Consider the following 144,179-nt stretch of genomic DNA (forward strand, 5'->3'; position numbering starts at 1 on the left):
CGTGGATTTATGGTATTTCTTGATAATTAAACTTATTAATTTTAAAAATTAACTACCCACACGTATACCAAATGAAGAAAAATTATGGAGAGGAAAATAAAATCTGAGAAAGACGTAATTATCCCCGAATTGATATCTAGAAAGCGACATTTGCATACGCCCTGCCCTACGTACGTGTGATGGGACCATATTGTTCATCAAAGGGAAGGCCATGTGGTCCTTTTCTGGTTATTGACTATGTTTTTGGATGTTAGCGTCGACAAGCCGTGAAACATATATAGAGGCACGTGCGTCAATTATCTTCATTTCTTATTTCAGTGTATTTTGAATATCTTATGAATTATCCCAATTCAATTTAATACGTGGCGGCATAATATTGAGTTCGGGGATTTGGTGATCATGTTGTGGGACCTTTGCTGGTGTTGTCGACATCAATTGACAAGATTAGAAGTTAGAGGTGAAATACGAATTAGATTGAATGCTTGATTTTACCCATGCCAGCAAGATATGGGTAGCTGAAGGACTACGGCTCTAATTCCATACTTCAAAATGGACTAGGCTCGTTCATTAAAAAAATGGATTAGACTTGATTTACCTTATTATAAAACTCGACGGCATGAGTAAATTTAATTAATAACAAAAAATAATATACTTAATTAGGAGGGACATAATGAGTCGTATCTCTCAAAATGTATCTAATACATAAGATAGAAACTAGTAAACAAAGATGACAATAAATAAATATGCAATATAGACACAAAATAAAACTATTTAAGTTGCACCCTTCGAGACTTCAAAAGATTTAAAATCAATAATTATTTATTCATTATTGATATTATTAGTAAAATCTTTTTCAATGTGAAGTGTTATACAGTCACGACTTATCCTTTATCTTGTTCTCTTAGGATTTCGATGATGATCTGGTATTATAAAGTATAATCTATGAATGATGTATAAAACATGTAGGGCTCGTTTGGTACTCAGGATTGGCTTGGACTGGCTTGGACTAAATTTAGTACTATGTTTGTTTTATCTAATCCTAGTCTTAGATGGAATTGCTAATACCGGGCCCACCAAAAACACCTCCTTAGGAGGGGACTACTAATCCCATGTGGAAAGGGAAGATTAGCTAGTCCCAATGCTCACCAATGTATAAAATGCATATATTATATTGTAAAATTAATAACATATATTATTATTATTAAACTTACTTACACATATACTATAATGTACATATATACATGTATATACACATAAATATATCATATATGTATATATGTATATATATACATATATAATATAATATATATATATATATATATATATATATATACATATATACATGTATATTATTATTATAATATACCCATATACACATATACATATTAATATTATAGTAATAGCATACGTGTATATATGTAATATATATTATATATTATATATTATATATTATAATACATATATATATATATATATATACGTATATATACATATATGTGTATATATATTATACCCATGTATGTATTATAGTATACATATACACACATATATACACATATACATTATATATGTATGATATATATTGTAATAAACATATATACATGTATATACATGTATATATATATATTATAAAATACATACATATATATGTATGTATTATACCCATGTATATATTATAATATACATATATACACCTATATACACATATATTATATATGTATAATGTATATATATATATATATATATATATATATACACATACATATGTTTATATTATTTATAATATACATATATACATGTATATACACATACATGTCACATATATTATAAAATACGTATGTACACATACATAATACATGTATTTATACATATATGCATATACATAGATAGTTTTGAAAATAAAAATAAAAATCTAGTCCTAGTCGAAGTGTACACCAAACACAGGATAAGTGTTATCCAACTTAGATCAAGCCAAGCCAAGCCAAGACAGTCCCTAAGCATAGTCCATGCCAAGATAGTCCTGTGTACTAAACGAGCCCGTAAGCAACTATAATGTGAAACAATATCTAGTACTAGTATAAGGGTTTCATATTTTTTAAAATTTATTTATACACAATGGAAGATAGCCCATACATTCAAACAAGTTTCCAATTTAAAAAAATGCTAAAAATGTAGCAAAATCCCTAATACATAAGGTTAAAAATCCCCAAATTCAAAAATCCCTCTTACTCCTAAATTCTAATCACTAAATTAATTTGGTTCTCCAGGCCAGGGGAAGCTGGAGCAAAGTTTGCTCTGCTTCTCTCTCGAGTGACGAGACTCTGACTTGAAAAAGACTAGGCATCATGCTCTATGTGTGGAACACAGCCAACATGGGTGGGCCCATGACTGCTTTCAAATTTGGGTTGGGCTACCTACATGCTTTTTCATGAAGACTACATGGTATTAAAACAAGAATTCTATAGTGAGGGTCTTATTTAAGGCCCTTAAATGAGGTCCAATCTTTTAATTATTGGATTAAATTGGTTATTTTAATTCAACGCTTAAGAAAATTAAAATTAAAATAATAATAATAAATCATATTAAATAATAATAATAATAATAATAAATCCCTCACTGTAGAATGACTCAGTATTAAAAAATAATAATAATAAATTGTATGGGGTGTAGCCCAGACAACCCATTATGTAGATACGTGCCTATTTTCTACAATGGGGGCTTTATATCCGGGACTCTATAGGTATTTTATATTATGTAATTTGTTTTACGTGTGAATTTTTGTTGACTTATTTTGTTTTAATATATGTTTATGTTATGTTAGTGTTTTTTTATGAACATTTCTATAAATAAAATAAAAAATCCAAATTTGGAAAATAGTATAAAAACAAACTTTGAAAGTAACAACAATTAAATATAAAGTCCTAGTGATAAAAGAAGTTCCAGATTTATATTCAAAATAATTAAAAGAAACATAGAAAAATTGAAGTTGTAGTTTTAAAGGAAAATTATAATAATTGAAAGCAAACATAAATAATAATAAAAATTGAGAGAGAGAAGGAAACATCAAACCATAAAAAAAGAAGAAAGAAGAAGAAGAACGAAATAGCAAATAAAAAAAGTAAAAACAAAAAGTTTCGTAAAACATTAAACAAGGCATTTATTTGGTTGTTGTTAAACAAAACATCTTTTTAATTTAATTCAAACCTGGACTGTTGACCAACAGTCAGGTCAGGATGGAATATGGGCACGAGTACAAGGCCCAGCTTGTGGGCTGGTTGGTCCTCCATGGTGATGCAGGCTGCGGCCTCTCAAAATGTGGGGCCCATTGGGGCTGTATGGGCTCTATCTGAGTCCACGGATTTAGGTCAAGCTCTAGCCAGACTTTATTATATAGAGCCTCAAGGCTCCATTTGGTTCATGGGAAAGGAGGCTTGGGAATGTGAAAACAATTGCTTTCCCATATTTGGTAAGTCTAAGCATGGGAAATGGTTGCCTGACACATGAGAAAGTAGGGGGAAAGTGAAGCCCTCCTCCCCCCTTGGGTTTTGTTTTCCTCCTCATAGAAAAGTTTGGAAAAATGAGCCAACATTAAATACACATTTTCATGACCATTTTGTCCCCCATTAACAATTTAGAAGTACAATATAGCATTAAATGCATTCTATTTTTATTTGATTTCATATGGGTATAATTGGAAAATTAAACAAACTTTGTTTTACATTCCTACACAAACCAAACATGTGAAAGAAAATAAAATGGTATTTCCTCGTTACTTTCCCAGGATTAACAAATATGTGAAAGGAATCTTTCATTTCTCATCCCTTGGGAAAGACATGGGAAATTATTCCCCATCAAATATTTTTTTGTGAACCAAACAGGCCCAAATGTCTTCTACTCCAAATACCTTTTTGCACTTGGACTCTATATACTAGAGCTCAAGGAGGTTGAGCCTCATTTAAGGCTAAAACAACACACAAAAGTCAACTATTAACGTGGCAAATACAAGGCCTTACAACCCAAAAAGGTAATAAACAACTTATATTAATAAAAACAACATAGCATTAATATTTTAACACTCCCTCTTAATGCTTAGTTGTTGAACTCCCAAGATCTCTCTAAAATAGTGAAATTTATCATTTCGTTAAGCTTTGGTGAAGATGTCAGTCACTTGATCTTTATTTTTGCAATACTAGACCTCAATCACATTTTCCTCCACCGCCTCTTAGAAGAAGTGATGCTTGAGTGCAATATGCTTTGATCTATTTGGGAAAACATGATTCTTTGCCATAGCAATGGAAGAATTGCTATCACACATAATTTGAGTTGCTTCTCCTTGCTTTTTACCAACATCTTCCAAACTTCTTCTAAGCCAAATTGCTTGAGAAGTTGCCAAGGAAGCAGACACATGTTCCGCCTCCGCAGTGGATTGTGGAACACTTGCTTTCTTCTTCGAAGCCCATGAAAACATACCTGAGCCAAGAGTAAAATCAAATCCCGAGGTGCTCTTCATATCATCAACACAACCACCCCAATCATTATCACAAAAACCAAGTAACTTTGGCTCAACATTTCTCTCATTCATAATGCCATGGCCAATTGTTCCTTGAACATATCTTAGGACTCTCTTAGCCATCCCATAATGAATTTGACTTGGCTTATACATATATCTTGACAACAAGCTAGTAGCATACATGATGTCTGGTCTTGTAGCCATCAAGTATAGCAAGCTTCCAACTAAACTACTATACAATGAAGCATCAACTTCTTTGCTTCCATATTCTCTTTCTAGTTTCTCATTCATAACCAATGGTGTAGCCACCGGATTGCAACCATTCATTTTGATTTTTTTCAAGAAGGCTCTTTGCATATTTCTCTTGAGAAATAGAGATGCCATCACTGTTTTGACATACTCCAATTCCAAGAAAATAATGCAATAGGCCCAAAATCACTCATTTCATATTTCTTCATCATATCTCTTTTGAACTCCATGGTAAAATTCACATTGGTTAACACCAAATTATCGAAACAATAAGGATTTTAGTGTTACGTTGAGTCTTGATGTCCAAAGTGGGTTGACTCTTGCCTCTTTGAAAGCCATTTTTGATGAAGTAGGCATCAATCTCTTCATATCATGCTCTAGATGCTTGCTTTAAGCCATACAAAGCTTTCTTTCATTTACACACCTTCATTTCTCCATCTTTTGAAACAAAGCCTTGAGGTTGTTCAACGAAGACTTATTCATTTAGGACTCCATTCAAGGATGCGAATTTCACATTTGTCCGGTATAAAAACCAACCATTTTGAGCTGCCAATGAGATTAGTGCCCTTATAGTATCAAGTCGAGCAACGAGAGCAAAAAAATTAAAAAAAACAAAACAAAAAAAAAAAAATAATAATAAATAAATTATTAACAATAAGATGAAAGTTGGAAAGAGTGTACCATATGTGAAGAATTTCACATAACCATCAAACCTCTGACCAAGGGGATCTCTGTACTCTTTGACCAGCCGCTCCCCGGCAACGGCGCCAATTTGTTCGCACCACTTCGCAAAACCCAAGGGAGGTGTCGTATAGTAGTGTAGCTCGGAAGTCCGAGTGTCGTATCCATAGAGAGCAGTGTAAAGAAAATAACAGAGATGAAAAAGAACAAGTGTGATTGAGAGGTTGATTTATGCAAGATTTGATTTAGAGAAAATTTAATTGATTAAAACACTAAGGCATTGGGGTTCCACTTTTAACATAAGCATGCAACTCTTAATAATTTGATCCACAAAATATTTTCCAATGTAGTTATTCAAAATAATTAAAGCTCTTTTTAATTTCCTTTAGAAGTATTCTAAGCATAACTTGTACCATTGGCAACAAACTATCAAAAAATAATCTTCATCAAAATTCTATTAATCTTTAGTAATTTTCTTCTCTTTTAAAAGCATGAAAGTTTTTACTACACAATGGGAAAAACATGATTGAACCCATGAAATAGATTATCAAACATTCATCAATTAATTAAAAAGAAAACTACAAATTCCATTTGAACAAAAACTACAAATTCATATTAAAGCTTAAGTTTGGATCAAACTAATAAAAATTACACACTTATATTAAAAGCTTTCTCCCTAGCCTTAGCTAGGGAGTTAGTTCCCCATAATAAAATAAAACTAAAAACAGAAATTAAAACTTAGAAAGATGGAGGAAAGAGAGAAAGCTTGAGTTGTGAAGCTTCGGTGTGGTTTGAAGGCTTGTAGAGCTTCCTATTTATAGCCTTAAATCTCAACAACTAGGGAAATATTAAAATCTAAAATTCTCATCTCATTCAATGCACAACCGTAACCCTCATCTTAATATTTCTTCTTTTCTTCAATTGTTGCTCCACTTCTACTTGCTTTTGTTATTCAATCCTTTCTTTTGGTTAAGTGTTGCACCTCTTATCATCATCCTTCATTTCATTTGCTTAACTCACAATTTTAATAGTTCATGATTCCACATCTTCAAGCCACCATCTTGTTTGTTGCTTCATCCACTCCATGCATGAATTGAATATGTCTTCCACTTGCCATCAAACCAATTGCAAATTTGCTTCCTTTATTTATTTCATAGTGTTGATGACTCCATTCTCCAAATTCTTCATCTTTTTGTTTCATTGGTTATTGCATCCATTTGCCTACTAGCATCCAATGATCTTCTTCAACCTTAAGATGAAATCATCATCAATTATGTAATGGGTATGTAAGCAAGTGCAAAAGTGAAAAACAAACCTAATTAACTAAAATTGTAAGAAAATCAATTACTAACAAATATATTTAGGGATAATAAATGTGATAGTTTATGTGCTCATCAATATTCGAATGGGATTTTCTAATTTATGGATTTAGTTGATATTACAGTGTGTTACTACGATTTCCTTTGCTGTGATTCTAAATGGGAAACCAAGAAAGACGTTTCACCCAACTCAGGGTCTCAGGCAGGGAGATCCCCTTTCCCCTATCTATTCTTAATTATCTATGAAGCTCTTTCGCTTAACATAACAAAATGCATTAATCATGGTGATATCAGAGGTATTCAGCTTACGAGGAGGGGCTCGATCCTTTCTCTCTTTTTTTTTTTTTCACAGATGACTCCCATTTCTTTTTTCGGGCGGATGAGGGAAATTGTCAGCGATTGAGAAGGATATTAGAAGTCTATTGTTGTGCATCCGGGCAATTGATTAACCACAGCAAATCTGGCATCACTTTTAGCCACAATCCCACTAATGATGTTAAGTTACTTATTGGTGGTATCTTGGGTATTAGCAGTGTGGAGAACCCTGAGACATATTTGGGTTTCCCCACTCAATGGGGTAGGTCCAAGAAAGCTGATGTTGGATGTTGCATTCCTAAGAGGACACAAATTAATGTGCAAACAACCAATTAAAAATACCCGCAAGTGCACGAATCTATTGAAGTATAGATTATGTAAGTACGGGGTCGATCCCACGAAGAACTTGTCGGCTTCCTATAAGTTCTAATTTGAGTACGTAAAGAATACTAATTTAACACACCACAAATGCACAAATGCAAATTGGAAACTAAAAATGAGTAAAGAAATGTAAAAGAAATGAAACAACACAAGAAAACTAAAGAAAAACACAAACAGCACTTTTTATCACCCTTTTATCACATATGAACAGTGCTAAAGCGACCGGTCGTGAGGCAGAAGCGACCGGTCGTTTTTGGGCAGAGTCGAAACTCAAATTTTGACGTGAAAAGCGACCGGTCGTCAGGTAAAAGAGACCGGTCGTTTTTGGGCAGATTCGTTTTCTCTGTTTTTTCAGTTTCGACCTCTGTCCAGTGTTTTGCCTATAACTTTCCAACCGTACGTCCAAAATTCACGTTCTTTATACGGTTGGATTCAGCACAGAAAATGAAAGAACACAACGCGGACCAAAAGTCCAAAAACGTTACGAAAATAAACAGAATTCAGTAAACAAGACACACAATGTAACAAACACACAACTCACACACACATTGGGGGGGGTTTTGGTTTGGTTCAAGTGACCTAATTCTATTGCATGAAAGTAAATGGACTTTGAATTTAAATGAGAATGGCAGAGATGAATTATCAAAATGTGAAAGTACCAAGTAACAAACACTAGGGTTTCGGAATCCACCCTAAACAATTCTACCTATGTTCATGGATACTCAAGTGATGAACTCTAAACTTGTTGATGAAGATGTTCGCAATCAAGACCATGGGTCGTGGCTCAAGACGCATTGATTCTCTCTAATATACGTAAAGTGCATGGTTCGTGCTACAATACTTGTGCCCTCCCCATAACCGAACCTAGGTATGGTTCGTACTTCGATTCAATTACAAGGAGAACCCATTAAGTTCAAAGAGAATATGAACATCACAAGAATCCTAATAGCATGGTGTTTACATTAGGTATTCAAGAAACCAAATCACATGGATGATTCTTACTTCATCCATTTATTGCTTAGGATAACATGAAGATACACATAATCCCAACAATCTCAAGAAGCATGCTTTCAAAGATGGCCAACCAAGGAAAAACACACATCAAGGATAGATTAATTTGGTGAATTGGAATTCATCAACAATATCTAGAAATTCATACACTCAAGCATCAAAACAATAAGGTAATCATGTTTAGGGCTTCAACCTAAGCCCTAGCTATGGAGTTTAGTTCCTCATAATCATTTCAAACACAAACTCAACATGAAATTAGAAAGAGTTTACAGATTTTCAGAAAATGATGAAAGCTTCAAGATCATCAATGGTGGAAGTCTTCTTCTCCACTTTTCTTGGCTGCACCTTGGCTTTCTCCTAGCTCCAAATCTCCAAAATCTGCTCTCTAGTTGTCTGGAATGATCTGGTCCTCTCTCCCGTTGCAAAGCTCCCCCAAATCTGATTGCAATCCCTTTTGACTTCTGCCCCTTCTTTCCAGCTCACTTTTAATATAAAACTTATTCTTTCTCTAAAGCTTTTGCCCATTGTCCCCTTGCAAATGATGAAGCCTTGTTTTAAGGTATAATCCAAGGCTCCAATTGACTCAGGAAATGCCACTCAAATGCAATCCATTGTTACTAAAAGGTGTGGTAACAAGTAGAAATAAAATGCTATTAAGTGGGGGTGAAAACTGGGCCAAAACAAACATCCAGAGCCAGCATCAATTGTCCGATCAGTTGGATAGGCTACACTTGCCCAATGGAGCTCAAATTTGGATATGTTGTAGTTAACATCCATTGGAACAAGTCTTATGAAGATCATCACCTCATCCAAGGACCGGAACATGCTGATCCAAGGCCACGAAGTTGACCTACGAAAATGAACAAAAACAGAATTTATATCAAATAATGCACTTTTAGCTCATTTTCATACAAACCAAGGTAAAACCTATTAAAACACAAAAAAGAAGTAAAAAGCTATAAAATGTCAAGAACTAACTCAAAATAGTGGGAGAATAACATGAAAAATCATGTGTAAAAATGAACCGAACAAACTTCCCAAACTTATCTTTTGCTAGTCCTCGAGCAAAACAGAAACTAAAACAAGACTCGAAACAAACTTTCCGAACACTTTCCAAAGAGAGAGCGACTCATGCAAACGACTCAAAAGTTTTCACAAGAAAAACTCAGTTTAGACATTAGTCACAAGGCGGCAAAGTTCAGAACACAACATGCTCAAGTGTAGTAGTGTGATGGCCAAATGAAACTCATTCTCCAATTTCAGTTTTCACACAACTTCAAAAATCATACCAAGCACAAATGTAACTTCAAATCTCACCAAAGTTGTCCTCTCACAAATGAATCACTCGGAAGAGGGTTACAATGCATCACTCAATAGTAAATATGAGAATAGAGTTAAACCATAAGGGACTTAACTCAAAATTAGCAAGATGAAAAACATACATGAATAGATCTCAAGAAGGATGCTAAACACTTAAAAGCTGAAAAATGTGTGCAAATCAACTACATGACATTTAGGATCAATTTAGGTCTTTATTATAGGTTGTAATGGGGCTAAGGGTGCAAGGTGAGTAAGAAATGAAGGATATGGATACAACAAAGTCCAAGGAACTCACAATGTAAGAGCATATAATCGTTGGCTAAAAGACTTTGAAACATCACGCTTGAGATTTTCACTCATTTTTTGGTGATCAAATAGACCACAAAGCCTTATACCTCCACTAATTACGATTCACACTCCTTCCTTCCATTTGAACAACCAAGAAACATGGAATTGAATTTGAAACCATTGCCACTTAACCACGATTTTTCTCTTTTCTTTCACCCTTTTAGTGAAGTATACTTTTTTTTTTTTTTTTTTTTTTTTGAAAGTAATAACCCTTCCCAAACTTAGCATGAAAAACACATCTAAATTAAAGCTCACGAGTTCCTTAGAAAGGTAAATTCTTGTTTTTCAGGCTAAGGCTAGAAGTAATAACTGGTTACTTGAAAGAAAAGGCATACATATAGGCTCAAGGTGGTTAACAATGGAAAATCATGCTTAAGCATGCATAGGGTTAGCTTGAAAGGCACAAACGGTCCAAAGAGGGCCTTAATATCATTTCTCAAATGTCATGTAATGAAATTGCACAAGAATGAGTAACTTTTAAGTGCTCAACCAAATCAATGAATAATGAGATCAAACAACAACTCAGATGACAAGAAAAGTGGAATATGTGTATAACACTCATGAATTGAAGCACAAGGCTCAAAGCTCACATTATATGGTTATACAAGTCTAATTCATGCTTGATACAATTCTTTGGATCATGCAAGTCCCTCAACTGGAGAATTATGAAACAAATGGCAAGTGCGTAGAGGGTTTCAAACATATCATGCTAGAACGATGCCATTTAGTGAATAACAAATTTTTAAATTTTTTTTTTTTAGAGCATTTTCAATCAAGTCATTTAAACATTCATCACAATCTCATCATATATGTCCGGAAAGTGACTTGAAAACACAAAGACTCAAAACTGAAAAGAAAACAGAACAAATTAAAGCAAGAATTTAAGCGAAACGAAAAAGACTTGCTATCCCTTCCCAAACTTAGAAATAAACATTGTCCTCAATGTTAAAGAATTCAGGCATCAACAACGTTATAACAAGAATTAAAGGGAATAAAACATTTAAATACAAGAACAAACACGAAAAAACAACTACAACACGGTTGCAAAAACAAAAACAAAAACGAAACCAAACAGAAACAAATAAAACAGTAAGCCCTAACAACAGTCTTACACATGCAGAAATCCAACCCAATGAAACGCATAAACCAAATGAAAGCCCAACCCAAACGAAAGCCCAAAAGCGAAGAAAGTAAATAAAACAAAGAAACCAAGTCAGAAGCACAAAGAGCGAGGACTCAGTAAAATAGAAAAAGTGGGCCCTGAAGTCTCGACACCTGTGAGTCACGGGAAACAAAGTGAGAGACGTGTCGACAAGCAGAGGTCTCTCTCACGGTCCCAAGCCAGAATTATTGGCTTCATAGGAAGGCGTGACGACTTTCGTTTCTCAAAAACGCTGAAAGGCGGAACTGTAATTAAAGGGGTTGGGGACTAGGTGGGGTGACCTAAGAGGATAGGCCGTAAGGGCCGCGCAAAACGCAGAAGCGCAGTGGCTAGGGTTACGTAAAAACTAACTCTATAAAAGAAGAAGAGAAAGAGTTGGGGAAAAACACACAAACGTAGAAACACACAACAGAGGAAAGAAAGAACAAAAGAAAAGAAAGTTCGAATGGCTTCTTCCTACCCATTCTCGCTGGATCTCAACCTAGCTCCACCGACTCAAACTCGGGGCCAAGCAGTGGCACCAGTGTGGATGCCCTACTTTGCCTCTGCACGGGGCCACGTGACAGTGAACGACTCGATACTACTGGACAACGATGTTGCCCTTGGAGTTGCTAGAAATCTAGTAACTCCCAAGGATATACGGGTGCTGGGATCAAGGGATGACAACCGGGTCATGAGCGATGCTCTGGCACTAAGCGTGCAAAGCACCGCAACAGTCGCAAGTGTGGGTCATCGCCTACTTGCGAAGTCCCATGAGGTGGAGGTGCTGAGAGGTCAGTTGGCGGCGGAGCGAAGTATGGTGGAAGAATGCCAGAGTATTATTAAAAGCTTAAAAAGGGAAAGGGCAAGGATAGTGGAGGTGAATCGACACCAGCTGGAGGCGTTGCGGGAAGAGAACAAAAATCTCTCAAAGATGGTAAGTGTTTACGCCCATGACATGAGAAAGCAGCTGGAGGACCTGGACCAACCGGGTAAACGCAAGAAAACAGATCGCGAGAGTAGGTACGCTCAAGCTAAGAGTGCGATCTTTGGGAGCTCGAGTGATGAGCCCTAAGAGGCTGTGCGTGAAGCCCCGGAAGAGGATAGCCATAGGGCTAAGCTCAAAGGTCCAATGGCCGAGACACCGAGCACTGTGAAAGAATAATTTCTAATGTATTAGTGGTGTGCCTGGTTGTCTTTGCCCTTTCCGTGTATTTTATTTTATTTTTAATTTTTAATTTCTCGTTTCCGGAAATAAAAAGAAAAGAAAGTTGCAAAAGACAAAGAAGAAAAACAAAACGCACTTCCCCAAACCGGAATAAAAGGAATGCGACAAACGAAAACGACACAAATCACACTTCCCCAACTGAAATAAAACAAAAACGACAAACTGAAAAGAAATCAAAACATAATGCACCAGAAAACAGGGAGGAAAAGAAAGCAAAGCGAAAGTAGAAATGCTTCCCCTTTTAACCGGACGCAACCGCAAATTGCGCAGGAAATGCAAAGTGGTGTCGGCTCCCTTATGAGCATATGGCTATTTAAACCACTTCTCGGTTGAAAGAAGGAGCATCCTGGATTTCAACCTGCAAACTCAAGAAAAACCATCAAAAAGCCCATACAGAAAAATCAATGGCATCCCCAGATATGCTTGTTGATGACCTTAACCTTGAGTTGTCCCTTGCACCACCAAATGCCCAGACACGGGCTCCTCCAAACCTTATCTTCCCAAACTCCTCATACCATCATGGTTCGGCCTCGAACTTCTCTGAGGTGGTGCCGCGTAGGGCAGTAATGCCGGAGGGCATGACTGTCAGCAGACTGACAGTTGCAGATCATCTGCATGTGGCGCAGAGGTCTGACCAGATGGCAGTGGACGAGTCCCACAATCTAACCGTGCTCAACGCGGTCTCGGCCACAAATTTGGGCATGCGCCTACTGGCGAGAACACGAGAGTGCGGGGCACTGAGTGAGGAGGTGGCAGCCCTGAAAGCTCTGGTGGCGGACCTGCAGAAGCGGCTCTACAGTGCCAACCAGCATGTAGAGATGCTGCAAAAAAGGAATGATGATCATGTAGAGCTGCTGCAGATTCTACAAGTATGAACAGACAGAGGCAATTAGCAGAGGCCTCAGGTGGCGCAGAATGCAACAAAGAACATGTGATTAAGAATTATATGTACGCATTTTCACTAGTGTGTATGTAATCACATGTTATGAAATAGAAGAAGCATTCACGCCCAATTCCGATTGTGCATTAATGAATTGAAAACACTTCCCAAACTTATATGAAACACTGTTTAAAAAAAAAGGAGATTGAAGATTAAACAATGTCATATAGAAAAATTGGGATGGACAAAAAGAAAATAAACAACCACAAACTTCAATAAAGAAGAATAACAAAGAAAAACAAGTTAGAAACACAAACAAGTAAAGGAAAGCAAAAGTAAGAAAAACAAAGAGAAACAACAAGAAAATCCTAATTACCTTAGTTGGAAAATTGTAACCCTAACTCAAAAAATAAAAATAAAAATAAAAATAAAATAAAAGAAAGTTTGAGTCCAGAGAAACTCCACTTTGAAGCGATTAGGACGACAACAAACTTCTCTGTTCACCTTGGGTTGCCTCCCAAGAAGCGCTAAGTTTAAAGTCTTTTGCCGGACTTCCAACATACTATGGTCACTTGGGGGGCTTTGGCTCAATCGCCTCCTTGTGCCGAACATGAAGTTTCTTCAAATCTCTTTGCCATCTAATCAACCCATTTCGTATTCTTTTCTTTTTATGCGCGTGAGTAGATTTCAAAAGTAATTTTAAGCGCTCTTCAATATGTGGATTAGATGGATGAGGCACATATTTAGGATTGGGTGGCCTTCTCATTTGAGTAGAAGGAATGACATTGAACATATGGTTGGTACTTGGAACATGGATGTTCAGCTTGTCTTCCTCTAGTACTTCAAAAACAGAATAAGGCATTAGATTAATTGAAGCACCTAAATCAATTAAAGATTTCTCAAACAATTTATCACCAATTACACATGGAATTGTGAAACTTCCTGGATCTTCCAACTTGGGAGGAAGCTTCCTTTGCAAAACAACAGAAACCTCTTCCGTTAGTGCAACTGTTTCATCATCTTTGAAGTTCCTCTTGTTGGCACAAAGATCCTCCAAGAGAGGAATGTTGACTTGCACCATCCTACAAGTTTCCAATATGTCCTTGGCATGTTGATTTTTCCTAGAACTCATCAACCTGTGAGGAAAAGGAGCATGTAAGATATCTTCATCAGTAGGTTCACGACATACCTTCTCCCTTCTTGCCCTTCTTGCAAGTTCATGCTTTGGGATCCACTCAAGTGAAGATGCTGCTTGTTTATCTTCCCCCTTGTTGATTTCATCCTTTTCCTTAGGCCCAATCACTTGCTCAACCTGCATCTCATCATTATTTTGAATTAGACTTTCAGAACTATTAACCTCACAAATTACCTTACCAGTTCTCAAGATAATTGCTTGAACATGCTCATGCCCGGTTGGTATCACTGTTTGGTTAGGCATCATCCCAACTTCCCTTTGACTCAAAGCTGTAGCAATTTGCCCCACTTGATTTTCTAGATTGGCAATGGCCTTATCCATTTTCTGCATGTGGGTATCATTCCTCTGCATGTGGGTGTCATTCCTCTGCATGATGAAATTATCTGTGTTTCTAACCATTGAAGCAACAATTTCTTCCAAAGTTGGTCCTTGAGGTGGTTGGTGAGATTGACTAAGTGGTGGTGGATTATAATATTGGGGTTGACCATAAGGTGGACAAGTATTATGTTGGCCTTGATATGGTTGATATGACCCTTGTTGAAAATTTGGATTGTCGGTCCACCAAAAGTTCGAATGATTTCTCCACTCCGGATTGTATGTTTGTGGGAAATATTCATTCATAGGCAATTCATTCTGAAATGAGCCAAATGCATTTGCTTCCTCCATCACAAATTTATTGGAGTATTCTTGCATAGTAAGTTCCACAATTTCAGTTGCGGCTGCCATTGGTGATGGTGGAGGTGACTCGTCGGATGTTCCTATAAGAAAAAGAAACAAAAACAAATCAAGATAAAATGAAACAACAATCAATAAACAAAAATAAAACTAAGTACTCTAAACATACTCAAACAAAACAGATAAGCAGCCGTGCCAGTTCCCCGGCAACGGCGCCAAAAATTGTTGCATTCCTAAGAGGACACAAATTAATGTGCAAACAACCAATTAAAAATACCCGCAAGTGCACGAATCTATTGAAGTATAGATTATGTAAGTACGGGGTCGATCCCACGAAGAAATTGTCGGCTTCCTATAAGTTCTAATTTGAGTACGTAAAGAACACTTAATTGACACACCACAAATGCACAAATGCAAAATGGAAACTAAAAATGAGTAAAGAAGTGTAAAAGAAATGACACAACACAAGAAAACTAAACAAAAACAAAAACAGCATTTTCTATCACCCTTTTATCACCCATTTATCACCTATGAACAGTGCTAAAGCGACCGGTCGTCAGGTAAAAGCGACCGGTCGTTTTTGGGCAGATTCGTTTTCTCTGTTTTTCAGTTTCGACCTCTGTCCAGTGTTTTGCCTATAACTTTCCAACCGTACGTCTAAAATTCACGTTCTTTATACGGTTGGATTCAGCACAGAAAATGGAAGAACACAACGCGGACCAAAAGTCCAAAACAATTACAGAAAGAAATAAAATTCAGTAACAAAGACACGTAACGTGTCAAACACGCAACTCACACACACATTGGGGGGGGGGGGGGGGTTTGATTTGGTTCAAGTGATCTATTTCTATTGCATGTAAGTAAATGGACTTCGAATTTAAATGAGAATGGCAGAGATGAATTATCAAGATGTGAAATCAAAATGTAACAAGCACTAGGGTTTCGGAATCCACCCTAAACAATTCTACCCATGTTCATGAATACTCAAATGATGAACTCTAAACATGTTGATGAAAATGTTCGCAATCAAGACCATGGGTCGTGGCTCAAGACACATTGATCCTCTCTAATATACGTAAAGTGCATGGTTCGTGCTACAATACTTGTGCCCTCCCCATAACCGAACCTAGGTATGGTTCGTACTTCGATTCAATTACAAGGAGAACCCATTAAGTTCAAAGAGAATATGAACATCACAAGAATCCTAATAGCATGGTGTTTACATTAGGTATTCAAGAAACCAATTCACATGGATGATTCTTACTTCATCCATTTATTGCTTAGGAGAACATGAAGATACACATAATCCCAACAATCTCAAGAAGCATGCTTTCAAAGATGGCCAACCAAGGAAAAACACACATCAAGGATAGATTAATTTGGTGAATTGGAATTCATCAACAATATCTAGAAATTCATACACTCAAGCATCAAAACAATAAGGTAATCATGTTTAGGGCTTCAACCTAAGCCCTAGCTATGGAGTTTAGTTGCTCATACTTATTCCAAATACAAACTCAAAATGAAATTAGAAAGAGTTTACAGATTTTCAGAAAATGATGAGAGCTTCAAGATCATCAATGGTGGAAGTCTTCTTCTCCACTTTTCTTGGCTGCACCTTGGCTTTCTCCTAGCTCCAAGCTCTCCAAAATCTGCTCTCCATTGTGTAGAATCCTCGAATCCTTCCTTTTCCACGTTCAAAAGGCTCCCCAACTTCAGATTGCAATTTCCTTTGGCTTCCCTCTCTCCTCCTTTCCAGCTTTTACCTTTTAATATTAAACTACCACCTTTGATAAAGCCTTAGCCCATTGTCCCCTTGCCATGATGAAGCTTTGTCCTCAATAAGATGCCAATTGCTTCAGAAAATATCTCAAAGCTAAGGTAACTTCTTGTTACCAAGAGTTATGGTAACAAGAAAATCAAGATAACACAAAGGAGGTAAAAGCTGGCCAAATTCGGATTTCAGAGCTGTGGTAACATGCAGGATCGGTTGGATGGGCAATACTTGTCCAATGGAGCTCAAATTTGGATATGTTGTATTTAACATCCATTGGAACAAGTCTCAAGAAGATCATGACCTCATCCGAGCACCGGAGCATGCTGATCCCAGGCCAAGAAGTTGACCTACGAAAATGACAAAAACAGAAATTATAACAAGTAGTGCACTTTTAGCTCATTTTCAATCTAACCAAGGTAAAATCTAAGAAAACACAAAAAGGAAGTAAAAAGCTATAAAATGTCAAAAACTAACTCAAAATAAAAGGGGAATAACATGAAAAATCATGTGTAAAAATGAACCGAACAGGTACGCTCAAGCTAAGAGTGCGATCTTTGGGAGCTCGAGTGATGAGCCCCAAGAGGCTGTGCGTGAAGCCCCGGAAGAGGATAGCCATAGGGCTAAGCTCAAAGGTCCAATGGCCGAGACACCGAGCACTGTGAAAGAATAATTTCTAATGTATTAGTGGTGTGCCTGGTTGTCTTTGCCCTTTCCGTGTATTTTATTTTATTTTTAATTTTAAATTTCTCGTTTCCGGAAATAAAAAGAAAAGAAAGTTGCAAAAGACAAAGAAGAAAAACAAAACGCACTTCCCCAAACCAGAATAAAAGGAATGCGACAAACGAAAACGACACAAATCACACTTCCCCAACTGAAATAAAACAAAAACGACAAACTGAAAAGAAATCAAAACATAATGCACCAGAAAACAGGGAGGAAAAGAAAGCAAAGCGAAAGTAGAAATGCTTCCCCTTTTAACCGGACGCAACCGCAAATTGCGCAGGAAATGCAAAGTGGTGTCGGCTCCCTTATGAGCATATGGCTATTTAAACCACTTCTCGGTTGAAAGAAGGAGCATCCTGGATTTCAACCTGCAAACTCAAGAAAAACCATCAAAAAGCCCAGACAGAAAAATCAATGGCATCCCCAGATATGCTTGTTGATGACCTTAACCTTGAGTTGTCCCTTGCACCACCAAATGCCCAGACACGGGCTCCTCCAAACCCTATCTTCCCAAACTCCTCATACCACCATGGCTCGGCCTCAAACTTCTCTGAGGTGGTGCCGCGTAGGGCAGTATTGCCGGAGGTCATGACTGTCAGCAGACTGACAGTTGCAGATCATCTGCATGTGGCGCAGAGGTCTGACCAGATGGCAGTGGACGAGTCCCACAATCTAACCGTGCTCAACGCGGTCTCGGCCACAAATTTGGGCATGCGCCTACTGGCGAGAACACGAGAGTGCGGGGCACTGAGTGAGGAGGTGGCAGCCCTGAAAGCTCTGGTGGCGAACCTGCAGAAACGGCTCTACAGCGCCAACCAGCATGTAGAGATGCTGCAGAAAAGGAACGAAGATCATGTAGAGCTGCTGCAGATTCTACAAGCAAGAACAGACAGAGGCAATTAGCAGAAGCCTCTGGTGGCGCAGAATGCAACAAAGAACATGTGATTAGGAATTTAATGTACGCATTTTCACTAGTGTTTATGTAATCACATGTTATGAAATGAAGAAGTATTCACGCCCAAGTTCTGATTGTGCATTAATGAATTGAAAACACTTCCCAAACTTATATGAAACACTGTTTATAACTGATGGAGATTTAAAATTAAACAATGCCATATAGAAAGATTGGGATGAACAAAAAGAAAATAAACAACCACAAACTACAATAAAGAAGAAAAACAAAGAAAAACAAGTTAGAAACACAAACAAGTAAAAGAAAGCAAAAGTAAGAAAAACAAAGAGAAACAACAAGAAAATCCTAATTACCTTGGTTGGAAAATTGTAACCCTAACTCAAAAGAATAAAAAAAAATAAGAATAATAAAATAAAATAAAAGCAAGTTTGGGTCTAGAGAAACTCCACTTTGAAGCGATTAGGACGACAACAAACTTCTTCTATTCACCTTGGGTTGCCTCCCAAGAAGCGCTAAGTTTAAAGTCTTTTGCCGGACTTCCAACATACTGTGGTCACTTGGGAGGTTTTGGCTCAATCGCCTCCTTGTGCTGAACATGAAGTTTCTTCAAATCTCTTTGCCATCTAATCAACCCATTTCGTATTCTTTTCTTTTTATGCGCATGAGTAGATTTCAAAAGCAATTTTAAGCGCTCTTCAATACGTGGATTAGATGGAGGAGGCACATATTCAGGATTAGGTAGCCTTTTCACTTGAGTAGAAAGGATGGCATTGAACATGTGATTGGTGCTTGGAACATGGATGTTCAGCTTGTCTTCCTCTAGTACTTCAAAAACAGAATAAGGCATTAGATTAATTGAAGCACCTAAATCAATTAAAGATTTCTCAAACAATTTATCACCAATTACACATGGAATTGTGAAACTTCCTGGATCTTCCAACTTGGGAGGAAGCTTCCTTTGCAAAACAATAGAAACCTCTTCCGTTAGTGCAACTGTTTCATCATCTTTGAAGTTCCTCTTGTTGGTACAAAGATCCTCCAAGAGAGGAATGTTGACTTGCACCTTCCTACAAGTTTCCAATATGTCCTTGGCATGTTGAATTTTTTTTGGAACTCATAAGCCTGTGAGGAAAAGGAGCACGTAAGATTTCTTCATCAGTAGGTTCACGACTTACCTTCTCCTTTCTTGCCCTTCTTGCAAGTTCATGCTTTGGGATCCATTCGGATGAAGAAGCTGCTTGTTTATCTTTCTCTTTGTTGCTTTCATCCTTTTCTTTAGGCTCAGTCACTTGTTCAACCTGCATGTCATCAACATTGTGAATCAAATTTTTAGAACCATCAATCTCACCAATTACCTTACCAGTTCTCAAGGTAACTGCTTGAACATGCTCATGCCCGGTTGGTATCACTGTTTGGTTAGGCATCATCCCAACTTCCCTTTGACTCAAAGCTATAGCAATTTGCCCCACTTGATTTTCTAGATTGGCAATGGCCTTATTCATTTTCTGCATGTGGGTATCATTCCTCTGCATGTGGGTGTCATTCCTCTGCATGATGAAATTATCTGTGTTTCTAACCATTGAAGCAACAATTTCTTCCAAAGTTGGTCCTTGAGGTGGTTGGTGAGATTGACTAAGTGGTGGTGGATTATAATATTGGGGTTGACCATAAGGTGGACAAGTATTATGTTGGCCTTGATATGGTTGATATGACCCTTGTTGAAAATTTGGATTATCGGTCCACCAGAAGTTTGAATGATTTCTCCACTCCGGATTGTATGTTTGTTGGAAATATTCATTCATAGTCAACTCATTCTGAAATGAGCCAAAAGCATTTGCTTCCTCCATCACAAATTTATTGGAGTAATCTTGCATAGTAAGTTCCACAATTTCAGTTGCGGCTGCCATTGGTGATGGTGGAGGTGACTCGTCGGATGTTCCTATAAGAAAAAGAAACAAAAACAAATCAAGATAAAATGAAACAACAATCAATAAACAAAAATAAAACTAAGTACCCTAAACATACTCAAACAAAACATATAAGCAACCGTGCCAGTTCCCCGGCAACGGCGCCAAAAATTGTTGCATTCCTAAGAGGACACAAATTAATGTGCAAACAACCAATTAAAAATACCCGCAAGTGCACGAATCTATTGAAGTATAGATTATGTAAGTACGGGGTCGATCCCACGAAGAACTTGTCGGCTTCCTATAAGTTCTAATTTGAGTACGTAAAGAATACTAATTTAACACACCACAAATGTACAAATGCAAATTGGAAACTAAAAATGAGTAAAGAAATGTAAAAGAAATGAAACAACACAAGAAAACTAAAGAAAAACACAAACAACACTTTTTATCACCCTTTTATCACCTATGAACAGTGCTAAAGCGACCGGTCGTGAGGCAGAAGCGACTGGTCGTTTTTGGGCAGAGTCGAAACTCAAATTTTGACGTGAAAAGCGACCGGTCGTCAGGTAAAAGCGACCAGTCGTTTTTGGGCAGATTCGTTTTCTCTGTTTTTTCAGTTTCGACCTCTGTCCAGTGTTTTGCCTATAACTTTCCAACCGTACGTCCAAAATTCACGTTCTTTATACGGTTGGATTCAGCACAGAAAATGCAAGAACACAACGCGGACCAAAGGTCCAAAACAGTTACGAAAATAAACAGAATTCAGTAAACAAGACACACAATGTAACAAACACACAACTCACACACACATTGGGGGGGGGTTTTGGTTTGGTTCAAGTGACCTAATTCTATTGCATGAAAGTAAATGGACTTTGAATTTAAATGAGAATGGCAGAGATGAATTATCAAAATGTGAAAGTACCAAGTAACAAACACTAGGGTTTCGGAATCCACCCTAAACAATTCTACCTATGTTCATGGATACTCAAGTGATGAACTCTAAACTTGTTGATGAAGATGTTCGCAATCAAGACCATGGGTCGTGGCTCAAGACGCATTGATTCTCTCTAATATACGTAAAGTGCATGGTTCATGCTACAATACTTGTGCCCTCCCCATAACCGAACCTAGGTATGGTTCGTACTTCGATTCAATTACAAGGAGAACCCATTAAGTTCAAAGAGAATATGAACATCACAAGAATCCTAATAGCATGGTGTTTACATTAGGTATTCAAGAAACCAAATCACATGGATGATTCTTACTTCATCCATTTATTGCTTAGGATAACATGAAGATACACATAATCCCAACAATCTCAAGAAGCATGCTTTCAAAGATGGCCAACCAAGGAAAAACACACATCAAGGATAGATTAATTTGGTGAATTGGAATTCATCAACAATATCTAGAAATTCATACACTCAAGCATCAAAACAATAAGGTAATCATGTTTAGGGCTTCAACCTAAGCCCTAGCTATGGAGTTTAGTTCCTCATAATCATTTCAAACACAAACTCAACATGAAATTAGAAAGAGTTTACAGATTTTCAGAAAATGATGAAAGCTTCAAGATCATCAATGGTGGAAGTCTTCTTCTCCACTTTTCTTGGCTGCACCTTGGCTTTCTCCTAGCTCCAAATCTCCAAAATCTGCTCTCTAGTTGTCTGGAATGATCTGGTCCTCTCTCCCATTGCAAAGCTCCCCCAAATCTGATTGCAATCCCTTTTGACTTCTGCCCCTTCTTTCCAGCTCACTTTTAATATAAAACTTATTCTTTCTCTAAAGCTTTTGCCCATTGTCCCCTTGCAAATGATGAAGCCTTGTTTTAAGGTATAAGGCTCCAATTGACTCAGGAAATGCCACTCAAATGCAATCCATTGTTACCAAAAGGTGTGGTAACAAGTAGAAATAAAATGCTATTAAGTGGGGGTGAAAACTGGGCCAAAACAAACATCCAGAGCCAGCATCAATTGTCCGATCAGTTGGATAGGCTACACTTGCCCAATGGAGCTCAAATTTGGATATGTTGTAGTTAACATCCATTGGAACAAGTCTTATGAAGATCATCACCTCATCCAAGGACCGGAACATGCTGATCCAAGGCCACGAAGTTGACCTACGAAAATGAACAAAAACAGAATTTATATCAAATAATGCACTTTTAGCTCATTTTCATACAAACCAAGGTAAAACCTATTAAAACACAAAAAAGAAGTAAAAAGCTATAAAATGTCAAGAACTAACTCAAAATAGTGGGAGAATAACATGAAAAATCATGTGTAAAAATGAACCGAACATTGGATATGTCAAGGAGTGAGTGAAAAAGAAAATCTAATGGTAGAAGAATTGCGCTCTTTCTTTGGCAGGAAAGGAGGTACTAATTAAAGCTGTTGTTGCAGCGGTATCGACATATCTGATGATGTGCTTTAAGTTTTCGGCCAGTTTATGCAAGGAAATAAACCATGATGTACAACAATAGACTTCTAATATAGTGAGACAGGGGCTAAGATTCACTAGCAATCCTGGGAGAAATTGAGCCTAGCAAAAAACTCTGGTGGGTTGGGCTTTCGAGATCTTAAGGATTTTAATATGGCCTTGCTCGGTAAGCAGTGCTGGAGAATTCTATAGAATCCAAACTCTTTGTGGGTGAAACTCCTCAAGGCTAGATACTTCCCTAACATTGACTTTATGCATGCCTCTATGTGGTCTAGACCATCATGGAATTGGTCAAGCTTGATTGAGGGCAGAGAGGCTGTGATGAGGCATGCTCAGGTTCAAGTGGTGAGCAGTTTATCCACCAGGATCTGGAATGATAAATGGCTTCCTCCACCTCATAGGGGATTCATAAATCAGACTACTCCTACTTCTACCATCACCCCTCAATTAGTTTATGAGATCATTGACCATAACACTTGCTGATGGAACTTGGCTCATATCATGAATTTCATTGATGCTGGAACTGCAAGACTAATTCTGAGGGTTCCTATTGGGTCGGGGGATGACGATGACAGGTGGGTTTGGCCTTGGTCTGATGGTGGGGAGTACTCTATTAAATTAGGGTATCATTTGATTCACTCGTTAAAACCGATGGCTTTATTGAGGAGCTACCACACTTCTCATAATATCCAAAAAACGATTTGGATTGGAATCTGAAAAATCCACACCATGCCTAAAGTTAGACTTTTCCTTTGGAGGATGATTTCCAATACTCTCGCCACCAAAAGCAACCTATTCAAGAGGAAGATTTTACCCCTTCTTATTTGTCCCATCTGTGAGGAGCATGATGAGTCTGTGGAACAATTGCTGCTTTTATGTCCTTGGGCTTAGCTTGTGTGGTTTGGCTCTCCTCTGAATTATAAAGTTGATCCACAAAGGATAACAACTATCGAAGACTGGCTATGCAAATTCCTTCACATGAGCCATTTGAACAAATAGAACTGTAAATGGTTAAGGACACTTGTTAGCTTTATCTTATGGGAGATTTGGAAAGCCAGATGTAAGATGATTATGGAATAGATATGTGTGGACCTTCGGCGAGTGATAACTTGTGATGTGTCTCCTCCTTGTGAATTTGTGGACATAAGTAGAAAACATGGTATTGGTTATAGCCAAGTTGTTAGTAATAATAGAGAAGAAGTGTTGATGTGTTGGCTCCCTCCAAGGTTTGTTAAAACTAATATTGATGGTGCTTGGATTAAGGAATCTGAGAACTCTGGCCTTGGTGTGGTGATTCGAGATTTCGATGACATATTTTGAGGGGGTATGGCTACACACAAGGTGTGTGATTCTGCTCTATTAGCAAAGATAGAGGCTGCTATTGAAGGGCTAAAAGTGGCCATCCAGGGGGGTTATTGGAGGATTATATTGGAGACTGACTATAAAACAGTTTTGGATGGAATCAGTGGGAAAGTCAGCAACATGGCTTGGACGATACTTCCTCTTGTTCATGAATTAGAAGACTAGATGCAAGTTTTGATGAAGTCAAGTGGCAATGGATTCCTAGAAATTTGAATCGTGCGGCTCATGTAGCAACAAAGATTGGTTTAGGAGCGGCGAAGCAACAAAGCTGGGCTAATCAGCCACCACCCTCCTTGGTTCACGTTTTGGCGTCTGATGGCCTCCCATGCCTACTGCTCTAATTTATTTTTTTTTGCCTGGAAATTTCTTTACGCTAAACTTGTGTTGGGTCTAGATAAAAGTTTTCCCGAATATATTTTTCTCTATTTGCATCTTATTGCTTCTCCATGTAATCTGTTCCTTAGGTTTATGTAGACCTGGCATTTGTGTCTTCTTATCAATTTTCGTGTTGTGTTCATGTCAACCTGTTAATGGGTTGACACGAACATGACATGACAAGAAAACGGGTGGAAAATATCAAACACGAACACGACCCGCTCCAATTCGCGAATCACATGACACGACCCGTTTCACCCGTTAAGAAAATAAATTTTTTTAATAAAAATTTAAAAAACATATATTTCTGAACAAATTTTAAATGCAAACAGTACATGCCCAAAAAATCAAAATCATTCCAACAAAAGCTAAAATTCTTGAATAATCCAAACTTCAACATCCGTGAACATGATCCATGATAACAAAAGGAAAAGGCAAAACAAATATGAAGTAACATCCATGAAGATCCGCATTAAAAAAAAAAAAAAAGCATCCATGAAGATGATCCAAACTTCAACATTTCACCAATTGCAATTTTCCTGGAAGAATAAAAACAACTATGAGAAAAGTATACAATTATTGATAAATATTATATTGATAAAATATCAATTACTCATCAATACCTCTCATCAATCTTCAAGAGAAATACTATTGGAGCTTTGTCCTGATCTAGTATCTTGACAAGTAAGTTTGAAGATATCTTCAGTAATGCTTTCCACAGTATAACTCTCTTCCTCCATAGCTAAGCATTGAAAACACAAAAGTTACATAACATTCACATAATGAAAAAAAACAGAAAATAAAACATTAGTTTTAAGTTATATATAATTTACCTCCCTTGCCAAAAAGCCAATCTCGAGTACACAACAAAGCTTGAACAATTTCAGGCAATAATGAACTACGGTATTGATCTAGTACTCTACCACCAATACTAAAAGCAGATTCCGATGCAACCGTACAAATAGGAATTGTTAACACATCACAAGCTAGATTTGAAAGTATCAGATAATGAAAATGCTCCATTTGACACCAAGAAAGAACATCTATGTCATGCTTTCTATCTAGTCTTTCCTCATCCAAATACTTGTGCAATTCATTTTTCCTACTTGTACTTGGACCATTTTTGTAACTATTATCAAAATACTACATCATACAAAATGAAACATGAAATATTAGAATTATGCATCATTGTAATATATAATATGCAACAATAAATATAAAAAAGAAAATAAGTTTAGGTTACCTCAAAAATGGTGTCTTCATCTTCCGTGTGACTAATCGTCTCATTCATTCCATAATTCGAAGTAACAAGATGAGATAAACTTTTCGAGTACACATCAAAAAGAGATGTCAATGTGTCTCTAACATACTTGAACTCTTCAGAATCCTTACCATGAAGCTTGGTATAAGCCCACTCTACAAAATAATTGCAATTGCAAAAATTAAACTGTACTCTGACCAATACTTCTCAAACTTCATGTTCATATTAGTTCCCATCTTGTTCATGAAACCATCATTATCTTCCATGGCTACCTTGATTTGGTGTTGTATTATGAACACCTTAGGGAAGAATAAATTTGATGTGGGGTACTTTGTCCCAGAAAATAAGCATGTAACATCATAAAAGTACCCCAAAAACTTGGAAATTTTCTCTACTTTAATCCACTCTTGAGGAGAAAGACAACTACTAAAATTGGAATCAATCAATCCTAAATTAATAAAAGCACGACGATAGAAAAGTGCACTCTCAAGCATGGTATAAGTTGAGTTCCATCTAGTAGGGACATCTTGTCTCAATCCTCTCTTACTACCCTCAGAACCCTTTATATATTTGATGCACTCACGAATCTTTATCACTGACGAATCAATTTCCTTAAGTCCATCTTGGACTATCAAGTTTAAAATGTGAGCACAACAACGCACATGAAAAAACTTGCCACTCATCAACAGAAGTCCTCTAAAGTTCAATTGATTCGTCAAAATCTCAACAAAAGAAGTATTTGCAGAAGCATTATCCAAAGTAATAGAAAACAACTTCTTCTCAATCCCCCACTCAGTTATTAATGTATTGATTTTTTCAGATAATGTAACACCAGAATGTGGAGGAGGCATATGACAAAAAATTATAATTCTTTTGTGCAATTTCCAATCTTGGTCAACAAAGTGAGCAGTAAGAGCAAGATACCCATCAGTACATACAGAGGTCCATAAATATGAAGTTAAACAAATTATTCCCTGAATTGAGCTTAACAAACTATGAAGCTTTTGTCCTTCACTTTTAAACATCCTCAACACACATGCCTTAACAGTATTTCTACATGGCAGCTTAATATCATGAGAGACATATGCAAACAAAGCCCTAATTCCCTCATATTCAACAAAACTAAAAGGCAAATTATGCTTGATGATCGCCTCTATTAACAAGTCATGAAATTTCACATAATCAAATTGCAGGGAACGCAATCCTGAAGATGACATAAGTAATTGCTTCACATCACCATGAGGCTTCTTAATGCAATTTTTAGCATGATTCAACAAATTTCCCGTCCCATACCTACTATCACACACATATACAATCCGACAATGTTTACATTTAGCACGCTTTTTGTTATTTTCATCAACGGGCAGTAAATCAAATGATTCCCGAGCAGGAGATCTTAGTCTACGCTTACCCACATTGGCTCTAACCTTTTTCTTTGTAGGGCTTAACTCTTTCTCTTCTATATTTTCAGTATTTGCTGTATCAATACCTATTGAAACATCAACTGACTCCTCATGATGGATGTTATAGAAAATAGCCAAGACAAATTTTTGGTCTTTTGAAAAAAAAAGGAACCAATATCAAAGCTTGTAAATAATAAATTCAAAAAAGATATACCAAGAAATCGTGTTATTTCTTTTTTTTCAACAATTGCTTTATGAGAAAGCTTTAATGGTTGGGAAAGCATTGTGTCTGTTTGCAACTAGTCTAAAATGACTTGTTTGATCTCGAAGTCCACATAAATATATCAATTCCAAACTGAAATATGAAAGTCAAACAAATTTACCAAAAAAATTAAGAAAAACATTCATACCTTGAGAGAGGATTTGGCGGCAAGGGAAGATCTTCAAAGACATAGAGAGGAGAGATTGCAAGAAGAAGGAGAAGATGAGGACTTGAGAGATAGAGAAAGAAAACTACGGAGAAGAGAGGAGGAGACACTCTTAGACTACTCACTCAGCTAGCCGACGTGGAATGAAGAGATGATGCTAGGGTTATGAGGTATTCTTTTTTAAGAATTGAAAATTACAAAATTACCTCCACTTAACGGGTTGGTTCGTGTATTCGCGAATGGGCACCGAAACAACCCGTTAGCTTAACGGGTCAACATGATAGCAACACAACATGATAACTCAAACCCGAATACTGAATTTTTCATGCGAATTCGTGTCGTGTTAACAGGTCGTGTGCGACATTGCCATGTCTAGGTTTATGGGGTTTCTATGAATATCTTTGATTCCGAGCAAAAAAAAAAAAAAGAAAGATTGAACTTTGTCTTGAAGATCCACTTCACACCTATGACATCTTTGTCTTTAGACCTATCAACAAGTTCCCATGTCTCATTCTTTTCAATCACATTAATTTCTTCTTCGATTTCATTCTTCCAAGCTTCCCATGTCTCATTCTTTTCAATCACATTAGCTTCCTCTTGGATTGCTTCTTCAAAGCTTTCCGATTCAACAACACAAAAGTTGCAACTTGCATACAAGTCATTCAAACTCCTCGTTCTTCTCAGAGTTGAACTAAGAGGTGTAGATCCAGATGATTGTGCTTGTGGACTGAAGTTACTTGTTCTAAAGTTCCATGAACAATGTCATCTTCATTTCCTGCATTCTCTTCATTCTCTTTATTCTCTTCATTCTCTACCTCTTCATTAACATCACAATGTGAGTTTGGAAGGCTTTTTGTTTCCAATCCCAAGAGGTTTGCTCATTGAAGAGAACATCTCTACAAATGATTAATTTTTTTTTCTTCAAATTGTAAAGTCTATAACCCTTTGATTGTGAGCTATAACAAAAAAAATATGCACTTTTAACTAGATTCATCTAGTTTGTTTCTCAATTATTTTGGAACTTGAGCAAAGCTGATAGATTAAATACCTTCAATTGGTTCACGAATGGCTTTCTTCTGACTCCATGCTTCGAATGGGGTTTTGTTTTCCAACGCCTTTGTCGGACACATATTCATTAGGTACATTGCGATATAAACGGCTTCTCCCCAAAAAAAGTTAGCCACTAACGTGGATGTTCGGGTCTTTTCTTTTCGGAAGGCTCGTCTGGGCTTGTTGATTCTTAGATCACCATACAGTGGTGAATCAAGCCTTCGTTGCCCCTTTTTCTGAGTTAGTGAGAACTAGGCCCAAAGTATCCCGAGGGAGAAGCAAGTCCTAGGGGAGTACTTTGTTCTTCTTCCAGGGGCTGCGTGTTTTGTGCTAATGTTTCTGGCAGCTAGACGAAGAGTTGGAGATGGTGCATTGATGTTGCACAGGCTTGGCATGAGAGTTTTCTTTGGTGAATCAAGATACTACTAGGCTTGACATGAGAGGCTTGTGGCGTGAGAGCTAAGAGAAAATGAGCATAAAGAAAGGATTAAGGCTTGAGATTTTGGGTGTTTTCGGTAGCTAAACGAAGAGCTTGCGATGTCTGCATTTTCTTACCAAAATGGTAATGATAATGGTTTCAACTTAGCTTGAGAGAATGGGTGTTTCAGATTTGAGATGTAGCTTTTTAAGAGAGAGAGAGAGAGAGAGAGAGAGAGAGAGAGAGATGGAGATAAAGGATGGGTGGCTTGAGTAGATTTCCAACAGCTTGACGAATGCTTGGTCGTGCTTTTTCATGGTTAAAGATGACTTGATGATGTTGAATCGAGATTGTGCAAACTTGGCATGAGAGCTTGGAGTGTGGGAGCTAAAGACCTGTAAGTTTAGCAAATGAGAATGCATGTGCTTCGCTTGGTGTGGATAGGCTTGAGTTTTGGTGTTGAGAACTTGTTGTTTGTGGCTATGGCTTTGGTGATTTAAGAGTTTCAAGAGAAGGATGATGGAAGGAAAAGCTTGAGGCTTGAAGGTTATGGTGTTTATAGCTTGGAAGGGTATGATGAGGAAGGAAAATCTTGGAGTTATGCTTGGTGAGGCTTTATAGGGAAGATGAAGGATTTTAAGGATGAGAAATTAGAAGAAATGATTGTGATAGCTGAGGAATGGCTGGGATGGCTGCTGGAATGCTTGCAGTAGCCAAAGGGAGGAAGGAAGGAAGGTGGTCTGATGGTTGTTGGGGTGCTTGAGCAACCAAGAGATGGAGGTTGATGGCTCAGGAATGACTGTGATGGCTGCTCGAATGCTTGTAGCAGCTGAAGAAAGGGTGAATTCTCATGGTTGCTGAGAGGCTTGCAGTAACTAAGAGGAGTTGGTTTTGCCTGGGCAATGCCTTCCCATTTATAGAAGGTGAAGGCTCTCTTTGGTTTCCAATAGGTAAAAGGAAGTGTTAGAGCTAGTCTATTTCCAACGTGTAAAATGGAGCATTGGGACATTCTTATTTCTAGCACGTAAAGCTATGCATTGGAAAATGACTATTTTCTATGGGTAAAAGGAAGTGTCGGAATTGGCTTGTTTCCAATGGGTAATAGAGATTGCTTGAAGAATATCTCATTTGCTCACCCACATTGGAGAACTCCAAGTAATGGACTTGGACTTTGGTGTTCCCAAGTAGCTAGCCCAAAGTTTCCATTATCTAAGAGCTTCCGTGGGCCTTGTGGACCTCCGTAACCTTCCACACCACAATCCTTCGTGCAAGCCCAGTAAACCACATGACTTGGGTTCATGTGAGTTTGGTAGGTGATTGACATATGAAAAATGTATTATTGGCTTGGCATGGTATGCACACTATTTCTATATTTATTTAATGAATTAATTCCCAAAATACAGCTTCAATTAACGCATGAGCAACATTTTATGTTATATTGGGCTTTAAATGTCTTTGGGCTTCTCGTGACTTTTTAGGCCTCAACAGTGGCAAATACAAGGTTTTAGAGCATCCACAATGGGCTCACTAAACCACCTACTCAGACAAATTTTAGGAAAGAATTGGAAAAATACAACTCCAAACATGCTCCTTATTCACCTCCTAAAATATGGAGACTTCTATGAGTTCCTAAATATGAGGAGAGAGAAAGGACTCCTAGTGACTCCCTAAAATTTAATGCTGCTTTATTTTATGAGTATTTAAAATTTTTAATTAATGCTAACTATTTTATATATTATTTTTTTAATAGAGATTGACCAATTAAAAAAGATTTATAGCGTTTATGACTCTCTAAATTAGAGAGTATGATTGGAGTTAAAATTTTATAGAGAGCTGCTAAAATAGCTTTTATATATTTTTAGCTAAATTTTAACTAAAAAATAGAGAGCATGGTTGTAGATGAGGGGAGGGGGTTGCCGCCGGGGTGGTTGACTAGGTCGGTTGGTTGGGTGGGCGGGGTGCTGTGGTGGCTGTTTACAATTTTGTTTTTTTTTCTTTAATAATTAGTTTTTAGTTTTAAATTTTAGTAAAAGCATTGTAATTTTTCTCTCTCACAATAATATCATCAAAAATAAAAAAGTTAACTACAGTTATACCTATTGACATGTGTCAAAGTTTGAGGAGGATGGTGAGGTTATACCTTGAGTTAAAGTGGTGAGCAAAAATGTTCCCTTGATATGGGATATAATTAAATCATTCTAGAGATTGATGCAAAAGAATGCGTGGCTAGCATTTTGTCGCATGAGGAATGCAGTTGAACAGATGATCTTTTACTCTAAGAAGCAAAATACATGTTAAACTAATTCCGAGTGGTTTTCTGTCAATAGTCCCCAAGGAGCTATAATAAAGTGGCACACACATACCGTGAATACACTTCATCACATCCTAAGATAATTAAAGAAAGATTGTATGCAAAACTCAAACATACAACTTTTGTGGCTCATAAACTTTGCCGAATTGTTTGAACCACATACAAAGAATGCTGGCTAGTTCTTGGTTTTTCTGCTGCGAATTATTAAATGAAATTGAGCAAAGCCCTCTAAACCGCTGCCTAGCTAGGAGCCTGAGGTAGCCATTATGAATACTCAACTATTTTTCTAAGCCAAAGGATTTAAAAAAAAAAAAAAAAAACAGAAAATAGAAGATAGAAGGCAAGATATGGAGATTGGTGATACAAAAGAGAATATTGTAATCGTGGGTGGTGGGATATGCGGCCTTGCCACTGCTCTTGCTCTTCACAGGTTTACTCTTACACCAACTTATTCTTCTCCTCTTTTTCCTAACACTTCGTTGGTTTCATTATCAAAACTAATTTCTGGGTTAATGATAAGGGTTTATATATACTAGATCGTTTTCAATTCTCAAAAGAATCATTCATATATACTAGATCATTTCGATGTATATATTTTATTACAAATGAATTCTGCTTTATTAGAGAAATGGTACAGAAAATGCTCGGTTGAAATGATATAAATAATTTTATTTTACCAGGGAGTTGTTTGCAAATGATGATTGAGTTTTAAGTCCTTTCAACTAGCATGAGTGATGAGGGAGGTGGAGAAACTAGATTAAGTTGTTATTTTATTTTTTTTAAGTGAAGGATTAGATGATTTCGATGTTTATAATTAATGGTGTTAATTTGAGAATTAATTTGTTTGGCAGAAAGGGCATAAGAAGCGTGGTGCTGGAAAGATCAAACACATTGCGAGCTACAGGGGCAGCTATCATCGTGCATCCAAACGGCTGGCGTGCACTTGATCAACTTGGTGTTGCCTCACACCTTAGACAAACTGCTATTCCTATACTCTCGTAAATCTCTCTCTCTCTCTCTCTCTCCCCCTACTAATGTAGTTTTTTTTTTTTTTTTTTTTTACAGTTTGCCTTTCTCATTTTTGTGTACAATCCACATCGTTAATAATTCAATGTCATACTTATACTTTTATAACAGATAAACTGTTCTATATGATTTAATGTGAAATTTTTTATTTTCAGGGGACAATTTCACTCACTCAATAATGACGAGCTTAAAGAAATGCCTGTTGGGTAAGTTCTTAAGATTTTGTTTACTTTTGTTTTTTTTTTTTTAATGTGGGGGGCAAAGTTAGGAAGAGGGAGGCGATTTTCTCACACATTCATGATGCACTGCCAAAGTGCACATGAGACAACTGGTTTGCAAGTTAAGACCCTTTCTCATTGGACTACACCCGTTAACAGCTTTTGTTTACTTTTTTTTTTGGACTTTTTCTATCTTTAGTTTTTACTATTTTCTTGTGTTTACGTTTGAGGAGAGAACAATGAAACTAAACATCAAGCTTGGGCTAAAGAAGAATTATTCCTCCAACATTTCACATATCCACCAAGAAATAAATGATTGGTTAAGTTCGGCATAACTTCTCCAAGCCCATGAGGGCTGTACATCAAGGTGAACCACCATCAGGCTGCAAGATGTAGCAACCCAAGCAAAAAGCCCATCACACCCATCTCCAGACATTGTTGTCTTGGGGTTTGAGAAATGAATTTTTAGAATAGAGGAATCGGGGGTAGTGTGTTCTGAAAATAATATGGTTGGTACTTTGAGGCGATGGTTGTATAAGAGATAAGAAATCTACGGATGAAATTGAGATGAAAGGATTTGATCCGATGGTTGTTGTAAGTTGATAAACTTTATCAGATGAAATAGGGATGTTAGAACATAATGAATTAGACTTATCTTCAGTTACCACCACCATTATTATCTGACAAATGTAGATGAGATATGAATGAAAGACCATAATGAATCAGACATATCTCAAATTATCACCATTATTATCTAACAAATATAGATGGGAAAAAATGTTTTTTTTTTGGTATCAAAGTCGTGTGACACTTGTTTTTACTTTTAGAGTTTATGAAATAAAATGTTGTTTTCGGAATCTTGTCCAATTGTTGAAATGTTCATAAGAAAACTAACACATAATAAGTTTACAAAACAAAAATGTATTTCAACCAAATTACAACATAGAAAAATTTAGATTCCCAAATATAGATAGAGCCGAATGTATATAGAGCTTCTCATTGTGGGAGAGATACTTTTAGAGCCCGAAAAATTTCATCAAAGCTCTACATGGGGCTCCATCCACCGTTTAACACATACTAGGATTGGGGATGCTCTAAAGAAAAAGAAAATGGCTATGGCTTGCTAATTTTGAAACTACTCTTCCCAAAATTGATAATCATTTGGTCTAATGGCATTTAGTTTTCATTGTGTCAAAGTAGATTATGAGTTCAAATTTCATGCGAGAGAACTTAAAGTGTTGTTAAATAAGTATTGGTGACCTTATATATGATGAAAATGTCATCCAATTTGAACAGAAATAAATTGAGCATGACAATGGTTTCCCCCCCAAAAAAAAAAATGATTACATCAATTATGAACTCAATCTTTTACAGGAAAGAAGAATTGAGATGTTTGAAAAGGACTGATCTCGTTGATATTTTGGCAAATAGTTTGCCACGCAACACTCTTCATTTGGGGTGTGAAGTGCTTTCTATTAAGTTGGATCCCATAACTTCTTCTCCTGTTCTTCAACTTCAAGGTGGAAGACTTTTGAACGCTAAGGTACAATACACATATTATACTACATACGTATTCTTCACTTTCTTTTTGACAAATTTGTGAATAATACCGATAAGATTCATGTATTTTTCACACATTATTGATTAAAAGATTATATACATTTAAAAAGTTTAATAAATGATATTAAAATACTAAATAATGGCCTTATTTTTCAACGTATTTCAAAATTCCAAATAATACACGTACATATTTTTTTTCATATTTTTCCTATCCCATATTTTACTAACTATGCTTTGCAATCAAATATCTGGTGGCAGGTTGTGATTGGATGCGACGGAGTGAACTCTTCCATATCAAATATGATGGGGGTGAAGGCTGAGAAAATTTTCACCATCAGTGTGATAAGAGGCTTCACGAGTTATCCAAATGGGCAAGAACTCGGCTCTCAGTTCAGATTAACCAAAAAAGATGATACTCAGGTGGGACAGCTGCCAATGACCCAAAACCTAGTTTATTGGTTCATCACTCGAAAATATACTTGTGAAGGTAATTTTGTCCAGGTCTAATATTATATATTATTTTGTTAAATGTTATACTGTAACTTATACCTAAAACAATACTAAAGGGATCATATTTTAGGCCACACTAACCACATTACTTTGCAAAGACTAATTACATCCGAATTCGATTCTCATTTCCGTACATTACAGTAATTTAGAATATTCCCATGTCAACAAAAAGAAAATGGTTCACTAATGTAGTCTGAAAAACAAAGTCCTTTTTGCGATAAGGTCAACAGGAAAAATAAAATTAGGAGCATCATAATATGTTTGTTTATATTATTATGTGAACTTTTAACATAGGGAAATTTTGATTAATTTTTTCTTTCCCTCTATCCTTCTTCCTCTTTAATTATGAACAGAGTCAATGGCCTCCAAGAGCCAGAAACTGATCCGGAACTTGGCAGTGGACTCAGTGGAGGGCTTCCCTACAAGCATCATAGAGATGGCAAAGAATTGCGAGCTGGATTCTTTGCATCTCACAGAGTACTTGAGATACCATGCACCATGGGACATATTACGAAGACGGTTTCGTGTAGGGACGGTGACCCTAGCAGGAGATGCCATGCATGCAATGGGTCCATTTCTTGCACAAGGAGGTTCAGCTTGTCTGGAAGATGCAGTTGTTCTTGCCCGGTGCTTGGCTCGAACAAGTCACATCCATCGAAACGCAAGAGGAGCTAAAATGCAGGTGGAGGAAGCATTTGATGAATACCTGAAAGAACGTAAGATGCGAATTCTGAGACTGTCTCTGCAGATGTACCTGATTGGGAAAATGCTTGATGCTTCATCACAGTTTGTTAAATTCATATGCATTATCCTCCTGGCCGTCCTTTTCAGTGACTCGCATGCCCATACCCGCTATGACTGTGGTAGCCTCTAAGATATGCATGCATACATGGCTCTGCTTTAAGTTTAACTATTTGTGAATCAATTAATATAAAGATGCTAATTTCCTATTTTATATTTATAGTTATTATATAAATAACTACAAGGAAACTTATATGGATGTAGCATAATATAGTTATTATAGTCATTGAGTACAGTTATGGTGGTCATGTTAATTGATTACTTTTCATGAATTTTTCTTCTTCGAACTAAAAATGTTTTTAAGAAAAACTAGGGTGATTTTTTTTTTTTGGTCGAGTAAGAGCGATAGTTTAAACTAGAGGGAGGGGGAGTTTCTCACACACACAACCAAGATGCCATGGGGTTTCAAACCTGAGACCTCTGGTTTGTAAGTCGATGTCTTTTTCCACTAAGCTAGACCCATTGGCAACGAGGGTGATTTTTTAAAACAACTTTAGAAGGTATTTTTCTTAAGCACCCAAGTAAGACACAGATTAAAGTTCAAAAGACATGGGTGTAATTTAAAAAATATAATATTTTCATTCTTACATTTTTGACAACTACAAGGAAACTTATATGGATGTAGCATAATTTATACTTGACACAACCAAGCTCTTAAAATTTGAAATTGGAATTATAAATTACAAAACTACATTATTTTGTATCCTACAATATTACAAATGCATACAACAAATCCACTACCTATGCTGCTAAAGAAACGGTAATTTTATACATCTTCACTCATTTTTGTAGAAACTGGGATCTATGGAATCTTATTTGCAGGAAGAGAGGAAGTACCTTTATCAGGAAATGGAAGGAGCTTTCCTGAATGCAAGCTTTTTATGATCCAGCTAGCTGGCTGCAACAGATGCTTACTCAAATCAGAAAGGGTTGAAGTTCAATATTATAGGAAAAGAGCATGTGAGCATATTATTGTGAAAGCAAGAGATTTGTCACAATTGCTTTTTCGAAATGTTCGGTGCTCTTTGAGCTTTTGTATAAGCCATAAACAGTAATCCAAAACACTTCTAAAAGAAATTAAGAATTACTGACCATCACTGGTATCTTTTGCTCAGAGGCGCATTGCCTCAAGTGACGCGATGTCCTAATTTCATCCTCAGTAACAATGGCTCCCAACGAAACCTTCTCTTTGTCCAAATTGTGGACTAACCACTGGAGGGTTTTAAAGACCCGGCCGCCTCCATGCTGCAGGATACAGAAATACGAACAGAATGAATCAGACGACAGCCATTGCTTGTTTGTTTGAGGGCGAATTTGAGGTCAGTTAGCAAGAGATAAGATAACAGATGTCCTTTATTGCACGTAATTGTTTCCCACAACACATACAAACCCACTTGATTTGATTTTATTATTTTTTAACTCAACAACAAAAGAAACTTTCATGCCACGAGATTTGAATCGGGACCTCTTTCAACAAGGTGAAGACTAAATGGCACAACACCAAAGGGTCATTGGCAACGCATATGTTGCACTAGATTATTATTTTCTCCATTCTGCATAAGTTAGTGACTCAGAAAAATTAAACATTTAGTAAGACTACAGAGTAAGATGTGTGCCATGACCATAATTGATGATATGACAATGAATTTAGTTCCTGCCAAGAGCGACAATATTATATAATATTATTTTGACAGCAAGAGATGTGTATTCATGAGCTAGCAGGAGCAGATGGCAACAGCCCCAAGAGAAGTTGCTCCTAAAACAAACTAAATAAGCCAAGATGAAATAAGATGGTATGTTCAACTTTCAAGTTTCCAGGGTGTATTAAGGTTAGAACAACAGGCAGGGACCCCTACCTTAATTATTTTTGCCAATTTGCTGTAGAAACTGTGCTTCCCATAAAGCATGATTCCTACTCTCTCAAAGACATAATTACGGTTGTGATGAAATGGCTTCCCAATCGTAATATGCTCCTCATCAACTCGATTCAGTAGAATCATGTATCTAACAAAGATATTGATTTAGAATCAGGAACCATTGAAAAGTAACCAATTCACATGACCACAAAAAGTTTAAGCCCCCCAAATAAAGTTCATGAGTATGAAAAAACTAGCCTACGAAATCTATTGTTATATCCTAAAAGAACAAGGATCCTTGTGTCTTATTGCATTATACTAAGCATAAGTAGAACAAAAATCAGTGTCACATGTGTATAAGAACCTAAACTGTAACCTATCCCCAGCCGCACTAAATCAAAGGTAAAAATTTAAGGAAAATGCAGCACTTACTTCTCAGGCAGTACAATACAACCCGAAGCAATTGAATTAGTAAGCCAATCAACTTGTAATACGAAGGCGTTCACTGCACACCCATACAAAAACTTGGTGGTCTGTAGCTGCAATGGATAAAGAAGTAACATGCGGCTAAGAAACTACATCCCACCAATTATAAAACCTTCTTGTGATTATCACAAAACAATACACATAAAAGGGCAGCCCAGTGCACTGTTACCTCAACTCAAAACCACAACCATAAATCATGCAGAGCAAACCCTTAGCATTGCAATGCACCAAGGCACACCCTCATCACAAAATATAACATGTGATAAGTAAAAGTAAAATATTTGCAAACAGCAGAATTATACAACATTAGATTGCACAAATTGGAAAATTCAAACTTGCAATGCTTTGGTAATATCCCTCATGCTTTCCCATCTTTTGAGGGATCATACAAATTATAAACGATAATTATTACTGTCATAGCATATGACATAAAATAGGTGAGCAAGTTCCAAAGCACTACAAAATACATTGTTGTATTAATATATATGCAGTTGATACAACATATAAAATAATGTAACATGAAATGTTTTGTGCAAACTATTAACCCATCAACCTTACAAAACTTTGTTTCATCTATATTTGCTAAAAATAACTGAAGAAAGCTATATCAGAAACTTGACACCTATATGCCATCTGTGTGCCACCTACAATTTTTTATGCAGTAGAAACTGAAATGCAGACTACAATAAAATATATGAAGTGAACCAATTACTGATTAAGAATCTCTATAAAATAAAGATAAATAGTTGTGGCATGCACATAAATGAGAATAATTAGCAATAATATGTACGTAGAAGAAACGAAAAAATATGAAGTAGGATGGCTCATGAAAGCAGAGCATAGATGGCAGAAGCAATTATCGGTACTTATAAAACACCAGTGACAATCAAATAATTGCATGAAATATATTAAATGTATAAATATTGACAACATTGAAGCACCACAACAAACCAGAAAAGAAAGAGGACAAGATATTAAACAAAAAATTCCAATTAACTCGTTAGTCACCCACCTTGATTAGGGCCATATTCAGATACATCATAACTAAGTTTAAAGTTCAGATTAATAAGAAATAGAAGGAAGAATAATAGGAAGCTGACCTTTTTTGAACATAGAATAATAGGAAGCTGATAGCCATTGGATCTTAAGCTTCTGTCTCCCCTTGAATTTGGAGAAGGAATATCAGAAAGAACAATACCACCATGTTTCCATATTTTTTGTTCAATGTCCTTTTCCTTCTGACTAGAAAATCCTGTAAGAAGGAATTCTATACCTTGAAATAGTAATCTCTTCCCAAACTTATGGTGACAATTTGTAAGACAACTTTTCTCATGACTTTGAAACTTAGAATTCTTCCACCTTTTACTTCCTCGAGCAGTTGAGCCTAAATTTAAAGTTAAAGCAACATAATAAATTATAACAATTTGTAAGGTTCATCAATTTGGAAGGAATGATAGAGAATCAATAGCCAAGGCTTACAATTTTTCGTTGAAGAATCTAGCTTTTGATGGTTCTTGTTCTGCTGAACTGGAATCTCTGCTTCAGAGAAACGAACCCTCTTTTTCAATGAAACATCTCTGTCATGGGAATTCTTGCATTCAAATTGTATATTTTGCAGTTCTTTGTTTTGTTGAAGCTTAGCAACATTTTCTGGTACCAAAGAAATTTTGGTTTGTTTCTCCCAAGTGGAACTGTTCATAAAAGGTTTGGGAGCCTGAAAACCGAGATGCGCCCTATGATTAAAAATAACAGGCTGCCTCCTCTTTTTCGATGCCTGCACTGGGAACCCATACCCTGCAGTCTCATGATAATTCCTCTTCTGATTTTTCATTGTTGCAACTGGATTCCTATTTAGGGTAGTTTCACCCTTTTCCTCATTACCTCTTCCAGCAGTATCCCAGGATACAGGATGACAAGGAAGGGGCTCTTTACAACTCCTTTTATCAAAAGATCTAATGCATCCCATATTCTTATTTAAGGGAACCAGCCTCTGATCACATTCTAGTTCAAGTGACTGATTTTGATAAAGGCTTCTCCGATCCAAAATGGAAACATTGTTTGGGAGAAGCGTACTATATGTCTTGAGTGAAATCAACTGCCTTCGAACTTTGACTGGAGAACACTCCCCGCTAATTGTGGGCATAGCTTGCACATCCTCATGGTGTAGTTCAATAATTAGATTTGAGGATTTATGTGAATTATCCACCCCATGTTTTGGTGTGGGTCTAAAGCATTCTTCAGTATCATTTTCCTTATCCGTCTGATTCTGAGCTATTGTACGACTGGTATTTTCTGAAGAAATACTGCATGGCACAACGGAACAAAGAGGATCAACTAAAGATAGGCTAGACGATTTCACCAAATCTTGAGAAACAAATATCTCCTTATTAGCTTCGTCATGTAAACCAGCACAGGCTATGCTTGACTCTGATGTTCTATATGACTCAATTTCATGCACTTGCACGAAAGAGTTCACGTCTGGAGCAATATCTGCAGATTCTGAGAGAAAGCTTGTCTCACCAGCAAAACACTTCAGGATACTTTTACTATTTTGTTTCAACTGTGGAGAAGCAGAAATTTCCTTTCCAAAGGGATATTTGAAGAGGAACAGAAAGGGACAGATTGAAACTTAATATTTGGGTAAGGGTAGATGGGAAGATTGAAACTCAAATGAGATAAATGAAAAATTAGAGCACATACTTGGCCTGTCCAACCACCTAACCATCGGCTCCTGAATTTGTCTGAAGCTAAATAAGTTATCTGATCTTCTCCCTCTACATAACATAGAAAACAAAATAAAAATAAAAATAAATGAATAAATAAGAAATTAAGAAAACACAAGTATGCCTAATCATAGGCGAGAAGGAGGTGCATGGAAAAGGAAATGTTTACTTACTAGCATTCCCTGAATTCCAAGCATCTGGACGAAAGTTTACTTTGTTTTGAGGCTGATTTGAAGCTATATCCACCATAGCGGCAACTGTCTGGAAGCCAAACTTGCACAATTAAATTCAGAATAAGTCCCAATTGGAATGAGATAAAAATTCCTACATCTAGGCCGTAGTATATCTTTACCATAGTAGATGAAAAAAGTGAAGCCATAGCCTAAACTAACTGAGGGGATAAAGATATTTTTCTATATATTTCCAGTTTGATATAATAAATAAAGGTGAGCATCGAAGAGCAGGGGAGATAAATATGAATTTTACCTGTTTCACAATGATTCCATCTGAAGTTTTCAGAGCTGAAGAATCATATCTGGCCACACTGCAGATATTCGAACCCGGAACAGGCTTGTCACAAAACTCTTCTTTCTCACAATTGACAGATGCGGGACGCAAATCCTCTCTTGATCTGATATCCGTAACCAGATTCTCTACTAGTTCTCTTTGCATAGAGATATCATCAAACTTGACATGTTGAGCCTTGAGCTCCAAAGAATCAGATAGATTTACACACTCGTACTGATTTTCAGAGACAGGAGTCTCTTTGACTTGAGAAATAGCTGAATCAAGAGCACACTCATCAGAAGGAATACTCAGAGATAGTCCTACATCTTCATACACATCAGCCATCGTGAAATCATCCAAGTCTGAAAGAGAATCACTGTTGTCAGTTTCCTCAGCTGGGCTATCTAAGGAATCTTCTAGCCACTCCAACCGTGCTTTCTTTACCCAAAGGGCAGTTTCCAGTACCACTGCAGTTGGCAATACTTCTGAAGCCAGCCCACTCGTCACAGTTTCATGTATAACCAATGCTTCAGATGCTGCAATGGAGAGTTCAACTGCATCAGTGATGTCAGCTACTTTGCGATACTTGGCATTAAGTTTTTCCCCAAAATGGCTTGCTGATATCTTTGTATTGGAGGGACCTTGTGGAACAATATCTTCTACTGGTTTTTGAATGGACTTTAGAGGTAGAGAATTTATCCCACCAACATTCAGGCAGATTTCCGAACAGTTCTTCACTTTGGAAACCACTGAGGTGTCATTTAGTTGTGCAGGCACAACTTTATTGAATTCAAGATGATTTAGAGAAGTATCCAAAGGTTGAGTTGGGCTACATTGTGAAGATCCATTTGAAGAAAGATGAAGATGGAAATGAAGCACCTATACAAGAAAATGGATATGTGTATATGTATTAGTGTGTTATGATAGGAATCATGGAGGCCTACATACCGATTTTAGGCATAGACACAAAAATAATAATTAGGCAAGTTTATTTATTTTCTTTGTTTTTACTAGCCTTTAATAGCTTTTATTATTTCATTGTCATTGTGGGTTTCATTTTAGATTGTCATACAATCATAGTTTTGAACATTCAATTAAGAATAGATAATTAAATTAAATAAAGTTAGTTTTTGTTATTCTATATTATGCTCTCTCCCTCTCTTTTTATATTTAAGTATGCACTTAAAATGAAGTGAAAATACATTAAATCTGGGTAGATACTATAAAGTAAAAATGTCTACATTTAACCCCCTTCAACATTAAGTCTTGTGTCACTCAAATTTGGATGTAGGTTAAAACATCTAACCACACAAAATATTAGTGTCTTGATGTTTATTTTGTTTCTGATATTGCTTACCTACATTAATTGCATATGGATGAAAACTCCGATACAGAGACCACTAATTGTCATTTGGCCTTGTATTAGGCAATTTCATTCACAACTATTGGAAGCAGACCTTGATTCATTTATCACAGTGTTTCATCTTGTGTCGACTAAGATGGAAGATTCAGCAACAGCATCAACAACAATAAATTAATGTGCAAGTTTTAAATCAAAATACTTATATTTATTGAACAAGAAAAACTTAAAATCATGTTTTGGCAAGCATCCTTAAGAGCTTACATTTCCAGGAGATGAAGCAAAACCAGCTGCAGAATTGTCTTCCCCGGATAAGAATAAATGATAACGGTTGCATCTGCCTTCCTCATGCGACAATGTATTAGCATCTTTCTCTTCATTGGTGTTTCCTTGAAAAGATTTCAAATCCTACCCAATGCAATAAAGAAGACACATGAGTAAATAACTTGACCCATTAAATCCATTCCTCTTGGCTTTAGAAGAAGCAGTAAAAAAAAATGTGGTTGGGATAGGTCTAGTTCCAACCTTGGAGCCTAGCTCTAAGTTTGTGCTCTTAAGCTCGTTCATGCACTCCTCCCATTGTTCTTTCTGATGCTGCTGAAGCCAACCAGGAAGCCAAGCTAAATCCTGTAATTAACAGAAAATTAAACATCACCATTGACTAACATAGTAATCGGGGAAGAATATATAACTCATTAATATTATGATCATACATAATAACATTTAACATTTCTGTTATGCTATTTAGAATTTGTCATTTAACATTTTGTATATAAAAGAAACTTCACTAGACATTGCCACCTCAGGCCAACATGTCCTTTTTCAAATATAGAGCAAGGGCAAGTCTTAGTGGCATGGATTAACTTGTGAATGAAACCACACACTCAAGCGATCAAACGAATCTCCGTTTTTAGTCTTCAGTTGTAATATACTTCTACTAACATCTTCATATACATAACGAAAGAAAAAACATCCAAAGAAAGGCTTTAAGTACAAAATCTACACTCACAACAGCTTAAACAACACCCTTTTCACCCCATAAACCACAAACACGAGAAAACACTATAAGACCACTCATACATCAAATAGCATAAATAATGAAGTAAAATTTATGCACATTCTGGGTTCTGACCTTGTACAACAAATTTCGTATCGATTAAGCCAAATACTTATCTCATTCGTTCTACAATAAAGCATCAAACTTTACCCAAGTCATTTGATTACGGGAAAACCCAAGGAAGAGAAACGAATCAGGTTATAAATATAAGATTTTCTATTACATAGCATTCGAAATCCCTAATCGCTCCACACAAGCAAGCAACCTTAAATCAACTAATCGACTTTGAATCTCCCCTTTCCCACTCTATCTCTTTAAAAAATAATCTAGAAAACAATAAAAAGAACTAGTTCACTAATTTCTTCAAATTTCTCGGCAACCCAACAGATTGCGAAGGATATAATATTAGCAAAGTGGTAAATAGAATGGAAGAGAGGTTGAATGAGGGCACCTCGGAGAACTGAGGAGGACGAAACCCTAAGGTTTCGATGGGATGAGACATAATAGTTGATCTGCCTTGTGCCTTGTGTTCCCGCGCCCGCGCTACCCCTTGACCATTCTTTTTTGCAAGGAGAGGATCCTTGGCGCCAAGACAACACTGCTTTGGAGGTTTGGAGTATTGAATTTCAATGTTTTTTATTTTAAGGGAAAAATGTAACTTTTTGGTCCTTGTAGTTTGCCCGATTTCTATTTTAATTCCTATGATTTTAATTGTTCTAATTTGATCCATTATCCATTTAACTTGGTACCCATTGCAATTTAAGGACACGCCTAAATTTTCGTTAAATAACTTGATTAGAGTAAGCATGTGCCTCTCTTGTGGAGCGATATCTCTTTCTACTCACGTTTCCTCTCTTCCCATTTCTGGTGTGTTTACTAATTAGGAATTTGAATTCTCATTAGGAATTGAATTCCACATAGGGAGGATTCCTGCGTTTACTTCACATCAAGGAATTGAAAAGTAAGTGGGGCCCACACAAAATAAGGAATTGAATTCTTGATTTTGGAGGAATTCAATTCCTTTGTGGGAGGTGGTTTTCTAATTCCTAGAGAATGAACCCATAGGAATTCAATTTTTTTTTTTACCCATTATATTCTCACACAATATTCAAAATTTCAAATTTGTCATCTCCTTTAACCTAACAATGAGGACATTTGAGTATTAGTACCACTTCTACCCCAATTCTATGTGGTTTAGTAAACAACTTCAATAGGAATATGGGATCTAACTCCCCTCAATCCATATGGTTTAATAAACAACTTCAATAGGAATCCGGAATCTAATTCTCCTCAATCAAATTCCTCAATTCAATTCATCCTTAATTCAATTCCCCCTAATCCAATTACGGATTAGTAAACATGTCATTCATGTTATGCTCGAATTTGGGGATTATGGCTCCTCAACAATTTTGATTCCTCAATTGATATTTTTCATTCAATTTGTAGAGAGTTCAGAGTGAAAATTTTGTTAGACTCAAGAAAAATAGAATTATTGCTCACTCTTAATAAAGAACCACGATGGCTAAGAGGAAATTGTGATGGGCTTTTCTTATAAACTTTGTTAGTTTGTCAGGGTTAATTACATTTTTGGTCACTGGAGTTTGGCTCAAAATCAAATTTGGTCACTGTGATTTCAATTTTCCCGATTCGTTACTGTATTTGCAGTAGTTAACAAATTCAGTCCAAAGGCTCGATTCCTTTAGTTTGTTTAATTAAAAAATATTTAATATTAAGTAAATAATAATTAACATTAACATCAATATAAAATTTAATATTTCAACAACAACATTCCTACCTCATCCCCTTTTCCGCCATCAGCCCCTCTTACCCACCATCCCTTCTCCATGCGCCCACCACCACCTAACCTCTTTGGCCTCCAACCCATGTTTAACATCAGAAAGGAGTCTCCTATTCCATAACCACTTCCCAGACCACATATATTATTAACTTTTTTTTTGTTATTCACTTCCAAATACAGGGGCACTACAAAAAAAGAAAGCAATAGTTACATTTTTATAGCAACAAAATACTTTTGGTGACATTTGAATGGGTGGTCAATGACTTGCAAGATGGGATGCTCAAATGTCCTTGCAAGAAGTGTTATAATCGGTTTGGCATGAACTAAATCTTGTTTGGGCACACTTATTATATGAAGGGATGGATCCACGTTATGAAGATCAAGTCTGGGTTTTTCATGGTGAACATTTACCTGACCCTGACTTCATGGAGGATGTAGAAGAACAACAATTGTGTGAACCCACAGTTGAAATCCACAATATCTTGTATGATGTTTTTGGGAGTGATAGCTCTGCGAATGATCACCATGTTGATACAAAGGGTCAAACTACTAATGTGCGAGCTGAGTATGCAGAAAAGTTTTACAACTTACTCAATGATGCAAACACACACTTATACCCTGGTTCAACAAAGATGAAGAAGTTAGAGTTTCTTGTTAAACTGTACCAAGCCAAATGCTTGTCAGGTTCGACTGATAAAGGAATGGATATCATGTTAAAGTTGGTGAAAAGTATTCTTCCAAATGGGGAGACATTATCGGACAACTTCTACGATGTAAAGCAGTTAATTAAGGATCTTGGTTTGACATACCAAAAAATTGATGCGTGTCCGAATGATTGTATGCTATACTAGAAAGAGTCTATACTTGATGATTCTTGTAAACATTGGGGGCAAAGTAGGTACCAAAAACAAGATGTGGAGGAGAATGATGATTCCAGAAAAGTCCCGGCTAAAGTGCTTAGATACTTTCCACTAACACCTCAATTGCAGCGCTTATATTTGTCAAGGTATACAGCCAATCACATGTCATGGCATGCAAAGGAAAGGACAAATGATGTGATACTTCGACACCAAACAAATTCTCCTGCATCGAAACATTTGGATAAAGAAGACGACCCTCTTTTTCCAAATGAGTAGTGTAATGTTCGTTTGGGGTTAGCCAACGACGGTTTTATTTGGCCACATGAGCTCATAGCACTTGGCTTGTCATGATCACAGTGTACAATCTCCCTCCTTGGATGTGCATGAAACAACCATACATGATATTATATATCACTCATAATTCCAGGACCTACGGCTCTCGAAAATGATATTCTCATGTATGGTTGTTTCACCTTGCTGAAGAAGCCTCAATTGGAGGTCCAGTCCACTATGGATGGATGTATCCGTACAAATCCATTCTTTCCCTTATGTTTATTGAACAATAATGCTTTATTTTTATACACGTGCATATTTGTGTTATCATAAAATTTTTTTTTGCTACAATAAAATAGGTTTTTGGGAACTTTGAAAAAATACGTGCGTAATAAAAATCATCCTGAAGGATCAATTACATTAGGATATATTGCGGAAGACACTATATCATTTTGCACCATGTACCTATAAGATGTCGAATCAAGACGCAATCGACCGAACCGAAATGCTGATCACGGAGCTCGAAATGTCCTTGGTGGATTTTTAGTCTTTCTAAATTCTAGTCATCACATTGGTCTTAAGGGTTTGTTAGTTCATATGGATGAGGCCGAGTGGGAGAGTTTCTCAAGATATGTCTCATCCAATTGTCCTGAAGTGCAACCATTTGAAAGGTTTGCATTAGTTGGATATTAATAAGATTAATTTATATAATATTCTAGTTATTATGCTTATAACCTACATATTTCTTCAAAAATCACAACCTTGCTGGGAGAGCAAATAGAGGAAGAAGGACATTGTGGGAGGCTGATCGAGAATCAGTGAAAAATTTCCCAAGTTGGTTTAACAAACATGTAAGAAAACATGATTTTAGCAGTATGTCATACGCATGCCTTTATTGACTTTTGAATTAAAACAACTACTGTTCTTTCTTTGGATATATGAGTAGGTGAAGAACATGCAAGTACATGCAGCTGGTTCTGTCCATGAAGACTTGTGTACATTGGCTTCAGGTCCTAGTCGTTGGTGTAAGAAGTATAAGAGATATGTTATCAACGGTTATCGGTTTCGAGTGAAGAAATTTGATAAAAAGAATAAGACTCAAAATAGTGGGGTATTTGTTACATCCGAGGTTACAAGTTATGCAAGTAATCCAATTGATGGTAGGGTTGACTACTATGAGGTTCTTACTGACATTATTGAGCTTAACGAAGATAGTATTGTTCGATTGCGATTGGCCAAACACTAGTGGTCATAATAATGGGGTCAAAGCGGATATATATGGCTTTCAATTGGTTAATTTCAATCATCTCCAGGCCTCTGGGGATACACTCATACTAGCATCCCAAGCACAACAAGTTTATTATGTGCAAGATCCTAAGGAACAAGATTGGCATGTTGCAAGAAAAACCAAGCCCCGGGATTTGTTTGACATGAATAATACTAGCCACATTGATCCTTGCGAACCCCAAAATCTGGACGATGCATTGATTGAAGATGAATAAATAGAAGTAAGAACCGATGTTCGTGGAATCACTGTAAACAGATTGTTGCCACTACAAGTCCCTGCTTATAGTGAAGGAGGAACTGATGAGGAACCAAATTCAGATGATGAATCAGGTTGACATGCGAGTCTATGAATTCATACGTATAGGGCAGGTGTCCTTGTTTTGTTCTCTTTTGGCCTCCTTTGCATAGGTGTTGCCTTTATCTATTGGATTTTTGTCTTGTATGCAGTAGCCTTTGGCATTTATAGTAATGAATTTCAGATGAAAGAAAACGAAAACTTCTTATTCCTAAAGTTGTTTATGTATTGAAAGTTTGAAAGCAATCATGTATACTTAAACTTTGGCATTTATGTTAATGACATAAAGACATAGTACACATACAATAAACATTAATAACGTGCACATAGAAGAGAAAATTACACAGTTTATACATAATTTTAAGGGAATACTACTCCCCATCATCAGTTCCACTGATTCATACTCACTAGTAGAACCATATTCAAGAGTCTTCATACACCTGTGTTGACTCGTAAGTGGTTTTATCCTTAGAACATCACTTTTTTTTTTCAAGAGAGAAATTCAGTTTTACCAGCATGATTGCAAGCTGTGCCAAAACATTCAGAATCAGTATTAGAGAAAACATCTAAAATTTCAGACTTGCCATTTTTCACAGGTGTTGATTGATTAATTAGTGCACTTGCTGAATATTGCATAGTAATTGGATGAGTTTGAGTTTTCATCAAGGGAGATTGTGGTGGTTGATGACTTATTGCAGGCATGATCCATGAATCGTCCTCCTTAAACAACATTGGCAGCGAAATCTTCAGCATTTCTTCGCGAACTGATGCTATGGAATTCGTGGATGATGACCTTGACAAGGATTTAGCTGAAACCTTTTCTTTCATCCTATCGTGTGGAACGTTTTCTTTGATGTTATCATTTGGAACTTCAGTTGAGTACATTGGTTCACCAAAATTCAACTTACATTTTGCAGTTGGACATTTTTTATGATGTGGTTTTCTTGGAGCCTTTGGTGGATTTGGAAACTGATTCATTGCCACAAAAAGAGCAAAAGAACAAGAACGAAGGCTGGACCAAAAAGACTTCAGGCAAAGATAAACAAAAAAGAAGGGGAAAGTGAAGCAATAGCTAAAGGTTGGTAGGTTGAAGAAATAAGTGTCTGACTTGATTAAACTTGCCAATTTTTTTTCACTTAAAATGTTGGGAAGCGTACAACAATATAAATGGTCAAAAATATAAATATCCCTTTTTTTTTTTTTTTTTTTTTGGTGAAATACCCACATCTCTTTAATTAATTTTGAACAAATTTAATTGGTTTATTATACTTTTGTTAATTTAAAAGAAGGTATCTCTCTTTTTTTTTTTTTTAAAGGAAGTTAAACATGAGATTTGGATATTAGGCGCCAATATAGTGTGTTTTGGTGCCTGATGAATTATTTTGAGTTTTGAATTTTTTTTTTTTCCAAATGTTAATTATGCTTTGGGAATGCAAAACTGGCATAAGTGCTTTTTCACAAACTCATTTTACTCTCTTGACAAAAGAAAAACCCACTTTACTCTTTGGACAAAATAAAAATCTACTTTACTCTCAGTCTTTCTATAGAATACATGGGTGATAGTGCTTCGTTGGATTCAAACAACGACTCGCAGTTGCCCCTAAGAAGCACACATACGAGTGTTAGGAACACACAAATTTACAATCGGGAAGAAGATGATGTGCCAAGAAATGTGGAAGGAATTGTAAATGAGGTTGCTGACGACCATGAAGACGACGGTAGTATCGTACATGATGGTACAACGCGTGGGTTAAACAGACCAAACTGGGCAACAGAGAGCATTGAGGTGGTGGAGTTTAATGCAAGGGGTCAAGCCATTGCCCCAAAAGAAACAGTAGCTCGATGGCAAAGGTTTCTAGGGCTAATGGTTGTGGACCAAGGTTTGTTTCCAATTGATGTACTAGATTGGCGACATTTTGAACGTGGAACAACACTAGGCGATGCATGGAAACGAATCAAGGTATAAAGTATTTTGTGACTTGGTTTTGTTTATAAATAATTTTATCTATACAATATTCTACTAGTATTATCTGTTTGTATCACATGTGTTAATATGTAAAGGCTTTTTATTAGGGGCCACGTCGGGCCAAACAAGGTCAGTTGACCCCTTGGACGATCGAAAACACCATTTAAGTTGGTATCTTGACCCCCTGATTGGTTGAGTGGCTGGGCAAGAACGGCCACCACTTGTTTGTGGAAAGCCCTGACTAAAGGGAATCAAAGCAGCGTCCAACTTCTGCTGCCTTTCTCATTATAATCCACGACATTTTCATTTATATATAATTCATATCTTGTATATGATTCATTCTTATAACCTATTCTCATAGGCATCTTGTATACATTCTACAAAGGAATACAACTCAATAACCTCTCTACCAAAACTTTAAGAGTAGTGAATTGTTAGCGCTTTTGGTCTTCGTGTTTCAATTGACTACTCTAATTAACTTATACATGTCAAACCATTAAAATGTTAATGTATATAGTTTAAAATGAATGCAGAGGACAATTAATTGGTCTGATCTGGAAACTAAAAAGAAGGCACCCAAAATATGGGTCGTGGCTGAGTAGAAACTCAATCGTCTTTGGAAGAAACATAAGACCAATCTAAAAAAGAATTGGTATGATCCTTTTTTGAATTCATAGGAGTGATGGAATTGCACTGATGACAGGGTTAGCAAAGAACAATGGAGGTTATTGGTGAAATATTGGGAGACTGGTCCAATGCAGGTAAAACATGAAATATGTCTTTGTTTTTTGTTTTTTCAAATGGTCAATTGTTTGATGCGTATAAAATATTCATATAGAAACAATTGATCACAAATAAATGTAATCGTGCAAAGCGCAGGATGCACTACACAATGGGGACAAAATTATATGCCCAAGTGAGGAAACAATATGAAACAATATGTAAGTGTCACAGTTTTTCTAGTCAATTAATGTGGAGCATGTTATCATATTGTAAGTTTGCTTATGTAAATTCTCATAATGTTTTGATCGTATATAAATGATAAAAACATAGGACAATTGGTATGTATTTTCAATTTTTTAATTAATGGGCCATGAACAAGTGATTTTGTGGATGGCTTAAGAAAAACTTCTTTTAGATACTCGTGTTATAATTTAAAATGATATTTGATATGTGAATTATCTGGTGGATTTTAGAAGGTAAATCACAGGGGTGTCTCCCCTAACTGATGCAAAATGTTTGAACTGTGCCACCTAAGAAAGAATGGAACACCTGTGAATGAGACAGTTGCAAAAGCTATGGTGAGGCTGAATTTGATTGTGTTTTAGGATATATTGTCTTGTGTTGCTTGTTATAGAGGCATCCATGGAGTAGAATGCACAGTTACTAATTATATATATATATATATTCTTTGTGATTACTTCATGCAGGAAGATATGAATTCAAAGATCACTGATATTATGGATAAAAAGATGCAAAACCAACTACCAGATGAAGTAACAGCAGAGGAAATCAATATTGTATATTCTGAAGTGCTTGGAGAGAGAAGTGTAATCAGGTGAGAGGATATGGCATAGGGGTGAGACCTAAGGATGTGTCAGGTGTGTTGACAGAAAGAAGAGGTTTGAGGCTAGAGTTTGATGATATGCGTGAGTCTTACGAAGAAAGAATAGTGTAGGTTACAAAGGATGCAAATGAAAGGGAAGAGAGAATTAAAAGGGAAATGAGAGAAGATGGGAGAGCCACAACGGAAAAGGTGAAACGTTTGGAGCAACTTTTAACAAAACAACAAGCCATCATGGAAAAGGTTTTAGCTAGTGTAAGCAATGTTTCTAACATTGATTCTGAATTGCTACTGGGACATGTTTCACCAAGCACTCCACAAGTAGCACTTGATTCTAATAGATTGGAAGAAATTATGAGTGCAACCTTACATTCACCTTACATGCCAAGCCAAACATTAATTGATCAAGATGGTTATAAACCAGTACTAAAGGGGATAGAAGAAAAGGAGCATGCAAGGAATGTAGGCCTTGTGTTCGGAGTTTGAAAAATATGGCTAGAGTTTATGGTATCTAGACCATGCAATACCATTATGCTTTTGTTAACACCATGCTTATCAACATATATGTGTTGTGGTATTATGAAATTCATAATACCAAAATACATGTTAGTTTGGTATTTTGATCATAACTATTTCATTGGTACTAAGGTATGCCATTTCCTTTTTGAAGACCAAGTTCAAGTGGGATGAAATTAGTTATTTTGAAAGTAGATCCCAAATGATTGTATATTTAGTTACCAGTGACTTAATATTTTGGGAGGTTTAATCCTCCATACGTGTAAATTGTAATGAAAATTATGAAATCAAAGTTAATATGTTTATGAAATGTTTACTGTACCGGAAGAAATTGCAATGAAAGTCAATATCTTTATTAAATTATTTATTGAATTATAATGATAAAAATATACTAACTAGTCAAATAAGTAATAAAATATTATAAACTAAAGTTGATTGGATAGATGATGGGCCCCATGGTACCTTTAGATGTTGTTGAGAGTCAGTTTGTGTTTGTCACGAATGTTGTTAAAATGGTGAGAATAGGCTTTAGTCATGGCTTCATATGTAACAAACCCCAAAATTGTAACTACACTGTGACTATTGTTTTTACTCACCAAAAAAGGTGACTAATGATGCCAACAACCACCAATAAAAAGGAAACAATTGTTAATTTTTTTGTAGTGGGGATATATGTTTTTCTAGTGGCTTTGCTTGGGCATGATGGAACAAACATATATTTAGTTAAATACTACAAGTGGAGTCTGAACAAGGGATTAGAAAAAAGTGCAGATACTGATCGTTTGATTGATGTAGGAGTTCACGGAAGAGGCGGTAGAATCAACGTTATGAGATCTTTGAATCAAATGACAGTGGTGGGTTAGTTTACATTTGTTCGGACCAAAATTAACATAGTTTAATTTCTACAGTTAATGGGCCAATTTTGTGGTTAGTTTTTTTTTTTTTTTTTTGAATAGAAACATTGTATTGATAATCAAGAGGAAAAACCTCGATCAAGCAACAAAACCTATAATGAAGAGTATCTGACCAACTAAGACAGAAAGATTCTGTAATTAAAAACACAAAAACATAAGTAACATCATCTTAAGACAGCCGTCATGTCTCTCAAGATGATAGAGTAGTGATAATCCTTAAATTGCCCCGAAACCGAAGCCCAAAGAGATGCCCAAAATTTAATTCTATCCCATAATTCCTCAACCCTTACTCTTGTATGACCCTGAAAAATTCTTCAATTACGCTCCATTCATATATTCCAGAATATAGCATGAACTAGACAATCTCGAAGGGTTCCAGCTCTCTTCCCCTTCCCCGACGCCCTTAAATTGATACTAAGGAGCTCAAAACACCCTTTAGGAATGACCCACTCCGCTCCGAGAGCACCCAACATCCTCCACCATAATTTGAGGGAGTAAGAACAATGAATGAACAAGTGATCAATACTTTCTGCATTCTCTTTGCAAAGAACACACCAAGAAGGGGATAAGCACATCTTTGGTTGCCTCCTTTGAATGCTATCGCAAGTATTAATCTTGCCATTTGTTACCAGCCACACGAAAAATTGGATTTTCGGAGGTGTCTTCGCCTTCCAGATTGAGCTGAAAGGGGAGAAAACATTCGTGGTGGTAGAGAGAAGAAAAGACCTGAAAGACTTGCAGGAAAACGAGCCGTGCTCCTCAATCTCCCATGATCTCCGATCCAATCTAGAACTATTTATTCTCACCTTCCCCAATATATCCAAAAGAATTACCACTTCTGCAATTTCAACCTCAGACAAATTCCTTCTAAAATCAAAATCCCAATTAAGAGTCACCTCTTGAGTGTTAGCAAAACGGGATATAGTTTGATTTTTTCTCCTGGATAAAGAAAAGAGTCTAGGAAACAAATTTTTTAGTATCCCTTCTTTCAGCCAAAGGTCCTCCCAAAATCTAATTTTCTCCCCATTTCCAACAAAAAATCTGCAGCATTGAAGGAAAGAGTTATACCCTTTTGAAATTTCTCGCCAAGGATTCCTGCAAGACACATTAACTAACTGTTTAGTATCCCACTCATTTGAGTCGGTTCCATACTTGCTCTTAATGATCCTGTGCCATAGCGAGTTGGTTTCTAGTGGAAATCTCCACAACCATTTAGCCCTCAGGGCTTCATTTCTTTCTCTTAAGGAGCCAATTCCAAGACCACCTTCCTCTTTCGTTCTAGTCACCCTTTCCCACCTGACCAAGTGATTTTTCTTCCCTTCTTCTAGACCTTCCCATAAAAAGTTACGCATAAGCTGTTCAATTTTGGCAACCACTCCTAAATGCATCTTAAACAATGACATATAGTAAGAAGGAATGTTACTCAAAACAGCTTGGATTAGCGTTAACCTTCCCCCTTTGGATAAACAAGCCCTCTTCCATTTTTGAAGTCGTTTTTCCACCTTATCCTTTACTGGATTCCATAAATTAAGAGCCCTTGGGTTTCCCCCGAGAGGAAGACCCAAGTATACCATCGGCCAACAACCTACCTCGCATCCCCAACTGCCAGCCATGTTATTCAAAGCTTCGATACTAAAATTGATCCCAAAGATGCAACTTTTAGCCTTATTAATCTTCATTCCAGAAACATCACAAAATAGCTTCAGCAACTCTAGCAGATTTAACCAATACTCTTCCTTACCATCCAGAAGGAAAATGGTATCATCTGCAAATTGAAGGTGAGAAACTTCCACTTTATCGTGTCCTGAAACAATTCCATGAACTAGGTTAGCAGCTTGAGCCCTCTCAATTGTTCTGCTTAAAACATCGCTGATCAAGGTAAATAAGAATGGTGATAATGGGTCCCCTTGCCTAAGTCCCCTAGAAGCCCTGAACTTTCCTCTTGGTTTTCCATTAATCAAAATGGAAAAGTTGACAGATTCCAAACAGCCTTTAATCCAACTTCTCCATTTGACACCAAAGCCTTTCCTTTCCTGCACGTCATCTAAAAAATTCCACTCTGAGGCCTACTCACCAAGAGCCATTTCAACGTCTAAAAGGGGCTAATCGATGCTTCCGTGGACCAAGCCTTTCGAATAGAAGCCAGTCACGAACATTGACCATCGTATGGTCAACTAGCGCTTCAGGCAAAAGTGTCCAATGCTACAGTACATCACTTCAGACAGATTTGTACCTGAAGTTACAATAAGTTACTTTAGAAAGCATTGTGTCCAATGCTACATAACTTCAGATAGATTTGTACCTTGACGAGCATTCCGCACACATAAGACTTGTTTCAACCGCACGTGTATTGAGGATTCTACCATGCGTGTCTGGGGAGCAATAGTCCCCAGGTTGGACTGCTCATTCCCTAGCCACATGAGTACTGAGGATTCTGCCATGTGGTATAGTAAAACAATCCTCGTGTTGGATTGTTTTCCCCCTTTACATGATGTGCACTATGATATGTACCTATCATGTTATTGATACTTGATATATTAGACACACGGTAACTCTTCGGAGGTGTGTCGAGATACCGGGCACCCTTGACTGCATGTACCGAAGGCCTTGACCAGTAGTCTGCGTGTGTAGGAGGGATATTTAGCCGCACGTGTATTGAGGATTCTACCGCGCGTGTCTGGGGAGCAATAGTCCCCCGGTTGGACTGCTCATTCCCTAGCCACATGAGTATTGAGGATTGTGCCATGTGGTCTAGTTAAAAAGATCCTCGTGTTGGATTGTTTTCCCCTGGTACATGATGATTGTGTGGGTTGTTATACATATATAGATAATGGGTACAAAATTAGGAAAAGGAAAGGGTGAGTATTATGTGATATAAATTGAATTATTTAGATATTGGTTATTACTATTATAAATGTCTTATGTGCTCATCTGAGTTATGGGTTGAGTTTTTATTTTATAATTTTATGACCATGTATTTTTGGATTTGAGATAGTGGTTTTGAGTTCCAGCCGCACAGGCGTTGAGGATTCCGTCGTGCGTGTCTAGGGATTAAGTTTCAGCCGCACGGGCGTTGAGGATTCCGTAGGGGAACAACGGTGGGATTTTCTTGACCATGTGCATGGTGAGTGCTCTGCACAGATGTGATCATTGTTATGATGCTTGGACAGTGTTGTTTTGCAATATACGCCTTGGATAGGGTATGGTTGCGGGAATAAATGATTTTCGAAAAGTAATTTGAGTTTCAGAGTAAACAATTAGTTTTAAAAGAGTTATGCATGGTACATGTAAGTCTTTACAGGGAACGGTTTTGAGTTATGAAACATGGGAGGAAAGGAATTTATAAAATATTTAGTTTTATGCCTTGTGAAAATTGAAGTTGAGAATGAAACTAAATTTAACTGTTGGTTTTACTTGGACAATATTTGTATATTTTCTGAATTGTGATCCTTTTTACTTGGAAGAACTACGTGTGGCTTGATCCCTTTTTAAGGGTACGTAGGCAACATGGGTTAACCTAGGTGCAGCCACCAATTGATCTATTTGAGTTTTGTTTGATATGTTCTAGTACTTTGTATTAAAGGATTGTTTATGAGGCCGAGGGGCCATTTTGTAATTTCTGTGTGCTACTGCATTGGGTGTGCTAGTAATCGGTTGTTTTTCTGTTGTGTTTGACAAGTGGAAAATTTGGTAAAGTTATTTTTCAAGGGAAACTCTGCCAAAATTTCAGTAGAAGTCGAATTGTTTATTCATTTTAAGTAGGGCTACAAAGCTTTTTAGTAAAGTGGGTCCGGCATCGGCTAGATGTCGGATGGGAAGCAGGGTTCATCACGGATTTTGAGGGAGAATTCAGGGCGGGTCCTATCATTTACCATATCTTTCTACTAGAAGAGTATCACTAGTAGTGGCATGCCCATCACAATAGATCAGAGAGCAGCTTTTGAGCCCATTTCAGGGCTCATATCTCTTTCATTTCACTTCCTTCACCAACAAGTAACCACTAGTTGCCAAAGTATAGCCTGCTAGCGGCCAGAGGCTTCACAGTGTTCAAAACAGGATAAACAACATTCAAACTAGTTTTGTCTACAAGCATGTGAGAGAGACTCACCTAAGAGCCCAACACATTTTGAGATCTCTTTGTAACTTACCAATATTTGAAATTCTAGTTTTGATCTACTTGATGGGAGCAGAGAGAAGGGATGGTGGAGCTAGGCATTGTTGGGTAGGTGGGGAAGGGAGGCTGATGGAGGAACAAAGGGAACATGGGGTGGGTTTTTTTTTTTTTTTTTTTGAAATATTAAATTTCATTGAAATTAATTATTTTAAACTTAATATTAAATATTTTTAAAAATTAAACAAACTGACGCAATTGAGGCATACGATTGAATTTGTTAACTATCGCAGATACGGTGATGAAATCGGAAAAATTGAAATCATGGTGATCAAATTTGATTTTTAGCTACGTAGTGACCAAAAATGTAATTAACCCTAAATGATATACTAGGTAGGATAGGAATGAGTATTGTGGGACTTGTCTCTTAATTGGAATTTTTACAAACGATTTTAAGAGGAGGAGTAGACCTCCACTCTCAAGGCCAATGGCAAATTGATATGGGAATGCCTCAAATGGGAGGCTCCTGATCCACTTCACACTCTAGTGCCCCATGGAAGCCACCATGGAAACCAAAAGATAAGGCCTTCTTCACAAAGCTCACTAACAAAGAAGATAAATTCCAAAAAGTGAATGAAAGTTGTTTTATTAAGCAACATTTTGTGAAATGATAGTTGGCTGGACAACACAAATGCTTATGCTGCTTTTGCTCTGGCAATTACAAACCTTGAAATGCTGCTTTTATTGTGAAATGGCACCAAGCTTCTTAGGCCCCGTTTGGTTCATGGGAAAGAAGGTTCGAGAAAGGGAAAGAAGGTTTGAGAAAGGGAAATCAATTGCTTTTCCATGTTTGGTAAGTTCATGCATGGGAAATCGTTGCGTTGCACATGGAAAAGTAAGGGGGAAAGTGAAGCCCTCCTCCCCCCTTGGGTTTTGTTTTCCTCCTCATGAGAAAGTTTGGGAAAATGAGCCAACATTAAATACACATTTTTCATGACCATATTATTCCCATTATCATTTTAGAATTACAATATAGCATTAAATACATTTTTTTAAAATTTGATTTCATATGGGTATAATTAGAAAATTAAACAAACTTTGTTTTACATTCCTACACAAACCAACACATGTGAAATGAAATAAAGTCGTATTTCTTGATTACTTTCCCAGGATTGCCAAACATGGGAAAGGAATCTCCATTTCCCATCCATTGGGAATGACATGGGAAATGATTTCCCCTCAAATCTGTTCCGTGAACCATACGGAGCCTTATCGATTTTGTCATGCTTTCTTCTCAATTATTTTGTATATCAAGAATCAGTTGGTTGAGCTCTTCCATATCCATTCATGTGGACTGAGGTTCGAAACCCCAAGCACCCACTAATATATATATTCACTGCAAATATCGTTAACAAATGGAATATCATTACTAAGATGTACTCAAAACCCATTAACAACTCACAACCACAATGTAAACTAAACCGTCATTACATCCCTTATACTCCACTTTTTTAACTGAATTCACAATCACGATCATAAAGGTCTAAAATATCGATGGTTTAGGAAATATCGGTAATTCAAAAACACAGAAATTTCAATGGAAATATCAGGATATTATCGATATAAATAAAAATTGAATAAAAACTACGGAAATTGTAAGAAAAACTTGGAATTTATTTTTGAAACTTTGGAGGATGTTTATTTAGTCAATTATCTATTACTCTATCACAAAAAAATTGGAAGGAAATGTATTGCATGATGGGTTTAACTGATTTAAGTTAATTATATAGCGAGCTGACAAACACCGCGAGTGTAGAAAATATGTCGTAATTAATGAAAGAAGATTAAACACACCATAATAATGTATTCATAATAATTTACTACAATATTTTACACTTTATACATTGCATGTTTAGATACATGAGTGACATAATACCACATAGAGTTTCTGTAAAGTTCAAATTTGAGTTATTTACACTAACACCTCGTGAGGTTTTCGAATTTTTCACAAAACTCCTTAGAGGTTTTAGAAATTACAAGAACACTCTATGAGGTTATAAATTATTTTCACAAAACTCATTTTCATTGATTTTTCATCCAAAGATTGATGATTTTATACAAAAAAAAAAATCTCCAAATGACAAAGTTGGCCTTTGAGATTAAATTGCATACACTTTATTGAGGTTAATTTTTTCATTTGCTTAAGTTTTTTTTCAATGAAATCATCAATTTTAGGATATACAATCAATGAAAAGGGGTTTTGTGAAAACAAACTGAAACCTCATGGGTGTTCGTGTAATTTTTGAGACCTGAGGGGGTTTGTGAAAACACAAGAAACCTCAAGGGGTGTTAGCGTAATTAACTCTTCAAATTTTTCATTGTCTTCATCATCTCGATAATATCGATATTATAGCGATATTTTAGCCAAATATTACTGAGGTGTGAGAGAAATTGTCGACATTGATATTTTCCGATATTATTGATATTTATACGATGTGTATGGATACGTTCCAAAATATCTTTGACTCGAAAATACGATAATATCTTCGATTTTTCTTCGATATTATCGATATTTTAGATTATGAATTTCATAATTAGCATAACACATATCACTAAGTAGAAATTCACAAATGAACTAGCAACATATTCCTAATTCCATTTAGCAAATTGACACCACTAAATCACCGGTTGTTTTAAGGGTTTTGTACTTCATCTTTAAAGCCACCACTAAATCCTTTGTTTTTTTTTGTTTTTTTATTTTATGAAGACCACTAAATCCCTTAATCCCTCTAAGCAGGTTCATTCTCTATGTCTGATTGACTTCCTAGAGATGGTTTATTATGCATCAGGTTACGAGTGCTGATTCCATCATCCCATATAAATCCAGCACAATAAGATGTTCCTTGTGTATACCAAATCCAAACTTGGATCTAGAATAAGAAAATATTACATTTCTACATTCCGAAACAACACAAAATCAGTATTTTTGTTTGGGGTCAGTCTTAATTACATATGATGTATTGTATTCCCAGAAGCGCCTTCCTCGACTCCTTTGTGTCTTTGAGGTTCCCCTTCCCACCCTCATTTGCCCACTGCGGAATGAACACCTTGATGTTTGGCTGGTGCCAGAGTTTGACATGCAGAATATTAAGGTGCACAAAATCCAAGGGAGACACTAGTAGTTGTAGACCTAGATATATGAAGGGATTAACAAGTTGTTCAATGAAATGCAATTATATATAAAAATTAGAAATGTAAACCCTAAATCTTAAATGCCAGAACGAGAAATTGAAAAAAATCTCCTACCCATGAATAAAACATTTTGAGGAGCATTTTTTAGAATAGAATTAAATCGCAAAATCAAATCTCACTCAGTTTGTAGACTCGGTGCTGTCAAGAAAAGCCTTACTTCATGCCTCAGCTAGTTTTAACCGAGGAACAATGTTCATCGATTGAAGTTCCTGGAAGCAAGCATTCAACAGTTGAAAGGTTACTTAAGATTGAAGCTGTGAAATGTAGGGAAACTATTGACATGCTAATAATAGGGAAAAATAACAAAAAGAAGAAAAAAAGATTTCAGTCAAGTTATGTCTATTCTTAAACATCAGCACGCGGAACCATTACCGACATTCTTTAGGGTATGCTAATTAACCATGATAACTTGCTCATAACTTGCTCATCAACCCCTTTTAATAAAATTAAACCAAGAGAAATAGCTGACCATTCTTTTAGACACATAAAAGTGTTGTGAACAAAGAAGGCATATGGTTTCGGACAAGAAAGATTCACATAAGCAGAAGAAAAATTTCAGATAACGAAATCCATCAAAACTAGAGCAACAAAAGTTGGAAGAAGGAATTTTCCAAGGCAGTAAAAACTATATAAAGAGCCATTTTTGCAAATCAGGAAATATATGAAGAGGCAAATTTTCAGGTTTTCTTTTCGATCACATTTTTAATCGGTTAATTAGACAAATTAAATTGCAAACCCAGTATCTAACTCAGAATGTTATGTCTTACTATATACTAAAGGGGATGTTAAGAGACCTTCCACAAACAGGGGATGTGCCAGCTTGGATAAGCAAAAGAACATTCAATGAATTGCCAAGCTTTACCTGAATCAAGAGCTTGCAAGCATAGGGAAGCTTCATGGTGGAAATATTATCCCCATTTTTACATGAGGAACAAATTCCAGTTTTCAGCTTATGGTTGTAATAGCCCAATAAACCACAAACTCTGCAAACCTGAGGCAAAAGCAAATATTAGAAGCTACAATACAATGTCGTGTCTGAGATACCACTTTTTGAAAACCTTCAGAAAAGTTATGGTTTTTCATAAGATTGGTTTGCTTTATGGAAGATCCAAAATAATATAATGGGTCCACAAATATCAAATCCAACCATTCAAGTGTCACACCGTCACTGAAGTTCATTGGTAATTTTGACACAATATCACTTTGGGCCGATTTCTACCAAAATTACAACCTAGCAGGTCTGAATTAAGTAATTGCACCGAAGAAAAAAATAATAATAAGAAGAATGTCATGTTGCAGAGGCACGCGAGGCGTACCATGAAGAAAGAAGTCAGCCCGAAACTCTTACTAGGAAGATGAAACCTCCCTTTTTCATTTTCGAAAAGCCTTAGACAAAACGCCGCAATTTTGTAATTGTGTTTCTTCATTTTAATAAAATGATGTGGTTCATTTATGCGTTGGTCTTTTGGTTTGTGGCTATTTTGTTTTAGTGCAGTCAAATAAAAAGACTAGATTTGCTCGCTACCATATTTGTTGCCATTGGATGTGAGCTCGATTGTTGAGATTTGTGCAGAGGGTAGACTAATTAAACTTATCCCGGCACATTATGTATGGTGATGCTGAGCAAATATATTCCCAATAAAAGAAAGGTATGTTGATATCAATAAAGAAAACTCAAAAGGGTTATATTGACATTTCGAATTTACTTATTTGAGGAAGCATTTCAAAAAAGGAATGTATTTATTATTATTATTTTTTGGAAGTAGTATTTAAATATTTGATATCAATAGCAAATATTTTAAGCCAAGAAAAATTATTTGACTAGTCAGATAAAAACTGAAAGAATTCGGACTGTCCACCAATGGCTGAAAAGTTTTGTAAGTGTTGGTTTGTTTGGTTTTTGAGACGGCAGAGTAGGGATGACATCATAAAATGGCTTATAGGCATGCAACGGAAAATATCTGAAAGGTAGATTTATTAAAGAAGCACAAGCAGTAAATACCTGAACTTCAAAAGGATCACTAGAGATCATTAGGCGTTCATAAAGCAACATACTAGCACCATAAGCAATCAAACAATCACGCTCCATTTCTCCCACTCGTAGTCCTGGTACATGAATAACATTAGAACAAACAGAACTGCTTAACGTGAAATTAATTTGATATATCAAAGATAAAATCACAACCTCCATTTCGGGCTTTTCCCTCAGTGGGTTGTCTAGTTAGACTGACTCGGGGACCACTTCCTCGTGCATGCATTTTATCTAGGACCTGAACATCATGTATTTATATGATATCATAAATATGACGTGAAAGTTTTAATGATCTGTAAATGTAAACTGCGCAATAATCAAAGTGTTTGATACACTTAAAATAAAATATGCCATGTTTTCTGTGACAGGAGTAAATATTGTGAAGAAACTAATGTCTTCCAAGAAGCATGTAAAATAGCCATGATTGAAAATCGAAATGATCGTAGTGATAACTTTGGAAGGAACCGAATATTCACAAGCAAGTGTGTAAAATAGCCATGATTGAAAATTGAAATCTCACCATATGTTTTAACTTCTGGTAGTAAATTGGTCCCATGAATATATATGCCTGTAATGGGCAACCTGTGATACCTGGAGGATAAACACATGCATCAAGATAGCTTCTTTCATATGATAAAGATCTGTCTAAGCACATGGAACACTGTTAAAGAGCTCCTTTTAATTCAAATTAAACATAGCGAAGACCATTATTGTTTTAGGTTTCAAAAGCATAAGATATGACTCCTTTTTTAAGTATATTAAATATAAAGCTTCTACTTGACCTTCTAAACCATAAAGTCATGACTCATGAGGGCCATCCTATTCATTCCAGAAAAGTACATTTACAGTCAGTCATACAATTCTTTAGATAAACAATAAATATGCAAAATAATAATCATACTTCATAGCATATCCTTTAGAGCTCGAGAATTACAGGATTTAAGCCAACGAATAAAACTACTGCATCATCTATGTCCAGTAATTTTCAGAATTTCTTAAGCCACAAGACTACCACTTTCAAATGTCTTTCAAATCACAAAGCACTCTTCTTCAGTTCTTTTAGTTTAGATAGAGCAACCGCAGTACCATCTATATATTTACATGTAGTTTCTAAAATTTGGGAATTTGGAGTTTAAGAAAGGTATATATAAGTTATAACTACAACTTTTTCCCAGCTTAAACTAATGCATTATTAATATTTAAGCGTTGGTTCCCACAATGGACATCTGTAGATTATCAATATTAACTATGATGGAAAATGAATGGGAGCTGATGATCTTAGGCTAATGTAATTCAATTTAGACAATCATATTGATGTACAACCTACAAACGCATCTTGATATTAAATAGTTTAAAGATTAGTAAAATACGTAATATTTGAAAATTCTTGAAAATTCAAACTATAATTATGATATGATACCACTAGAGGAACCAAGATGATAATGTTGTTTCATCAGTTACGTTTATGAATACTGCTAATTTTGTCATTTTCTGTGTAGCCAGATTGAAACAAGAGAGAGAGAGAGAGAGAGAGAGAGAGAGAGAGAGAGAGAATGTACTTCAAAAAGAACCAAAATGCAATCATGAGGTAAGTTGTTAGTCCATTCAAATTAAAATTACGATATCCAAGATGGTCTAGAAAGATGAATTCTTTTGAATCTGATAATGCCTGGAATATCTGGATGCAACTTAATCTCTTATAAATTCGAATAACCAATCTTTGGATCTTTTAGCATTGCAAGAAATCATCTAGCATATCAGACACTGCTATTTATTCAGAAAATGATCTAATAGACACTTTAAAACATTTTCATTTGAATAGGCAATAAAATTGTCATGTGAAATGAATTTCAGAAGCAAAGCCACAACCTGAGTATATAAAGTCCTTGCCGTCGTAGCTAAAGCCCATCCTCACGAGGGTTTTGTGGGAGCCAATTTCCTCCCACGGGAATATTCGCCTAAAGATTCCTTTGTCTTCTCCGCCTCTCTTTCTCCCTGCAAAACGAATAACAATAAGAGGACCACACCCGGGGGGTGTTGGCCAAAGGCCCTCCGATGCCTAAGTCAGTTCAATCGATCTGAAGAGAAACGATAGCTAAAATAGGGTACGGAGTTATATGTGTTTATGGGGTAAACCGGGCGGCCGGAGCCTTATGTAAAAGAGGGAGAGAAAGGAGGTGGTTAGGGTTTCTGAGAGATAATTTCTGCAGAGTTTCAGTAGGAGTTTAGACGTACCTCTACCTTTGTATGTGGCCATCCTTTTATAGAGGTCTCGGGAGCTAGGGTTTCAGAGGAATAATTCCGTAGATGGAAGGGAATTATTCCTCCCCAATTTGGCGAGATTTCACTAATTAGGGATTTGATTTATTTGATTTAAATCAAATCCCTAATCAGGATAGCAATCAAATCAATGCCTAATTTAATTAGGTAACTCCTCCATTAATTGAGAATATTCGTAGGAATCAAATCAATCATCAACCTAATCAGGTAATATCCGATTTAATTAGATAATCCCTAATTAAATCGAACAATTCCCAATTAGGTCAAATAATCCCCAAATGGAAGGAATTATTTGACCTAGGGTTAAGGATTAATTCGATTCCCACAAATGCCCCCCAGCTTCTGCATGGCGCGTGGTGGCATGTAGGAGATGTAGATCATCTGTTGGGCTATCCAGCTGTAACTGGGCTTCCTTCTTAGATTTGGGTTCCCAATTGGAGTGAGCTTTTGACTGTTCTTGGAGTTGGGTTCCTAGTAGGAATGGGCTTGCAATTCCTTCTTGACCTAGGATGCCCAACATGTATAAATGCAGGGCTTCTCTTCACTCTTCTTCACATCGCAAACTTAACTTCTCTACTTTCTAGCTTGAGAGAGATCTTGGAGAATTTGTACTGCTTGTCGAAGAGAGGAGTCGCCGTGCATCCCAAGGTAAGTCGAGCACATATGTTTCTTTTTCTTCATCTTTTCTTCTTTTTGCTTCGAGGATCAACTAGGGGAAGCCCGGCTAGTCGTCGTGACAGGGGATGGCTGGTAATGGGCGGCAGCCGTGGTACAGTAGGTGCGCGTAGGCGGACCATCTACTGCTTGTCGTCGCAGGTCTGGGCTGAAGCATGCTTGGTCTCATGCGTTGCAGGACTCGTTTGCTGGGCAAGTATCGGGAGGAAGTTGGTGGTCTGCCCCCTGCCCAGGATGTTGGAGAGATGGAAGCAGAATGGTTCAGACTCTGATGATCTGCCCAAAGGAAGGCTGAAGTCAAGTCTTCAAGAAATGGAGTTGCGACTTCGCATGCGAATGATGTGTCTCCGTTGAGGAAGAAGCCAAAGTCCCATTCTGTTGAGAAGACTCGAGTGTGGTCTGTTCCATCGTCATCTGCTAGGGTCCAACATCTTGTCGACGCAGATAGCAGGAAGGTTGGTGAAAATCATGATCTGCTTCGTGAGGCAACCCGTGCCTGATCTAGTCCTGCGGAGCGTCAAAGAGATGCCGATATTCCTCCTCAAAGTTCGAGTCGTCTGCATCAGTCAAAAGATTGAGGTCGAAGCGGGAGGTCTGCTCATGACCCAGTTGTTGAGACACGGGCCGTCAAGTGCGGAGTTGATTCTGCCTCATTGACTCCTTTGCAGGCGAGGTTGGCGGAGGCTAAGTAGATGAGAGAGTCGTCTGCCCGGGCAAAGGGTTCTCTTTCAGCGTCGGCGGTTGATCCCAAGGTGAATAAGTCCAGCCCTGTAAGAGATGTATGCGTGTCCGATCTGCTCAAGACGAACTTCTTATCAAACCCATCCTCCTGTGCTGAGTTGGTCGATCATATCCGTCAGGCCGGTGATCTTGGCACATTTTCGAGTCTTTCCTTGGAAAATCAAAGGGAAGTGTCACTTCACTTGCTTCAAAAAGGGACTGGTTTTTACTGCTGAAACTATCCGGAGCTCATCTGCTGGAGAAGAAGAATGTTGAACTGGCCAGTAAGCCTTCTGCCGAGCAGGTCCGTTATGAGAAGAAGACGTCTGATCTGAGGGCAATGATATCAGAGCTGAAAAGCTCCTTTGCTGAGAAGGATTCCGAGCTCAACTCTTCTACTGCTGATTTGGCTAGTCGAAAAGATGTCTTCTTCCGTCTTGAGTGCAGGAATGCTGACATCTCCCATAGCTATGATAAGCTCCTGGCTAGGTTTCGTGCTCACCACAAGTCTGAAGCCACCGTAGACGTGTACAAGTTGGGCTACCTGCACTGTGCGGATGGGGCTGCTCCTCTTTATGCAATTGAAGATGTAGACATCGAGACGCTCTGCCCTGACTTGTTCCGTGTGCAGGGAGGAACTGAAGAGCAGGTAGTTGGAGCGGATGCAGTTGAGGAGGGTGAGATGATGGCAGATGTCGCGGAGCAAGCAGGCGAAGCTGCTGAAGGCATGGCTGATCAGGCGGGTGCAGAGGAGACTGCAGATCAAGGGCCTCCTGCCGGCGTTTCGGAGTAGATGAAGTCTCCTTTACTTATTTTCAGCATTTGTAGTCTGCTTTCTTGTTTAGAATAATTGGTCTTATTCGACCATCTCCCTTTTGTTGAACTTGGCCGGTTGGTCAGCTTGCTATGGAAATTTCAGTTATTTTTCAACTTCAATTTGCATGTTGGCTTGTGAACCGTCTGAGTAACTAGCCTGTACTTTGATTGCGCATCTTCTTTTGGAGATTCGCAACTGCCAGGGTCCCCCTTGAGGGACTCCGGGCGTGGTCTGCATATGATGTAGGTAAATTCCTGGCGAACCCTGCGTCTCCCGAAGGACGCTTCTTATGGGCTGCGTCTCCCGAAGGACGCTTTGGTCGTCGCCCTGCGTCTCCCGAAGGACGCTGCTTATGGGCGACTGTGTGACTATCCTGCCTCCCTTAGGAAACGGATAGGAACCTGGATACCTCCCTTAGGAAATTCCTGGCGCACCCTGCGTCTCCCGAAGGACACTTCTTATGGGCTGCGTCTCCCGAAGGACGCTTTGGTCGTCGCCCTGCGTCTCCCGAAGGATGCTACTTATGGGCGACTGTGTGGCTATCCTGCCTCCCTTAGGAAACGGATAGGAACCTGGATACCTCCCTTAGGACGTCTCCCTTAGGAAATTCCTGGCGCACCCTGCGTCTCCCGAAGGACGCTTCTTATGGGCTGCGTCTCCCGAAGGACGCTTTGGTCGTCGCCCTGCGTCTCCCGAAGGACGCTGCTTATGGGCGACTGTGTGGCTATCCTGCCTCCCTTAGGAAACGGATAGGAACTTGGATACCTCCCTTAGGAAATTCCTGGCGCACCTTGCGTCTCCCGAAAGACGCTTCTTATGGGCTGCGTCTCCCGAAGGACGCTTTGGTCGTCGCCCTGCGTCTCCCGAAGGACGCTGCTTATGGGCGACTTATGTGTAGGCAGATGAGACATTCTTGAATGAGATGATGACTGTGGGCAGCCAGACCAGCAGATGATGTTTCTCTAGATGAATCGTTCCACATCGGCTTCTTTAGTAGAGGATAGAGCTTCGGCCTCGATCCATTTAGTAAAGTAGTCGGTGGCGACGATCATCATGCCCTTTTTGACAGGCGCCGGTGGCAGAGGACCCACTAGGTCAATGGCCCATTGCATGAATGGCCATGGACTGTTTTGTGGATGGTAGACTTCGGCAGGCAAGTTAGGAATTGGCTTGTATCGCTGGCAGCGATCACATTTCTTGACATATTCAGCGGAGTCGTGGCGCATGGTAGGCCAGAAGTAGCCTATGTTTAGAGCCTTCTGGGCGAGCGATCTGCCCCCAGAGTGGTTGCCACACTCGCCGTCGTGAATTTTGCAAAGGACCTCGAGCGTTTGAGGGTATTTTATGCAGGTAAGATGAGGGCCGGAGTATGATCTGCGGACGAGCTTGTTGCTGTGCATGTAGTATCTCGCGGCTTTCTGCTGGACTTTTCTAGCTTCGGACTTGTCCGTTGGTAGATTTCCATTCATCAAGTAGTCGATGATGGGGTGTTGCCAGCTAGGGTCCTCGTCAATCTGCATTGTCAATCTGCATTGCTTCGATTAGCTCTATTTCTTCAATGCTTGGTCGGTCTAGGTGTTCGACCGGGATGGAGCGTCTGAATTCGGTATCCAGCGCGGACCCTAGGCTTGCCAGGGCATCGGCGTGTGTGTTCTCTGCTCGAGGCACTTGTTGGATGGTGAAGGTAGGAAACGCCTTTAATAGTTCTTGGACTTTGTCAAGGTACAAGATCATCCTTGGGTGCTTCGCCATGTATTCACCTGATGCTTGATTTGTGATCAACTGAGAATCTGAGTAGATGGCTAGCTTCTTTATCACTAGCTCCTTTGCCAAGCGCAGGCCAGCGAGTAATGCCTCGTATTCTGCTTCGTTGTTCGAGGCCTGGAAACCAAGTGTGATGGCTTGCTCCAACAGGGTTCCATCCGGAGTGATAATGACGACACCTGCTCCTGCTCCTTTTTGGTTCGACGCTCCGTCTACGCGCAACTGCCACATGTCTATGGGTTGGCCAGGTTCTGCGGAGGTGCCGTCTGCTCTTGAACTTTCCTTTGATCAGCTTCTCTTCTTCGGCTGATGAGGTGGATTCTACCACGAAGTCTGCTAAAGCCTGGGCTTTTATCGCAGTTTTTGGCCGGTAGAGAAGATCATACTGGCTTAGCTCTATAGCCCACTTCATGAGTCGCTGAGAAGCGTCAGGGCTGTAAAGTATTGATCTCAAAGGAAATTCGGTCATGACGATGACTCGATGAGCTTGGTAGTAGGGTCGCAGCTTTCTCGCGGAAACTACAAGGGCCAAAATGAGCTTTTCCAATTTCGGGTAGCGAGTCTCTGCATCGAGGAGAGCTTTTGACGTGTAGGATACCGGATGTTGGGCCCCTAGTTCTTCTCGGATGAGAGCTGAGCTAACAGCCGAGTTGGACACTGCCAGGTACACGAACAAATCCTCACCTGGGACTGGCTTTGAGAGCAGTAGGTTCCTCTCTCGATGATGAAAGAAGTTTTCGCCTTGTCGTCCTCGTGCATCAGGATTTGATTATAGCTGGAGTAGGCGTCCATGAAGCTGAGCAGCTGATTACCGGAGGTTGAATCCACGAGTTGGTCGATTCTCGGCAACGGGAAGTTGTCTTTAGGGCATGCCTTGTTGAGGTCGGTGTAATCGACGCAAACTCTCCATTTGCCCTTTTCTTGTTTCGCCACCAGAACAACGTTGGCTAGCCACTCTGAATAGGAGACCTCTTCGATGAAGCCGGCGGCTAAGAGCTTGTCGATCTCGGCTTCAATGATTGTGACCTGCTCTGGGGCGAAGTTGCGTCTCTTCTGTGCCACTGGCTTGCTAGCAGGGTTGACGTGGAGTCGATGGCAGAAGATGTTTGGGTCGATGCCTGGCATGTCTGACGGTGACCACGCAGACATGTCCTTGTTGTTCTGGGGGAAGGTGGTCAGCTCCACCTTCTCGTCTGGGCTTAGGCGCGAGCCGATCCGCGTTTTTCTGTCTGGCTGGTCAGGATGCAAGAGTATTAGCTCGACGTCCTCTTCGGGTTTCCATCCTTCTTCAGGAGAGACCTCCGGACGGATTTCCTCGACTCGGTCCTGATGCTTTGATTGCTATAAGGGGGTAGCTATTCCCTTCTACTTTTGGCCTGCTCGGTTGCTAGGAGCGGGATCTAGTTGTTCTACTCCCTTCAGATCTGCCTGGTTCATAGGGAGGAACTGTGTTGGCTTGCTTTTCTTCAGCCCTTGGGCTGAGCATTTCCTCGCCATTGCCTGGTCGCTGTTGATCTGGCCGACACCGCCCCCAGGAATTGGGTAGCGGATTTTCTGATGTGTGGCGGAGGTGATGGCGTTGATCTTGCCGATCCATGGTCTGCCCAGGATGCCTTTGTAAGGAAAGACTTCGTCAATCACCATGAATGTTTGGGAGCTGATTATAGGTGGGGAGTAGACGTCGAGATCTATTGTGCCCATGGTAATCGTCGTTGCGCCATTGAAGCCAGTTAGCGACCTGGATGATTTGTTGATCTTTGTTTGTAGGCCCATCTGCTGGATGACCGCCAGTTGCAGGATATTGGCCGCGCTGCCTTCGTCCACATGGATCCGGTCGACTATGGCCGGAGTGATTTGAATGCTGACGACAATGGCGTCGTTGTGTGGCATATCGAGGCAGATCAGATATTTCTTCTGGAAGCCGATCACAGGGTCGTCCTCCGTCGGTGGAAGGTCGGTCGAGACTTGGGAGACCACAATGGCCTGTTTGATCTTCCTCTTCTTTTCTTTGCTGGTCAGCCCAGATTCCTCGGAGTCGGCTAGGATTGTGTTAATCCTTATGACCTTCTGAGGTGGCTCCTTGGCGGCGTCGCGATCCTCAATCCGCTGGATGGCCTGCTTCGCGATGAACTCCGTGCCGTGACCTTCTCTCACGAGTTCCTCAAGGTGCGTTTTCCAAGCAAAGCAGTTGTTTTTTGTGTGCCCGTGCGTCCCGTGGAAGGCACAATATTTTCTGGTATCCCTCTTGTCTGGATCCCCTTTCAAGGGTGACGGCTTCCTTACCCAAGGTTTGTCCTTCACTTGGGCTAAGATTTGGTGTATGGGGATGGAGAACTTGGTGTAATTCTCTTCTGCCGTAGCGTCCTCTTTTGGGTGCGACCTGCGCTTGTCCTTGTTTCTGTTGCTGAACCCGTCGTTCTTTTGGCCTGCCCGCTTGGTTGGTTGATCTTCCTGCTTAGTAGACTTCTTTGCGGCGATTCGATCGTCATCCCAGAGCGCATAGCGTTCCGCAGTTGTGAAGACCTCTGCCAGAGTCTGGCTGTGAGCGATAGTCAACTCGCGGTATAAGTCGTGTTCAACTGGAAGGCCTTTCTTGAAAGCAGAGGACGCGATCCGGTCGTCGCATCCTACGATGTTGGCCTTTTCTGCTTTGAATCTCTTGATGTAGTCTCGAAGGGATTCATCGGACTTCTTGCTTAGGTTGAACAGGTGGTCGGGGTTCTTCTTGATTGTCCCGTAAGACGTGTATTCTTTCGCGAAGACGTATGCCAACTCCTTGAAGCTGCTGATCGACCCAGATGGTAGGGTGTGAAACCAGTCCTGAGCTGTTCCCCGCAGGGTCATCACAAACACCTTGCACATCAATGCGTCATCGGCCTTGTGGAGGATCATGACACTTTTGAAGTGTTTCAAGTGGCTCTCGGGATCGGAGTCCCCCTTGAAGGGTGTAAACGAAGGCGTCGAGAATCGCTTCGGGGGAGCCGCCTGCTCAATTTCGACAGTGAAAGGCGTGGAGTTAGCTTGGTCCATCTCCTTACGTAGGGCATCTTCGAAGTTCCCGCCGGTTTTCAAGTCTCGTAGTTGGTCACTCACAAGCTTCTTGACGTCTGTTGTGTAGATACAGCTGCACCAAAATGGATTCAGTTGCATCCTCAACTTGTGATACTCGCAAGTGCACGAGCCGTTGGTAGTTTAGCATATGTAAGTGCGAGGTCGATCCCACGAGGATTGGTGATTGAATGATCCAATTCATTTTCCCTACACAAAACAGAAATGAAAAAGAAATGAAAAAAATAAAACAAGGAAGAAAGAAATAACTAACTCAAGCAGATAAGTTCCCAAGTTCAATTAGATTAATGGATTGATTCTAGCTAAAGTATGATTAAGCCATGGTGTGTGGTCATAACCTTGTGTTCCTAATTCCCTAATTTGATCATTTGTTGTCTAACCTAAAATTAAGCATTAGGAACCCATTAAGCATAGAAGAACAATTTAAACAACCAAGCATGTATCTAATCCCTGTTGTCGAATGTCCATACATACTCTTCCTATTCATAGTTCAATTCGAATTAAAGCATGGTGTCTACTCTTAATTCAAACCAAGATAGCTAACATGCAAGCCTAAATGGTGATCAATCATTCAAACTAGCATATTAACTTATAAGCATAATGAATAAGAACAAAAACCATAATTGAAACTTGGAAACTAATCAAACTTGAAACTAAAGAAAAGAATTTACATAATGAAAAGTAAAGTGGAACTAAGAAAAACTTAAGGAAAATTTCAACACAAAAGATTTCATTACAACAATTGAAAACTAGAAAGAGAAACTAAGAGAATTTGAGGGAGAGAAGGGAAGGAAGCTCTAGAGAAGTGTTTGAGAGCTCCCCCCCTTGGGGTGTTTTTCAAGCTTAGGAAACCTCACTATATATAGGCCTAAGGAAGCTGAAAATCTGATTTAAGTATGGCTAATGCATACAACACTTGTTTTATAAAATCTGAAATGGTTGATGCACTTCACTAATGCATACAACACTTCCATTATAAAATCTGAAATGGTTGATGCACTTCACTAATAAATCCCACCAGCAGCCCTAGCTCATCTTCATGTCACCATGACCAAGCTTCCAACCAGAAATGATAGCTCATACCTAGCTCACCATGACCAAGCATCCAACCAGCACATGCTGAGGTCAGCATGACCAGCAACTTCAAGGGCTTACAACTTGGGCTTCTCTTAATCAAATTAGGACTTTAAGCACTCGAAATTGAAGTTCAGAATGTCTTCTTTCCAGCCATATGTTATTTGGGCCAATCCAAGGTCGGAGGAGGAAGTTAAGGCCAAAACAAATTGCTAACTCATTTTCCGCGCTGATAAGATCCATCCTGAGCATGGTTCTGTGTTTGCTAGGTAACGGACTCCAGATTTATCCAATGGGTCTGAATTTTGGATATGTTATAGTACACACCAATTGGAACAACTTTCATGAAGAATGTGGCCTCATTCGAGCTATGAAGGTTGTTGAAACAAAGCTTGCAATATGACCTACGGAACTGGACTGGCAGGGGGCTGTAGCCAAAATGAGTTTGTCTTTAAGCTCTTCATCCATTCATCCAAATTAGGCCTTAACATGCTTGAATTGCATGAATTATGCTCTCTAAAGCCATCATTATTACCTAAAGCTCAATGAACTGAAAGATAAACACAAAAAGGATTAAAAGCACAAGTTTAACTCAAAAACATAACCAAATCATAAGCTAGAAGGGTACAAAATGATATACAATTATGAACCGATCAAATACCCCCAAACCTAGATTTTGCTAGTCCTCAAGCAAAACAAAAGGAAAACGAAGAAAAATAAAACAAAATAAGAAGTTAACTAGACCACTTTCGTAGGTAACTCGATTGCATTGAGCGTATGCAACAAGCCTTTAAACCTCTAGGCATCCCTAGTAGGAGGAGTTGTGTCTCCTGAGGGTTTAACAGATACGATACCCACAAACGTTTTACTGACTCTGTAAAACAAAGTAATTAGAAAACTTAAAAGATTTGTTAGTTCTTAAGAAAAACAAAAAAAAAACAAAAAAAAACAAAAACGTTAACCTTCCAACCGGACAAAAATGTTAAACTTCATAGACATGGCTCAACAAGGAACAAAACAAGCACTAAGGAAGTTCTAAACATTATTCAAGTGCTACCACAATCTCACAAAAATCATGCTCAAGGTGTGTGTGTGAAGTAGCCATGAAGATACAACTCATGCTTCTCAAACAACAATATGAATTCCTGCAAGAATGAACACAAGTTTGCCAAGCTAAACCAAAATCAATAGGACTTTACTCATGGATGTAATGTAATGGTTAGAAAAGTAATGGATAATGAAGCACAAAGTCTAAGGAACAAAGTAGAGCATGTCATATAAACAAGATCATGGACATTTGAAATGTAAGGCACATAAATTGAAAAGCTCACAACACCAGATTTTGCAATTGAATCACTTCACAATTTGATTTTGACATTTACATACTTTGTATAATATTTGGCCCAATTTTGCGGCTCTTTACCCTAGATCACCTTGATTTCTCCTTATATCACCCTAGGGTCGTGACTACATTGGCCACACTTCTTTTCTCTTTTTCTTTGAATTTTTTTTTTTTTTAATAGCTCATTTATTGCCTTGAATACATTACAATCTGAAATACAATCATACTCTACATGTCCCCTAGATGGTAGGATGTTTAATGGATGATAAGGTGATAGAAAGAAATGGCTAAGTGTTTGGGCACAAAAGGGTTTACAATGGAATATGTATTGTATGGGTTGATGGAGGAAAAAGAAATAGGCTTAACAAAGATGGCCTAAATCATATCTTAGTTATAAACTTGACATCCCAGTGAATCACACAAGCAAAAATGCATACAATTGGGTAAGACATGCAAGAGTTGTATAATCATGGCTAAAGTGCATAGAAAGCTCAAGCATAATTATGTGAGACTTAGCTAGCAAAAGAATAAGATTCAGACCTAACACAATGCTTATCAAATTCCTAAGAGCCATATTAGAAGTTAGACTCAAGATTTATCATTGGTGTGGGAAGGAAAACTGAAAATGACTCAAAGAAAAGAAACATAAAAGAAAAACGTGAGGTTTCAAATTGCTGTTCTGCTCAATTTCAACATATAATCTGTTTTGACATGTAACTTTCAAACCACTTGGTCAAATTTAACGTTCTTTATGTCGTTGGATTCAGCATGAAAAAATGAAGAACACAGCGCGGACCAAACTTTCAAAACAGTAGCAGAAAAAAATTTGTAGCAATGAAGAAGCCTACGTTTTCAAACACAAACACACAAACTAAAAAACTTTCCAGCACCCCCAAACTTAAATGAAGCATTGTCCTCAATGTTAAAGCAAAGTAAAGATGATTGAGAACATGTAAATGATAAGGGGAAAAGTTAAGAAGAAGGTTTAGAAAGAAAAAAAAAAAAGAATATATAAGCAACTCACGGATGACCAGTTAAGGGCCTCAGAAAACACAGCCAGGGGATCCGGGAAGGTTGGAGGGGTCACAATGGTCCCGCTTAAAACCCAAACTTCTTAGACACCGAAGGTGTCGCCTAAAGAACTCCTAGACACTGTATTGACGGAAGTGCTCACTGGAGTTACCATAAGTCAGCTTATATGAAAAATCTTTTTAAATTTTTTAATTTTTAATTTTTTAATTTTTTTTTTTTTAAAAAGAAATAGAAATTTAAAATAATAACAAATAAAGAGAAAGGATTGAAATGCTCCCCCTTGAAGCAATTAGGTCGAGCGTGATGCATTTGGAGGTCGCGACTTCTCCCACTACTCCACACTTCCTATCTTTGAAGTTGCCATCTCTCTCCATTTTTATTGAGCTATTTACATTGCTAAAACAAACACACACAAAAACTTGAAACGGAATTAAAGGATTACAAAATATTAAAAAAAAAAAACTAAAAATGAAAAGGAAAAATCAACACAAGTCCAATTCCATGCTTCAAAGCAACCAGCACCAATGGGTTGTGTAAGCTGGGACTTAAACCCAGTTCTCTTGCTTGTTGGGCAATTGTCCTTTTCTGTTGGACTACAAACACAACATGTCCATTAACGTCATTAACTTTAAAACTTGAAATTGTCTAGTTAAGAAAAAAAAATAAAGTAGGAAAGCCAAATAGAATCAAACAATGTTACCGATCCCCGGCAACGGCGCCAAAAACTTGTTGTGTAGATACAGCTGCACCAAAATGGATTCAGTTGCATCCTCAACTTGTGATACTCGCAAGTGCACGAGCCGTTGGTAGTTTAGCATATGTAAGTGCGAGGTCGATCCCACGAGGATTGGTGATTGAATGATCCAATTCATTTTCCCTACACAAAACAGAAATGAAAAAGAAATGAAAAAAATAAAACAAGGAAGAAAGAAATAACTAACTCAAGCAGATAAGTTCCCAAGTTCAATTAGATTAATGGATTGATTCTAGCTAAAGTATGATTAAGCCATGGTGTGTGGTCATAACCTTGTGTTCCTAATTCCCTAATTTGATCATTTGTTGTCTAACCTAAAATTAAGCATTAGGAACCCATTAAGCATAGAAGAACAATTTAAACAACCAAGCATGTATCTAATCCCTGTTGTCGAATGTCCATACATACTCTTCCTATTCATAGTTCAATTCGAATTAAAGCATGGTGTCTACTCTTAATTCAAACCAAGATAGCTAACATGCAAGCCTAAATGGTGATCAATCATTCAAACTAGCATATTAACTTATAAGCATAATGAATAAGAACAAAAACCATAATTGAAACTTGGAAACTAATCAAACTTGAAACTAAAGAAAAGAATTTACATAATGAAAAGTAAAGTGGAACTAAGAAAAACTTAAGGAAAATTTCAACACAAAAGATTTCATTACAACAATTGAAAACTAGAAAGAGAAACTAAGAGAATTTGAGGGAGAGAAGGGAAGGAAGCTCTAGAGAAGTGTTTGAGAGCTCCCCCCCTTGGGGTGTTTTTCAAGCTTAGGAAACCTCACTATATATAGGCCTAAGGAAGCTGAAAATCTGATTTAAGTATGGCTAATGCATACAACACTTGTTTTATAAAATCTGAAATGGTTGATGCACTTCACTAATGCATACAACACTTCCATTATAAAATCTGAAATGGTTGATGCACTTCACTAATAAATCCCACCAGCAGCCCTAGCTCATCTTCATGTCACCATGACCAAGCTTCCAACCAGAAATGATAGCTCATACCTAGCTCACCATGACCAAGCATCCAACCAGCACATGCTGAGGTCAGCATGACCAGCAACTTCAAGGGCTTACAACTTGGGCTTCTCTTAATCAAATTAGGACTTTAAGCACTCGAAATTGAAGTTCAGAATGTCTTCTTTCCAGCCATATGTTATTTGGGCCAATCCAAGGTCGGAGGAGGAAGTTAAGGCCAAAACAAATTGCTAACTCATTTTCCGCGCTGATAAGATCCATCCTGAGCATGGTTCTGTGTTTGCTAGGTAACGGACTCCAGATTTATCCAATGGGTCTGAATTTTGGATATGTTATAGTACACACCAATTGGAACAACTTTCATGAAGAATGTGGCCTCATTCGAGCTATGAAGGTTGTTGAAACAAAGCTTGCAATATGACCTACGGAACTGGACTGGCAGGGGGCTGTAGCCAAAATGAGTTTGTCTTTAAGCTCTTCATCCATTCATCCAAATTAGGCCTTAACATGCTTGAATTGCATGAATTATGCTCTCTAAAGCCATCATTATTACCTAAAGCTCAATGAACTGAAAGATAAACACAAAAAGGATTAAAAGCACAAGTTTAACTCAAAAACATAACCAAATCATAAGCTAGAAGGGTACAAAATGATATACAATTATGAACCGATCAACGTCCTCTGCACGCATTGCTGGTTGGACATGTCGACGACCCTCGCGATTTGGACGACGCTGATTGACCTCCTCGTTGATTCGCAAAGTTCGAGCTTCTTGGCTACGTTGCCTAGGCGGCGTGTTGGTGGACTGCGCTTGCGAGTGATTCTCCTCAGCTCGTTGACGGGAATCGGTCCTTCGAGAGTGAGCAGCGGAGCGCCTTTCCTCGCGGTTCTCACCGTGAAGGTTGTCAGGTTGATCTCTCTGGGAGCCTAGCCCTCGAGGAGCACTCCTCTGCGGGCCTAGGCGGTCGCGGACGTGGAGTCGTGGGCCCTGCCTTCCTTGCACGTCGCTCTGAGTGTGGCTTGCGGATGCTTGTGACATGTTGGCGAGCTGATCACGTTGTTGTCCCTCTCCCTGTCTGCTCATTCCTGCTCGACCTGCTCGGCACACGTTGATCTGCCTGTTGGCACAGTCGTCCATCCTTCTCTCTTCGCCCAGTGGTCCAAGGCCAAGGTTTTGAGCTAAGTTTATATGGTTGAGGAGTTGGTCAACTTTCTGAGCTAGCTGGTCAACTCTCTGATTAAGGTCTGCTTGACTTCGTGGATCGAGAGGAGAGAAGTGTGTGGAGCCCAACTGCATACGGGCTAGGGTTTCATGGGAGGTGTACACGGGAGCGTGCATCGAGCGTGGAGGCAACAGAGGGAACGCTTGAAGTTGCTCCAAGATTAGGCCTAAGTCGGCGGTGGTGACGAGCCCACCTTGATGGGAGGTTCCTCCATGCTCAACGGCGGTGCCATGAGGGTGGCTAGATCCGGCCAAGGGGCCTTGGGCGACTGCGGCGGCGCTGAGGTAACCGTGATAGGAGGTTGTGGGCCTCGCTTGAAGGACCATGCATCAGGCTGACCGACAGATCGTAGATCAGGTTGACCGGAGAATCGTTGATCGGGTAGACCAAGGACTCGCAGGTTGGTCACCAAGTCATTTGGTATTTTCCTGATCATTAGTGATAAAATATAATTAGCTCGCATGATAAAAGCATGATTATATGCCAATTATAATTTCATTTGTGCCTTAATAAAATAATATAATTACCAAATAAGGCATGTGTAATAATTCTGAATATTAATTGTTAATATTTATTAAGAATAAACACTAATTCAAAATAAATATTAAATTCCAATATTTATTAGGAAAGTGTATTAATTCAAAATAAAACATTACACGTTAATAGTATCATTAAAAATTATAAAATCAGAAAATATTTAATAATTATATTAAATATTAATATAATTATTGGAAAATGTCAAATAATGACTGAGAGAGAGTTTATCTCTGTTTGGACGCCATTGTTGGCGTGAGGAGGAGCTGTGTTCAACAGTAGCCGGCAACTCAACGAGACTGGATGTCACTGAAAACCAACAAGACCGAGTCCCATAATTCCAATGATGGTAGCGGCGACACTTTGTCCTGGTGGTTGCATGGCGGTGGAAGCCACGAGATCGTGCGGTTCCGCTGCAACTCCGGCAGCCAACTCTTGCGGCTGCAAGGTGGAGGAGGAGGAGGCCATGAGACCATGTAGTGCTGCGGTTCTAGTGGCGGTTGCATGCTGCTGCTGCATTCCAGCAGCTTCTGTACACTGCTACTGCTGCGTTCCAGCAGTGGTGGCGGTGTGGTGCTGCTGCGTTCCGGCAGTGGCTGTGCGCTGCTGCTGCGTTCCAGCAGTGGTTATGCCCTGCTGCTGCGTTCCAGCAGCTGTCCGGCGCTGCTGCTGCATGCTGGCAGCGGCTGTGCGCTGCTGCGTGGCGGCAAGGTGCTGTTGAATGGCTCCAGCCGCTGCAGTTGGAGGATGCGAGGTGCTGGCCACCACGGGAGGTGGCTGTGAGGCGGAATCTGCTGCAATCCCTTGCGGCAGCAGCAAGTTCTCAACCATGGTGTCATGAGATGGAGGGTTGGGACCCGTCATGGTGGTATTGCTCCTCGTGCGTCTTGTATCAACCATGGTTGATGGGAGCAAAGTATGAAAAACAAGTTTGGAGCACGCTTTGAGTATGTCTCGTGCTCTCAATGAAAGCACCAATTTGTGGGAGCCAATTTCCTCCCACGGGAATATTCGCCTAAAGATTCCTTTGTCTTCTCCGCCTCTCTTTCTCCCTGCAAAACGAATAACAATAAGAGGACCACACCCGGGGGGTGTTGGCCAAAGGCCCTCCGATGCCTAAGTCAGTTCAATCGATCTGAAGAGAAACGATAGCTAAAATAGGGTACGGAGTTATATGTGTTTATGGGGTAAACCGGGCGGCCGGAGCCTTATGTAAAAGAGGGAGAGAAAGGAGGTGGTTAGGGTTTCTGAGAGATAATTTCTGCAGAGTTTCAGTAGGAGTTTAGACGTACCTCTACCTTTGTATGTGGCCATCCTTTTATAGAGGTCTCGGGAGCTAGGGTTTCAGAGGAATAATTCCGTAGATGGAAGGGAATTATTCCTCCCCAATTTGGCGAGATTTCACTAATTAGGGATTTGATTTATTTGATTTAAATCAAATCCCTAATCAGGATAGCAATCAAATCAATGCCTAATTTAATTAGGTAACTCCTCCATTAATTGAGAATATTCGTAGGAATCAAATCAATCATCAACCTAATCAGGTAATATCCGATTTAATTAGATAATCCCTAATTAAATCGAACAATTCCCAATTAGGTCAAATAATCCCCAAATGGAAGGAATTATTTGACCTAGGGTTAAGGATTAATTCGATTCCCACAGGTTTCACTATCACAAAAGAGAAATTATTTACAGAAAAGAAATCTGGAAAAAAACAGAAGACAATGCAAAACAATAGATGATTTAAGCACCTTATAGCTTCAACCTTGTCAGCATGACCACCTGGTTCACCAAACGCACTGCCATAGTGAAACCTGCCACATGACACTCCTGCTTTGCCCCCAAGAAGCTCTATCATCTTGCCTACAGTCATTCGACTGATAATAACGCCAGAAAACCGGAAATGAAAAACACACGAATCATATACACACAGGAAGATTCCAAAGATATCTACAGCAGAACATAGTCAGAAACCCAGAAGATCAATAAACACTTAACAAAAGATAGGAATGTAACTTTCAAACTTAGAAAGAACTACTTCAAATGATTTCCACAAGAAATTCTAGAAAAATCTTAAGCATGGATTCCAAATAGTATAACCTCAGATTGTCCCCTTTTACATATTTCTAGGAGTGCTGAAATGCAATACAATCCATCAACTGACCTAGGACCTACATAATGATTTGTGTTTAACAACCTGGCTTGGAATTTTTTTTTTGGACCTGTTTACTCATAATCCTTTTATTCATTAATCTCTTTTCTCATTTTTGAAGAAATGGAAGCCCAACTACCCTCTGAAATGGAAAACCCAATCTGCTATGAAATAAGAAATACTTTATACTGAAATCTTAAAAACAAAAGCAAAGGTAGAAATTGAAAAAAAATAAACTATTAGAAAACAATATAAATGGTATGACTTTGCAGTTTCTGAATTATCAATCAGAAACAACATTGCTTATGAAACTCGAAATAATGAATAGTGAGGATACAAACACACAACCTGAACATGAATTGACACACTGAAAACTCATCCTTAACATCAGTTTCAAATGATCACCTCAACTGCCTCTTGAAAAAAACATTGACTTGCAGTTCATATTTTCTAATAACATGTAAACCTATATTTCAAGAATGAGTAATTGACCAAAAAATATATATATTTCAAGAATAAGTAGAAAATTCGATTTGATCTTTTCCACTCAATTCACACAAACCTCACATCGACTCAATTTGCACATGATTGATAAAACAATGAAATTTACAAGTAGTTCTAAAAGAAGGAATTACCTTGGAAACCCATGAGGATTCATAATTAAATCAGGGCAAATGCCACGCTCAGAAAACGGGAAATCTTCCTGCTGGACAATGGTACCACAAACACCCTTCTGTCCATGTCTGCTACTAAACTTATCACCAACCTGCATGAATGAAAATATATTTCAGAGGATCCAAAAAGGTAAGCACAAGTATCTTAGATGACAAAAACAATCTCTTGCCTCTGGTCTGCGAGTATGACGAATTAAGAATTTGAAACATAAGTTATTATGTTTATCAGAACAAAGAGCCACTTTATCGACCACACATGATTCCCCTTGAGGCCCATCATATCTTTGTGGAACAGACTTAAACTCACTGCATATGAAAATGGGTGTAAGGAAATTATACAATCAGAATCCTAGTTTGAATATGCAGGGCAAACAAAGTAGCCAACCTATCATTTAATGCTGATTTAAATTGCCCCCTTGTGACAACAGGGACCTGTTTATTTATTAAGATGTCATTTCGTCTAATAATTTCCCCAGGTGCAGCAAGTCCGTCATCATCCAGCACCTATAAGAAATGCAATTCAAATGATACTATAACAAGACAACTATAAAAGATGTTGACCAAACTGAACGGGAGAAGAGACATATAAAGACTGCAGTTAAACAACAAATATAAGAAGTTAAGATAATTGCACCACCACGCCATGTAGGTAGAGGTACAAGGATTTAAGGAAAGGGAGGAAGAGGGCTTTGCATTACCCGCATCGGTCCAGAATCAGTACCATCTCTATTGGGCCTCAGAATTCTGTCTTGTGTGTTATTATCATATTTTTGATTCACCGCGCAATACCTGCTCGGAAACATCTTCTGTAAGTAACCATAAATATCTAAACACTTGAGCAACCAACAGTGTACGGCAAAGTTGTGATATTGTTATATGCAGTCACCAATGGATACCTTTTCATATGAATACAACGACCAAAACCACGATCCAAAGATGCCTTGTTCATGACTATTGCATCTTCTATGTCGTAGCCACTGTAACTCATCACAGCAACAGTTGCATTCTGCCCAGCTCCAAGTTTATCATAGCCCACCTGAAGAAAAAGTGATTAATTTACCAACTATAGTTGCAACAGAAACCCTAAGAGTATACGGTATACTAACCAACTCAATGGTCTTTGTTGTCAATAATGGCCGTTGAGGATACACCAGAAGGTAAAGCAATGAGTCCATTCGATGTAGCTACAAAAAAAAAAGGCAAAAAAGAAAAAAAGAAGAAAAAAAAGTCAAGATTATGGTTGTAACTTAAATGGCAAGAAATGCTGAACACAGGAGTTCTATGATGAAAGTACATAACCACGTTTTGGTAACTTTCAATGTGCAAGAGGAAAACAAACATAAAAAAGGCTTAAGATCACCATGGAAACATAATTTTTTTTTTTCTTTCTAAAAGAGCTTAAACAGCGAGGGGGAAGAAGGGCCTCTTTCTTTGGCCAAAGGGGAAAAGGGGCCATGTACTAATAAACCACTTGCCTGGTTATATGCAATATTTCCCATTGCTTGCTTTCCCATTGCACACTATATAAAGACCAAAGGGCTCAATTAGAATCATACAGTTAGAAATTTGGGTAACCTGAAGAAAAAAAAAATTATCAAAGAGTAAGACGAGAAAACCTGGTACGTATTTCTAGGAGACTGGTTGTGGTGAGGATATGGAATCAGACCAGCAATAACACCTAAGAGGGTTAAGGGCTCTATTTCGATATGTGTTGTTTCCGTTGTTGCCTCCTCTTCATATAGAGCAATCTATAAAATGATAATTATGAATGTTGAGTAATTGTCTATCAAGTACATCATCTCAAAATGAAAAACTTCATAAGTAAGGCTTAGACAGGAACAAACCAACGAATTGTTCTCCTCATTAACGTCAAGATACTCAATCAACCCGTCACTTAAAAAATCATCAAATGTGCGGACTCCAGCCTTAAAAAGCAAAAGATATAAAAATATCAGCTCTGGTAACAAATGTTTTGGCAGGAGAAACAGCAAAAAGTATATTCACCTTCAACTCCAGCATATGATGTTCTTTGACCCTTGATATGCCCTTATCAGCAATAACTAGCGGACGACAAACTCGACCACCATCAGAAGAATGTAAACGCAATGCTGATAAAATTCTTAACTGTGTCAGGTATTTAATCATAAAAACTATTTCCAGGGAAAAAATAGCAGAAACATGAATTGGAGACTACAATGATAAATTATACTTCAAACGTTTTACTTTCTATCATTACAGGTGGAGAGATCAAACAACATAACAATTCTATTCAAACTGCTACAACATGATAGATTGTTATTATATGCATTTCCAGATTTGCTTCATAAATTCTAATGGGGAAAGTGATGACAGGAGGGTGACTTAATGTTGCCAAATTTGCTTCACAAATTCTAATTGCGGAAAGTGACAAGGACCATAAGGCTGTTCAATCAGCTGTACAGGAAAAAAAAAATTGGGTGACAACTGAGCTCGAATTGTATAGGTCCAAGAGAAAAAATAATTTAGCGGTGGTTTGAAAGGATTTTATTTTTTTCAGCATTGGACAAGCTTTATCTTCATGTAAGGCACAGGGATCTTACTAGAGGAGTATCAAGTCATCATTTGACTCTACTCGATTATAATTGAAAAGTTGGGAACCTGGTACATTTAGGTTTGACATGGGGTTAGAAGTTACAAATTGGGTTTCTTGCATCAGAGTCGAGTAGTCTTCCTACATCAAGTTAATAATAGCCTCTACAGGCTCACTAAAGGGGATTGAAGATGCCATTGCCCACGAAGCGCATGCCTTGTAAGTGGAAAAGAATCATATGTAGTAGTTTGCAGCTATAAAAAGGAATTAGAAGAGGAAGAAAAAAGTAATTTGGAAATTAAGAATTTACCTGTTTTTCATTGACAAAGACACTTACAAACTCCCCAATTTTCCCAGCTCTACGCAACTTTCTCATTGCAGCAGCAAAATGCTAAGATTTAAGTAAAATTATTGAATGAAATAAGTATATATCACCAAAGAAGAATACACAATAGCACCAAGACACTAATACATAAATCATATAGCAGAAACATCATCTGCAAATTTTTCTTGCAGGACACCCCATCACACGTGGTCATTTTTGCGACTGGCAAACAAACTGAACAGCCGTGATGGAACTATATGTGTGTGTGTATGCATAGACATCTGTATGAAACATTGTTATTACCTGTGGCTTCCTATGCTTTCCAAGGATGTTTCCGTTGAACAAAACTAGAAAAGAATATGGTGTGTGAAGCTCCTCACCTGATAGTACTTCCAAGCCTTCAACACCCAAACAGTAGCACTATTGCACAAGAAATTAAATAATACAAAGTGTAAGCCTTTTGCACTAAAAAAGGAATAAACTAAAAATTAATATGGCCAGTGGATTAGCTAATGCACATACAGGAACAAAAAATGTTCAGTTCTTTCTGAATATCTTTTCAAACTATAGGGGACATCTGCTGAAGCTAGATATTATCTACAAGTCCAATTCTTTTTTTGGAAGTCAACAAATTGCAGGTCTTACTTAAATCAGTTTTCAGGAAAACATATAAAATCCTATCTTTTAATTGACAGCAAAACATAATAAACTTTTATTTTTTCACAAAAGATTATTTTGCCGAAACTACAATTCTGGTCCTTATAATTTTAGGCTATTTACTACTTAGTTCCCACTTCTCAGTAGTTTTTTTTTTCTTCATTCAAGTCCCTGTAATTAATAACTGATGCAATTAAGTATAAATCAGGATTTTCCTCAGTTAAATTTATGGAATGTGCATGATGGAATGTGCATGTTCTGCAAACAAAGTTATTATTATTGGTCATGTTGAAAAAAAAACACACCCAAAAAACTGTACTAATGACCCTTTTACGTGGCTTCATTGCATATATACATTCAACTTTTTTGTTGCTTTGAAAAGAAACTATTTATTGATCAATTTTTAAAGAAACGCAAATAGTTGTGCACAAGAACTCTGTGGGACCAACATTAACCACTGCTTGCTACATGTCTAACACGAATGAACAAGACTAAAGTGCCCTCACACCTTTAATTGGGTTAAAAGGACTGAGAATTCAGAACTGTTTAAAGGGGCACAATGCGAATTAAGAACCTATCAACCCTTCCATCAGAGGGTCCTTGGCTAGCACCACACCATAATGTCCCCTCACCTCGAGGTTTGTTCATCTTACAGGGTATAATCATTGCTCGAGAAAGGTGGAAATCTTTTGCTCCAACAAAGATTACATCAGAACTAAACAAACAAGGACAGACATACACAATACAGATGCAGATAGATACAATTACCATCACATGGACATGCACATTCTGTCAATTTAAATTATAGAAATCTTGATTTGACCTTTATTTCAACCGTTATTAATTGCAGTGATTTCGTTGAAAAATATTAAAATAATAGAGGCCCAAAACGTTTGATTTAATCCTATAAAAACATTTTTGTACCGCAAATTAATATAAGTATCCAAGAAATTGCAACCTAATTAGAGTACCAACATTAGCACGATAATATACTAACCTATAACAAACAAGAATCAAATATCTAATGTATAAATAAAATTTAGGAATGAGAACTATACTCAATTTTATTATTTAGCACCTAATACCCAGAGTTTTCAAAGGCAAAAGACAGGCTCTCCTTGAGGCCCAACTCAAAATGAGGCGAAAGGGAAATGCCTCATGCATCCCTTTGAAAAGCCAAAATTCCTGAAGACTTGAACTTTTTGAAGAAGCATGTGCATCGCTCCAAAAGGTGTGTCTTGTGCACACTAGTTCTTAGAGCTTGGGATTTTGAAAAGATAAAGAGAAGAAAAAAAAAACACCCTTCTCCTTCCCAATAACAGCACAATAAACATTAACCCAAAACAACCCTCCGCCATAATATAGTAAAATATAATGCAATTCTTCAACCATATAAGACTTAACAATTACACATGCAAATGCAGAAGGTACTGCAAATATTAAATATGCCATCACTTATTGTATGATGCAGCACAATAAGTGAAAACTAAAATTACACCTCCATGGGTTTATCAAAATGTGTGATAACGAGCATACCAGAGAAATTAACGGGCTCTCCTCTTCATCAGTTGTCACATGAGTCATCAGGGCCAAGTTTTTTATGAGTCCGCAAGGTTCACCTTCTGGAGTATCACAAGGGCAAAGCATGCCCCACTTCACCAAAAGCGACAGAGAAAAAGCACAATACCGTAAGTACAAAGATATACGCATATATATATATATATATATATATATATATATATATATATATATATATATTCAGATATCCATCATGTAAAAGGTGATACATTTTCAAAGCATTGCAGAGACATCACCCTTACCTGGCTAGGTTGTAAAGCTCTAGGTCCACTTACTTTCCGTGTCTTCTCAAATTGCGGCTTGATTCTGGTCATATGGCCTAGACACCCTATAAAAGATAACCTAGCTAACACCTGCCATAAGAGGGACCTTTATGAATCAAACCTGAGAGAGCCTAAGAACCACAGACTGAGGATTTTATTTTTTTATTTTTTTAAACATGCACCAAGAATTGATTTTGTATTTGTTATAGAAAAAGGAGCACAAGAGAAGATCGAGAATATGTCCATCCATTTTCTTTCTGATAATGACAAGAAAAAAAGGTCAAGAACTCCATCTGAACAAAGCTGAACGAGTTACAATCAACAAAGCTCACACACATCAAGATGAATCACACTAAAGAAGATAAAAAATCTTAAACAAACAAACCCAAACAAAAGCGAAAAATCAGACTTCATCCCAAATAAAATCAACAGCTTACACTCTCACTAAAAAAGGACAAACTACATAAAACCCCCCAAACTATAGGTTCATTTTCAAGTTCATACCCACCTTTAGGGACATTTACGAGTACATACTCAAACCCCCGGAAAACCTACAAATTGCCCCCTCCGTTACACAAACCATTAATGAATCTGTTCATGTGCCAAATATGGGTCCTATTTTTTAATGACGTGGACTCCATATGGAAAATTAATAATAAACATTAAAAAAATCATAAATTATTTACAGTGGAGTCATTTCCAGAATTGTAGATGCTGGGTAGTCGGCAAATTAATCAGAATTGTAGTCGCTGGGTAGAGGGCTTGGAGGAGAGAATTTTTAATTTTTAATATGATTTTAATCTTTTATTAAAAAGTAGAGAATTTTTTATTATATATTTATCCACTTGGAAGTTCACGTCATTAAAAAGTAGGACCCATATCTGCCACATCAGCATTTAATAGATTCGTTAACGGTTTGTGTAACGGAGGGGCAATTTGTAGGTTTTTATAGGGGTTTGAGTATTTACTCGTAAATATCCCTAAAGGTGGGTATGAACTTGAAAATGACCCTACAGTTTCAGGGGTTTTATGTAGTTTGTCCTCCTTTTTTTTTTTCCAGAACGAAGTTACAAAAACAGGATGTACAAGAAATCCATTAATAGCACCACACAAAAAAAATGGTAAGAAGATTTGCCCACATTTTGGGAGGGGACACCAATGAAGAGATAATTAACAACTCGACCTTCCGTTTTTTGAAGTGGCCATCTTGTCCACTTTCTCTGTATTTTTATTGTTTTCCAGCAATAATATTTGCCTTTTTATTGGCAAAAAATGCGAACATTATTGAAAGATTCTAGAAGATACATACTACATATGCACACATGTATACAATAAAAAGACATGGTTTATAGGAGACAGCACCATAAAAAATACAGCGCACATATATATATATATATAGACAGAGAGAGAAAGAGAGCACATTTCAAAGCAATGTAGATGATGGGAAGCAAACCTGTGTCATTCCTTTACTGTCCATCTTGAACCGTTTGATATTGAAGTTTCCGGTAGATAGGGTTCTTTCAAGGCCATGGGTAATACTATCTTTAATTATGCACTGCAGTAGGAAAAAATAAAATAAACAAAAGAGAATGAGAGTTTTAAATTTTACATTAAATTTTTTTTAAAATGTAGATTCATTCAAAAGAAATTGTTAACTCTAACTCCGAAGTCCAATGCTCATTAAGGATAAAACAAGATCTCTGTTACATAAAATGAAATGATAGTGATGACAATCAAATGACTAAACGATTTCCGATTTGGTTGATTTTTTGCATGGATGATCCTTGAAGGAGAGCCTTGAATATAGATGGTTCAGATCACTAGATTGCAAAACGAAGAAAGAATGTCGCATTTTTCTTACATGCAAACATATTGATTCCAATGATTCCACGGCCCACCATGATATATCCAGTAATGAACCCTCTCCCACTTGTATTCTTTCTCCAGCCCCTGGAAACATCAAGCAACCTTCTGTTCTACTCCATCCAAATAACCCAGAAAACAGCCATTAGAGCGCATTTAACAGAACCACGCCATCTTCATTCCTCCCAAAAACTTAAGCCTTTCACATTGCAAAACCACACAAGATTCTGGTATAACCCACCTCAATTTGGACTCCCTAAACAGCATAAACCATAAGAATCAAGAAGAGAAGATAAGCTCCTCCCTAAGCACTCTTATTACACATAACACAACAATGGGGAAATTATGTGCTCGTTTAATGACCAGGCCTTTTTTGTTCAAATTTCATCTACTTCTTCTCCACAAGGTACCAAATATCGGCAACCAATCTTCCAGTAAAACCCAAGTGTCAATAATCAAAAGGGGCAGAAGGTCTACCTTTCCAGACTTTTCTCCAATGTTTCGGACAAATTTCAGTAATATAGGGTGTTTCAGTAGAATTTCACTGTTTTTTTTGCAGAATTTCTGTCAAAATAAGTAGATTTTCAAGAAATGTTAAGGGATATTTAGTAGAATTTCAGCAAATCCAGCTGAATCTTGGATTAGGTGCTGATCACTTTCCTTCCAAGCCTACCACCCGCCCTCTTTACTAGAACCGAACATGGAGCCTTCTACTCTGAGAAGTTTGAAGAAAATAAATATGAAGTTGGGCGTTCCATTGTTTCTTCTCTGCCCACCTCAGGACCACGAAAGCAATCCCTAGCCTCGTCAAAGCTCAAATTTATCAATGACTCCCATAAGCTCCTCCCTGTGTTTCTTCTGTAATTCAATGTACTTGGGTGTTTATGGTTATTTCTCTGCTGTTTCATCCTGTATTGCTGGTTGTTTCTTCTTCGATGAAGTTTGCTGTTTCTGCTCTTCCTAAGAGAGTACTCTAAGTTGTTTTAAATTTTATCCTTAATATTGGGCCTTTGGCTCTTTTAATGAAGTAATTTTCGAAAGAAAAAAGAAAGATAAAGATGAGAAATTTACACATCTAGTTTTTGCAATATAGATTAGTATAACATTTCCTAAGCCTATCTCTAAAATTTTCATGTTTCAAAATAGATGTTCATCATTGTTTAGTTTTCCCTGCCATTTCGACAAATCTGTACTGAAATATCTACTAATATCGATTTTTTAATCCTTGTATCTTCGTAGTAAAAACATCACAATGCGTAATTATCAATGGTTGTTATCTGGATTGTAAAGAATACTCAATTGAAAGATTGCAGACTATAGTAATAATTCCCAGCAGATACCTGTGCAAAGTCAAAACGGCTAGACCTGCTAGGCTTTGTTAATATGTTGTCTACAGCCTTCTTAACTTCAGCAATCATTGTCTTGAACAGATCCTAAGAAAATAAAGAATGAGGGAAGAACCCACATGGAAACAAGTAACAACAAAATTTAATAGCCAATAAGAATGAGGGAAGAACCACATGGAAACAAGTAACAACAAACTTTCAAAACCATTTTGTTTAGAATAGGAGAGCAATGAAAGCACACATACCTCAAACAAAAGAGAAATTAATTGGCCAGATAACTCAATCCGCTTGTTCCCAACATAATCCTAACATCAAAAGGGGAAAACTCATGTTTTTTAATCTGAAATCTGCATAAACAGAAGCAAAAACACAACCCTAGCCCTGACGAAATGCACAAACACACTCAACAATAACAATCAACACAGACACAAGACAATATCAAGTTTTGGGCCTTTCCAAAAAAAAAAAAAAAAACCCCATAACTTGCCATGGCGGAGCTAGGGTTACCAGTTCACCTACAATAGGAATTATCAAGGAACAAAAAAATTTGGCTGATTGATCTTTACCATAGAAAATAGGACGTGTAATATTGAGGGAAGTGATTTAACACCCTTCGTGGAATCCTCGAAGATGCCATGGTGTTTCAGTTATAAACTGGTAGTGAATGGAGAGCTCTTTGTACGTGGACATGGTGGTAGATTTTCTCTTGGGAGATTCCAGACACAAATTGCTCTTTTGCTGGAACCAATCCCATTGTACTACTACGAGGTTCAATACCATTGACAACACAAGCACTAAAATGACGGAGAGAGAGAGAGAGAGAGGGAGGGGGAGGGGGAGGGGTGAGTGTGAGACATATTCCTAGAATCTTTAACATCGAAGCAAAGGAATTCCGAATTAAGGTAGATGACCTATCCTTTGGAGGGTCAATTCTAATTACAGAGAAGGCTAGAGCGCGGTTGTTCCATGTTTCTCTTGAACTTAGATGTGTGAAATGGCTGGTCAAAGAGTTGCAGATGCTTGTGGAAAATAAAGAACAGAGATTTTTCCGACAGTATAAGGGAGATTTCTATCAAGTGTGGGTGGAGATGCTTAATAATGGGAAGGGCACTCACATGCGATTGACGAAGTGCATTCATGGAGCACTAAGGTCTGTGATTGTCCCTCAGGGTCGAGACAACATTGGTTGGGTGTTGATGAAAGAAAATCTAGAGGTCATTTTGACAGGAAGAAGCAACTCAAACAGGGTCAATTCATCGGCAGAAGTTGATTATAACACCTCGAATGGCAGAGGTAGAGAGATGGGCAGAACCTACAAGGAAGCGGTACAAAATGAGAAAGAGCCAGAAAGGAACAATGCTATGGCTGGGAATTCGAACTGGAGTTGGGTGGTGGTCTGTGAGAGGCAAGTTCTACATCAAGCTTGGAGTGATATCAGATTGGCCTTATCAAGCTGGTTAGATGAAGAGGTTGAACTATTTCCCTACCAGGTTAACAGGGCTTTTTTCGTCTGTGAAAGTAAAGCGGAGGCCATGAGAGTTAGTAGCATCGGTAAATTGGTGATGGAGGGACAAACTGATGTACTTTTGTATAGTTGGGAACGGGGTCTGGAAAATAATATCCCTAAAATTGTTAGCTATGGAGGTTGGCTTGGGGTTTCTGGCCTTCCTATGCATTGGTGGAGAAAAGATTTCTTCGAACGGATAGGGAACGAATGTGGGGGGCTGGTTGAATTGGACCAGAGGACGGAAAACTTCAAGTATCTATTCGAAGCAAGAATCAAAACAAGGAAAAATCACGTCGGATTTCTCCCCGAGATTGTGATTATTAATGAAGGATCAGAGAGCTATTTTGTGAAGATCAGACCGTTATCTCCGGCGATTATGCCCACCAAGTCTCGGCCTCCTCCGCCTAAAACAGTGGGTGATCGGAAACCAGTGAAAACAAATGACAGAGATGGGTCGGTACGGACTGTCAGTCACAGGGACTCTTTGCACCCCCACGTGGGGGTGGAGCGGGGCAATCACATCGGGATGAGGATTTTCGAAGGTACCGAGGGAGAGAACTGTAGTTTGACGGCTAAATCATTGGAATGCGGAAGCAGGTTAAGCGGGATTGGCAGAATTTCTGGGTTGCAGGCTGCACAGATGGAGACAAATGCGGAACTTCGTCAAGTTCCAGAAAATCTGGTCAGAAAGTCAACCATGGTGGCTGTTAAAAAATCTAGAGATTGGGCTGTTAAATCTGGCCCAAATTTTGGGCATGTTTTGGAAACTATTTCAGAGCCTAAACCTGAGAAACCTTCCTTACCTATCTTTGGGCCTGAAGGTAATTGTGACCCAATACTAAAACTTCAGGGTAATGGGAGTTGGGCTGGACCTGCTCAAAATGGAACCAGATTTTTTTCCAGGTTTAAATCTTCTAGAGAAATGAGAACTTTATCAAGGAGACCATGCGCCTCATTCACTCAGGAAGTGCGACCTGGACACGGAGGGGAGTATGCTACCATGGCTGAAGCGAATCAGGAGGACGAATCTTGCGATTCCGTAGATGGCAGATCGATCGCCTCAGTTGCGACAGAAGATGATGACCTCCCTTCTGAGGTGGAGGAGACAATTGATGTAATTGAATGTGACGACGGGTCTGTCGCTGGAATTCTGAATGGGCAGATTGAAGGGATGGCCTTGGAGGGGCAGGATGGGCTGGGAGAAAAAAATTCCGGTGGAGGCAATGATGGGGACGATGATAGAACGGGTTTGGAGGGGGGTGGTGAACACAAACTTGATGGGTATGTGAAGGATTTCAGAAACACGAAAAAAGGGGGGCATATTGATTTTGGTTCGGGGGAACGAGCGGACATTGAAGCGGAGAAGAGGAAGATTATGGAAGGAGAGGACAACGAAAACCAGGTGGGCGATGTTGTACCTTTGATTATACATGACTCTGAGAGGGAGAAAGATGCGGGGTTGATTGGGGAGACGACCAAAGCAACTGAATTAGTAAGTTACAGCCGAAGAAAAAGACTAGGTGAGGGGAAACATTCCCGGATTATGGCCAAACTGAACCTCACGATTGTTCCTATTAGGAAGCAGCTGTCACGCGGTTGTCTCTCGAAATCAAGCCGATCAAATGGTGAATCTGGTAGGAAGGGGAGACGAAGTCCGACGAGGGTCGAACTGGAAGTGGATAGTGTGCAATCTACTTTGCTTCAGAGGGAGGCCAAGTTAATTAAATGAAGATCATATCCTGGAATGTTAGAGGTCTAGGGAGCAGAAGGAAAAGGATGGTGGTGAAGGAGCAATTGCTACGTGTAAATCCAGATATTGTTATTTTGCAGGAGACTAAGAAAGAAGTCTTTGACAGAAGGCTTGCAGCGGGTGTTTGGGGGTCTAGATTCAAAGAGTGGGTGTATGCCCCTTCAAGGGGCAGGTCTGGTGGGATTGTGGTAATGTGGAATTCTCAAACTGTCTCCATTTCTGACTATGAAATTGGAGAATTTTCTGTTTCTATAAGAATTATAGATGTCTCCGGGGGGGACTGGTGGTTATCAGGTATTTATGGCCCTTGTCAACCCAGGGACAGGAGAAGATTTTGGGAGGAATTAGCAGGGTTGTTCGGCTTGTGTGGTCATAAATGGTGTATTGGGGGGGACTTCAACGTGGTTAGGTTTGTCTCTGAGAAATCTAACGGAGGAAGGATGACAAGTAGTATGAAGAACTTCAACGATTTCATTGACGACACAAATCTGCGAGACCCTTGTCTCTTGAATGCTGCCTTTACATGGTCTAATTTTAGAGAAACTGCAGTGTGCAGAAGACTTGATAGATTTCTCTTTTCAGAAGCTTGGGAAGATTCTTTCCCCCCAGGTTAAACAATTGGCGTTGGCAAGAGTCACCTCTGATCACTGTCCCATTCAGCTGGACACTTCTAATTTGAAATGGGGTCCCGGGCCCTTCCGTTTTGAAAACATGTGGCTTGAACACCCTGATTTTAAGAAGAATTTCAAACTGTGGTGGGGGGAAGACCAGATATTCGGGTGGGAGGGCTACAAATTCTCTAGAAGGTTGAAGACTCTAAAACAGAAAATGAAGAACTGGAATAAAGAAGTATTCGGGAATTTGGTCGCTGCAAAGATTGCGGCGGAGGCTAGAATTGCGGCTCTCGATTTGTTGGAAGGGCAGGGTGGGCTAGATAATAATCTGAGAAAAGAAAGGGAAGATTTATACATGATGGTGAGTGAGTTAATCCACAAAGAAGAGGTGAAGTGGAGACAAAGGGGGAAAGTTCAGTGGGCGAGAGAAGGGGACAACAACACTAAGTTTTTTCATCGTATAGCAAGCGGCAGAAGGAAAAGGAATTTTATTCAGAAACTGGAAGTAGAGGGATCTGGCATGGTTGTCAATGAAGGGGAAATAGAATCGGAGATCATTAAATTCTTCAAAGATCTTTACAGTAGCAACGTAGAGGCGGGGTGGTGTTTAGAAGGTTTGAATTGGAATGCAATCAGTGTCGAGGAGGCTGAATGGCTGGAAAGGCCATTTGAAGAGGAGGAAGTTAAAAAGGCTGTTTTTGACTGTGGAACAGATAAATCACCAGGTCTAGATGGTTTTTCCTTGCTTCTGTTTCAATCTTGCTGGGATATTGTGAAAGAGGATCTTATGAAAGTCTTGGTGGACTTCTTCCATAGTGGTATAATTAATGCAATCACTAACGAGACTTTTATTTGCCTTATTCCCAAAAAGAAGGAATCCATCAAAGTTAGTGATTTCAGGCCTATCAGCCTAGTGACAAGTTTGTACAAAATAGTGTCGAAAGTTTTGGCTTCTAGATTGCGGGAAGTTTTGGGCAGCACTATATCTACCTATCAAGGTGCTTTTGTGAGGGGTAGGCAGATTTTGGATGCGGCCTTGATTGCCAACGAGGTGGTGGAGGAGAGTCGAAGACTAAACAAAAAAGGATTGGTGCTTAAAATTGACTTTGAGAAAGCATACGATCATGTGGAATGGAGATTTGTAGATGAGGTTATGACTAGGAAAGGATTTGGGGACAGGTGGAGAAGATGGATTCGAGGATGCCTCGAGTCGGCTAATTTCTCTGTGATGATTAATGGAAGACCGAGGGGTAAATTTAGGGCCTCAAGGGGTTTGAGACAGGGAGACCCACTATCCCCATTCTTGTTCACTTTGGTAATAGATGTGTTAAGCAGAATATTGGAGAAAGCACAAGCTGCTGATCAGTTTCATGGTCTTTTTCCGGGGCATGAGACTGTGGAGGTCTCCCATCTTCAGTTCGCCGACGATACCATACTTTTCATAGAGGATAAGGAAGAGTACTGGAATAATCTACTTCAGATTCTGGATTTGTTTTGTTTCATGTCGGGAATGAAAATCAACAAATCGAAATGTTCTCTAGTTGGCATTAATCTTGACGACGGGTTGGTGAATGGGCTGGCAGGGGCTTGGGGATGTGAAGTGGGGACCTGGCCTATGTCGTATTTAGGCCTTCCCCTAGGTGGGAACCCCAGAGCAATCAGGTTCTGGGACCCCGTTGTGGAAAAGGTAGAGAATAGATTACAAAAATGGAAGAGAGCATGCTTATCCAAAGGGGGAAGACTCACAATGATTCAAGCAGTGTTGAGTAGTATTCCGATTTACTACATGTCCCTTTTTAGGATTCCCATTGGAGTAGCCAATAGAATTGAGAAGCTTATGAGGGATTTCTTGTGGGAAGGTTTGGATGGGAAAAAAAACCACGCTGTAAGCTGGGAGGTGGTGGGTAAAGCAAAACTCTTTGGAGGACTAGGGGTGGGTTCGTTGAAAGCTAGGGGAGAGGCTCTGCGGGCCAAATGGTTGTGGCGGTTTCCTATCGAAACTCATGCTCTTTGGCACAAAGTAATCAGAAGTATTTATGGAATGGATTCAAATGGGTGGGATGCCAAACCTGCAATTCGAGGATCTAGTCGCAGCCCTTGGAGAGAGATTTCTAGTGGTTTTGAGTTGTTCCTTCAAGGCTGCGTCTTCGTGGTAGGAGGTGGAGTTAGAGTCAGATTTTGGGAAGATGATTGGAGCCGGGGGGGTGTTCTAAAAGACGTGTTTCCAAGACTATTCAATCTGTCCAGGAAGCAAAACCACAATATTTCCTCCTTTACGGACTCGATTGGATCCCCTCTCACTTGGGACTTTGGTTTTCGAAGGAATCTAAATGATTCAGAGATTGTGGAGGTGGCTAGATTGTTGGACTTACTAGAGGGAGTGAGATTGGCCACTTCCAGATTGGATAAGAGAAGATGGAAGCTTGATCCATCCGGTGTTTTCTCCTGTCACTCTCTCTGTACTCATATTCAGAATAGGGGCGAAAGGGAGGTTTTCTCTCCGTACACTCAAATTTGGAAGGCCAAGACTCCTCCGAAAGTTAAGATCTTTGTTTGGCAAGCGGTGTTGGGAAAACTAAATACAGGTGATTCACTACAGAGACATTGTCCCTATATGTGCCTTAGTCCGCATTGGTGTGTTTTATGTAATATGGCTGGGGAAAGCGTGGACCATATCCTCCTTCATTGCCCTTACTCTCTAAAGGTGTGGGAGACGTTATTGAAGGAAGTTAACACAGTGTGGGTAATACCGAAAGGATGCTTTGACCTTTTTTCCATCAGATTTGATGCTTTGGGAAGGGGAAAGAAGGCTAAAATTTTATGGGGCAGCTTGATGCAGGCAGTGGTCTGGAATCTTTGGTTGGAACGTAATAGGAGAATTTTCGAGGATTATAAGGGAGTGGGAATGGTAGAGTTATGGGAAAGAGTGAAGTTTTGGGCTGCTCTTTGGGCATCAACTTCTCACGCTTTTAAGGATATATCCTATCCTACAATTATGCGAAATCTTTTAGCTGTAGTATCTTAAGGAGTGTCTTATGTCTGGCTGGTTTTCTGTGTTGAGTGGCTTTGAGTCTGTTTTTTGGCAAGTGTGTCTGTTTGGTCTGTGTCCTAAATGTCATCATTTTTTCCATTCAATTTTGAATAAAAAGTGTTTCTATTAAAAATAAAATAAAATGGAGAGCTCTTTGTTATTAATAAACCAACTTTAGCATGGATGAAGATCTCAAGTGAATAAAGCTGCAATATTATGAATAACATATGCTTTAGCATGGGTTTCAAACAATCAGTTTGTCCACCCAGAAAGAAGCCATTCCTACAAACTTTTTCAGTGTGGATTTCAGCAAACAAGGTTGTCTTGTTGCATCCTTCAAAATGTTCAGGATGAACTAAAGTTTAGAGATTATTTTCTTTGCTTTCATTTTAAGGTATTGCCAATATAAAATCACATCTGGTTTGGTATGATCAAATCTCATTTACTAATCATAAGGAATGGAAGAGAATTTGGAGTGAATTAACTACCTTGTCATCCATTGCATCCTTGTTTAAAATTGCATCCATTATCCTTCTCAACATGACAGCAACATATATGCATTTTGGACGAAAATTGTCCTGACACACCTACGAAAACAAGGAGGGACACAAAAAAACGTTATGATCAAACCGATGAAGCATGTTATAAGATGTTTTAAATTGAGAGAGAGAGAGAGAGAGAGAGAGAGAGAGAGAGAGGGAAGGAACACCTTACCTCAACATTAGCAAGAAACACATCTTGAAGAACAGTCATTACTCTACCGTCCTATTAGAATAATGGAAACAATTGAAGCCACAAATAACAAATCGGAAAATTTTAAAGAAAAAATAAATTCAAAAGAACAATGACACATATCAGCAAATAAAAAGAAGAAATAACTAACATTCTCAGATGAAGCACCAGCAAAACTGAACCTCTTCACCTGAAACATGAAGCAGCAAACTACTAATTTAATATGCAACTGATTTTAGGTTTATTTTTTTGTTGCAAAAGGTCACAGCTAGCGTTTGAAAAGAAAGGAAAGAGATACTAGAAATAGTTACAGTTCATTTCCACAAATACACAGAGATAGAAATTTAGAAATGCAACTGTAAGATATTTAGACTTCAATTCAGAATAGATCAATGGTGGTGGAGATGACCTCTTGAGCAGGACTCATTTGGTGTTCTGCTATTCAAATATTGGAGTGTAGTCTGAGTGGGTAGGACTCCACCATTATGGAGCGAGGTTCACTTAGCTGCCTCTGGAAATTCATCTCTCAGGCTTCCCTTTTTTCGCACAGGGATCTAACTTTGTGGTGGGGAATGATTCTAAAATTAAATTTGGAGGGAGATGTTTGGCTAGGTTAGTTTTCTTTTGACTCTTTAATGCCCCACTTATATCGGCTTTCCACAATCCACAAAGTTGTTATCTCATCCATTACTCTAAGTAAAATTCTTTAAATTTCATTTACTCTAAGTATTATCCAGGAGCTCTAAGAGGCCTAAATTCCTTGCGGAGCAAATAAGTAAATGGTAAGGTATTTGAGGGCCACGTACCCATAATAACAAGAAGTACCAAAACCATTAGCGCACCACACTCTAAGGCACACTGATGTTTTCAATCAACCTTCCACAAAGATATACCACTACATTGGTCAAAGAAGGGCACATCCTACCATGCAAATATCTAGGTTGACAGTGAAAGGGCATAAGCTTCCTATGAGTAGATGAAATCTGCATTACATGGACCTTTACTTCACCTTGGCCCAACAGGAAATTGGTAAAATCATGGCTTACTAATAGGAATACTACAAATGCGTGGAGACCTTATGGAACAAAGATGTATTTGGCACTTGTGCATGTACTCACATCCAAGAGCCATGCCCAAATCCACGTAATGTAGATTGATAAATAAGAAATAAACAGGAAGAGAGAGAGATTGAAATAATAGCCCCCGCATTAATTGCAAGGCCATATGGAATTTCAGAGCTGTTTTGGTCTCTACTGAAAGAGATGTATCCCAAAACAATAAAATTGATGCTTGAACATCTGAAGTCTGTTTCCAGATAATAAAATGAAATCAACACAATTCAAAACAAGGGTGCTACACAGAACACCTTTGTTTCAAGGTAGGCCAAGGCTTGCTCTTGCTTATGTATGCCTTCCTTTGCACAATCCTGAAATTAGAGAAATAAACTCAAAAGATGAGACTAATACAGAAAAGGACGGGTTTGCAGGCCCAAAATGTACAAATAACAACTGAAAAAGGTAAACTAATATAAAAAGTTAAAAACGTTCACAACAATGGGAGTGCACCAGGCGAAGGTAATACCAATTTTTTGAAGAGACAAGAAGACACAATGTTACAAATTTACAATTTATGAGATGGAATATCTAAGTTGGGAACGAGGAGATGAATAAAGTCAATGCTTCGAGCTGACATATGTGCTTTCTAAGCGTTTTGAGGTCTTTTAGTTTTAATATTGTAGAAAATTCCAGTATTTTTGTAATTTTCTTTTATAATTTTTATTTGGAGCTAAGGTTTGGAAAGAGTTTTTAAACAACTTTTGGTGGTTGTAATCAGACTATTATCCTGAATTTTCCCCATTAAAAAAACTGAGCCAAGACAACTCAATTTAAACCAAATCAATAAAAACTGGGTTAGGTTGGGTAAAAAATTCATCATTTACAGTGCCCATTCCATTTCTAGACAAAGAAGCTAATCATCTGCTTACATTACTTGACCATGACCATATTAATACCTCAATAGATGGCATTAGCAGGGCAGCATATCGAGGATCTCTTCCAACCATCTGTACTACTTCTTGATCACTCTCCATTCCCATAGCCTTCATGACCACCATAATAGGAATCTATGGAAAAAGTTTTTGAAAATAAAAATAAACTACAGTTAGATATGACAGTCACAAGATACCATGAAACAAAATCTTAAATTTCTTGAAATGAAATGTGGCATTACAACCTTTTTGACAAATTGGTTAAGCATCAAATAGATCTTCTGATTTTCCATCTGAATAATAGTTTTGCTTTTAATTCTCTCTGAGCTGCTCGTAACAGATGCATTTAAACTAAAACAAAATGAAAGGTTTATGAAAAAATATAATTAGTAAAAATAATCAAAATAGAAAGGGACAAAACGGTGAAATACAGGTTCACCATCATCTTGATACATACCTCACCAAAAACGAAACCAAACTAGAATTCTATTTTATTTATAAAAAAACAAAACCAAACTACTTCTATCTACCCCACAGTAGCACCCAAATCTAATAAAACAACAGAAAATATAAGATCCTAAAGCCTGGACTGTAGACAACGAACACCTATGGTAAAGAAAAACAAAGAAAGAAGAACTCACTTCCCCTTCTTGTCCATATCAATGATAATCCTGTTTTTTGAAAGTTGTTCCTGCATTAAATGTTGGTGTGTAATCCTTCAGCCGAAGTTTTTGAAGCTACAGGAATTACATTTACCTTTCTTTTTAAGTTGTTTTATTTCTCAGCTTTATTGTACACCCTTGGATCACAGTCCAAGTGTTTTCTTATCTAGCCTAGGATATAATATGTCAGATTGTGACAAGTGTAATGTTGTGCCTCAAAAGAGGTTTCTTTTAAAATTTATAAACTCGCAAGCGCACGAATCGAATATAGCATAAGCGTGTAAGAGCGAGATCGTACCCAAGGGATTGCGTGTAAAGATAGAAAACCAATTATACCCAAGTTAATTTCATTGCCAACCTAGTTGATTTAAATGGTGATTTGTTTGTTCATAAAGAAAATTAAATAAAGCATAAAACAAATATGGAAATGAAAATAAACTAAAATTAAGATTTACATTTATGAGAAAAATAACTGAGGTATTAGAATCCACACCATCATTCCATAAGATCCTAATTATTTATCTTTCAATTCCCATGGAGTAGCAATCTAGAAATCAATCTACTGCTTTCTCAAGATTTATCAATTAAGCTTGTAATTTATATCATAAGTAAATTTTCCTTCCCTTCATAAGTACAAATTCTAAGCATAAAATGTAAACAAAATTATTTAACTACAAAGGATCAAAGTTTCCTAAGCATCCTATGTGAAAAAGTTCATTTGAATAACAACATATCAAAGAAATTTGTAAATTAGAAATAAAAACCAAGGGTGAATTAATAGATTAATCCAAACTCTTAACTACCACAAATACATGTTATATGTCACAATACATGATAGAAGTGGTGAAAAGAAGATTAATCTATTAATCATGTGAAGTGAAAATTATAATCATTGAACACCACAATATTTGAGAATTGAAAATAAAAACTAGAATTCTATTTAATAATGGTGTTTCATCCAACCTTAGTTAAGTAATTTAAATAGACATAATTAATATTTAAAACAAAACAAAGAAACTAAAATACATAATTTACATGAGAACTAGGAAAGGAAGAACAAGTTTAAAAGAGTTATTAGCTCTTGGTTCTTTCCTTTCCATCATTGTTCTCTTTCTTCCTCACTCTTTCTCTCTTCCTTTCTTTCCTTCCTTCTGCTGTGTATCACTCTTCAAATTCTCCCCTCCACCCTCTTGAGTTGCTGCCTATTTATAGAAGCATGAAGTCCCTTTCATTCCAGCTGCATGTGCAAGCTGTCTTCTAGAACCTGTCTTGGTGTGTGACAGCCTGTGGATTGAGTTTTTATCCAATTGCTCCAAGTTTTGGATATGTGTTAGTCGACATCTTAATGAACAAATTTCATGAAGGATATTTATTCATTTGAGCATGGGAGAATTCGGTTTTCAGGCCTGCAAATGGACTGTACAGCATGAGCTGTAAAAGGCAAAGTTCTAGAACCCGTCTTGGTGTGTGACAGCCTGTGGATTGAGTTTTTATCCAATTGCTCCAATTTTTGGATATGTGTTAGTCGACATCTTAATGAACAAATTTCATGAAGGATATTTATTCATTTGAGCATGGGAGAATTCTGTTTTCAGGCCTGCAAATGGACTGTACAGCATGAGCTGTAAAAGGCAAAGTCATCAAATCCAACTTGAGTTCTTCTCTCTTTTTGCAACACATTGCCTATTTCTCCTCCTTCTCATGCCATTGGTGGAAGACAATTAATATCTACAAACAACCACTCATTAAATACAAAAACAAAGATTGGAAATCACCAATACAAATACTCTAATAGATTTACATAATACAAAAGAAAATACTAACAAATATAAATTTAAGGATAAAACTTGTATTAATTTTGTGCTCATCATGTAATCATCTCATAGGGTGATAGGATCAAAGGCTAGGATTTAGTTTCTGTGTAAAGCAGATTAGAGAAGCTTCTTACTTCTCTCTTCTCATACGAATATACATGAACAGTAATGAAAAAATATAGATTTCTTCAGGTTTTACAGAGCAACGTTCTCTCTCTTATTTTCATCTGATTTCTGAGTTTTCTTCTCTTCCCCCAAACATCCAAAACATTGAAAACTATGAATTCTTAACATGGTATCAGAGCCAGGTTCGATTGCTTGAGCTGGGCGTGAATCTGTGATTGAATCGGAGAAATTGGGTTTTGTTTGAGCTAAACTTGAGCTCATCTGAAGATCGCGATTTCTCAAATCCAATGTCTAATATGGCAGGATCGAGTACCTCTGAGCTGCGAACTCCAATTTTCAATGGAGAAAATTATGAGTTCTGGAGTATCAGAATGAAAACTATTCTGAAATCTCATGGTTTATGGGATCTGGTCGAGAATGGGTTAAGTGACCTAGATCTGAAGAAGGAGAAAGAGGAGGCTGTAGACACTGAGAAGTCTATGGTGGTTCAGACTCTGATGAAGGATGCACGTGCACTTGGATTGATCCAAAGTGCTGTTTCAGATCAGCTATTTCCAAGGATTGTGAATGAGGAAACTTCGAAGGGAGCTTGGGATATTCTGAAGCTGGAATTCAGAGGAGATAAACAGGTACGAAATGTCAAATTGCAAGGGCTGCGTAGGGAATTTGAATATACCCGCATGAAGGATAGTGAATCTTTATCTGTATATCTGGTTAGGTTGTTTGATATAGTAAATCATATGAAGAGTTATGGTGAGGAACTATCTAGAGATAGAATTGTCCAGAAGCTATTGTTTAGTTTGCCTAAATCTTATGATTCTATCTGCTCTGTAATTGAACACTCTAAGGACCTTGAAACTCTTGAGGTTCAAGAGGTTGTTGCTTCACTGAAAAGCTTTGAGCTCAGATTGGATAGACACACTGAGAATTCTACAGAAAAAGCCTTCTCTAGTCTGAATGTTGGTAGGAAAAACCCTGAAAATGGAATTGCTTCTGCAGATCAAATACCTCAGAAAAATTGGAAATCCAATGATGGAAACAAAATGGCCTGCAAACATTGTGACAGATTTCATTATGGCAAATGTTGGTATGAAGGGAAACCTAAATGCCATGGTTGTGGGAAGCCTGGACATATGATCAGAGATTGCTATGGACACAAGAATGTGCAGAGAGTGAATTATGCAAATCAGGAGGAAGATTGTGGCACTTTGTTTTATGTGTGTAATGCTGCAACTGATGTGAAGGTAAATCACTCTTGGTATATTGACAGTGGTTGTAGTAACCACATGACAGGAGATGAGGGACTTTTGGTCAATATTCAAAGGGATTTGACCTCTAAGGTGAAGATGGGAACTGGAGAAGTAGTTCCAGTTGCTGGAAAAGGAACTCTGGTGATCAAAACCAAGTTGGGTAAGAAGCACATTCATGAAGTAATGCTTGTACCTGGTCTTGAAGAAAACTTGCTTAGTGTTGGGCAAATGATGGAGCATGGATACCATCTTGTGTTTGGAGGAAATATGGTGAATGTCTATGATGATCAGTCACTGGAAAATCTGATTGTGAGGGTGCAAATGACAAACAACAGATGTTTTCCACTTACAATGATGCCTGCAAGGGATATGGCTTTGAGAACAAGTGTTTCACACTGCTTGCAGACATGGCACAAGAGGTTGGGACACTTAAATGAAAGGAGCATAAAAATGCTTGAAAATCAAGGCATGGTTCATGGCTTACCTCATTTGGAGCAGATTTCAGTGGTTTGTGATGGTTGTATGCAAGGAAAGCAGCACAGAGACTCTTTTCCTTTGGAATCCAGTTGGAGAGCAACAAGTCTTTTGGAATTGGTTCACACAGATATCTGTGGACCAATGAAGACAGAATCTATTTCTGGAAACAAGTATTTTCTGTTATTTACCGATGATTGCACGAGAATGTCATGGGTGTACTTCATCTGAAACAAGTCAAGCGCCTTTGAATGTTTTAAAAAGTTCAAGGCTATGACTGAGCTGCAAAGTGGGTATAAGATAAAAGGCTTGAGAAGTGATAGGGGTGGAGAGTTTCTATCTGGAGAATTCAACAAGTTTTGTGAGGAATCTGGTATTCAAAGGCAGCTAACTATGGCATACTCTCCACAGCAAAATGGAGTGGCCGAGAGGAAGAACAGGACAGTAGTGGAAATGGCCAAGTCCATGCTGCATGAGAAAGGTGTTCCCTATGAGTTTTGGGCAGAAGCTGTAAATACAGCAGTCTATCTACTAAATAGATGTCCCACCAAGGCTCTTAATAAGATAACACCATTTGAATCCTATACGGGCAGAAAACCAGGACTTGCACACTTAAAGATTTTTGGTTCTCCTTGTCATGTGCTTATTCCTTCAGCTTTGAGGCATAAGCTTGAAGAAAACAGTCACAAGTGTATTTTTGTAGGCTATGGTCTCTGTGAAAAGGGATATAGGCTGTTTGATCCAAGTACTAGGAAGGTTATTCTGTCCAGAGATGTGCAATTTGATGAAAATGGCTTATGGAAGTGGGAAAATACAAATGAAGAAGAGATGGCAGTCCCTTTGCCTATTGAGAATCAAAGCTGTGAACCAAGTCAGAGCAAGATGAAGGCATAGGTGAAAGTTCTCAAGTCTTTGATCACACACCAAAGAAATGGAGAAGTGTAAATGAAATCATGGCTAAGTGTAATGTGTGTATTGTCGAACCTGAAAATTATGAAGATGCAGCTCAAGATGAGTCATGGAGAAAGGCAATGGAAGCTGAACTGGAAATGATAGAAAAAAATGACACTTGGAAACTTGTCGAGAGACCATTTGCTAAACCTGTGATTGGTGTTAAGTGGGTCTACAAGACTAAACTGAATCTAGATGGTACTGTGCAGAAAAACAAGGCTCGTTTAGTGGCTAAAGGCTACTCACAAAAGCCCGGTATTGATTACAATGAGACTTTTGCCCCTGTGGCAAGGCTAGACACCATTAGGACCTTGATTGCTCTTGCTGCACATAAGGAATGGAGCTTGTATCAACTAGATGTGAAATCTGCATTTCTTAATGGAGTTTTAAAGGAGGAAGTATATGTGGAGCAACCACAAGGATTTGTAAAGAAGGATGAGGAAACAAAGGTATACAAGTTACACAAAGCTTTGTATGGTTTGAAGCAAGCACCAAGAGCTTGGTATGACGAGATTGATGCCTATTTCAACAAGGCTGGTTTCAAGAAAAGTCCAAGTGAGGCAACTTTATATGTTAAGGCAGAAGGTTCAGATGTTCTTATTGTCTCTCTATATGTCGATGATATAGTGTACATAGGCAGTAGCTCCCAAATGATTGAGGAGTTTAGGAGAGATATGATGGACCATTATGAGATGACAGATTTGGGAGTATTACACCATTTTCTTGGAATGGGGGTGATACAGTCTAAACAAAACATTTTCTTGCATCAGAAGAAGTATGGACAGAAGCTGGTTGAAAAATTTGGTTTGAAAGATTGCAAAATAGTGGCTACACCACTTGCAATGAATGAGAAGTTAAGTAAGAATGATGGAAGTGAGGCTGCAGATGAAGGAGAATATAGACAGATTGTGGGCAGCTTGCTCTACTTGACTGCAACTAGGCCTGACATAATGTTTGCAGCTAGCCTCTTGGCAAGATTCATGCACAATCCCACCAAGAAACACATGGGAACTGCTAAAAGGGTATTGAGATACATTCAAGGAACAATAGACTTTGGAATTGTATTTGAGAAGGGAAAAGAAACTACTCTTATTGGCTATTGTGATAGTGACTGGGCAGGAAGTGAAGATGACATGAGGAGTACCTCAGGGTATGCTTTTACTATGGGATCGGGAGTGTTTTCGTGGGCTTCAATTAAGCAAAATACAGTTGCTTTGTCTACAGCAGAGGCAGAATATATAAGTGCTGCAGAGGCTACTTCTCAAGCAAAGTGGCTGAGATTTGTACTTGAAGATTTTGGAGAAGAACAGATTGAAGGAACACAGATAATGTGTGATAACACATCAGCAATTGCTATGGCAAAGAACCCTGTTTTCCACCAGAAGTCAAGGCACATTAACAGAAAGTTTCATTTCATTCGAGAAGCAATTCAAGCCAAGGAGATAGAACTTGTCTACTGTAGAACTGAGGAGCAAATTGCAGATATTCTGACTAAAGCTTTGCCTAAGGACAGGTTTGCATACTTAAGGGAATTGCTTGGTGTTAAGTCGGCTAAAGGATTAGAAGGGAATGTTGGTGTGTAATCCTTCAGCCGAAGTTTTTGAAGCTACAGGAATTACATTTACCTTTCTTTTTAAGTTGTTTTATTTCTCAGCTTTATTGTACACCCTTGGATCACAGTCCAAGTGTTTTCTTATCTAGCCTAGGATATAATCTGTCAGATTGTGACAAGTGTAATCATCTCATAGGGTGATAGGATCAAAGGCTAGGATTTAGTTTCTGTGTAAAGCAGATTAGAGAAGCTTCTTACTTCTCTCTTCTCATACGAATATACATGAACAGTAATGAAAAAATATAGATTTCTTCAGGTTTTACAGAGCAACGTTCTCTCTCTTATTTTCATATGATTTCTGAGTTTTCTTCTCTTCCCCCAAACATCCAAAACATTGAAAACTATGAATTCTTAACATTAAAAGCACCTGGAAGGGATTGCAGTGTCATCATATGCTAAAACAAAAATCTATGAAGAAAGAAGGAAATAAAAAACGATTTTTGGCCATGTTTAGCAAGACTGCATAGAGGGGATCAGCTCGTTGTCAAACGGTTTCATTACAAGTTGTTAGTCTGGATAGAAGAAGCTTGGAACTCAGAGTCTTCGGGGTTGTTTACAGTACTTATTTTGTAGGTTCATAGATAAGTTCTCTCTCCCCCTTTTCTTGTCACAAGATTTGGAAGACTAAAAGTACCATCCAAGGTACAAGTATTAGTTTGGATGAATGCTCAAGGCAAAAAAAAAATACTTCTGACATTAATCAAAGGAGGGCTAATGTTAGTTTATCTCCCTATTGGTGTATTATGGTTTATGTGACAACAGGAGGCTGAAAGTATAGAACATCCTTGTCTCTCCCACTCTATTGTATTCAACTATTAACAAATTGTTTAGAGAAGCTAAGGGCCTGTTGGGAGTACTCATGTGGGAAGCACTTCTGCCATAAGAGCTTTTTCTGGGAGCGATTTTACTAGAAGCACCTAGAAGGTGACTCTGGAATCACACATGTATGTACTTTATGCTTTTTGAGTGCATAAACAAAATCCTTGTGCAAAAGTAAGGTGATTGATAAATTTGGGTTGTGTGGATGGAACGAAATAAAAGGATTTTGTGGAATTAAGTTCACTAGGCATCCTTTGAATTTTGGGATACACCTTTTTATTCACCTGGATTGGCAGGCAGATGTTTCCATGAGATACCATTTAGTTTACACGTTTTGCAATGTTAACTTGAGATACTACCAAACATTGTGTGAAGTTTCTATCTAGCAGATAGATTGTTCAGAGATCTTTTATGTATTATCAGTGAACAGTTTGTTCACTGTGTTTGTATTAAATAAATAAATTATTTTGTATCTTCATCAGCAGCATAAATTGCATAAAGAGGAAAAAACCAAAACATGAAAGCTAAAGAATCTGACAGCAGCTCACTGCATTCTAACAGCTAGATCTTCGCGACAGCCAACACAAGAAAAACAAAAGCAAACTCAAAGGTGCCTAAAAAAATGCAAATCGAACTGTTCCTCAAAATGTATAAGACCCTTGGGGTTAGCTCAAGTGGTGAGAGAGGATGGGGAAAAGGATAAGAATTAGGATAGGTCAAGGGTTTGATCCCTTCCAATGTAACAATATATATATATATATACACACACATATGTGTGTGTGTGGGTGGGTGTGGGTGTGGGTGTGTGTGCAGGCAAAATAGCTCAAAAATGGAAAGGAAAGAAAATTCATGGGCCCCAGCTATTTCATCAACTGTTTTTTTTTATGGATAAAAAATGAAAAATTATAATAAAGTAACAAATTATGGTTCAGTTACCATCTCATTTATTGAAAAGCAACAGATTATGGCAGACAGAATATTACCTTCTCATTTCCCTTGATTATGAAGTATCCTCCAGGGTCGAGGGGGCACTCACCTACAGACATGCACATTCATTATAGAGCAGAACAAAGCATGGCGATGAAAAAAGGGGGCAAGAAACAAAGTGAGTTTTATTTTGTTCTGCACAAACCAAGTTTCGCAAGTTCAGATTCGGTTTTCCCATATAAGGTGCAGGAGCAACTCCGTAGCATAATAGGCATCCTTCCGATTACGACACCTTTCTGCACAAAAAAAAAAAACTTCATATTATATCCAAATACATGTTTTCAAACAAACCTGTCTAGAAACAATTTCTAAATACCTTCTCCACTTTAGTCTTTTGATCATGACTTCCTTGAATGTACTCTACATCGACTTTTATTGGAGCAGAATACCTATAATTTACAGAAATCAAATTCAACATGGTTCAGTTATAAACCATGGAAGTGAAAAATAGGCATGAGATTTGTATTTCAGACAATAATTGTCTAAATTGCAAACAGAAGAGAAAATGGTTTACCACAAGGTACCAATAAAATACTATATACTCAAACAATGCAAGTTTTTAAGGATATGACCCATACTGACCAAGAGGAAAATTCCCATGAAAGAATAAAATGTTGTTCAATTTCAGAAGCTTGCACCATGCCAGCTTTTTGTTTTAAACTCATACCGATCCCAAATGACATTGTCTGGCTTGTGTTTTTTTTTAAATAAACGACCAGACGTCTTTCTCTTCTCCTGGACCAAGCACCGAGACCGAGGAAAGAGAGGCTGGATACGAGTCTGATGAGATCAGAGCCAATGAAGAGAAGAGGGAGAACGTGAGGGGGGGAGGACACTTTAGGAGAAGTGACCCGATGCACGCCGGGGAACGGCTCTATCTACCTGAAGCTAAGCATAGAGCTTGCTGGCAGCACTATGACTTCGACAAAAATTAAGTTTCTCCATGTAAAGGGGTATGGCGCGACAATCCCTTTTTGCTTCATTTAACTTTCTCATATGGCTTATACACATCAGTATGGCCACCATAGTATCCACGCCGAATGAATGTATCTTCGTTCCTACTTGGTATATGGCAGCTGGGCTGGAGGGACACATACACTGTATGTAGGGCTTATACACACCTTTAGTAGTTCCCTCCAAAACCCATCTTCTGCCTACCAATGGGAGAGAGAGCTTGTTGGACGGATAGAGTGAATGCGGGAATGGCATAGTGGAATGGGATACTACCCAAAAAAAGTATAAGATAGGTTCTTTCGCTTCTAGCTGGCGGATCAATGCCACAGCTTCCCCTCTTGGTTTACAAATAAAGAGCCGAGGCCCCTTTCTCATCTACTAATCAGGTGGAATTCTTTGGAAAAAAAAATGAAATCAAAAAATAAAAACCAAGTTATCTGATTAGCCATTTTGCAAGGATATTTTGGCATTCAAGAGGAACCCAGTGACTTGGAGATGGGGGAGATTTCAATAGGACCCCAATACCAAATTAAACTGTTAATATCCTTATTATGATTGAATGACAATTACTACCCACTGATTAATTAATACGCATGAATGACACTGAATACTGTTCAAGACCATGGAGTGCAGTCTACAAAGAACAATGCCCTACGCATAGCAAACAAAGGAAGACTTCATCAACAATAGAGACCCACAGAAGCCCAGCCAACAAATGCAAAAAGTTCATAATTTCTCTTTTTTAAAGTAAAAAAACATAAATTCATCATTAAAAACACACAAACATGGGACAGGGAGTCCACTGACAATCCTAAAGCATCTGTGCATATGCATCTATCTGAAAAGAAAGTTCAGCTATAAATATAGCAGCCTGACCAACATTTATGGCCAAGAAAACCCAGATGATAAATAGCTGTGGAAAACCATCACATAAGGTCATGAGCTTCAAAGTTCAACTCAGAAAAAACCTTTAAAGTTGCAAGGATCGTGTCCTTCACTAATTTTTAAAAAGAAAAAGAAAAAACAACCGTTGTCACTAGAAAGAAAAATTGTTCAAGAACAATTACAACTTGAGAAATTGTCAGACACAAAAATCAACTTTCAACTAATCTGAAATTAAAGAAAGAGGGATAAGAAATCACCGCAAACAAGAAAAAAATTTATAAAAAAATTCTTTAAGAATAAAGTTTGCAAAAAAACCTACAAATTTGGAACTCCATATAAAGAATCATAACACACCTAATATTTCACAGTATATTTTTTGTTTAAGCCAACAACAAATTTCAAGACCTCAGTATAGTTTAGTCTCTTTTCTATTTCATTATACATTTTAAGTAATATTCAGGATGTGACACAACTACACAAGGTATACATGATGCAAAACCAAGGCTCGTTTGGATGACAGGATTTGGACAAAAAAGCTAAATGTGCCGTAATAAAAAAAAAATTTAACTATAAAACATAAGATTGAATGTATTTGAAATAACTAGATGTAGTACATTTGAAGTGATTATATGCAAGTAGACATTTGGAATCCATATTCTTATTCAAATCTTAGCATACATAGATTGTAGTAGTCCAAACAAACAATTTAAAATCCCTTCATCCCATTTAAAATCACTTCATCCAAATGGATCCCAAAGGAGAATAAAAACAAGGAAACAAATAAATAACTTTTATTAAATTGGACAGACCAAAAGTACAAAATCACAAATCACACCACTGTGATTAATACAGTGCAATCCAGTACAAATTAAATGAGAAGTCTATCAAACAGATCTTACGTCATATCAGATAAGCGGCATGTATGGGGAGCAATCTTTTCAGCCACACCATCCATTGTAAGCGAGGGCTCACCAATAGAAATATCTTTAAACCTGGACCAAACAAAAAGTGCATATTAAACTGCCTGAAATGTTCTTCACAAAAAGGACAAGTATATATTAAACTGCCTGAAATGTTCAAACCCTTTAAACAACCATTATATAGGGTAAATTTTCACTTTCCAGATTTCTGATACAATTTAACAGAAATTAAAACAAGCCTGGAAGGACATGTCTCTGGGTTTTAGCTCTTTCTTGCCTTTCTCCGGTTAGTGGTGGGGAATGGGAACAGATTTGGTTTTAGGAGACTTCGCAGATAGGGAAGTTTCCCTTGTGCACATCTTTCCCGTGACTTTATAGACTTCCAACTCTAAAAGTGCTCCAATTGCCAATGTGTCTGTGGATTCCTCATTCCCAATAAGCTAGAATGTTAGTTTTTTATGAAATTGAATGATTTGGGGTTTGAGTAGCTTTTCTTCTATTTTAGAATGTTCCTTTACAAGTCAATAGACTGAATAGAAGATCTTGGAAACAGCTTACATACATTTTAATTGTTTCATTTGTATATATTTTCCTGATGAAAGTTCATCACTGACGTTCAAGCAATGACATTAGAGATAAGATTACCAACTAAGCAAGCACAATCACACAACCAGGAAAATTTTATTCGTACTAAAACAGTGAAATACGAACCATAAGAAAAATCAATAAAAAAAAAAGTACTCAACCTGAGATAAATACTTGGGTCGACGCCAGACACAATCCGATCACTGGCACGAACAATTTTCTTGATTCCCGTGTTCACAAAGTAATTAAACGAGTCCAAATGTTGCTTTACCAGCCCTCTCACCTATATATGAACTCTTTTTAAACTACCGAATGCAAAAATAACAACAGCAACGATGGCAATAACAACAATGACAATATTCAAACCTTTAGAAACTCCGGCAGAAGTGCGAATTTGTCCGTGGCAGATTTGATAGGAGCGGCGAGGAATTCCTTATCAATGGCCGAATGAGGAATTTGCTTTCCATCATTAGACCTAATTTGAATAGTAAGAGATCGAAAATTAGAATTACACCAAAAGCCCTAAAAGCTTACCAGAAACTGTTATTGATAATCAACAAATAACAATTTTTACAATATATATATATATATATATATATATATATATATATATATAGTGAGAGAGAGAGAGAGAGAGAGAGAGAGAGAGAGAGAGAGAGAGAGAGAGAGTACTTTTGCTTGTTGTTCTTCGGAGGGTCGGCCGAGGAGTCTTGTGCAACGCCCATGGCCGATGGCTTGTTGAAGGGTTCAAGTTGTTAGACTTAACACAGAGACAGAGGGAAGGGAAGACATTTGTTGTCAAAGGTTAAACCCTCTAAAACCCTGCTCTGTTTCCTTTCCTTTCATTTTTCCTAGCCGGTTGAGTGCCAATTGGTTTTTTATTTGGGCTTTTAGGATGCAGCCCATTCGGGGCTGCATTCATTCAAAAGGACGTATACATATGTATTTTGTAGTGGTTGGACAAACATGCCCTTATTTATTTTTAGACTGCTTAATAAGTCGTTTTTATTTTCAGATGGTGCCAAAAGTCTTGCTCCTTGCTTGCCGTGTGGAGCCAAAGAATTGGATTACTTCTTCTTGCTTTCTGCATATTTGGATTGTTGGTGGGATGATCTCTTCACATCAAGGTCTTAAATATCGGAGGTATCGGAAATATCGGAAGTCAAAAAACATGGAAATATCGGAATATTATCGGTATCGGAAAAAATTGAATAAAAACCACGGAAATTGTAAGAAAAACTTGGAAATTTTTATTGAAACTTTGCAGGATGTTTATTTAGTCAATTATCTATTAGTTTATCACAAAAAAATTGGAAGGAAATGCATTGCATGATGGATTTAACTGATTTAAGTTGATTATATAGCGAGCTGGCAAACACCGTAAGTGTAGAAAATATGTAGTAATTAATGAAAGAAGATTAAACACACCATAATCATTTATATATAATGAATTACTACCATGGTCTAAAATATCAGTGATATCGGAAATATCGGTAGTCCAAAAACACGGAAATTTCGATGGAAATATCGGGATATTATCGATATCGATAAAAATTGAATAAAAACCACGGAAATTGTAAGAAAAACTTGGAAATTTTTATTGAAACTTTGGAGGATGCTTATTTAGTCAATTATCTATTAGTTTATCACAAAAAATTGGAAGGAAATGCATTGCATGATGGATTTAACTAATTTAAGTTGATTATATAGCGAGCTGACAAACACCGTGAGTGTAGAAAATATGTAGTAATTAATGAAAAAAGATTAAACACACCACAATCATTTATATATAATGATTTACTACAATATTTTACATTTTATACATTGCATGATAAGATACATAAGTGACTTAGTACCACATAGAGTTCCTATGAGATTCAAATTGTTCACTATCTTCATCATCTCTATGTGTAGAGTAAGTGTATTGTGAAGAGTAGTTATCAAATGATAAATCCCCAAAATAGTTTTGCATGTAATTGTTAACATGTCACCCAAGTATTATATATACTAGATTCCATAGTTTATAATCACAAAGTCATGGGCAGCGTGATGGTTAAGTGGCTGCAAAAATTCGGAGTTGGGAGAGTTTCGAACCCCGCTATGCATTGAGTTTAAACTGTTTAAATTTTGAAAGTTCAAGTCGCGATATTATATATACTAGATTCCATAGTTTATAATCACAAAGTCATGAGCAGCGTGGTGGTTAAGTGGCTGCAAAAATTCGGAGTTGGGAGAGGTTCGAACCCCACTGTGCGCTGAGTTTAAATTGTTTAATTTTTGAAAGTTCAAGTCGCGATATTATGACCATTTAAAGCTCCGAATTGAATGAAAATATCTTACCCGAAATATCGGCGAAATTATCGACAAAAATATCGATAAAATGACGATATAGACCTGGTATTGTGCTAAAATTTCGCTGCCCCAAAAAAATGATAATTTCGCTGAAATATCGGCAAAATTATCAATTTTTTATACCATGATTACTACAATATTTTACACTTTATACATTGCATGGTAAGATACATGAGTGACTTAGTACCACATAGAGTTCCTATGAGATTCAAAATTTTCACTATCTTCATCATCTCTATGTGTAGAGTAAGTATATTTTGAAGAGTAGTCATCAAATGATAAATCCCCAAAATAGTTTTGCATGTAATTGTTAACATGTCACCCATATAGATCCGAGATTGGTTGACGTTGTCCATAAGCAAAATCAGTTGAAGATTGAGTCTCGGATTCTTTCCATGAGTCACTTGATTCCATCCCAACAAGAATGGGATATGAAGGGTAGGGAAATGGTTGGTTATGAGTATAACCATAGTTACTACTTCCTACTCCAACAGAGTCCGAAGTTATAGATAACGAGTCACCTTCTTGACTTGACAAAGTCCCCTTGCCTCTTTCTCTACGAGTATAGTCCTTCCCTATGGCACCAATTCCTAGTCCTGCCCGCCTACTGCCATGGTCCTCATCTTGTGTTGCATGTGTGAAGTTTGCCTCACCAGTGAAGGGGCTCATAAATCCGGGAGGTGGTCCAACATATCCACCACTACCTCCAGCTCCACTATATCCTTCATCATTCCCACCTCCGGTGGTAGGTGAGTCTCCTGATCTTGTACTAGAGCTATCATTAGTATCAGCAGGATCTTGTGGTTGTGTAGGATTGGAAGAAGGTGGAATTCTCTGTTTCTTGGTCTTGGGCGCAAAAGTTCTTCGAAAGAGTCAGCGCTGCTAGATCCCACCTCCTCCTCTAATACTCGTTCTACATTTATCCCTTCATTACGTGCTTCTTTAGCAACTCTTAGAGCTGGGTTGCCTTCATCATCATCTAAATGAAGAGGTCTAATCCATTGAAAAAGTTGGTTACCCTCTGTATCATCATCTTCAGCAACAATATCAAACACATCTAGTGGGTCACCACGATCGACATGATCTATTTCTGCTTCCTTATCTCGAATTTGAAGCTTCATGTTGTAGTAGAAATAAACTAATTTTTCCAACCTACTATGAGCCAACCTATTTCTTTGCTTTGTGTGTATGAGTGCAAATGTACTCCAATTTCTTTCACAAGCAGATGAGGAAGTTGTTTGTGATAATACTTTGATTGCTAACTTTCTCACAGTTGGTGCATCAGTCCCATACATGATCCACCATTCAGCTATAATGAAAAACAATGTTGATAAGTCTAATAACTCCAACAAATTATATTATAAACTGATAGTGAAATATGTTTACACTCACTAGGAGACATTTTTGTTCGAGCAGCAACTGATGTTGGTTCTCCAAAAGTTCTTCTTGCATCTTTAAACCATGATAGCTGAATTCAATAAATCGTGTTAGTTTAATCCAACAATGTAATTATTATAATTTAAGTAATTGTGTACCTCATTTCCAAATTGGCCAACTGCTGGTGATGCAGGGTCTAATTTAGAGTATACATTGTGTACAGGACGTATAAGGGTACCATCATCTCCAACACCGGGTCTGTATTGGTATCGAGGATTCAAATAATATGCTATTCAAAGAAACACATAATCTAATGAGAGAAATAATATTTATGCAACTAAAGAAATGAATTGCAAATTATGACATAATTTATACTTGTTGCATGCAAATCGTGGTATAATGTTTTATACCATCGGTCATCAATTATCTTTATGACCCACCTTGCACCATGTTTTCTTTCCAAGTCCTCCTTCACTACACGCATCAACTCATATATTGCCCCCATAGTAGGATACGCTTCTGTGTCAACGATCCGTAAAACTTTGTAAAGAGGTTCAAACACTTGACACACATGTTCTGATTGAGTCCAAAAAGCATGATCAAGCACTATACTTTCCACCATACGACCTGCATTTGAGCGACTGAAATTGTGGTTGGCCCAATCGTCGCTAGTGAATAGTTGCTTCAACCCTGCTTTCTTCTTAAATAGGTTGTCTAATGCAATATAGTAACTAGTTGATGGCAAATTGAGTGGTAGCTGGACAAATAATTTCTCCTTTGCAAAATTCACGCATCTTTGCCAACAACCAACCGTGATTGTAAATATAATTTGTGATCGTTCTAGCTCTTTTTACGACATTAGCAATATTCTTTCTCTTCCCCATTGCCTCAAACATGAGATCAATACAATGTGCTGCACATGATGTCCAAAAGACATTATGATGCTTCATTAACTTTTTTCCAGCTTTGACAAATGCAGAACCGTTGTCGGTCACGACTTGGACAACATTATGCTCTCCCACCTCCATGATTACATCCCTCAATAGTTTGTAAATATACTTGTAGTTCTTTATATGGTCTGAAGCATCAACGGACTTCAAAAAAATTGTGTTTCCTTTGGAGTATACCATGAAGTTTATGATAGACAATCTGGTCGGGCCAGTCCATCCGTCACACATGATTGTGCAACCATTAGTTTCCCACTTTGACCTCAACTTGTTAACATACTCGCTAATGTCTTTACACTCCATTTCCAAATATTTGTTTCTGACCTCATAGGAAGTGGGAGGTTGTACTCCAACACTGGCCCGTTGACATCCCAATACCATATTTTTGAAATGATGTGATGATGCCTTCTCAGCAGGGACATTATCATAGATAAAGAACTTGCTAATTAGACGCCCCATTCCCTCCTTCACATTACCTCCAGCGAAATAACTCCAAACACTCTTTTGACGTGCTTTGGATGACTTATATAAACTTGGGGCTATTGGTGGTGTTGGTTGTGATTCTCTAACACTTGCTCCCCGTCTCATTTGTGCACCACCACTTGTCCCAGAACCTTGTGCTCTATTAGGAAGTTTATGGAGGTGTTCTCTTTCCCATGCTGATTGTTTGGAGGCACGTAATGCTTGTTTGAAATTGCGTCGCTCTTCAGGTCCCATGTCATCATCACGTTCGTCCTCATCGTCATCATCATCACTGTCAACCGCTTGGCCAATGACTTCTCCTCGTAGCCCAGCTCGAATATTTTCCATTCCATGTGTTTTCTTTTCCTTATGGTGCTGTTTATTTTTTAATAATGTGGTGATGAATGCCTTCACTTCTGGGGGGGACATTATCGCATCGTTGGACATTATTTCCTGGACCTAATCCACTAAGATGGTACTTAAGTCGTGTCACTCCACCACTCTTCATTACCCGACCACAATATTTGCAAATTGTGCCATGTTTGTTTCCATCTATTGGGTCTCCATGTTCCCAAGCTGGATCACGTTTAGTAACTCCACTAGACATCTTAAACGTACCTATATTTATTTTTCATGGAAATTAGGTATTTATTTTTTGGCCATAAAATATAGTAGTGATGGTTATATAAGAGAACCTAAATAATGAAGTTATTCTACAAAAGAATTAAATAGGAAGTAAAGAAAATGATTGTAGGAATTTAAGTAATTATAAAAATAATATGGAATAATAAAACCTAATCATGAATAATAATCCAATTCGATAATAAAATAATAAATAACATTAAACATATTAAAATTATCCTACGGAATAATTATACAAGATTACTTAATTTAATTACTTCAAAAAATTAACATGCAAGTATTGGTTCTTAGATCACATGCACGGCTCCACACACATTTTTTGTTGTTGTATAAATTACAATAATATAAATATAAGTTTGTAAACTTACCTTAAATATGGAACCCTTTGTGTAAAGGCCAAATAAAATCTGCATGGACCAACAATAAAATAATAATTAAATAAATGTAACAAAATGTGATGAAAGCATATAAAATCTTTAATAATGAATTAAGAGACAATAAACACACATGTAAGTGACCAAATAAAGAATAGAAAAATTAAAAACCACATGCCATTGACTAAGTAATTAATTGACACAATTTAAAATATAATACCACCAAAAATTTGGAATAGATAATAATAAACATGCAAATTAAATAACAATAATGAATGAGAATAACTTACTATAGTTCATCAATAAACTAACTTGGGGGGAAATTGAGGTTGATGGATGTTGAGAATAACATGAGCATTATGTTTTGTTTTGGAGAGATGTTGAGAAATAAGGGACGGCATGGGACCATTTGATTTTATTTGTATATATAGAAATAAGACTACCTACCTATCTATATAGAAATATGACTACAACTAATTAGTTGGGTGAGTGGTTGAATGGTAGGGTAAGTAATGTAAGTTGAAACGTGGTGAGTTTTATATTTTATCCATTTTGTAAACCAAGCCAAAGGAATCCAAATCTAAGTTTTATATTTTATCCATTTTGTAAAAGCATGTGAGCATGCTGTCGGCTAGACATGCTTTGTTTATTAGCTCAATGAGCTACTTTTGTATTACTCTAGGAGACATGCTTTCCGTAGAGTGCCCAAATCAGTTCAATGAGCTACTTCAGTTCTCTACATTTTTTGAGTTTCGTATCGGGATATTATCGGGATATTATCGATAATATCTCGATATATAATATCGATATATTGACGATAATACTATGATTAGTTGTTAAAATATCGGACCCCCAAAAATCAGATATTATCGGGATAATATCGGGGATATTATCGATATTTAATACCTTGCCACATGACCTTCATGCACCTGCTGCTATGGCTTCATTATGCTTCCATCATGTTGTCTATGTTATGTATTTCTTCTTCTTCCAAGCTGTTTTAGTATGAGTTGTCATTATTTTAGCTAATATTGCTCATTCGTATTTTTTAATATCTTGCTTAATTGGAACTAATAGCCAGTTTGGTATTGTTGTGCCGCAAAAATAATCGTTGTTAGATTTGCTGTGAGAGAAGGCAATTTGGCGTTTGATAAACTTTTTGTTAAAAGTGTTGTTTGTACAATAATCAGTTTCTGAGTATTTTGGTAAATTTTTTGTGAAAGTGCTATGAACTGTGTATAATAACTGAAAAGGGCATTATGTTGAAATGACTTTTCTGTTCAAGTGTTTGGTAAAAGGAAAAGCACTTTCACTTTATCTTATATTTTTTTTTTTTTGTATTAAATATGTTTCCATCACACCATAAATTTTATTTTAATTATAAAATAAATAAATTTTCCATTAAAAATAAATATATTGTAAAAAATATGTTTCATAACAAAAATTAAGTTAGTCATAAACAAGCAATCATATACATTTCTAAGTAGATGAACTCATTAAACTTGCGGCTATATGATTTCTCAATGCCTTCATTTCTTGTGTTGCAGGACCATCTTCTTGTTGTGCATCAACCTCTATCTCAATCTTTTCACCTTGAATAATATTTAGGTCATCTTCACTTTCATCAAAATGACAATCACGTTTGGCATGTCTTCTTATATAGTTTTGAAGTATCATGGCTGCAATAACAATTTTTACTTGTTTTGCAAAAAGATAACTAGGCATGCCTCTTAAAATACTCCATCTCTTTTTTCATACTCCAAAAGTGCGTTCAATAACACTTCTAAGGGAAGAGTGTGCATGATTGAATACTTCTTTATGACACATCGGTTGAACACCCCTGCGAAAATCAGGAAGATGATATCTTTCACCTTTATATGGTCCTAAGTAGCATCTCATTTGTGGGTATCCCGCATCTACTAGATAATATTTTCCTAAAAGAGAAATTTAATTGATTATTCACAATATAAAAAACTTAAATATAAATTTTATGAATTTTTTTCTTTAGATAGAAATAGTACCATTTGGAGGTTTAGGAAAATTCAAACTTTGATCACGTGAAGCCGATAGAAATATCCTTGTGTCATGGGTCGTGCCTTCCCACCCGGCACATGCAAATATAATTTGCATGTCAAAATTGCATGCAGCCATCACATTTTGGGTAGGTATCCCTTTTCTACCAATAAATGGTATTTGATTAGAAGGAGATACTATGACTTGCATATGAACACCATCTATAGTACAAATATAATCCTACAAGTGAAAAAAAGACAAACATAATAAAAGGGAGCTGATTTCCCCACTCCCCTTTTCTCCACTTAGAGCATGTCCACATCAGCCCATTTTGCCAGGGCAACAGGCCCCCCTAGCTCAAAATGGACCTCCAGCGCAGGAAAATTAGCCCAGGCAAGCCCTGGGTCCCACCAGCCCGGGCAAGCCCAAGGGCAGATCTTGCCTGGGCTTCAGCCCGAAGGCAGTGACGTCAGCGAGCAAAAAAAAATTCAAAAAAATCGAAAAAAATTCAAATTTTTTTTTTAAAATTTCTAAAAAATTATGGATATTTTCCCTATAAATACACAACAATTTTATTTACTTTCCACACCAAATCCTCATACAAACTCTTCTCCTTCCAATATTTGTAAAATGCAATCATTTTTTTTCTTACATTTGTAAGTTGTTTATATTTTCTTCCATATTTATTTTTTTCTTGCATAATCATTTTATTTCATGCATTTCTAAATTGTTTATATTTTGTTGCATATTCTTTTTTTTTTCTTGCCCTTGCCCTAGCCTTTTGCAAATGCAAACAAAGTTTAAAAATTATGGACACGTGGCAACCAAAATTAATGGTTTAAAGTATAAAAAAATAGGAAATAAAGTACAATGAATAGTATTTGCCCTTACCCTAGCCTTTTGGGGTGGAACCAAAAAAGGCAAGGCTGCCACTATTCACATGAATAGTAGCAGCCCTTGCCTTGCCTTAGCCCTTTCCTTAGCCCTTTGGGGTGGACATGCTCTTACACTCCCTTTTACTTTTTAATAATTTTTAATCAATTTTGTTCCTTTTCTTTCCTATTATACCCTTAACCTACATTAATTTCTGTTTTACTTCACTTTTATATTATTTCGTTTTCTTTATACTTAATTTTCCAACTTACACTCCATTTTCAGTATTAAAGGGAAACAAAAATTTAATTTCTTACTTGATTAAAGGAAAAAAAATACTTAAAATGGAGTGCAAATTGGAAAATTAACTAGAAAGAAAAAGAACTAATATAAAAGTGAAGTAAAAAGAAATTAATGTAGGGTAAGGGTAGAATAGGAAAGAGAAAGAACAAAATTGATTAAAAAGTATTAAAAAGCAAAAGGGAGTGTAAGTGAAGAAAAGGGGAGTGGGGAAATCATATCCCTAATAAAACATAGACAAATATTTAAGAGTAGCAGATGCAATGGTTACCTTGAAATGAGGCATATATCTAGAATTTTGTAGAATTTCCTTTAAAGTGTTGTTAAACGCATTTTCCAATGTTTTAATTACATCTACAGCCAAATGACATACAACATCAAGTAAGATACTAAAATATATAGTCTCACCAGAATGTTGAAAGCGATCATGTGCTTGCCTATTTGTAGAACCATGTCCTAAGATGTTCAAGAACATCCCTAACATCTCAGTAGCACTCATTCTTCTTGAACCCTTTAATTCATAATTTTTTTGCAATTCATCACATAATCTTATAAATACATCTTTGTCCATCCTAAACATATTATGGCAACGACTTTCATTTCCTTGTAACACTCCCGTCAACCAAATATTTCATGTATGATGGTCATTTATACACGGGGTCTTATGAATATATTTCATGTAATAAAGTTCAATAAGACAGGCAGTGACACATATAATTTGGTTGATCTCATCCTCATCTTCTGGAATGGACATATTCTAAAATAACCTATAAATATGTTTATTTCCTTCAAATATCATTTTCACTCTGCATGCATGTTTATATAACATAAAATATAATAATAATAATTAAAATATCACTCACAAATTCAAATAAAAGATCATCCATCATTAATTCAAATATCACTCACAAATTCAAAAAAATTAACAACACAAAAACAAAACATAAATTAAAGTCACCAAACTAGCTAATTCTATCATTCAGCTAACTCATGATTAAGAAATTGAAGCTTGAGGTCAAGATCTTTCATGACAACAAACATCTCTCTCTTCTCTTGAGCACAAAACAATTTCGTTGCAAACCACCACAACTTGCTACCACGCTTTGCCCCAGGTAAAGTTGCAACATCTTTCATCACTTCAGCAATACTAGTTCCTTGTGAAATTGTATTAGCCATTGATGTTCCAGTACTCCTACTCTCAACCACCTCAACAAGACGTTCAATTTGCTGTGATAATTTTCCAACACCTCCCATTTCCCCCCCTTATTTACCTTTCTTCTCATTATTATCTTGAATTTCAAATGATTAATTAGTTCTCTTTTTTAACATTGTTTGTAGTGTGAGTGGTTTCAATTGGCACAGACTCATTCGATCCACCGTTAACTTCAAGTGGATCGACGTCATCATCACTTTCAACTGGAAGTACACCAAATGAAGGTGCCCAAGAATGCTTATCTGTAGCTGTGACGTTCAAAAACATCCTATTTAACTTCTCCTCCATCTCAAGACTAATACCCTCAAATTGGAATCTTGCATATTTGGGTTCTACCTGCATAATGACATATACAAATATTATAATGAATTTTTAAATATTGTTTAAAAAAACATGGATATCAATAATATAATAAAACAAGAACAAAATATTCAAATACCTTAATTTTATCTTGCCACCATTCATCAGATGCATCAACGGTATTCTTAGTGGCATTTCACCCAAGACCAATTTCCTTTCCTTTTAGATCTTTCCATAATTTCCCTTCTTTTTTTTAGTAAATCTCACTTGTTTTTCAATTATAATTTTTCATATGGTCTTCCTATATCTTTACTAATATTTGTAACCAACCTTGCCCATCCAACTTTGTTAAAGTGAGTACCAGGATGATTGCCTAGATCCACCTCCTTGATACAAAGGTCAATGAAGATGGCTATAGTTTGAGCATTCCACAATGCTGACACTTTTCGGGATCCACTTGCAACATTTTCAGTTGTGGTGAAGTTACTATTCTTCTTTGTCATCTTATTGCAACAAAGACATTATATATAAGCACAAAAGGAAATAATAGCTATACAAATATGAGCCTAAATTTCAAAAAAGAAACATTTATGAATAAAAATTATCAAAGGGGGCATCTACACAGCACATGGTATAAGAGAGCATGGACAATGAAAAATCTGAATCCCGTACCAATTTCCACAAACCCCACATTCCCAAACATGAACAACCTGATAACTCAAAAAGTCTAAGTGAGCACATCCATGTTTGTTCAACTATTAAAAAAAAGTATCCCACCATATTATCAGGGTGTGCCTTGATGGCACCAATTACCCAACGACACCACAGTAACTCCCTTTAAAAATTAAAGACACAGCTCGGTATGATAGAAACAGATAGATAAAACTAGCTAACATGCTATGATCTGTCACCATGAATAGTAGTTGAACAAAAATTATCAAACCTACTGTGATCTATCACCGTAAAAACTACACTAGCTACTTCTGCTAGAATATCTACAGCACATAGTCTTTTCTCTATGCTTCATTGACCATGAAACAGGGTACTATATGAATAAAAATTATCAAAGGGGGTATCTACACAGTGTAAGAGAGCATGGCTATAAACATTTCACACCCATTCTCTCTATCCTATATTGTAAGAACCATGGCTGAAAAAAGAGTGCTAAAGAAGTCAGATGAAATATTGAGAAGGCATGATTTTGTTGTTCACACTAGCTACAGTACTGAAGAACAAGAACTTAAAGAAGTTTGAAAAATATTTTGATGGCATATCTTTGTTGTCTACATCTGATCAAATGGATCAACAAAACTTGTCTCCATCATGCCTTACAAAATTGGAAATCCAATGATCTGTTAAACAACCAACCTATTCTCCAAAGAAGATGGAGGAAAATTTATGGCACATGTTACGAACTTTAAAGCAAGAATCAAAAAGGAAGACTCGAGGAGGGCAACCAAAAGTATATAGACAGCCAATCAGAAGATGCAAAAATTGTAAAACTTGCTCACATCTTTTTTTACTAATACAAAGTTGTTAAGCAAAAATACAAAAAATAACAACAATAAACAACAATCGAACAAATTTTCAGTGCTTGCTTTCTCAATGCCCTAGAACCCTAGAAATTAAATACAAAGGGGAAAAACAAAATTGGTAACAAATAAAAGTAATATCAAATTTACCTCAGTCTTGGGGCTTCTACATAGTGCCTGAGAAGAAACTGAGGTCGGGAGAACGGAAGAGACGTGAAAAGAAGGAGAAGAAGAAACTGAGGTTTGGAGAAGAAGATACGTGAACGGAGAAGAGGAAGAGAAATAAAAGAGACTGATCGCTACTTTGAACATAAAGCTGACTTAAGTAACCATACTTTGCTAATAATCCTGGAGTAATTGAGTAGGTTTTCCGATTATGCTCTAAATGTAGTTCTCTATATTCTACCATGTTAATGCTAATAATCTTGGGGTAATTTAGTAAGTTTTCTGGCTATGCTCTAAATGTAGTTCTCTATATTCTACCATGTTAATACTAGCTAAATAAATAGTATAATGAGAACAACTTTTAGTAATAATTTTGATACTATGTTTTAGATTATTTTTCAAATTAAAAAGAAATGCTTGGATATATAACTGAAGGGGGGTGTGTTTTTCTCATATTCTAATATAATCATATGACCTCTAATATCTTATGGTAAAAACCTATACCTTTCTCTAGCTAGGGTTTGAAGAAAATATGGATTTTTAGTTGTTTGTGTTAGAAATATGCCCTTAAATCCAAATAATTATGTAATAGTTACTATTAAGGACATCTTTTGTAATAACTTATTTAAGTTATTTATGGGCAAGACCAGTTGTTTTAATTCATGATCATGTTATCTTATGAAATACGAAACAACTAAAGTCTATATAATGAGATTGCATACATTGAGACTTATCATGATCTCTAATCCTAAACATGTTCCTGGTCATGGGAGTATCAATTGGGCATTGATATTCCGCTAAGACCAATACACACAATATCTTCTCTATATGCAGAGAATGATGAGGTCTCAAGTTATTGAGTGTAGTGACATCGAGATATGTGTATAGGTGCTTGTAGGAGAACAAGTACCCTGAATGCGATCAAATACATAAGTTCTAGAATGGAAGTCTTTACTTGAAGTAAAATTTGGTTTTTAGCTTGGAATTGAATTTTGGCACAACAAATAACACAAAATCATTCTAAAATTGCGGATTCATTTTTCTTATTCTAGTTGAACTCATGTGAGTAAAGAATTTCATTCTAGAACTCATGTATTTGATCGCGTTCAATGTACTTGTTCTCCTACATACATATCTTGGTGTTGTCACACTCAATGACTTGAGACCTCGTCATTCGCTACATATAGAGAAGATACAGTGTGTACTGGTCTTGATGGAATATCAACACCCAATTGATACTCCTATGACCAGGAACATATTTAGGATTAGGGATCATGATGAGTCTCGATGTATGCAATCTCATTACATAGTTCTCATGTCTACTTATATATTCCTAAGACCATAGTTGTTTTGTATTTCATAAGATATCATAATCATGAATTCAAACAACTGATCTTACCCATAAATAACTTAATAAGTCATTACAAAAGATGTCTTTAACACTAACTATTACATAATCAGTTGGCTTTAAGGGAATATATCTAACATTACTCACATGTCAAACTAGAACTCATAGATTGGAATGGTGCAAACTAATCCTTATACTTGAGACATCATAGATATTTTGTGGCTATGTTGTTTGTCTTTGAGAACACTATATAGTTGTGTTGAAGAAGACATGACTTAAATGTGTTTATCAGGACTCTCAATAAAGTCATGAAGGCAAATGAATGTACAACGAGGGATCTCTACTCTCAGTAAAGAGAATGAATACTCCAAAGATATGATTGATCAAATCTTTGCACAAAGTAGTAGATAAGATTTGAAAGAAGAGGTCTTCAAATCTTATTAGGATAATCATATACAGGAATAATTCACATTAAGATATTTGACATTAGATTCATTTATCTAATAATGTGAATAAGGAGTATTGTACAAGAGAAGGAGTCAATTGCACGATCATTCCAATTTGAATAGGTTCTTCCCTACACCCTATTTAGTTTAGATAACCATGACATGCTGCTAGGCATCAACCATGGTTTGTGGAAGTCCTGAAAGGTTCAATCAGTGCCGGTCCTGAATTTTTCAGGGCCCAGGGCAAAAGTAAAAATTAGGTCCCTATATATATATTTAAACTTAGTGATGAACTCACTCTTATTTTTCAATCAAGATCTAACATGGCCAAATTAACTAAAAATTTAACATTCAAGCCAAATAAATTGTATCAATTCAAACTTCAATATATTAAAATTTAGAATAAAAGGCTACAATATATAAACAAGATAAATACTTATAACAATTCAATAAGTTATTTTTCATCCAGCAAAAAGCAACCAGCCCAAAAAAAAAAAATTCTCAGCATGCTGAATAGCCAAAGCAAAACAACATCAATCTATTTGAAATCCCTTTGCATCCTTAGCAACCAGCAAAACAAAAATGTCTTCACATCCTCAATAGCCAAAGCAAACTACAGCAGCCTACTTGAATCTCTTTGCATCCTCAGCAACCAACAAAACAAAAATGTATTTTCTTCCTCAATAGACAAAGCAAACAACAGCAGCCTACTTGAAATCCCTTTGCATCCTCCGCTACCGGCAAAATATCAACATCACCACCTGCAAGATAAGGTGGAAAACAAAAAAATCACAACTAAAAAAGTATTATTTAAATGATTTTCTTCTTGCATTTTGAGAAGCAAAATCCTCAATGATGCTTTCAAATTCAAGCTTTTCTAACATCTCCTTTTCAATGGATAAGATTGCTAGCCCATTTAGCATTTCTTGTGACATGGTAGACCTCAAGTAAGATTTCAATAATGGTAAAAGATATTGCAGCACCTGTAACTCTGAAAACAAATCACTTGCATCAACATCAGAAGACTCACCATTTCTTAAAGTAGTTTCAAGCTTCACACAACAATTTTTCAATTCCTCATCACCCAATGAAGTTAACTTCTTTGAATTAAACAAGAACCCAAAAATACCATCATATGTTTGCATTTGTTCAAATCTACTCCTTAATGAAGAAAGAGCCATATCCACTACACAGATGAAATAATTGACTCTAAATGATTCTTCAACTGATTGTACTGTCTCATCATTGGCATTCTCATCAAATTGTTTCTTTCTATGACATTGACCTTTTTTTAGGAAATTCAGGTTTAATCCTCATATCAAAAGCAATAGTTTTAGCTTCAATCATAGCATATGCAAATCCATTTTCTCTATAATTCTCAAAAAAAGAAATGAGCCTCTCCAAATTTTTTAAAGCAACATCAATGCACATATCTTTAGATTGTAACTTTTTGCTGACTAAGTTAATTTTCAACAAAATATCATGCCAAATAACCATGCCTAATAAAAACTCAAAATTTTCCAGTTCATGTGTTGCTAAACTTTCAGCTTCACTTTTTGCTTTAGCATCTTCACTAGTTTCTGCTACTTTAAATAAAGCTTCTTTTATTTGAGCATCTTGGGATCTTATTGCTTTAACACTCTCTACACGACTTTCCCAATGTGTAGTTGACAATGTTTTGAGAGTTAAATCATCTACATGATCTTGTAAAATCTTCCAACGCTTTGTAGAATTAGCAAAAACACAATAAATGCGTTGAACCACCCCAAAAAAGGATTTTGCTTTCACACAACAGTTTGCCATATCACATAGTGTTAAATTAAGAGAATGACAACCACATGGCATGAACAAAGCTCTAGGATTTATTTCAAGTAATCTTCTTTGTACTCCTTGATGTTTTCCTTTCATATTAGAGCCATTATCATAACCCTGTCCTCTAACATCATCAATTTTAAGACCAAGGGACTCTAGGACAGATTGCAATTAATTAAGTCTTAATCCTGATGTATCTTTCACAATTCAAAACTCTAAAAAGTACTCTTCTATTTTCACTGGACTCCTTGACACATCCACACACCGTATTATCAAAGTAATTTGTTCCTTGTGACTTGAAACAGGAGTGCAATCAAGTATCACTGAAAAATATTTTGCTTGTTTGATTTTCTCAATGATTGCACTTTTGACTTTTGAAGCCAGCAAAGCTATCAGCTTATTTTGAATCTTATGGCTTAGATAGTGATAGTGAATCTCATTATTTTGAATTCGTCGAAAATGTTCTTGCATTATTGGATCAAATTCTGCAACCATTTCCAATATACCTAAAAAATTACCATTATTTTCTTCATAAATTCTCTCTTTTGTTCCACAGAATGCAATATTATTTTTAGCAAGACATTTGACAGCATAAATTATTCTTACCAAAACATGTTTCCAGTGTTCCTTCTCTCTCATAATTTGTTCTTGTATGCCTTTATCAATTGTTTCATTTTTTTTTTTCAATCTGTTATGTAATTCAATCCAAGAACTCATGTTAGTTATGTGTCCAATGTTGTTTTCATGTTGTTTAAGCCCCTCACTAAGATGTTTCCAATCTCTAAGTCCTCTGTTTGCTAATTGGCTTCTACAACACATTGTCTTAAGCAACTTACAGCAAAAACAAAATACCTTATCCAATCCTTTGAGTATACTAGCCATTTTCTGTCATGAGTCTCTCCATTTGGTAACTTTCTCATGTAATAAGTTGAGGAAAAATGTCTAAAGTTTTCATCCCTAGGAAATTTGATATTATTATCTCTTGCAAGACCTTTTTCCACAAGTAAAGCTCTCATTTTTTCATCTAGATTATCCCAAATTCTAGGATAAAAAATGTTTAAAGGAAAACTTGGTTCTACACCCTTAGGTTCAGTGTCTTCATTGTTACAAAGATGATCAAAATCTTCATTCTCAACATGTTCATCTTCACCTAAGTCATCTACCTGTGAATTAAAATCATTCTCAATTCCTACTAATTCTTCCACATGATTGTGTTGTTTAGATTCATTGACTAAATCATTATCAATTCCTACAAATTCTTCAACATGATTTTGCTGCTCAGATTCATTGACTAAATCTTCAGTTGAGTTATTGAGTGAACTATTTGTTTTGTTTTGAAAAAATTTATCCAAAGCTCCCTTTTGAGATTGAGTTAATTCTTCTCTATGTCTTGTTCTTTTTCTTTTTTGACTTCCAGATGGGTGTTTGTTAGGGAACATTATTACTTGAAAACAAAAACATTACAAGGAAAGCCAATGCAATTTTAATACTTCAAAGAATAAACAAAGAACAACATAACCTGGAATTTGAGAAACCCCCTTTGAGAAATCCCCCTCCACAGAAACAAACTTGATATTTCCAAATTTGCAATCAATTAGAGCTTAAAAGAATTCCTGCAAAGAGAATGTGTAACTGCATGAGTTAACAAATCTACAAAAAAATAAAAAAAATAAAAAATCATATTTCCCTTTTCATTTGATTTCTACAAGGACGAATTTTGCACTAAATAAAAACCCACACTTTTGATTTTGGAATCTCCCCAATCTACCAACAAAAAAAATTAATTTAGAGATTCACAACTCTGTAACTAGTAGGAAAGACTTAAATGAGATGAGATGAAGGGGATTCAAAAGGAAGCGGAAATGATGCGCAAAAGTAAACCTGTAACTAAAAGAAGAGGATTCACAAGGACCAACTTAGATGAGGCTTAGGTTAGGATTCACGAATCACAAGGACTAGCTTAGATGAGGCTTAGGAGAGGATTCAAAACTCTGTAGAAGAAGAGGAAGAAGAAAAAGAAGAAGAAGAAGAAAAAGAAAAGGAAGAAGAAGCAAAAGCGACCTGGAGGAGTAGAATGGGTGCACAAAAGCTTTCTTCTTCTTGAGGAGTGAAACAGACCAGATCATTAGCGACCTGGAGGAGTAGAATGGGTGCACAAAAGCTTTCTTCTTCTTGAGGAGCGAAACAGACCAGATCGTTGGTTTTTTTTTTTTCAAAATATTAAATCAGTTAATAGTTATAATAATTTAATATAATACTTACTATAAAAAAAAAATTTGGGCCCCCCCTGAATAATAGGTCCAGGGCGGTCGCACTGACCCCTGTTCAAGGCCGGGCCTAGGTTCAATCATAATTGACATTCACTAATAGAAAGAATTAAATGGTGAGATTTAATTCATAAGTCAACTCAGAGGAGTTGAGTCAACCTACTACCTTGCTAGGGTAATTTGGTCACTTTCTAATCCGAAGGATTTGGGGATTTGATTTGTGCTATTAGGTAGATCGTACCGAGTTGAGTCCGTAGACACATAGCGGGCTCGAATCGGAGATGTAACGAGAAAGATACGATCAAAAAACACTCAGTGGCACAATAGTTAATATTTCAAAATTGGTTTTAATAAAATCAGAAAACCCTCCTTCTCTCTCTCTCTCTCTCTCTCTCTCTCTCTCTCTCTCTCTCTCTCTCTCTCTCTCTCTACTTCGTACAACAGAACCCTCCCTTAACATCCGCTCGGATTTTTGCTTCCCGCCTCTGCCACCAGCGTCGCCGGCTCACGCCGAAAATTGCACAAACGACGCTAGTTTTTTACCCGTTTTTCCTTTGATCATTTTGGACATTTCCAGCAACCAAATTCTTCAAACTTGGTATGCTTTCTCATCCGTTTAATGTGTTCTAGCTGCTGGTTGTGGTATTTAGGCGAAATTTCAGCATTTTGGTTGTCAAATAAGCGATGGAAGTTTTGGCTTGTTTCAGCCCTCGATTTCAGCCACTTCCGGTGACTTTTTGGGGTAGGTCCAAGAACAAAAGTTGCTCCACTCTATGTGCTCATCATGTATGTATAAGTCTTGATCGGCGGTTTGGAGCTTTTCTGATCGCCGAAAATTAATTTGGGCGCGTGGAGCGCATGGGGTGCGCATGTGCCAATTTTTGGCTGGTCTTAGGGTCCTAAAATAATCCTCATGTCATCCCGAGCACGACGGTATGCTCGGATATGAATTTGGTTATCGTTTGATCGTCGATCGGATATCGCATATTAGGCGTTATCTGGGTTCGATATGTTTGGACCGTTGGATCGACTTCATTCCAATTTATATTGATCTAGGCATCCCTAGGATCGTGTAGGATTTCGCAGATGTTCCAATTCAATAACTTAAAGTTTGCGTTAAACGATAACCGTCCGATCGTGCGATCGCGAGCGATCCGACTGTCCGATCCGTACAAAACTTACAGGATGTGCATCCTAAACCTTGTGGAACCCTTAGGAAGTTATGGATCGTAAAACGGAGGTTGTGGGCCCGGTTGACCCAATTTGGAAAGTTTGACCGCCCAGTTGACTGAGCGTCTTTCGAGGCTATCCCTTGATCCGAAACATGTAGTTGAACCTTAGGAATGTCTCGTTCCTCGTGCTTACTTGAAATTTTGGAATTTGGGTTTTAACGTAAAGTTCTCGTTCGAAGCGTTTTGTATTAATTTCGTGCTCGTATTCTGAAATAGGTACTCCGACTATGCATACGCAGCAGGCGAGACCTTCTCAGGATCAAGCAGCGCAAGCAGCGTGGGACTACTTGTGAGTGGACTTTGTTTTGAAAGTGCATTGTTTTTATCGATTGAGTTAATATGCATTAAATATGGATTGTTCTGATTATGAGATATATATATATATATATATATATATATATATATATATATATATTGCTTAAAAAGGTGGAATTTTGACTATTTCGATTTTGTAGATCTTGGTTGTTTTGAATATGGATTTATGTTTGAGAAATTTCGATGCATATTATGATGAAGTATTTGGGCAAATATTAATATGAGTTTGGGGTACTTTATTGTTTGGTTATGTGAATATGTGATTGCACTATGCTAAGTACCCTCCCTAGGTTGTTGGACCCACACGTGGAGTTGGATGATTCCGGCGTGTGGGCATATATGGTTTGGTTGTTAGCTTATCACACGTGGCGTTGGATGATCCAAACAATCCCCCTGTTGGATTGTTTTCCCCGGCTCTCAAGTTGGTGTGATGCTTATATATATATTTACATATATTATACGTATATTGTTTACCTCGTATACGATTGGTATTTGAAGTATCTACCTATATAGAATACATTACCATAGTTTTGGATTTACATAACTTTTTATAATGGTATATATATATATATATGGATAAGTGTAATAGTGGAATACTTTAACGACATTCTTACATATGTCGTTGCAAATCATTTCTTCGGGAATTTTGGATTGAAGTCAAAAAGGTTTTGGTTTGGTGAGTTTCATATATTCTCGGAAAAAGTGAGAATACTTTGATTTCAAAATGCTTACGTAAATATGGTATTGACTGCATGTTTTGAGCATTATTTTCTAAACGGTGGGGTTAGTATGTTGTTTTGCAAAATAAATCAACTTGGTTTTTGTCCACTCATACGTTTTCTGTAACGCCCCCCAAACAGTAATTGACTGAGCTGAGCAGCAGAGCTGAGCCCTAAGTTTCCGAACCTCGAGCTTCTGTAGGATAAATTTGGTTTCGTTTCTATTCTGTTAAACTTTGTTATCGTCTGTAAACTGAAATTCTTAGATTGCTCTATTATCTCCCGTTCTAGGGTTTGATTTGAAAGGCCAAAGACCTAGTTTGTAAACTGCTTGTTTGTTGACTTGTGCTTGTTGCCAGTTGTGGTTAAATTGTGTTTTTAACAGGTTGAGAATTTGGGAATTGTCCATTTTTCAAGGTAGACTCTGCTGAAATTTTAGCAAAAAGTCTCGTGCTTTAGTATGTGGGCCTTGCATCAGTAAGATGTCAGAATTTTTCGACGGGATTCGTCCCGGGTTCCGAGAAATTCTGGGTGGGTCTTGTCAGCTTGGTATCAGAGCATTAGGTTCATTTCCTTCGACTTTCACGTTTCTTTTGCATTGTTAAAACTAACGGTTCTTTTGTTCCAACGGTAGAGGTATATTACATACTCTTGTAGATATATTATCCTATGGTGTAGGTATATTGTTCTATTGCCTATTGCATAGGTATATATATATATGTTCTATTACCTTTTTTTATTTATAGGTAACATACAATTTTTATTTGTCTATTTTTGTATCTAACTTATAGGTAGTCTTCTAATTTATGTTCCTTCCTTATAGGTGGTCTTTTAATTTATGTTCCTGACTTATAGGTAACATGATTTATCACTAAGTTTTTTCCATTGCTAATAATAACACTATTTACCCGTATGTTAGGTACATAATTTCATGTGGGTGCTTGCCTGAATAATTGGTATAATATGTGGGTCTTTAATTTTCATTGATTAAATTGTATTTTATCCATATATAGGTAAATATTATCAAGGAAAAAATTCAAAATTTAAATTCTGAAATTCAATTACAAGGAAATAATGCATTAAATTTAGATTTTCAATATATTTTCCTTATTTACCTCAAATGACCTACATCTAAAACCAAAAAAGTGTGGACTAAATCTAGTGACAGCTAATCGTTTTGGACCTAGATTTAAGAAGCCATTTATAATATGATAATAGATTGATTTTTATTTTATTTTTTCAATCCATATATATATTAAAACTGGAAAGCCTCCTGGCCTACACATATTGGTCTTGTGGTGTAGGTGGTGGCTAAGGTGATAAGTATTGCGCAGCCTCCCCATCCTTGTTATATTTCGAAAGCTTGCAGACTTCAGTTTGCCGTGGATTGCTGGTAACATACATTTCTCCATTTTCTGTCTTCTCCATTCTCTCCCAATTGTGATGAACAGCCAAAGATTGCCTGCCAGTTGTGGTTGTGGTTGTGGATAATATGGTTTTCATCTTGAAAGAAACCCAAATAAAGAATCTTCAAAAATCTTCAGTACGACGTATCATCTGATGTCCACGTCACTCTTGTTTTACCAGAGTTATAAGCCTTCATTACTTTTTTTTTTTGGTCTTCAAAACAACAAGAAGAACAAATCCATTATGTTTGTAACAAAAGTTTATTTATTTTTGGTATCTGAATTTATTTTCATTTTTATTTTTTTTAAGAAGTTTGCAGTTTAGCCACAATTTCTGTGTCCATGTTGAATAAAAAATATTTAGTTTTATATTGTCGAAGAGCTACATACAGAGTGGTGGAGTATGGGTGGGCCCTAGCTCTTTGGCCACAGATGTTGGCTGCCGTGGGGAATAATCAATGACAATATTATGCTCGGACCACTGTCATGTGACCTATGACAAATACCCTTTGGCCACAGGTTTGACATTAAAATTGGGGAGTGCTTTTCAACTCTCTATTAAAATGTCGATTTTCCGTACTAAAAGAAAATGATTTATAACTTTAGTGGGTAAGATCATTTATTAGAACATATATGTTAGAGACTAAAAGAATCTGCAAAAGTTATGTTAGAGAAATTAGTATAAAAATAAGCCAAAATGTATTAAGGCAAAAGTGTAAGTGGCAAATTAAATACACACGAATTGAATATAGCTAGGCATCACCCAAGTATAAATCGGTTGTCTAAGAGCATCTCCAACAATAGTAGCAAATAAAACTCTAGGGTTGAAGTTTGATGACCTACGTGGCAATTTGAAATACCTTATTTGCTACTTGAATAAATTTTGCTCCAACAGACTCTTCAATTCAATTAATGCAATATCATGAAAAAGAATGAAAACATGTGTTTGAGTGTGGTTGAAAATTCACAGCAATTGATTACAGCCCATAAGAATGCTTTCAACAATATAAATGCATCTATTTGATTGTTGTACAATGAATATGAATAAATACATCTTGGTGCTCCTTTCAATAATATATAATTGAGCCTCAACAATATGGTGCACCAATATATTTATTCATATCTATTCATGCAGAAGGCATATTAGATCAAGTTGCATCTGATAAAATGGATTGTTAGTCTCAACTAATGCATTTATATAAATGCACTCAATGGATTGCCTTTATATCCAAAAATATCCCAGTACATGATGTCAATGGCGTGGGAACTAGCTGAAAACAACTCAAAGGCCATCAATTGGCCTATTGTTATTTGTTTAAGTTATATATATATATATATATATATATATATATATATATATATATATATATATATATGCATATGTATATATATGCAGACCATGGCTATATATGTGAGAAAAAAAAAGAAAATGCATTAAAATATGAAAATAATTCAAAAGCCATCAATTGGCTTGTTGTCATCAGTCTAAATTTAAATAGGATAAAGAGTTTGGCATACCTGTTGATGGACTAACTGGCTATGGAGGAGCTTACAACTATAGGGGAGGTTGGAGCTGGAGTTGAGCAGATGAAGTGATGAAAGTGGCGCAGGAACTTGCTGAAAACAACTCAAAGGCCATCAATTGGCCTATTGTTATTTGTTTAAGTTATATATATATATATATATATATATATATATATATATATATATATATATATATGTCATGATTGGTATTATTAGACCCACCCACCAATTATTTGGCAAAAATCCTCGGATTACATAAAAATCCTCCGCCTACGCCAAAAATCCTCGGATTACATAAAAATCCTCCGCCTGCGCCAAAAATCCTCGGATTACATAAAAATCCTCCGCCTACGCCAAAAATCCTCGGATTACATAAAAATCCTCCGTTGAGCCAAAAATCCTCGGATTGCATAAAAAATCCTCGGTTGTGAGAAATGTTCCTCAATGTAAAAATGTCAGAGTAGCCTGAACTCAAGAAGTAGTTCCAGCAGTTGTTTTCCTACAAGCGGCGGAGTTTAAAGATAGGAGAGCATTAACATTGAGAGAAATAAATTGTCGGGCAGTTCGCGCCTAGAGTTCCGAAAGGCATTAACATTGGGAGGATTATCAAGACATTGGGGGCAGTTCACGCCTAGAGCTCCGGAAGGCATTAATTCTAGGAAGATTTTCAAGACAGAGTTGGTTGAGGCCATTTATCAACCAAATCCATGAACTGATGGAAGCTCTATAAATTGATCGTCAGAAGAAGAGAAGAGGACCGCCAACTGAATACACAAAATCTATCTCTTTATCCTGTACTTTTCAATTCATAGTCTAGGATTTTATCTTTCAAGCTCTTCAGATTATCAAAGTTCTTCGTTTTCCTAGTGTAAGCTTACTTTCTTGCAATTCAATTTCAATTGTCTTTACATTCGAATTTAATTCAAGTCTTTATCACTTTAATATATTTTCCTCGCACTTACATTTCTCGCACTTAGATTTCTGTCATTTCGTTTATTGCATTTACATTCGCTGCACTTATCACAAAAATCCTAAAAATAGCTCAATCATCCTTGACCTCAAGGAAGAAAAAGAACCTAGGCCAAGAGGAGGTTCCTTGCTTGGTCGATCAATTGTTTGATTAAAAGTCAGAAGCGCAAACACACTCACACAATCTTTCCATCCAAGCCATCAAGTGGTTTGGTGGTGGCACGCCTACGCATCTCAAGAGAAGAAGGACCAAAAACTCCTTCCATTGGCCTATCCGGCCGAAAAGAGGGAAACATAATTTGGCACGTCCGGTGGGATTAGAAAAGAATTGTATGGTTGTAAACACTCGGAGGAATCCTAGAAGAGATCAAGAGTTTGAAGAGTCTAGACTTCATTCGGAATCAGAGTCAAACATGGCTGGTTCACTTCCTACAAGTTCTCAGCCACAAGATGTTCCGAACAATCAGCAAGGGAAAAATGGCCTTGGCCGAAATGCGGCTGTCGATCTCGACCATGTGGTGGTCGAAGATGTTATGGAAGTCGCCGAAGGACTAGTCTTGAGGCCAAGTTTGGCCACATCATTGGAACTCCAACAATTCTTCCGTACGATGGAAATGTCGAGCAATCAGAGAATGCAGGAGGCAGCTCAAACTATTGCTCAAACCGTTGCTCAAACCTTGGCTCAAACCATGGCCACTCAGAATGCTCAGATCAATGAGAGGTTTAATCGATTGTTAGGCCAACAAAATGGCCAAAATGGAATACCAGCGGCAGGGCTTCAAGTGGAGGCCCAACCAAACATCTTTGGAGCGAATCCGCCTCAACCAAATGCACCGGCTGGGGGCAACCCAGCTCCAGCAGTCAATGTTCTGCCGATGGGTAATAACCCATATGCGGCGGCCAATCAATTCCAAGGGCTCCCGCAGTTCAACCAATTCCGCCCACAAGTTCACCAGGGGGCAGGGGCCAATTTCGCTGGACCTCATATAAACCAATTCGCCGGAGTGGGTGGATGGAATAATCTTGGTGGGAATAATCCATTACTAGGAAATCAAGCAATCGACCGAGGAGCAGTCGAGCAGATGATCCAAGATATGGTCCCTCATGCTAGAAGAATTGGTAGACCCGTCTACCGGAGGCCATATCCGGAGCATTTTGATCAAGAGGAATTTCCACGAGGATTCAAAGTTCCGGATTTTGCATTATTTTCAGGGGATGGACTCCAGTCGACCGTGGAGCATATTGGTCGATTCACTGCTCAATGTGCCGAAATCGGACATCGCGAGGTCTTGAAATTAAGGCTATTCCCGAGCACCCTCACGGGGGCTGCTTTTTCATGGTATGTCAAACTTCCTCAGAACTCTGTTCCAAATTGGCAGACCATGGAGCAAATCTTCCACGAACAATTTTATCGGCCGGAGCCAGATGTGTCAATGGCCGACTTGGCCAAGATGCGCCAAGGACAAAACGAGTCCGTCCAAGAATACTTGGGGAAATTCAGAGAAGCAAGGGCTAGATGTACAGTCAACATGCCTGAACATGAGTTTGCAAAGTTGGCTCAAGGTGGGTTGTTGCTTGACCTTCGGAAGAAGTTCGAGGGTATTGAATTCCGCGATATTTATGATCTCCTACTTCGGGTGGATCGATACGAAGCTCTTTTAAAGGAGGAACAACAAAAGAATCGACCGATATCTCGACCAACTTTCTATAGAGATCTACCAAAACCTTCCACATCTAGAACCACGGCTGTCCACGCGGTGGAGGTCGAAAATATGGACTCGAATGAAGCAGACGATGAAGTTTTCCTAGAAGAGGAAGAAGAATTGGCGGGGATAAACTTGGCTGAAATCGTGGTCAGCGAACCACGCGTATGCAAGGCTTTGTCCAAAGCCTCCAAGGATCAGAGGCCAACAACGGTCCAGATTTCTAAGTTTAGCGGAACTTCTCAAAAGGGAGTCGGAACCAAGTCCTATACCTTTGACATTTCGAAAGCCGAACTAATTTTTGACCAACTTTTAAAAGAAAAGATGATAAAATTGCCAAATGGTCATGATATTCCATCGGCTAATGAACTTAGGAACAAGACTTTTTGCAAATGGCATAATGTATGGTCTCATGCGACTAACAATTGCCTTGTTTTTTGGAATGTCGTGCAGGATCTCATTGATCGGAAGATCTTGAAATTTCCAGAGAAAGCTACAATGGGTGTTGATCAGAATCCATTCCCAAATGCTCAGGCCAACATGGTAAATGCCAACTTCCCAAGGCCAGATCAACCTCGACCAAGATTAGACTTGGGTGGCTCCAGAAAGGCAGCAGCTGAGAGAAGAGCAAGGGAGAACTTGATGGATCCTAAGGCGAAGGGTAAGGCCAAAATGTACCCAGAAGTGACAAAGGCTCTAGATGAGAAAATGCCAATTATGGAAGAACCTCCCAAGGCTATTGTACTATGCAGTCGATGTCAATGTGAGGTCTCAGTGGAGGTAGTTCTACCAAAACCCAAGGAGTCAGCCAGGGAACCGACTAAGGAGATGATCAAGGATCAAGCCCAGACAGGTAGACCAAGAAGTGCTGGGAAAAATAAGATTAAAAGTTCGGCTGGGAATTACGGTCCATATAGCCCAAGGGGCATGATGGAGACTAGGCCGAACAAACGGCCATTACATGAGTACCAAGATAGGTACGAGAGGCCGCGATATCAGCCTAAGAGAAGAAATCATCAGATGCCACTCAAGTATGAAGATGTTGATCCATTGAACCCAAGCCAAGATAAAAATAGAAGCATGTGGGTTTCGGTGGGAGAAGGAAAGAATCGAGATGTGGCTTATGTGTCAAGACCTCGCCCATCTGATGGTAGTGGTGTCCCAACTTTCAAGATGCCAAACACAAAGGCAGGACAATGGTATAGGAGTAGAGGTTCGAAGTTGCCTCCGATACCATTGAGCAAAACTCAAACAAGAAGGGCTCAGAGACAATATGCTGCCACTTGTAAAGCGGAGTTTGGGTGGGCAGACGAGAGGCAAGCCCAACTTAACCGATTGGTCGACCTTCGAGAGAAGCTTCGACTAGAAGAGTTGGAGTTCGCCAAAGCTGATGCCGTGGCTTCGTTAGAGGCAGCAGCGGCCGAGGAGATGAAAATAAATCGACAATGGGTGAATGGTCAAGTTGTGGTGACAGCCTTAGATGAGCCGATGTTGGAGTTGGAGGCTCATTTGACTGGAGCTTTTGAAGCAAGCAATCTCAAGGCGGAATCTAGCAGGCCAATGAAAGTGTTGGACAATGGACCATCAAAAGTTGAGAAGTTTAAAAAGATTCAACCCAAGGCCAATCCTTTGACCTCCAAGAAGCAAATACCAATTAAAGTGATATCACCACCCGTGGTCGAGGAGAAAAAAGAAAATAACCATGAAATGGTCGAGGATGTCAGAGGAAAACCCCAGACGACAGAAGATAAGCTGACGACGGAGGAGGACCAAGTCATGGTCGATGTCCAAACATCTGTAGTGGAAGAAAAGGCCGAACCAACGGCCAACGAAGAGACTGAAGAGACTTCAGAAAACCTAGGAGGCACCTTGGCCAATGATGAAGAACTTTATGGGGAGAATGAAGAGTATGGTGATGACGAGTATTTTGAAGACCTCCCAGAAGAAGCTATGGAGCAACTAGCTAATGAGTGTAGGGAAGAGATTACCAAGTTGGAAACTGAATTGAAGACAAATAAGACCAAGGTGAGGTTTGGGGACTTCGACGAGGTCGATGCTATGGTGGTCACACTTCCACTATTTTTCGAAGCTCAGCCAGGTCAACCAAACTCCATGGAGGGAGATGTTTTTGATGAAGTCGAGTCCATGGTTCAGATGGGAGAACCAAAGGAAATCGAGGTAATTCGGGAGATTCCAAAGGCAGAGGTAGCTCAACCTCAAATTGTGATGCCAAGTGCGGAGAAGGAAATGCCAGAGAAAGTGTGCTTTGAAATGCCTACCAAGAAGATGTCTTCCCACCTTAAACCTTTATACGTAAATGCTCACTTTGATGGGGTTCCAGTGAGCAGAGTTCTAGTTGATACGGGAGCCACGGTGAATATCCTCCCAACTTCAGTGATGAGGAAATTGAAGAAAAGCTCAGAAGAACTAATTCCAACTGAGACAACGGTCAATGGCTTTGTGGGAGACACCACAATATCAAAAGGAATCATCCCACTCCAAGTCAGAGTAGGAGAAAAGGTCAGGGCAACAGCTTTCTTTGTGGTGGAAACAACGGCTCACTTTACCGCGTTGTTAGGTCGAGATTGGATTCATGGAAATATGTGTGTCCCTTCATCGCTCCATCAAACTCTACAGTTTTGGCATGAGGATGGGAGCGTGGAATTGGTTCGGGCCGACTCACGGCCTTTCATGGCTTCAGCCAACGCGGTGGAGGCCAGGTTTTACGAGGATGATCTTGGTCCTCTTTATTTTACAGGGTCAGATATGAACGGCCGACCCACGGGAGTCTCGGCCAAGAAGTTGATAGACTTGGGGGCACACGATGCCCAAGCAGATGGGGAGCGCCCCACGATGTCTGATTTTTTCTCTCTTAATGATTGATACAACCATGAAAGAAGAGAATAAAGCCGCGGTGGAAGACACCTTGAGACGGCTATATGGTTTTTGGGCCGAGAGAGCGGCCGAGCATGGGTCCACCGCTCATTTGGTGGAGTTCCTCCACGAAGGCCCTGAAGATGATGCACTTGAAATTGAGGAAGTGGAATTGGCACCAACTCAGATGGATGATTCAAAGGCGGAAGTCCAAGACCCTTTGTTGGAAATCAACTTGGGGACGGAAGACAATCGTCGGCCAATCTACATTAGTGGTTTGATGGAGCCAGAACTTCGGGCCAAGATGGAAGAGCTTTTAAGAGAGTTCAAGGATTGCTTTGCTTGGGATTACACTGAGATGCCTGGACTAAGTCGTGACTTGGTCGAGCACCGTCTACCAACAACGGAGGATTTCAAGCCCTTCAAGCAGTCACCTCGCCGAATGTCGGCGGAAGTAGAATTACAGGTCAAGGAAGAAATTGTAAGGCTTGTTAAAGCCAAATTTATTAGGCCAGCAAGATATGTGGAGTGGCTTTCTAATATTGTACCTGTAAAGAAGAAAACGGGAGCAATAAGAATTTGTGTTGATTTTCGTAACCTTAATCTTGCAACTCCCAAAGATGAATATCCCATGCCCATGGCGGACCTCTTAGTTGATGGGGCAGCCAAGCATGAAATTTTATCCTTCATGGATGGACACTCCGGCTATAATCAAATTTTCATAGCCGAAGAAGACATTCACAAGACAGCCTTTAGATGTCCGGGTTCCATTGGAACCTTTGAGTATGTCGTGATGCCTTTCGGCCTAAAGAATGCCGGAGCCACATACCAACGGGCAATGAATGCCATCTTCCACGACATGATCGGTCGAAACTTAGAAGTTTATATCGATGATGTGGTTGTGAAGTCGGAGTCGAGACCAGGCCATTTGAATGACCTTCGGTTAGCCTTCGAGAGAATGCGAAAACATCAATTGAAGATGAACCCAAAGAAATGTGCCTTTGGAGTTTCTGCCGGAAATTTCCTAGGATTTTTGGTACATCAAAGGGGGATCGAAATTGATAAAAATAAGGCTAAGGCCATCATTGATGCGCCTCCCCCAAAAAACAAGAAAGGATTGCAAAGCTTGCTAGGCCAAATAAACTTCCTCCGGCGTTTTATAGCTAATTCAGCCGGGAAAGTCGAGCCTTTTTCATCTTTGCTAAAACTCAAGGATGAGGAGAAATTTCGATGGGAAGAAGTTCACCAAAAGGCATTTGATTCCATCAAAGAGTATTTGACCAAGCCACCGGTGCTAATCCCGCCGAAGCGAGGCCGACCTTTGAAGTTATATATTTCGGCCGCAGAAAATTCCATCGGAAGTCTTTTGGCCCAAGACAACGATGAGAAAAAGGAGCAAGCAGTGTACTACCTAAGCCGAATTTTAACGGACATCGAGAGAAAGTATTCACCGGTGGAGAAACTTTGTTTAGCCTTATACTTCACCGCAATCAAGTTAAGGCACTATATGTTGCCTTCCGTGGTGCATATAATCGCCAAGACTGATTTGATCAAGTACATGCTCACTCGGCCAATCATTAGAGGGCGAATTGGAAAATGGACGATAGCATTGGCAGAATTCACCTTCCGATACGTACCTCAGCAAGCCGTCAAGGGGCAAGCTTTGGCTGATTTCTTGGCCTCTCATCCTTGTGTTGAAATAGAAGACATGGACTTCTTCAAAGTCAACATGGTAAATTTATTCCCATGGCGTCTCTATTTCGACGGATCTCGAACATCAAATATGGGGGGAGCAGGTGTCATCGTTGAGTCACCCCAAGGATTTCGAACTCGTTATTCATTTCAATTAGACTTTGATTGCACCAACAATCAGGCCGAATATGAGGCCTTGATCATTGGGTTGGAGATTTTGAGAGAACTTGGAATAAATAATGTGTCGATCATGGGGGATTCGATGTTGGTTCTAAAACAACTATCCGGCGACTACAAGGTAACCAGTCAAGCATTGCTTGGCTATCATGCCTTGGCCAGCCAACTAATAGAAGGTTTTGATGATGTGAGACTCACTCACCTACCAAGGGAGCACAACTCACAGGCCAATGCAATGGCCCAATTGGCCTCTGGAGTTCAGATCTCTGAAGGGCTTTCTGAGGAGTTATTCAAAGTTGAAAAACGGTCGTTGCCCTCAGTTTTTGAAAGAGGAATACCAATGGAAGTGATGGCATTGACTGTAACTCCAGATGATTGGAGACACTACATCGTGGAGTATCTGCAATGTCCAAGTGATCCGCATTGCCGGCAGGTTCGACAAAGGGCCATAAGTTATGTGCTCAGGGATGAAGAGCTCTTTCGTATTGGCTCTGACGACTTACTCATGAAATGTCTGGGAAAGATTGATCAGATGGTGGTTATGACTGAGGTTCATGAAGGAATATGCGGAGCTCATCAAGCAGGCATCAAGATGAGATGGTTGCTAAGGAGGCATGGGTACTATTGGCCAACCATCTTGAAGGATTGCATTGATTACGCCAAAGGATGCCAAGGTTGTCAAAGGCATGGTCCGGTTCAACATGTTCCAGCCGGACCCATGAATCCTATTGTGAAGGCTTGGCCTTTCAAGGGTTGGGCGATGGATGTGATTGGCCAAATCCACCCGAAATCATCTAAGGGTCACAAGTTCATTTTAGTGGCCACAGACTTCTTTACAAAATGGGTAGAGGCTGTACCACTCAAGCAAGTTACCCAAGCTGAAGTGATAGAGTTTATTGAGAAGTCTATCATCCATCGATTCGGATTACCAGAGTCTATCATGACTGACCGAGGAACGGCTTTCGTGGGAGAAACTGTCAAAGCAGCCGCAAAAAATTGGGGAGTTAGGATGGTTCAGTCCACCCCATACAATCCTCAGTCAAATGGTCAAGCTGAGGCCAGCAACAAAGTAATAAAAGGGATTTTGGAAAAAATGATTGAGAAAAATCCTAAAGAATGGTATTCTCTCCTCTCCAATACCCTTTGGGCGTACAGGACCTCTAAAAGGTCCGGCACGGGGACGACA

The 144,179-nt window shown here is 37.9% G+C and overlaps 8 protein-coding genes, 1 long non-coding RNA gene and 2 pseudogenes across 11 annotated transcripts; 2 read left to right on the top strand and 9 right to left on the bottom strand.

Annotated features, from left to right (window-relative positions):
- Window positions 1–4,222: 4,222 nt before the first annotated feature.
- Window positions 4,223–4,837, bottom strand: LOC148296370 (secreted RxLR effector protein 161 pseudogene; annotated as a pseudogene).
- A 26,892-nt stretch (window positions 4,838–31,729) lies between these two features.
- On the top strand, window positions 31,730–35,892 carry LOC110773064 (monooxygenase 1-like). The gene is made up of 7 exons (XM_088249267.1): window positions 31,730–31,911; window positions 31,961–32,053; window positions 32,475–32,621; window positions 32,805–32,855; window positions 34,242–34,410; window positions 34,686–34,914; window positions 35,291–35,892. The coding sequence occupies exons 2-7, from the start codon at window positions 31,971–31,973 to the stop codon at window positions 35,809–35,811; spliced, it is 1,200 nt and encodes a 399-aa protein (XP_088105393.1). The 5' UTR covers window positions 31,730–31,911; window positions 31,961–31,970; the 3' UTR covers window positions 35,812–35,892.
- Window positions 35,507–44,328, bottom strand: LOC110773063 (uncharacterized). Its single transcript, XM_021977560.2, has 13 exons — window positions 44,179–44,328; window positions 43,196–43,297; window positions 42,935–43,078; window positions 41,290–42,189; window positions 40,977–41,076; window positions 40,781–40,854; window positions 39,560–40,661; window positions 39,181–39,464; window positions 38,027–38,133; window positions 37,595–37,742; window positions 36,831–36,983; window positions 36,576–36,636; window positions 35,507–35,643 (listed from the first exon to the last, which is right to left on the bottom strand). The coding sequence occupies exons 1-13, from the start codon at window positions 44,227–44,229 to the stop codon at window positions 35,609–35,611; spliced, it is 3,261 nt and encodes a 1,086-aa protein (XP_021833252.2). The 5' UTR covers window positions 44,230–44,328; the 3' UTR covers window positions 35,507–35,608.
- A 5,385-nt stretch (window positions 44,329–49,713) lies between these two features.
- Window positions 49,714–52,576, top strand: LOC110773062 (uncharacterized). 3 transcript variants are annotated; one of them, XR_015833601.1, is made up of 4 exons: window positions 49,714–50,200; window positions 50,740–50,967; window positions 51,086–51,507; window positions 51,637–52,576. It is a non-coding gene; the product is annotated as an uncharacterized LOC110773062 (long non-coding RNA). The 3 variants fall into 3 exon arrangements; XR_015833602.1 differs by having other exon boundaries at window positions 51,086–51,147; XR_015833600.1 differs by having other exon boundaries at window positions 51,086–52,576.
- An 8,106-nt stretch (window positions 52,577–60,682) lies between these two features.
- LOC148296371 (DNA-directed RNA polymerase III subunit 2-like) lies at window positions 60,683–65,082 on the bottom strand. Its single transcript, XM_088249223.1, has 6 exons — window positions 64,465–65,082; window positions 63,116–63,186; window positions 62,749–62,833; window positions 62,566–62,669; window positions 61,426–61,554; window positions 60,683–60,772 (listed from the first exon to the last, which is right to left on the bottom strand). Exons 1-6 carry the CDS (start codon window positions 64,502–64,504, stop codon window positions 60,722–60,724), a joined length of 480 nt encoding a protein of 159 aa, XP_088105349.1. The 5' UTR covers window positions 64,505–65,082; the 3' UTR covers window positions 60,683–60,721.
- Window positions 65,083–80,509: 15,427 nt separating this feature from the next.
- LOC110745910 (DNA-directed RNA polymerase III subunit 2-like) lies at window positions 80,510–91,053 on the bottom strand. Its single transcript, XM_088248500.1, has 18 exons — window positions 90,982–91,053; window positions 90,545–90,604; window positions 90,294–90,386; window positions 88,544–88,645; window positions 84,896–85,012; window positions 84,578–84,658; window positions 83,703–83,822; window positions 83,543–83,623; window positions 83,315–83,446; window positions 83,174–83,218; window positions 82,805–82,882; window positions 82,595–82,734; window positions 82,397–82,487; window positions 82,084–82,202; window positions 81,869–82,004; window positions 81,660–81,790; window positions 80,624–80,749; window positions 80,510–80,540 (listed from the first exon to the last, which is right to left on the bottom strand). Exons 1-18 carry the CDS (start codon window positions 91,051–91,053, stop codon window positions 80,510–80,512), a joined length of 1,755 nt encoding a protein of 584 aa, XP_088104626.1.
- A 6,597-nt stretch (window positions 91,054–97,650) lies between these two features.
- Window positions 97,651–102,450, bottom strand: LOC110747645 (DNA-directed RNA polymerase III subunit 2-like). The gene is made up of 7 exons (XM_088248501.1): window positions 100,562–102,450; window positions 100,166–100,271; window positions 99,945–100,055; window positions 99,300–99,359; window positions 98,085–98,123; window positions 97,916–97,966; window positions 97,651–97,788 (listed from the first exon to the last, which is right to left on the bottom strand). The coding sequence occupies exons 1-7, from the start codon at window positions 100,615–100,617 to the stop codon at window positions 97,651–97,653; spliced, it is 561 nt and encodes a 186-aa protein (XP_088104627.1). The 5' UTR covers window positions 100,618–102,450.
- Window positions 102,451–108,488: 6,038 nt separating this feature from the next.
- Window positions 108,489–112,766, bottom strand: LOC110746002 (DNA-directed RNA polymerase III subunit 2-like). The gene is made up of 8 exons (XM_088248502.1): window positions 112,632–112,766; window positions 112,326–112,434; window positions 112,121–112,242; window positions 111,354–111,446; window positions 108,932–109,004; window positions 108,761–108,851; window positions 108,612–108,664; window positions 108,489–108,500 (listed from the first exon to the last, which is right to left on the bottom strand). The coding sequence occupies exons 1-8, from the start codon at window positions 112,682–112,684 to the stop codon at window positions 108,489–108,491; spliced, it is 606 nt and encodes a 201-aa protein (XP_088104628.1). The 5' UTR covers window positions 112,685–112,766.
- A 1,863-nt stretch (window positions 112,767–114,629) lies between these two features.
- On the bottom strand, window positions 114,630–117,704 carry LOC148296372 (uncharacterized; annotated as a pseudogene).
- A 2,161-nt stretch (window positions 117,705–119,865) lies between these two features.
- On the bottom strand, window positions 119,866–122,053 carry LOC148296373 (uncharacterized). The gene is made up of 4 exons (XM_088248503.1): window positions 121,999–122,053; window positions 121,571–121,911; window positions 120,135–120,366; window positions 119,866–120,029 (listed from the first exon to the last, which is right to left on the bottom strand). The coding sequence occupies exons 1-4, from the start codon at window positions 122,051–122,053 to the stop codon at window positions 119,866–119,868; spliced, it is 792 nt and encodes a 263-aa protein (XP_088104629.1).
- A 221-nt stretch (window positions 122,054–122,274) lies between these two features.
- Window positions 122,275–123,315, bottom strand: LOC148296374 (uncharacterized). Its single transcript, XM_088248504.1, has 3 exons — window positions 123,148–123,315; window positions 122,677–122,848; window positions 122,275–122,561 (listed from the first exon to the last, which is right to left on the bottom strand). The coding sequence occupies exons 1-3, from the start codon at window positions 123,313–123,315 to the stop codon at window positions 122,275–122,277; spliced, it is 627 nt and encodes a 208-aa protein (XP_088104630.1).
- Between the last annotated feature and the right edge of the window lie 20,864 nt (window positions 123,316–144,179).

The sequence above is a fragment of the Prunus avium genome, chromosome 2 (assembly GCF_965620075.1).
Source record: "Prunus avium chromosome 2, drPruAviu1.hap1.1, whole genome shotgun sequence".
NCBI classification, from domain to species: domain Eukaryota; kingdom Viridiplantae; phylum Streptophyta; class Magnoliopsida; order Rosales; family Rosaceae; genus Prunus; species Prunus avium.

Excerpts from the sequence above, each read along its gene's own strand:
- LOC110747645 (XM_088248501.1), bottom strand. The coding sequence starts at position 100,617 with ATGCAGGAACAACTTTCAAAAAACAGGATTATCATTGATATGGACAAG. Across the intron at positions 100,272-100,561 it reads GATATGGACAAGAAGGGGAA|TTTAAATGCATCTGTTACGA; the intron begins GTGAGTTCTTCT and ends ATTTTGTTTTAG. Across the intron at positions 100,056-100,165 it reads TTAACCAATTTGTCAAAAAG|ATTCCTATTATGGTGGTCAT; the intron begins GTTGTAATGCCA and ends CTTTTTCCATAG.
- LOC148296373 (XM_088248503.1), bottom strand. The coding sequence starts at position 122,053 with ATGTCCATTCCAGAAGATGAGGATGAGATCAACCAAATTATATGTGTC. Across the intron at positions 121,912-121,998 it reads AATTATATGTGTCACTGCCT|TGTTACAAGGAAATGAAAGT; the intron begins GTCTTATTGAAC and ends GGTTGACGGGAG. Across the intron at positions 120,030-120,134 it reads TTTTCCTAAACCTCCAAATG|ATGCGGGATACCCACAAATG; the intron begins GTACTATTTCTA and ends ATTATCTAGTAG.
- LOC148296374 (XM_088248504.1), bottom strand. The coding sequence starts at position 123,315 with ATGACAAAGAAGAATAGTAACTTCACCACAACTGAAAATGTTGCAAGT. Across the intron at positions 122,849-123,147 it reads ACTTTAACAAAGTTGGATGG|GTAGAACCCAAATATGCAAG; the intron begins GCAAGGTTGGTT and ends GTCATTATGCAG. Across the intron at positions 122,562-122,676 it reads CGATCCACTTGAAGTTAACG|GGGGGGAAATGGGAGGTGTT; the intron begins GTGGATCGAATG and ends AAGGTAAATAAG.
- LOC148296371 (XM_088249223.1), bottom strand. The coding sequence starts at position 64,504 with ATGGGCTTTAGCTACGACGGCAAGGACTTTATATACTCAG. Across the intron at positions 61,555-62,565 it reads GTGATCCTTTTGAAGTTCAG|GTTTGCAGAGTTTGTGGTTT; the intron begins GTATTTACTGCT and ends CTTTTGCCTCAG. Across the intron at positions 60,773-61,425 it reads CTTGCAAGCTCTTGATTCAG|GAACTTCAATCGATGAACAT; the intron begins GTAAAGCTTGGC and ends GCTTGCTTCCAG.
- LOC110745910 (XM_088248500.1), bottom strand. The coding sequence starts at position 91,053 with ATGGGATTGGTTCCAGCAAAAGAGCAATTTGTGTCTGGAATCTCCCAA. Across the intron at positions 90,605-90,981 it reads AAATCTACCACCATGTCCAC|GATTATGTTGGGAACAAGCG; the intron begins GTACAAAGAGCT and ends TTTTGATGTTAG. Across the intron at positions 85,013-88,543 it reads ACAGTAAAGGAATGACACAG|TGCTACTGTTTGGGTGTTGA; the intron begins GTTTGCTTCCCA and ends CTTGTGCAATAG.
- LOC110773064 (XM_088249267.1), top strand. The coding sequence starts at position 31,971 with ATGGAGATTGGTGATACAAAAGAGAATATTGTAATCGTGGGTGGTGGG. Across the intron at positions 32,054-32,474 it reads ACTGCTCTTGCTCTTCACAG|AAAGGGCATAAGAAGCGTGG; the intron begins GTTTACTCTTAC and ends TTTGTTTGGCAG. Across the intron at positions 32,622-32,804 it reads ACTGCTATTCCTATACTCTC|GGGACAATTTCACTCACTCA; the intron begins GTAAATCTCTCT and ends TTTTATTTTCAG.
- LOC110746002 (XM_088248502.1), bottom strand. The coding sequence starts at position 112,684 with ATGGGCGTTGCACAAGACTCCTCGGCCGACCCTCCGAAGAACAACAAG. Across the intron at positions 112,243-112,325 it reads TTCTGCCGGAGTTTCTAAAG|GTGAGAGGGCTGGTAAAGCA; the intron begins GTTTGAATATTG and ends GTTCATATATAG. Across the intron at positions 108,852-108,931 it reads AAAAGACTAAAGTGGAGAAG|AAAGGTGTCGTAATCGGAAG; the intron begins GTATTTAGAAAT and ends TTTTTTGTGCAG.
- LOC110773063 (XM_021977560.2), bottom strand. The coding sequence starts at position 44,229 with ATGTCTCATCCCATCGAAACCTTAGGGTTTCGTCCTCCTCAGTTCTCC. Across the intron at positions 40,855-40,976 it reads TTGGAATTCAGGGAATGCTA|AGGGAGAAGATCAGATAACT; the intron begins GTAAGTAAACAT and ends TATGTTATGTAG. Across the intron at positions 39,465-39,559 it reads AGATTCTTCAACGAAAAATT|GCTCAACTGCTCGAGGAAGT; the intron begins GTAAGCCTTGGC and ends CTTTAAATTTAG.